Source organism: Archocentrus centrarchus, chromosome 6 (assembly GCF_007364275.1).
Source record: "Archocentrus centrarchus isolate MPI-CPG fArcCen1 chromosome 6, fArcCen1, whole genome shotgun sequence".
In the NCBI taxonomy this organism is placed as follows: Eukaryota; Metazoa; Chordata; class Actinopteri; order Cichliformes; family Cichlidae; genus Archocentrus; species Archocentrus centrarchus.
In genome coordinates, this window is record NC_044351.1 from 21,733,137 (window position 1) to 21,839,612 (window position 106,476).

The 106,476-nt window shown below is 41.7% G+C and overlaps 5 protein-coding genes across 8 annotated transcripts in view; 3 read left to right on the forward strand and 2 right to left on the reverse strand.

Annotated features, from left to right (window-relative positions):
* LOC115781432 (kielin/chordin-like protein) overlaps positions 1-1,044 on the reverse strand; it is a 5,952-nt gene extending 4,908 nt beyond the window's left edge. The window contains exon 1 of the mRNA XM_030731072.1: positions 979-1,044. Coding sequence (XP_030586932.1) covers positions 979-1,044 — 66 coding nt within the window. The remainder of the gene's footprint in view (positions 1-978) is intronic.
* Positions 1,045-30,114: 29,070 nt separating this feature from the next.
* On the forward strand, positions 30,115-57,235 carry LOC115781433 (kielin/chordin-like protein). Its single transcript, XM_030731073.1, has 47 exons — positions 30,115-30,282; positions 31,074-31,594; positions 31,956-32,028; positions 32,874-33,151; positions 33,246-33,306; positions 36,280-36,356; positions 36,525-36,662; positions 36,802-36,924; positions 37,069-37,138; positions 37,833-37,915; positions 37,995-38,088; positions 38,170-38,249; positions 38,970-39,055; positions 39,165-39,255; positions 39,409-39,508; positions 39,596-39,681; positions 39,903-39,996; positions 40,082-40,231; positions 40,694-40,800; positions 40,886-40,979; positions 41,071-41,244; positions 41,336-41,418; positions 41,503-41,596; positions 43,674-43,856; positions 43,963-44,133; positions 44,227-44,400; positions 44,499-44,581; positions 44,654-44,744; positions 44,820-44,902; positions 44,976-45,149; positions 47,015-47,273; positions 51,302-51,384; positions 51,481-51,574; positions 51,644-51,817; positions 51,958-52,040; positions 52,795-52,915; positions 53,011-53,093; positions 53,288-53,387; positions 53,515-53,603; positions 54,068-54,170; positions 54,312-54,454; positions 54,720-54,892; positions 54,979-55,090; positions 55,175-55,276; positions 55,382-55,546; positions 55,655-55,955; positions 56,616-57,235. The coding sequence occupies exons 1-47, from the start codon at positions 30,177-30,179 to the stop codon at positions 56,870-56,872; spliced, it is 6,264 nt and encodes a 2,087-aa protein (XP_030586933.1). The 5' UTR covers positions 30,115-30,176; the 3' UTR covers positions 56,873-57,235.
* Positions 57,236-65,519: 8,284 nt separating this feature from the next.
* Positions 65,520-71,299, reverse strand: LOC115781192 (dnaJ homolog subfamily A member 2-like). The gene is made up of 9 exons (XM_030730701.1): positions 71,151-71,299; positions 70,203-70,262; positions 69,620-69,846; positions 69,456-69,536; positions 69,192-69,325; positions 68,886-69,082; positions 68,596-68,740; positions 67,873-68,000; positions 65,520-67,779 (listed from the first exon to the last, which is right to left on the reverse strand). Exons 1-9 carry the CDS (start codon positions 71,226-71,228, stop codon positions 67,591-67,593), a joined length of 1,239 nt encoding a protein of 412 aa, XP_030586561.1. The 5' UTR covers positions 71,229-71,299; the 3' UTR covers positions 65,520-67,590.
* Positions 71,300-73,009: 1,710 nt separating this feature from the next.
* LOC115781191 (serine/threonine-protein phosphatase 6 regulatory subunit 2-like) lies at positions 73,010-90,942 on the forward strand. 4 transcript variants are annotated; one of them, XM_030730699.1, is made up of 26 exons: positions 73,010-73,287; positions 74,578-74,638; positions 74,738-74,893; positions 75,027-75,125; positions 76,821-77,007; positions 78,012-78,149; positions 78,277-78,342; positions 78,492-78,604; positions 78,690-78,803; positions 79,018-79,138; positions 79,923-80,084; positions 80,194-80,427; positions 80,638-80,702; positions 80,787-80,902; positions 81,070-81,155; positions 81,257-81,334; positions 81,422-81,519; positions 81,602-81,659; positions 81,821-81,942; positions 82,053-82,222; positions 82,360-82,516; positions 83,762-83,844; positions 84,154-84,364; positions 85,321-85,446; positions 87,510-87,583; positions 88,121-90,942. In XM_030730699.1, exons 3-25 carry the CDS (start codon positions 74,766-74,768, stop codon positions 87,541-87,543), a joined length of 2,766 nt encoding a protein of 921 aa, XP_030586559.1. In that variant the 5' UTR covers positions 73,010-73,287; positions 74,578-74,638; positions 74,738-74,765; the 3' UTR covers positions 87,544-87,583; positions 88,121-90,942. The 4 variants fall into 4 exon arrangements, with proteins under 4 accessions (XP_030586559.1, XP_030586556.1, XP_030586560.1 ...); XM_030730696.1 differs by having other exon boundaries at positions 73,011-73,287; positions 87,510-90,942; XM_030730700.1 differs by having other exon boundaries at positions 73,011-73,287; positions 83,765-83,844; positions 87,510-90,942.
* A 657-nt stretch (positions 90,943-91,599) lies between these two features.
* LOC115781193 (MOB kinase activator 2-like) lies at positions 91,600-96,520 on the forward strand. Its single transcript, XM_030730702.1, has 5 exons — positions 91,600-91,983; positions 93,571-93,710; positions 93,863-93,959; positions 94,686-94,810; positions 94,903-96,520. Exons 1-5 carry the CDS (start codon positions 91,901-91,903, stop codon positions 95,145-95,147), a joined length of 690 nt encoding a protein of 229 aa, XP_030586562.1. The 5' UTR covers positions 91,600-91,900; the 3' UTR covers positions 95,148-96,520.
* Positions 96,521-106,476: the final 9,956 nt, after the last annotated feature.

The window sequence follows — 106,476 nt, forward strand, 5'->3', positions numbered from 1 at the left end:
TCATCTCTGCTCTTTGCAGATGATGTGGTCCTGTTGGCTTCATCAGGGGGTGGCCTCCAGCTCGCAGTGGAACGGTTCGCAGCCGAGTGTGAAGCGGCCGGCATGAGAATCAGCGCCTCTAAGTCTGAGGCCATGGTCCTCAGCCGGAAAAGGGTGGAGTGCCCTCTCCGGCTCAGGAACGAGTTCTTTCCCCAAGTGGAGGAGTTCAAGTATCTCGGGGTCTTGTTCACGAGTGATGGGAGAGGGGAGTGGGAGATTGACAGACGGATCGGGGCTGCTTCTGCAGTGATGCGGACGCTGCACCGGTCTATCGTGGTGAAGAGGGAGCTTAGTGTAAAAGCGAAGCTCTCAATTTACCGGTCGATCTACGTTCCTACCCTCACCTATGTTCACGAGCTTTGGGTAGTGACCGAAAGAATAAGATCGCGAATACAAGCGGCAGAAATGAGTTTCCTTCGAAGGGTGGCTGGCCTCTCCCTTAGAGATAAGGTGAGGAGTGCGGCCACCCGGGAGGGGCTCAGAGTAGAGCCGCTGCTCCTCCGCATCGAAAGGAGCCAGTTGAGGTGCCTCGGGCATCTGATTAGGATGCCTCCTGGCCGCCTCTTGGGTGAGGTGTTCCGGGCATGTCCAACCGGGATTAGGCCCCGTGGTAGACCCAGGACACGCTGGAGAGATTATTCTCTCGGCTGGCCTGGGAACGCCTTGGGGTCTCTCCAGATGAGCTGGAGGAGGTGGCTGGGGAGAGGGAAGCCTGGGCTTCTCTGCTTAGGCTCCTGCCCCCGCGACCCGGGCCCGGATAAGCGGAAGAGAATGGATGGATGGAAGCCTCACAGTCATTACAATCTGTATGGATGTGTATGTCACAGTATGTCTCTTATCTCTTTCCTAGTGATTGACCTTGTAGAAGCCCTAAACATCCCTCACCAAAAAAGCGTGACCAGCAGCATGATCTATAAACTACATCCCAGAGCACCCCACCTGACGCTCCCTGCTGAATATTCTCACTTCCTGTATTCCAACCTTCAGGGCAGCATGGGTGTCCATGTGTTGGCGCACCAGGCACCTCGATCCATTGGCACTGTTTTTTCTCTTTCCTCTGCATCTTCAACCATTCTCCAGATCATCTCCTCCACCCTCGATAACACCCTGCATTTGGACTACCAGGCTGAAGGAAGACCGCACATCTTTGCCAGCTTTCATTTTCCGGGGACAAACCCTTTCTCCAGTGAAACATGGGTACAGCTGGCTGTGAGCCTGGAGCCTGACAGACTGGCATTTTTTGTGGACTGTCAAGAAGCTGCAGTTTTACTGATAGAAAGTGAGAACAAGATCAACCTGGAACTTCCTCAAGATGTTCTCATCACTCTTGGCAGCACATTAGGAAAGAGAGACAGTAAATTTATTGTGAGTTTCCTGTGCAAACTGCATATATGTGCATGCTCACACACACAGAAAACCACATGACATCACCTAAACATCTTGATGGGCAGTACTATGTTTTAGTTTGGTGGGCAACATTAGATATCATACTAATGATATCTACAGTGTATCACAAAAGTGAATACACCCCTCACATTTCTGCAGATATTTAAGTGTATCTTTTCATGGGACAACACTGACAAAATGACACTTGATACAATGAAAATTCATCTGTGTGCAGCTTATATAACAGTGTAAATTTATTCTTCCCTCAAAATAATTCAATATACAGCCATTAATGTCTAAACCAGTGGCAACAAAAGCGAGTACACCCCTAAGAGACTACACCCGTAAATGTCCAAATTGAGCACTGCTTGTCATTTCCCCTCCAAAATGTCATGTGACTCATTAGTGTTACTAGGTCTCAGGTGTGCACAGGGAGCAGGTGTGTTCAATTTTGTAGATCTCACAAAGATCTCACACTCTCTCATACTGGTCACCGAAAGTTACAACATGGCACCTCATGGCAAAGAACTCTCTGAGGATCTTAAAAGACAAATTGTTGCACTACATGAAGACTGTTATATAAGCTGCACACAGACTACTTTTCATTGTGTCAAATTGTCATTTTGTCAGTATTGTCCCATGAAAAGATATACTTAAATATATGCAGACATGTGAGGGGTGTACTCACTTTTGTGATACACTGTAAACCATGTACTCACTGGTCTCTGCCTCTTACTGAAAACATTATCAGGAAATAAAGTCACTTCTATTTGTCATGTACATAATCACAAATTGAATAACACATCAGAAAGATCACACAAAAAATACAGAAACTTAGTTGTTGGAAGTTACATAGGGTATACCCATAATGCATGTCATTATTCTGCTACATTTCTACATTTTTTTAATGCAGGGATATTTGAAGACAGCTGAACTTTCGCTGAAATCATATCCAAAGCGTCCGTGGATCTGCAACAACCTTACAGGTAAGAGAAGATTCCATCTGTTCATGATTTTATTACCTGCTTACTTACTCAGTTCAGGCTCATCAGGGGGACCTCATTTGTTGTGATGCCACAGTGCTAACCACTGTGCTACCACGCTGCCTCAATAATAGTCAAGAATGCTTTTTTAAAAAAATATATATATATTAATTGAAAAGCTATTCCAGAATCATGAGTTCCATGAAATGTCCGATTCTTCTTTTAGATGATTTCGCTCCTCCAAACACACACCCAGATTCCTGGACTGAACCTAATCGCCCTCACAATGCTTTACCCAGTAAACATCAAGCAAACCACAGATCACTGGACCAAACTTACCATCATCTTCAGGACATCCAGAATGATCAGAGAGCTGTGGTACAGAAGCCTAAAAGATCTCCTCGAGCTGTAAAATCTGCTTCTCGGGTAGAGGAAAATGATGGACTGAAGAAGCTAGAGAAGAGGGTGGGAGAGGTGGCTCGTGCGCTGGATATGGTCAAAAATGAGGTAGAAATTGCACTCAATTAATAAGTTCTCATTAAAAATGCCATGATGAAACATTACAGGACATACTGGATTTATTTATTCATAGATTGACAAACTACAGAAAGATGATAGACTCCAGAAGCTAGAGAAGAGGATAGGGGAGGTGGCTCGTGTGCTGGACATAGTGAAAGATGAGGTACAGATTTCCCTTTGTGTATGAGTTTTCATGAAAAATGGCATGATGATACATTACAGGACATACTGGGATATTTTGATTCATTTGTTTTTTTTGTTTGTATAATAACCAAATGACAAACTACAGACAGATGATAGACTGCAACATCAGCAGGATACAACAAGGGAGCTGACTCATGTGCTGGACATGGTCAGAGATGAGGTACAGATTGCAGTTAATGTATGAGTTTTCCTGAGAAAAGGCATGATGAAATATTACGGACGTACTTGGATTTTTTTATTCACAGAATGAGAAACTACAGAAAGGTGATAAACTGCAGAACCTAGAACAGAGGATGAGGGAGCTGGCTCATGTGTTGGACATAATCAAAGATGAGGTACAGACCCCACTTACTGTATGAATTTTCATGAAAGTGACATGATGTAACATTACAGGACATACTGAGATTTTTTTTTTTTAAATTACTCATCTATTTATTGTTTGTGTAATCACCGAATGACAAACTACAGACAGATGATAAACTGCAAAAACAGAAGAATACAGCAGTGGAGCTGACTCAAGTGCTGAAAATGGTCAAAGATGAGGTACAGATTGGTACTTGGTGTATGAGTTTTCATGAAAAATGACATGATGAAACATTACAGGACATCCTGGTATTTTGTTTGTTCTCTAACAGAATGAAAAACTAAGGAAAGATGTAAACTCCCTGAAGTCATATCTGAAGGAGCAATGCAAAAAAGGTGACTCATATTCTGCTGTTTATCACATCTATCCTTATCAGTGTTTGTTTTTATTTCTTTCAATCTTTAAACTAGTTACACTCATAAAAAGCAAACATTAAAATATGTCTCTATCTGCATATCTGCTACTAACAATATTAACGCACATGCTCAGCTGCTCTTTACTGATGGCTGTCCTTATGCCTGAACCATGTCTGTCTAACCTCAAATTAAGCGGAAAAACGTGTTTTATCTTGACCTCTGACCCTGCTGGCTTTCACAGTTTCTATTTCCCTTGCTTTTGATGTTTTCCTTATGTTTAGTTAGACCAGACGTTTAAGGTTAAGAGGCCACGTGTCCCCTCCCCACACTTCTATGCATGTTAGATCTCCAGAAAAAAACTGTTAAGGTCCGCTAGGCCTTTAATCCCACTTTTGGGAAGACGTCATCTTTTGCACTGGAAACGACAATCATTTCCTCTCATTTACTGCCTGTATGGACTGATGTATTTTAGGAGCATGCTGCATTGACAAGCCAAGGCAGGGTCGCCACTGTACCCCTTCTTATACCCCACTTATTTCCTTTTGACATTTCATTTATTTTTACTTTAATCACTTCTGAACGTAGACCAAAAGGATGCAATAGCACTAACATGAAACATTCCCTCACACTTTCATCAATGGATGCTTGGCTTGCTAAAGGAAATGCCTTTGCAGAGTTTGCAGCCTCACTGGCATGTTTACTCTGTAATTAGTGCCCTCTCTAAAATGACTTCAAAAGTTATGGTTTGAGTCTGTTGGAGTCATTACAGTAATTAAAGGCTGAAATGCCCAAGGTCAGAAAAATGATATTCAATGAAGATTTAAAATTCTTTTCATTAAAAAAAAGTGACTTTGCTATTCAATGATAGGTATACTGTAAATATGATTTTTTTTTTTTTAAAACAAAAAAAAACATAATAGCTAGGAAAGAGGAAAGACATTATGGAGGGAGTTATTATGAGCATGATTCGATCTGTTTGGTAGGAAATTTACCAAAAACCTAACAACCTGTCCAGATTTCTTTGCTCTCACGCAGTAATTATCCTACAGTGTTAATAGACTTGTACAACAAATATCCAGAATAGTGCTGCAGCTATCATTTATTTTAGTGAGTGAATTTTTATTTCTATAGCACCTTTCAAGATAACATCACAGTGTTTCACAACAAAATACCAGAGCATTGAAAAAAAAAAAAAAAAAAAGCCTTAACCAAATACAAGTCTAAAGAGCTCTCAAGTTCAGAGGGAGACAGTTCCAGAGTCTGGACAGCATTTTTACAAAAACTTTGTCTCGTTTAGTTTTCAGTCTCGTATGATACACAGCTAGTAGGCCCTGATCACATGACATGACGGGCCTGACGGAGATGTATGGATGTAAAAGTTCACTGATGTAAGCTGGTGCTTGTCAATGAAGACCTCTAAAATTCAAAATCAAAATCTAAAATGGACTCTGAATTCAATGGGGAGCCAGTGCAATGGTGTCATCAGTGGTGTGACATAAGAGTACTTGGAAGACTTAGTCAGAAGACTCGCATCAACCTTCTGAACAACCTGCAGATGTTCCAAGGAATTTTAGCTTAGACAAGTGACAATTAATTACGGTAATCTAAACATGATGAAATAAACGCATGAACAACAATCTCGAGTTCAGAACATGACACAATGGGCCTTTAAGTGATAAAAGCATGAGTGAGCCAGAGATTTGGCATGAACATTCAGAGTGAAAATTCAAAGAGAATTCAGAGTTCCTGATAGAAGATTTAGCAAATGTGGAAATGGAACCAAAAGTTTCCATTACCTTAGGCACCAACAAGGACTTGCATTTTTTTCTTCATGAAGTTGGAGAAAGTTTTTTTTTAATAGAGTCTAAGTACCTATTCAGGATCTGAAGCTCAGAAACACATTGAGGCTTAAAAGAGGGATATAACTGAATATCATCAGCATAGCATTGATAACAAATACATTTCAAGGTGTTCAAAATGTGCTGAAGAGGGAGCAGATATAAAAGAAACAACAAGGGCCCCAAAACAGAACCATGCGGCACGTCATAGGTAAGAGAAATGGGAGAGGACCTGTACTTAGAATCAGCCACAGAGCATTGTTCAGATAGATATGATGCAAACCACTCCAAAGCAGACCCAGATAGGCTAAGTTACTGGGTGGGCATATCAAGGCAACGATCAACAGTATTACTCTTTCCTTCCTGCCTGTCAGACCTGCCAGTCAAATTGTGTGATCAATCAAAATGAACAAATAAAAGGAAAAGGCAAACTTTAACAAGAGTACGGTAGCCTATAGAGAACTTGTAAAATCAAATATGTTTGGTACAACAATGCATTTGGATCATGATTCTTTTTGCGAAAACTGCCAGACATGACAGGCTTTTTAAAAAAAAGTATCAAAAGCAGAAGTAAGGTCCAGCATGAGCAAAACAGAACATTCTTCTGCATCACTTTGCATTAAAATTTCATCAGACACTCTAAGAAGAGCTGTTTCAGTAGAAGGAGCCCCACAAAAGCCAGATTAAAATTTATCAAGAATATTGTATTTGTCCAAAGTGGCTGTAAGCTGCTTAGTTACAGCCTTTTCTGAAAATAGTCTGTATTATGAACAATTCTTCTGCATATTTTAACTGCCATAGCTTTACTGCAGTTTTTTCTGTGTGAAACAAACAGCGGTGGATGGAGCAGCTGCAAAAGTTCTCTTCTTTTCTCTTCTCTTCTCTTCTCTTCTCTTCTCTTCTTCTCTTCTCTTCTCTTCTCTTCTCTTCTCTTCTCTTCTCTTCTCTCTTCTCTTCTCTTCTCTTCTCTTCTCTTCTCTTCTCAGTTTTTTCCCAGGAAAGGTTTTAATGGTGGTTACAGGAAAATCACTGCGGCTTTGGGCGCTAGAAAAAACGTTTTCTTTTGCTCCACCTGAGCTCATGGTCTCAATATTGGCTCCCCCTCTTTGTGACTGCTGCGTGTGTGCAGAAAGACTGCACATAAAACACCTGCTGCTGTTGTGTTATTGTGGAAAAACTGGGGATGCATGCGCTTAATGTTGTAATACTTTGTATTCACACGTGTCCTCCTAAATGCGCACATACTACAATAAGGAACAGATCAACACAAAAAGAGTATAAATTCAGTCTGCTACACCGTCCCCTACTGAAAAATAAAATGTTGGCAAAACATTTTTATATAACCGGTTATGAATTAATCTAACATCAAAATAACAATTTTGAACATCACGAATCCTGTTTATTATACAATATAGTATAATCAGCATAGTATGACCACACACATATAAATTCTTACACATCTGACTACCACAGCATGAATACAGGACAAATATTTGATACAGTTTTCCTGTCTGGTTGTGCTGATTTACGAACAGTGCATTGGTAGGCCTCCCTTGTCCATGACATCACATAGCAGAGTACCACTCCAACACTTAATGGTGTGGGTAAATGCTGTACACGCCTTAATGTGTTGTACAAATTATTACAGAACTTAATGTGTGACCCCTTTTCTCTGTTACACTCTAAAATCTGTATTTGCCTCCTCCTCTTAGGCAATTGCAGATGTGTAGTCCCTCATTTTTGTCACCTCAAGAAACACATTTCTGACGCATGACCTCTACATTACTGTAACTATTATACTAACCAGTATTCATCAAACATTGGTTTGAATTAACATTAGCTGTGTTACTGGCTATAAATTCAAACAGCTATTTAATCATAGTCTCTACTTTCTACATTGTGATAATAGGTTCTCCTTGTTCATCATATAGAATAGAATAGAATAGAATGCCTTTATTGTCATTATACAGGATGTACAATGAGATTGGAGGGCCACTCCTGTTCAGTGCCATGTAACAGAAAATCAAACTCTCTAAAATAAAATATTATAAAAATATTATAATCTAGTATGATCAATATAATCAAGAGATATACAGAAATAAACAATGTGTAAATATACAAAAATAGAATGTATAAAAATATATACATACATTGGTGCATCTGTACATTGTAAGAAAAGTAATATGTGTATACATATAATAATGAAGATGATGAATATTGCACTTGGTGAATGAATATTGCACTAGTGAATGAATACTGGATATTACACAATATAGGAATGTCAGATATTGTTCAGTATGAATAATATAATATTGCACAGTTACAGTGGGTGAGTGTGTGAGTTCAGGGTGGTGATTGCTCTGGCGAAGAAACTGTTCTTGAGTCTGTTTGTTCTGGCTTTGATGCACCTGTAGCGCCTGCCAGAGGGCAGCAGGTCAAACAGGTCAAAGCCAGGGTGTGAGCTGTCCTTGATGATGTTCCTGGCTCTGCTGATGCAGCGGGAGGTGTAGATGTCCATCAGGGAGGGGAGAGGGCAGCCAACGATTCTTTGTGCTGTCTTGACTACCCTCTGAAGCCTGACCCTGTCTGCCTCAGTGCAGCTGCCGTACCATACTGTGATACAGTACGTCAGCAGGCTCTCAATGGATGAGCGGTAGAAGGTCAGCAGCAGGTTTGAGTCCAAGTTGTTCTTCCTGAGGACCCTCAGGAAGTGAAGTCGCTGCTGAGCCTTCTTGATAACAGCTGTGTTGTTATCTGACCAAGAGAGATCAGCAGAGATGAGGACACCAAGAAACCTGAAGGTGTGGACCCTCTCCACATGCTCGCCGTTGATGTACAGTAGAGGGGAGCTGGGTCAGTCCTGTGCTTCCTGAAGTCGATGATGATCTCTTTGGTTTTCATGGTGTTCAGTACCAGGTTGTTCTCTGAACACCAGGCTGTCAACTTCAAGACCTCCTCTCTGTAAGCTGCCTCATCTCCCTTCGAGATGAGTCCGACCACTGTGGTGTCGTCAGCAAATTTGACGATGAGGTTGTTATTGTGGGCCGGACTGCAGTCATGGGTGTAGAGGCAGTACAGGAGGGGGCTCAGCACACAGCCCTGTGGGGAGCCAGTGCTCAGTGTGCGGGTGGAGGAGAGATGGGGGCCAAGTCTCACAGTCTGGGGCCGGTTGGTTAAGAAGTCCTTGATCCAGGAACATGTGAGAGGGGGGAGGCCCAGGGTGTGCAGTTTGGTGGTGAGAATGTCCGGGATGATTGTGTTGAACGCTGAGCTGTAATCCACAAAGAGCATGCGAGCGTAGCTCTGCTGCTGCTCCAAGTGGCTCAACACAGAGTGGAGAGCTACAGCGATGGCGTCCTCTGTGGATCTGTTTGCTCGATATGCAAACTGATGGGTGTCGAAAGTGGGGGGCAGGTGGTCTTTGATGTACTGGAGAACCAGCCTCTCAAAGCACTTCATGATTACCGGTGTGAGGGCCACAGGGCGGTAATCATTTAGGCTGATGACAGATGACCTTTTGGGGACAGGGATGATTGTGGCTGTTTTTAGGCAGGGGGGGATGACTGCTTGGGCCAGGGAGCGGTTGAAAATCCTGGTGAGAATCAGGGTGAGCTGGTGGGCACACGCTCTGATCACCTTGCCAGGTACTCCGTCTGGTCCGGTAGCCTTCCTGGGGTTCACTGCCAGGAGCACGCGCCGTACCTCATGCTCCTGGACAGTGAGTGGGGTGCAGCCTGGTGGGGGGGGCAGGACTGGAGCAGATGGGTGGTCCTGAGGCATCTCAAAGCGAGCAAAGAAACAGTTAAGTTCCTCTGCTAGTGACACACTCAGGTCTCCTGCAGTCACATCACAGCCTCTGAAGTTTGTGATGTTCTGAATGCCCTGCCACACCTCCCGTGTGTTATTGATGGACAGATGGGACTCTATTCTCCTCCTGTAGTCCGTCTTGGCTTTTTTAATTCCTCTTTTCAGGTCAGCTCGAGCAGCACTGTACAGAGCTCTGTCGCCTGACCTGAAGGCAGCATCACGGGTTTTGAGGAGTGAACGGACCTGGCTGTTCATCCAGGGTTTCTGGTTAGGGAAAACCCGGATGTTTTTGCTGACAGTCACATTTCCGATACAGAACTTAATGTAGTCCAGTACCGTCCCTGTGAATGTTTCTAGGTCCTCGTGTTCGAATAAGTCCCAGTCTGTGTATGCAAAGCAGTCCTGTAGGTCGGAGAGTGCGTTTTCAGGCCAGGTTGTAATGGTTTTTACAGTAGGCCTGGCTCTCCGTCTGAGGGGGGTGTATGCTGGGGTGAGCAGCAGGGAAAGATGGTCGGACTGGCCGAGGTGGGGGAGGGGTTTGGCTCTGTAAGCGTGCTTAATGTTGGAGTAAACATGGTCAAGAGTGTTCTCCCCTCTTGTAGAACATTTGACATGTTGGTGGAATTTCGGGAGTACAGTCTTTAAGTTGGCCTTGTTAAAGTCTCCCGCGATAATAAGAACACCGTCGGGGTGGACCCACTGCTGTTCGTTAATGGCGTTCAGCAGGAGAGAGAGCGCCATGCTAACGTTAGCATCGGGAGCTATATACACAGCTGTGACGATCACTACTGTTAGCTCTCTGGGTAGAAAAAAAGGCCGACATCTTACAGACATGTACTCGAGGTCTGGGGAACAATGTTTGTCTATGATTGTTCCGTTGTTACACCAGTCCTCATGCACGTAAATACAGAGACCCCCTCCCCTGCTCTTACCGGAGTCCTTGGTCCGATCTCCGCGTAGCAGAGTGCGGCCTGCTAGCTGCACGCTAGCATCGGGAATGTGGGGGTTTAGCCAGGTCTCGGTGATAATCATTACACAGCAGTCACGAACATAGCGATTTACAGCCAGCTCTAACTCTAGGTTGTCCATTTTATTTACCATGGACCTGGCGTTGGAGAGATACAGGCTCGGCAGAGGAGGCCTGTGTGGTTGGCATTTCAGCTTCAGCATAAAGCCGGACCTGCAGCCCCGCTTCTGCTTCCTCTCCCTCCGCCGTCGGCGGCGCCTTCCAGACCCGATAACAATCCACGGAGCCCCCGGCGGTCTCGCTATGTTGTCTGGGATGTTATGAGTGTAGTGAAAATCACTCGATACTGATATCTTGTGCCGGTAGCCAATGTCCACAAGATCCTGGCGTGTGTAGCAGTTGTTTGCAGAGACAAATGCACCAAAACTAACAAATATGAAATACAAAAAGTACAAAAAAGAGCACCGAAAGGAAGAGCCGTGAGCCGCTGCGTCTGTGCGCGCCGCCATCTTGACCATGACCATGTAAGGATTCATCTTGTTGGCGTATTCTGAGAGAATGTTTGACTCTCCCAGCTTCATTCCCATCCTCAGAAGACACTGCATCTTCTTCAGTCATTCTCAGTTCTTGTTTCTTGGACTTCAGAATTGAAATCCTGACTCATCTGCTGCTCCTGCCGTGCTGTCTCCTTCATTTGAACAGTGTACTCGAAAATCGAAAAACTTGTGGATTTGTGTATGGTGGAGTTGTATGTGTTCAGTACCTTGTTTAAATAGACTTTCCAGTCAGAGTTCTATCTCTCCCAGTGTCTGTAGCATGCTTAACAGTGTCCTGTTAAAATGCTCTGCTGGGTTTGACTGGGGACAATATGGTGATGTGATTGAATGCAGTATCCCACTGTAACTTTGTAACTTCCAACAAGGTTATTTTCAAATTCAGCTCTCTTGCCAGGCTTCGCATAAGCCTGCAAAAACTTTGTGAAGTGGTCTACAATGACAATATACAGTGATCCACACTGTCCTTGCTTCTCTCAGGAGATAATCAATGGCACTCATTTCAAAAGGTGCTGATGTTATTATATTTTGCAGTGGTGCTCTTGCTTTTCTGTTTGGCTTCTTCTGTTTCAAGCATCAGTACACTTTTGATGCATTATTAATTTGAATTTAAGCTGATGATGTTTGGACTCATTCATTTAATTCCACATGTATACCAACGGTATACTGTCAGCACAGAGACAGCATATAAACAGTATACTGTCAGTATAGGGGATGGAATCAGCTAAAATAGCACATGAAATACTGGGTTACATCTTGTTGAATTCAGTTCATCCACCAAACACAGTAAACCTCAGAGCAGCAGCAGTACAGGCCATCTACTGGAGCTCACAACTCCATAACTCTGTACAATAGCCCCCCAAAAGATATAAACACTTTCATGGTGTTCACATGCCATATTAACATCAGATTTTCTGAAGAGAACACATTTTTAAATGCAAAAATAAATAAGGAATACATACAACCTAAAAGAAAGTATACTGTAAAATAAAATAGCCTTTACCTTTGTGGCAGGCTTTCATACATTAGTAGAAGCCAAAAAAGAGTTGGTACTTTTACTGGCCCATGTACACTGACCACTGACTGGTGAATTGGATAACACTGATTATCTCCATCATGGCACCTATTAGAAGCTTTGATCTATCAGCGAGCAAGTGAACATTTATACAATATGATACAATATATTTACAATATAAGTTTGACAAGGGCCAAATTGTGATAGCTAGATAACTGGGTCATAGCATCTCCAAAACTGCAGCGCTTGTGGAGTTCCCTGGTCTACAGTGTCCATTATCTATCAAAAGTAGTCCAAAGCAGGAGCTGGCCTGACAAAGAAAAGAAATGTTTAATTTTTATATTTTAAAATATTAATACAGTTTAATTGTTTATATTTCTATTAATCAAAGTTCCTATTGCACGTCTACTATTAGATTCAAATGTGGCTGAAATGCTCACGCTTACATGATGACCTTTACACAGTGGTGCAAAAAATGCATCAAAGCAAAAAAAAAAATTGTAACCGTATTATTCAAGTTACTCAAGAAATCATTGCAACCCTATCTGGAAGACACATTTGTTTAAAATTGCAGTACATAAAGTGTGCGTGTGTGTGTCAGTATACACTCCAGGAACTGAGATATGCAAAAAAAACTTGCAGAAACTGAATATTGTTATGCACTAAATATTTTCTTTCATCTCCACGGGATTATCCCGGTCACAATGTTTCCTGCGGCACTGAAGATTGCTGTCAAACACCTGCGTGTAATGTGAGCATTAGAACAACAATCAAAAATATTTAATGAGCTTAAAAAAATCTTTTTCTCCTGTTTTCTGTTAATTCGTTCTCTCATTTTTGTTTCTCTTCATTTGAATAGGGGAGCCCTCCCCAGGCAGGAGCTCTCCAGCTGTGCAACCCCCAGCTGTGTCCTCCTCAAAATTGCACAGAAGAAAATGTACCTGAAGGCTGCGACCAGCAAAATACAACTAAAAACAGAGGGGGAAAAACTATACTGAACATGGTTATGACAGAAACTAAAACAAAATATTAAACATGCATTTTTTTTGGTCACTTAAATGTGAATTCATTTTATGCACACTGGTAACACTGTCTGTTTATCAGTCGCCACAGTGGATTATCTCCTTCCATCTCACCCTATTCCTTGCATCCTCTTCTTTCACACCAACCGTCTGCATGTCCTGCTTCACCACATCTTTTTTATTTATGATATAACCATGGAGCACAATATGTAAGCCTAAGCTACTCTTTATTTTAAGAAACAGTTCATGATGTTCTCATCACATGTAATCAAACTTTCAGTTGTGAATGACACAAAAACTGACAGAACTTGACAAATCCAGACAAAAATGTAAATAATGTGTCCTCTTGTAGGTTTTAGGTTGTTATAAATTAATTAAATCCTAAACACCTTTCTTGCAGAAAAGGTTAGGGTGGCTAAAAACTGTTAGAGTGGAGTGGAAACATGTTTACTTATAATTTGTAATTTTAATGACTTCATACCTAAAAGCAGGCATAGTAAAATAATCTGAGGTATGTGTTTTGTAGGTTGCACCCATTTTGGTGTCAGTTATTATCAGGGAGACTCGTGGAGGTCGGTGGAGAATCCTTGTGATATCTGCTCTTGTTTGGTGGGTTTGATACCAGCTATCTACTTATGCTCTCATCTAGTCTCTCATCTCTAATAATGCTGTTCTCTATCAGGAGGGTCATGTTCACTGTGAGAGGGAGCAGTGTAACACTGCCTGCAGAAATCCTGCTGCTCCTCCTCCCGATAGCTGCTGTCCAGTCTGTGATGGTGTGTTTCACTGCTTTGTGTAACAGCATGTGCATGTGTGTTAGACTTTATAGACATTGTGTCTATTTGTTTCTTGTAGGCTGTGGTGTGAATGGACATGACTTCCTTAATGAAACTGTGATCCCTGTTGGAGACCCCTGTCAAAAGTGTAGATGTGTGGTATGTCTATAGCTTATATTACTTTTGTTTTATGAATATGTATTAATCAACTGAGGATCATTTTATCTGTGTTCTTTCTCTCAAAGGATGGAAATATGGCATGTTCACCTGTTCGCTGTCCTGCGTTGTCTTGTCACAACCCAGTGCATCATGCTGGAGAGTGTTGTCCACGGTAACAAATCTGCCTAACACCATCAATATCACTTTTAAACCTGTACTATTGCACATTTTGTTTCTTTTGATTTTAAATATGTTTGATTAATGTTTATGTAAACCTGTAGATGTGAGCAGTGTCAATTTCAGTCCAAAGTATATGAGAATGGAGAGACGTTCACATCCAGGAGACACCCCTGCCTCCAATGCCACTGCTCTGTGAGTTTATTCTGGCAAAGTTTTTTGGTTCATGTGACTGAAACTTGTCAAAACCTCTTTACATTTCAGAGTAGCCATGATGTTTGTGACAACTAGGCTGTGTTTTAATTCCTGAAAATAAAATTGCAGATGCACATTCAATTTCTTCCTGTTTCTGTCTTTTAGGCAGGTGAAGTGTCATGTGAACACATGGCTGCATCATGTCCTACACCACACTGTAGTCATCCAGCTAAGCAACGAGGACAATGTTGCCCCACATGCAGTGGTCAGTGTCATAAATATGTATCCAGTTTCCTCATACGTTTCAGCTTTTACAGAAACATTCAATCAATATTTTGTGTTTGTTCCCCAGTGTGTGAGTATGAACAGCAGGTTTATGTAGATGGGACAGTGTTCACCCCTGCTGGGAGTGGACCCTGCCTGCAGTGCAGGTGTAAGGCAAGTTTGTGCAGTATACACACAAAAAAGTATTTTATCTAGTACAAAAAATCAGGCAAGGTGTGTTTAATGGCTTTTCTCATAAAAGGAAGTATAATTCTACATTTGTTTAACATTTTTCTCTCTTCTGGATTATAGCACAGTTTGAGTCCACACTTTTCATGCCCATTAATATCTTTGACAGTTCTTTTGCTGTGTCTCTGTTTAGGCTGGGAATGTACTTTGCCAAGAAAAGCAGTGTCCTCCAGTCCACTGCTCCAACCCTGTTAGAGACCCACATCATTGTTGTCCAGTCTGCAAAAGTAATTTCTGACTCACACACATTTACAGTGCAGGTGCAGCTCATTAGTGAGTGTCCTGTATAAAAACTTTCCTTTCTCATTGTAGCATGAGTATCAGATGGAATCGAATATGAAGAGGGCTCCAACTGGCACCCTGAGGGTCTGTGTTTCAGGGAGCTTTTAGGACAGCCTGATAATAATGAATTACAATTACTATCACTTTGATTTGAATGAGAGGTCAGAGGTCAAATGTGACATATTTAAAATTTTTATATGGTACTTTCTACACGTTTCTACATGTTGACAATACACGCCCACTTGTAAGAATCAGGTTTTGCGGCATTTTGTCAATTTTGACCCATGCATCATTAAGTTGACTTTAGCTATGTGATGACCCGGTGGTCACTTTGCTAAACAAATTCAAAATGACCATAATAATCCCAAAATCCCCTTCTCCACTACTGACCATCCTATCCTATTTGCTTCAGACTGGAGTTCTGAAGAGAAATAACTTAGATCCTTCCTCACTGAGCAATTATAGGACAACCTATACCTGATGTTTCCCATCAGCTTCAGGCCAGGAAAAGGGTCCTGATTGTCATTTGTGCTTATGCGCCAAACAACAGTTCAGAGCACCCAGCCTTCTTGGAGGTGCACCAAAACGTATTGTGAGGATGCTCTGGGAATGCCTGGCAGAGGCCTCAATCAGTGAGATCTTCATCTCCCTCCTCCAACAGAATTTTAACAGCATTCCGACAGAGGCTGAGGACATTGAGTCTGAATGGACCATGTTCCACACCTCCATTGTTGAGGCTGCCGCACAGAGATGTGGCTGGAAGGTTGTTGGTGCCTGTCATGTGGTAATCCCCAAATCAGGTGGTGGATATCAGAGTTGAAGGGAGCCATTGAGAAGAGTCCTATTATGCTTGGTTAGCCTGTGGAACTTCAGAGGCAGTTGAAGGGTACTGGTAGGCCAAACAGAACATGGCTTGGGTGGTCGCTGAAGCAAAAACTCAGACCACTGCAAGGTCATGTGGAAAACTGGGGTGCAGTGCTTTTAGATTGGCAGACTAGGGTGGTGGTTCCCATCTTCAAGAAGATGGACTGGAGGGTGTGCTCCAACTAGCAGGTCTATGCCACGGTGCTGGGAAAGAGAGTTTCTCCATTACTTGAACCTCAGATTCAGGAGGAATACTGTGGTTCTTGTCCTGGTCACAGAATGGTGGACTCGCTCTGCCATGTTACCCTGGAGTACAGTGCCCAATCAGGACATCTCCCTTCAGACTAATCACTTTTTACGTATGTGGCTAGAGAGCGGCCTCATATATAGTATGCCAAAGGCAGTGTAGGTGCTTTGTGTGCTGTGGAGGGATATTTAAATTAGTGCTTGCACTTTCAGACTCAAGATATGAATGATCATACCTATGTCTTATCATCTGAGAGGGGGTTCCCTTCATCAGCAAAAATGCAAAGGAAAGGGGCAATGCACCAAGGCCACCTTAATCAAATAATCAATGATCTATGTTTCTTCTTTTTCTTTTCTCCATATTTCCTCCCTTTTTTCAAATGAAGTTAAGATCTGCAATTTTCTCACAGTCAGGTGAAGTGCAGTGTGCAACTCCCAAGTGTCCTAAGCTCCTTTATATGCATCAGATGACTGATCCAGGAGTCTGCTGTCCTCGTTGTGGAGGTAAATAGAAGAATGAACTCTATAATCCGTGAGACTGGAGTGACCACCTGTTCTGAAGTACACTGCCTGTCACCATGTGTCAGCTTCACCATTGTGCCTGGGGAGTGTTGCCCAGTGTCTGCCAGTAAACAAATCTGTATGACATTTCTTTAGGTGCTGTTTCTCTGCAGTCTCTCCCAGTAGTGAAAGCTTTAAGTTTAATAGAAGATATATGTGTGCATACTCTTTTCTTTTGTTGCGTCATTATTTTTAGTAGAGAATATATGAGAGGACAGAGTATATGGCTCAGGGGATGGTTTCAATCCAGCTAATGACCTCTTACAGTTCTGCATGTGCGAGGTATAAAATGCAGTTTTTATTTATTTATTTTTTTAGGTTATTTCTTATTGGTTTTACTAAATATATATAAAAAAAATTTTTTTTTAAAGGAATGTCACAGTATTAAGGGTTTTATTACACAGATATTGTGGTCAAAAAAATCAGTGACATTCTACATTTACATTAAGTGTACTGACAACATATTATGTGTATTTTAACAAATCAATGTTTGTTTTTGTGATATTTTGTGACATCCTTAGAATAAAATTGACACTATTCCCAGATATGAGCCTTTTTTGAGTTTGAGTTTCTCTTTGGGGTTTCCTGTCTCTGTGTGTCTCTGTGCTTGGTTATCTTCTGGGTCATTTCCTGTTTTGCATTGACAGTTAGCATCTCGTTGGTGTGTTGTCTTGGGTTTACTTCCTGTTTGATTTGATTAACTTGATTATGTTCGGCTCTTTCTCATTCCCTCCTGTTCCCACTTCCCCAATTACCCTTTATGTATAAATCCCATCTTCTCCGCAGTCTCTGTTGTAGAGTCTGTTATCCTTGACAATGTGTTTCCTTTTTTGTTCTCGTGTGTGTCTTTGGCTTTTGTTGTTTTGCATTATGGACTTTGGGGCTCCTCCAAAGGTGATTTCAGATAGAGAGTACAATGCACAGTGAAATGTATTTTGTACCTGCAACCATATATACACACACATATAAATAAGAAGAATAAAAATAAGTAAGTCACACTATACACTATACACACTTTACATGGAATTATAGAATATTATAATATTTACATTGTGTAATAACAGTCCAGTTTAGGGCTCAGAGTTGAGCAAATGGATGGTGTACTGTCCTGCCCCAACGCCTTGCCAGGGTCGACAGCTGGTTAACTCCTCTCCAACAAACCACACAAATGACAGGTTCCAGTTAACTCTTTATGGTAAGTTGAAGTAGGGTAAAACTGTGAAACAAAATACAATACCATTCAGAGGGCGATTTGACACTGCTATAGAAAATAGCTTAGAAGCTAGATTAGCTTAACCAACAAATAACAAATATCGAACTCTACTAAAGGTTAGCAGGGCTCTAAACTAGGTGGATTAACATTGATCTTGTTTTATATGCATATAATTAATACAACATACCGACGATGCCTTCAAGGGCTGACTTGAGACTCAACAGACAGAAATCGCGCATCAAGCTTGTTTTCCCGCACAAACAATGTCCACTGCTCATGACGTCATCAGTCGATGCCGCAAGCATAAAAACACTACCCTTGTTCCCCAGTAGATGGCAGCAAAGGAACATGAAAAACTTATAAACACCAAATTTCTCAGCAAAGAAAACAGGAGGAAAACATCAAACAGAACACTCCCCGCCTGATACCCAGGGGGTTTCACACTTTTCTTTCCTTTACCTACGTTATCCTAAACATCAAAATAGGCTCAGTTATGCATTCATTTAACCTTAAGAAACCTTCTCTTTACTTAACACTTGAAACATTGCACACTTATTAATCTGGGGAAATCAGCAGGACCAGTTCATTCACAGGTCTGAGAAGCAGTTTGGTTCCGTCCTTCCTGACGATTCTCAGCTGAACCTTGCGTACTCGTTCATCTTTGCTGGGGTACACCTCTGTGATGATGCCAAGAGGCCAGTCATTCCTTTTGCAGTGAATGTCCTTGAGAAGCACTACACTTCCTTCTTTGAGATTGGGGTGGTCGGATGACCACTTCCTGCGGGGCTGTAGTGTCGCCAGGTACTGCTTGCGCCACCTGTCCCAGAAAGTGTTAGACAGGCTTTGAACTCTGCGCCACTGCTGCTTGTGTAAGTCCTTGTGGTCAAACTCGCCAGCTGGAGGTGGGCAGGGGCCTATCTTTTGAGTCAGCAGTGATGCGGGTGTGAGGATAAAAGGATCTGTTGGGTCAGTAGACACAGGCACAAGTGGGTGGTTATTCACAATGGCCGTGACCTCAGCCAAAAGGGTTGTGAGCACCTCGTGTGTGAGCTTAGATCTTATTTGCATGAGCATTGAATCCAAGATGCGGCGTGTGACACCGATCATTCTTTCCCACACCCCTCCCATATGAGAGGAGTGTGGGGCATTGAAGGTCCAACTGCAGCCCTGCTCAGAGAGGAATCTCTCCAGTGTCTTCTCATCAGCATTTGAAGGGATTTTGAGGTCTTTGGAGGCGCAGATGAAATTTGTGCCCCTGTCTGAGCGTAGGTGTTTCACTGGCCCCCGTATGGCCTGGAACCTTCTGAGTGCATTAATGAAGCTGGATGAATCTAAAGACTCGATGACCTCGATGTGAATGGCTCTGACAGATAAGCAAGTAAAGAGAACTGCCCACCTCTTACTCTCAGCGTGTCCTCCCCTTGTGCGACGTGCAGCAACAGCCCAGGGCCCGAACACGTCCATGCCAACATTAGTAAAAGGTGGCTCAGTGCTGAGTCTGTCGGGTGGCAGGTCAGCCATCTTTTGAACTTCACATTTTCCTCTGAGTTTGCGGCAGACAAAGCATTCAAAAATTACTTTGTTTACGACTCTTTTGGCACCCAGTATCCAATAGCCAGCAGATCGGATGGCGCCCTCAGTAAAGTGGCGTCCTTGGTGTTGTGACTGTTCATGAAAGTGCGCACAATGAGGGTGGCTACATGGTGACCTCCAGGCAAGATCAGCGGTCTCTTCTCACTGGGTTCTAGATCGGCAGCTGTGAGACGTCCTCCGACTCTCAGCAAGCCTGCTTGGTCAAGAAAGGGATCCAAGGACCAGAGAAGACTGCCCTTTGGAATGTTTGTGTTGGATGAGAGGCACTCTAGTTCTCTCTCAAAGGTCTCCTGCTGGACTGTTCTAATGATGACTGTTGTGCTCTGGTTGAGAACATCCACTGTTGCAGGTGTGCAGCAAAGATGCCATCCCTGACACTGTTCGCTATTCTTGTCTTTCCTGAAACACTGAAGGATGTGAATCAGCACACCAACAGCCCTTGTGAGAGAACTCCAGCGTGAAAAGCGGCTGAAACGCTGTGAACCAAGGGTTTTGAACATTGTCATAGACAGTGTGGTCACTTGCGGCCGGATTTCAGGATCTCGTTCTGGCTGTGAGAGTTCAAAGGACTGTTCAACAGGCAGCATGTCAACAGGCTGAGACAAGAATGCTGGTCCAGTAAACCACATTGCGTCTTTCAGGCGGTTTGCTGGAACCGACCGTGTTGCAATGTCTGCAGGATTGTGTTGAGTGTCTACATACCTCCACTGTTGTGGCAGTGTGCTTCGCCTGATGCGCTGAACTCGGTTGCTCACGTACACATAGAATCTTCTTTTCTCATTGAAAATGTACCCGAGTACAATTCTGCTGTCTGTGTAGAATGTGACTGCATCAAATTTGATGTCGATTTCAGACATGATGGCTTCAGCCAGATTCACTGCCATGACTGCTCCACACAGCTCCAAACGGGGTATGGTGTGTTCTGGGCGTGGCGCGAGTCTCGCTTTGCTTGCGATCAGTCCTGTACGGCATTGACCATCTGCACCTACAGTTCTTAAATAAGCAACTGCAGCAACTGCCCTTTCTGATGCGTCTGAAAAGACACAGAGCTCAATTCGTTCAGCTGCAGACAAGGATATGCGGGTGTAGGCTCTGGGAATTCTTAATTTTTCCAGTTCTTGAAGAGAATCTCTCCAGCTGTCCCACAATTTCTCCTTTTCTGCAGGCAGAGGAGCATCCCAATCAGGAGAGTCGGTGGCGAGTTCGCGAAGCAGAGCCTTTCCTTGAATTGTCACAGGAGAGACGAATCCAAGAGGGTCATATAAGCTGTTCACTGTGGAGAGGACTCCCCGTCGGGTGAATGGCTTCCTCTCATCCTCCACCCGGTAAGTGAAACAGTCTGAATCCAGGTCCCAGTGTAGACCAAGGCTCCTTTGCACTGGTAGACTGTCAGCAGCCAGGTCGAGGTCCTTTAAGTCAGTGGCACGATCTTCACAGGAGAAAGCCTGCATGACCTCTTTGTTGTTCGAGGCTAGCTTGTGCAGTCTGAGATTGGAGCCTGCCAGCATGCTTTGAGTCCTTTTAAGCAGACTGATCACCTGTTCAGCTGTAGGTAGGGATTTCAGTCCATCATCCACATAAAAATCTCTGCCCACAAACCGCTGTGCATCTTCTCCATATTCACTCTGACCTTCCAGAGCTGCACGCCTGAGACAGTAAATAGCCACAGCTGGGGAGGGGCTATTTCCAAACACATGAACATTCATGCGGAATTCTGTGACCTCTTTCTCAGGGTCATTGTCCTTGAACCAAAGGAACCTGAGAAAGTTGCGGTCCTCGGGCCTGACCTTGAAGCAGTGGAACATCTGCTGTATGTCCACAGAGAAGGCGACATTCTCTTTTCTAAAACGAAGGAGAACGCCCACCAGGCTGTTGTTGAGATCTGGTCCGGTTAGGAGCACTTGGTTTAGAGACAGGCCATTGTGCTGTGCGCTGGAGTCAAACACGACTCTTATCTGAGAAGGCTTTTTCGGGTGATAAACTCCAAAGCACGGTAGGTACCAGTGTTCCTCTCCGGGTTTCAGTAGGGGAGCTTCTTCCGCGTGCCCGCTCTGAAAGATCCTTTCCATGAACGTAATGAACTGCTGTTTCATTTCAGGTCTCCTTTTGAATGAGCGCTGCAGCGAATTGAGGCGTTCCAGCGCCTGGGCACGGTTGTTGGGCAGCCGTGGTCGGGGAGCTCTGAAAGGAAGAGGAGCCACCCAGCTGTTTCCCTCGTCCTTGTAGACTCCATGGTCCATGATGCTCAGAAACTGCATGTCCTCTATGGACGGTGTCTCTGTGTCATCATCCTTTGTTGTCTGAAACGCATCACTGTCCAAAGTGTTCTGTATTGCCTTTGCATGACTGCCTCCATGCAGGATGAAGTGTGAGAAGGGTTCAGTGACACAGTATCTCTCCTTCACCGTGTAGCTGTTTGGGCATGGCTGAAAGAGAGAAGGGCGTCCGTTTCTCAGCACATTGGTGTAGTAGGAGTGGACAAGCGGCGGCTTGTGCATGTCCCCAATACACACATCACCCACAATCACCCAACCCAGATCCAGTTTTTGGGCGTAGGGTGCATTGTGTGGGCCGTTCACCTGTCTTCTCACCTTGTGGGCTCTGATTATGTCCCTGCCCAACAACAGCAAAATGGGGGCTTGTGGGTCGTGATTGGGGATGTGCTTTGCGAGATGTCTCAAATGGGTGTGGCTGGAGGCGACCTCGGGTGAGGGAATTTCCCTCCGATTGTTTGGGATTTCGTTGCATTCAATCAATGGTGGCAGTGACAGCACAATGCTGCCATCCACAGGTTCCACCATGAAGCCACATGCCTGTCTACCTTCAGTCTCTATTGTTCCTGCACATGTTTTCAGGGAGTATGGTGAGGGCTGTCCTGAAATATTGAAAATACTGAAAAACTCTGTTCGTACAAGTGATCGGTTACTTTGATCATCTAAGATGGCATACATACGGACTGCAGCATAAGAGTGGTTGGCTGGGTATACCTTTACCAGACATATTTTCGAACAGGAGCGCCCTGAGATGTCCTTTCCACACACCTTGGTGCATGTGGCCGAGACAGGAGTCTCCCCGCCATTCTCAGGTGCAGGGTTCTCTGAGCTGCTGCCTTTCAGTGCTGGGCCAGGGTGTAGCGCTGCAACATGCATGTTGCTTCCACATTCTGTGCAGCTTACCTCATCGTTGCAGTTTCTTGCCAAGTGTATGGCTTTGCAGCACTTGTAGCACACTCCATGTTTCTTTAAGAGTGCCTTTCTTTCCTCTATGGGCTTATCTCTAAATCCACGGCATTTGTGGAGAGGGTGGGGCTTGTTGTGCAAGAGACAACGTTTCGCTGGGTCCTCTCTGCTGGTGGACTTACTTGCAGATGGGGAGTCAGAAGGTGTTAGTGAGGTATCAGGAGACACTCCTGTCTTGAGAACAGCTACTGCCCTCTGGCTCTCTAACTTTGATGCAGGCTTGTGATAACCAGACTGTTCGTTGCTGGATGCTGCCAGCATGAAGCCAGGATCATTTCGCATCCTTGCCTGCAGGCACACAAAGTTCACAAAGAAGCTGAATGGGGGATAGGTGACCCTATGTTGTTCCTTATAATTAAAACCTAATGTGAGCCACTTCTCTTGCAGGTAGAATGGCAGTTTCTGCACAATAGGGTTAATCCCGCGGGGTGTGTCTAGATAACTGAGGCCGAACAGGTCCCCATCAGCCTTTGCTGCCTGTATTTCCATCAGTAAGTCCCCCAGCTCTCTTAGTTTGAGCTCATTCTTGTTCTGCACTTTGGGAAAGCTTTCCAGCCTTTTGAACAAGGAGTTTTCAATTACCTCAGGTGCACCATAGTACTCATTGAGCCGATTCCATACAGCCCTGAGTCCATGTTCTGGGTGATTCACGTGAACAGTTCTTATGCGTCTAGCATGTTCGGATGAGTCCTTGCCTAACCATTTTACAAGAAGGTCAAGCTGCTCACTAGCTGAGAGGCTGAGGTCTCTGATAGAATTCATAAAGGATGCTTTCCAAGCTCTAAAGCATTCAGGACGGTCATTAAACTGCACAAGCCCAGTGGAGATAAGCTCACGCCGGGCCATAAATCTGACAAGGTCTGATATTCCTCTGTTTTCATCAAACTGAGCATGTACAGGGCTTCTTTGTTGGTGAGCAACACTGGGTAGTAAGTGGGAATTGTCTAATGGTTGGTTATATGCAGTGTCACTGTAGTCATTTCCTAAAGGCTTCTGCATTATTTCAGGGCGAGGTGTCGTTTTAGGCACATAGTCAGTGTGCTGTGATTGTGGCATTATGTGGTTCTGCTGATGGGGTAATTCACTCGCGGTGTGGTAAGAGGCAATGGGATGGGCATATTCAGGGGTCTGAATGTCTGGGATGCTGGCGGGAGTGTTTTCTAATAGCTCTGCTGGAGAGTATTTATCTGCTCCCTCAACATAGTCCTTTGTTCGTACCTTTGAGTTCTCGGTTGGCACATCAATGTCGCTGAAAACCTGCTTGAATTCTTCTTGCACTGCTGCCTCTAGGACGTCTGCTTTGGCCGCTGTAGCTGCAGCTTGTTTTTCGAGGCGGACTCTATTCAGTGTCATTTCCAAACGCTTATTTTCTAATTCCAATTCTGCTTGCTTTAATTTCAGTTCATTCTCTTTTGCAGCGAATGCCACTTCAGTCCTAGCAGCCTCTGCTTCTGCCCGCGCCTGAGCAGCAGCTAACTTGCTAGCAGAGGAGCTTGAAGACCTTTTAGATGAGCAGGCTGCGTCTGATCTGGTTTTTATGGATCGTGTGGTCGAAGCTTTTTCCGACATCTTGACGCTGATTTTAATCGTACTTGCTTGAAAAGACAATCCAGTTACTGTGATTCTGTCAGGTCCGTCACTCATACGGTGTCGTTCTGTCCTCCAGTTGCGAAAATCAGCCCGCCAGAAGACGTCGTTTTACTGTACTGTCCTGCCCCAACGCCTTGCCAGGGTCGACAGCTGGTTAACTCCTCTCCAACAAACCACACAAATGACAGGTTCCAGTTAACTCTTTATGGTAAGTTGAAGTAGGGTAAAACTGTGAAACAAAATACAATACCATTCAGAGGGCGATTTGACACTGCTATAGAAAATAGCTTAGAAGCTAGATTAGCTTAACCAACAAATAACAAATATCGAACTCTACTAAAGGTTAGCAGGGCTCTAAACTAGGTGGATTAACATTGATCTTGTTTTATATGCATATAATTAATACAACATACCGACGATGCCTTCAAGGGCTGACTTGAGACTCAACAGACAGAAATCGCGCATCAAGCTTGTTTTCCCGCACAAACAATGTCCACTGCTCATGACGTCATCAGTCGATGCCGCAAGCATAAAAACACTACCCTTGTTCCCCAGTAGATGGCAGCAAAGGAACATGAAAAACTTATAAACACCAAATTTCTCAGCAAAGAAAACAGGAGGAAAACATCAAACAGAACAGATGGCTTGTGGGTAAAAACTCTTCTTCAACCTTTCAGTCTTAGTCCTCAGGCAGCGGTAATGCTGGCCTGATGTGAGCAGGGAGAAGAGAGTGTCCGGGATGGCTGGACTGTTTTAGGATCTTCATGGCCCCCAGCCTGCACTGCTTAGTGTAAATGTCCTGCAGGTTGGGGAGGATGGTTCTGATGGTCCGTTCAGCTGAGCGAACCACCCTTTTTAGGGCCATGAAGTCCTGCTTAGTGCAGTTTCCCATCCAGGTGGTGATGCTCCCACACATGATGCTCTCGATGGTGCAGGTGTAAAAGTTCCTGAGCACCTTGAGTGGGAGCTTGAAGTCTCTCACGCTGTCTGGCCTTCTTCACAGTGATGTTAATGTGATGAGTCCAGGACAGGTCCTGTGAGATGGTCACTCCCAGGTATTTGAAAGTGTCCACTCTTTCCACCTCAGCACCACTGATGAGAAGTGGATGGTAGTCCCTCTGCTGCTTCCTGCTGAAGTCCACAATCAGTTCCTTCGTTTTGCTGACGTTGAGCAGGAGGTGGTTCTCCTGGCACCAGTTCTCCAGGCGGGAGACCTCTCTCCTGTAGGCTGTCTCTTCATTGTGAGAGATTAATCCCACAACAGCAGTGTCCTCAGCAAACTTGATGATGACATTGGACTCTGACGTGGCCACGCAGTCATGGGTGTACAGTGAGTACAGCAGAGGGCTGAGGACACAGCCCTGGGGGGGATCAAGTGTTGAGGGTGAGGGAGGATGAGGTGAGGTGACCCACTCGTACCACCTGTGGTCTGCTGGTCAGGAAGCTGTGAACCCACCTGCACAGGGATGGGCCCAGGCCCAGGTCCAGCAGCTTAGAGACCAGCCTGGAGGGAACTATGGTGTTGAATGCTGAGCTGTAATCTACAAACAGCACTCTCACATAGTTCCCCTTACCGGTGTCTATGTGTGAAAGGGTCTTGTGGAAGAGGAAGTATATGGCGTCATCTGTGGATCTGTCTGGCCGGTATGCGAACTGTAGTGGGTCGAGGGTGGTGGGCAGTGAGGAGGTGATGAATGTCTTGATGAGTCTCTCAAAACACTTCATCACCACAGAGGTGAGCGCTATGGGCCTGAAGTCATTGGGGCTGCTGGGGTGTGGTTTCTTTGGGACAGGGACTATAATGGACTTTTTGAAGCAGGTGGGAATCACACACAGTTTCAGTGAGAGGTTGAATATCACTGTAAACACAGGTGCCAGCTGGTCAGCGCAGGTCTTAAGGACACGTCCGCTAATACCGTCTGATCCAGCCGCTTTCCTGGTGTTTACACTTCTAAACACCCTCCTCAGCTGTTCTTCTTCTAAACATTAACCCACATCCTTTTACACACTTGTCCCAGTAGCACACACATACAAAGGAAACAGATATATGAAAAAACAAACAAAAATATTTTTAGGCTCCTGTGATGAAAGCCAGTAAGCTTTGGTGACAGCCACAGAGAAAGAGAAATTGGAGGCATCCAATTGTGTAGTGTGTATCTTGTGTATACAACTCTAATCATATAAATCTTCTAAGATATCATTGTGTTTTCCTAAATTATAGTTATTATAAATTATAAATTAAGATTTAGATAATATCAGCAACCGACTTATAAAAATTGAATGGTAAGTAATATGATTACTGTATTTTAACTGCTGTGATTAGAAATAGCCACTGGATGTCAGCAGAGATGAGACTTTAAAAACAGGAGGTAAGTGATAGAAAAAGAGTGAACTTTTACAGTCTCATCATTTGCGTCATGATCCCCCATCCACAGGTGCAAACCAGCCCTCCATCTCGCTCTCCTTTTTATTATTCTATCTTTCCCTTCCAATAGTGTGAATGTGTATGAGCTCTGACCTAATTTCAGGAGTGGGCGTGGCCACAGGAGGGTTCATGATTGCACTATTCATTCTCTCCTTTCGTCACGGCTGTTGTACCAATAAGTGATTGCCGGTATTTAAGCCGTTTTAAATGACTTTCTGGCTTATATTATGTCAATTATATCACTTATGAATGGTATCAGGCTGTTTGAGATAGAAAGAACGCAAGATAGAAGCTGCAATATATCCTTTAAAAAGTCTGACTGACATTAAACATCTCATTTTCCAAAGAGATGGGCAATAGTTCAGCACAAAAAAATTCAACAAATACAACACTTTTGAGAAAACATTTTAAGTGGCAAAAGGGGACTGAAATTATTATAATGTACAACTGACTATCATGATGCAGTCATAAGGATACTTGTGTTGTAGTACTGTGGATGTGGCGCTTCCTTTATTTTGCGGGCTTCTTCAGTGCATAATTCACCGTAAGTGACTCACAGTCTGCCAAAAACGTCCTCTGGAGCCCAAAAAACCTCGCTCGTCTTTTCAAAATATTGCATCAACAACAACAGAAGCTTTTTTTCCTTCTACAACTTTTACACGAACAACTGGCCTGACTTACTAAATAGCACCATCTTGTTGCAGAAACTGTCCAGTACACATCCAAATGCACTGCAGCTTAGAGGCCACTTATAAATTACTTATGAACACTGGTGACTGGAAAAAAATGGGCAACTGATACATCTTAAATTATTAACTGATCGCTGACATTTACATGTGATCAAATTAATTAAATGAATGGTGAGGTCTCTTATATCCATCAATATTTAACAGAACAATATCAAAAATATTCAACATGTATAGACCTGCATATCACAACATTAGTTGTCCACTTACACTTGCAAAACAGATCTTTTCTTTATTTTTATGTATAACCCCTTCACAAATCCTGTTGACTACAAGCCTATTTACCAGAATTAAAAATAAAAAATAAAAACATCTCACTTTTTGGCACTGGATTGTTGCTCTTTATTGTGTTACTGTGTGGTCAATAATTCAGGCTCCACATTAAACCTTATCGAGTTTTTGTGTTTTCCTGTCTTACACAACCTCGTCATGTACTTATCTATTTTGAAATAGTATTCTACTTAACCTGGAGTTCATGTTCTGGTCCCAGGAGAGATTTCTACATAAATTCCTTGTTGCTGTGATTTTGTTGAAAATTCCTTCATTACTCTGTTAACTTGCTCCAGCTGCATCTCACGATTGCATCATTGTAGTGTAACCTTGACAGTGTGAACATCTGCTTTTTTTTCAGAAAGGATGACAGTTTTACTCAAATTAGCAGTCATTAAAAACTGAGGATGAATCTTTTTGCTGTGGATTCGGTTAAGAATAGTCCTTTGTTCTCTTGTTATGAGTTGCTAGATTTGCTGCTTGACTGTGACACTAGTCAACTAGTTTTCTTTCTACAAGAAAAGACCCACTGGGAACAGGACAAAATTCAAGTTTGATATCTCACTGTAAAACCAAGTGAAATACTTCGTGCATTTAAGTTTTCAATCAACCCTCTAGAAGTAAAGTGAGGAAATCCTTTGGGGTGGGGTGGATGGAGAACTTTAAACTGTGATTAAAACATCTAATCGCATTATTTTGTTGTTGTTGTTGGGTTTTTTTTGTCTGGAATGTGGTCAGAGGGTGGGTCTTCATTCAGATCTGCTGTAATTGTGTAGTTAATTGATGTGAAACAATCTGGCGTGATAAGGGACTCTATCTATTAAGAATCATTTGGGTGTTTTAATCAAAACAGTATGTTTGTTTTGTTTTCTAAGTTACAAGAAAGGGTTATGAGATTGTATGAGAAAGGGTCTAGAATAATAGTCATTGCAGTGATAAACAGGAGGAAAATACAAGATGAGCACAGTGGGGTGAAAACTGGGGTTGTTTCCACAGCAGTAAGACATTAAGCTCTCTCTCTCGCCCCCCCCCCCCCCCCCCCCCCTCTCTCTCTCTCTCTCTCTGAACGCACTTATGACTCACAACCATTTTTGGCGGCTGTAGCATCGCTCCCTTCCAGTCTCCAGACCAGGTTTTAGCTGATTACCAGAACATTGTTCTTTGGGAGTAATTACCGCAGGGTGGGGATATTTTTTTCAAGAAAAAAAAGAAAAACACCCCCCCCCCCCCCCCCCCCCCCCCCCCAAAAAAAAAAAAAAAAAAAAAAAAAAAACAAGGAAAACAAGGCAAGAAAAGGCAATCACGCATATCCTTTTGGGATAAGAAACTATACGACCTATCGGCGTTGCACACCTTAAGATTTCATCTTGCGTGAATATCTGAGGTCTCCCCCTTTTCATCTGAAAAGTGTTCAAGCTTGACAAAAGTTGTAAATGTTTTCGAATTAATAAAAAACCTTTCACTACTATCTGCCTTTTGATCACTGCCCCGGGGGGGATGACTGTGTCTGCAGAGCAGCGACCCAGCAGTGTTGCCAGATCGGGTGGGTTTCCGCCCATTTGGCCATTTTTAAAGGTTAATCGTGCGGATTAAATTATGTTGGGTAGATGAACAAAATTTCAGCCATTGGGATCAGATTTACAGTTTTATTTTGTCTTGTTTTTAATTTGCATTTTTAGGTTCATTTGAAACAAAGCCCATGAGTACACACACACACACACACACACACACACACACACACACACACACACATGGTGGTGCGTGCTTGCAGTTAAGACTTTCACAGTGAATAAAGCTTATTCCAAGTACAGTCATTCATTCGGTATGTAAATAATATAAACATGTAAAAGTTAAAATTTATATTCTAGAGGTTTACGTTTGCTCGCGCCTGATTGGAGCACAGATGCATGGATTATTCTTTGGGTTGCTTTTAGGTGATAATGCCACGCCCCCTTGCCCCCTTTACATTTTGTTGTGTGTAGTCGGGTGGTTCTGTCCATTGAGCCTGAATATCATGCAGTATAGTATGCATGTAGTATAATAGCTATTTAAATATTTTTTACTAACCTTTGGACTTGAAACCATCTGCAGTATCTGGCAACACTGGCATCCAGATGTTTCATGTTTCCTGAGCGCTTTTTGGAGACGTCTGCTTACGAAGCAGTGACATATTGAACGTTAAATTCTATGGTCCATGGCTGAAATGACGATAAACGCTGTTCTTTTTGTGTAAAGTGTTTGGATTTTGATTGCAGCTTTTTTTCTTTTGCTTGATGAGAATGGAGAGAAAACTGAGAGCGGTTGTGCTGCTGCAGATACATTTGCTCTGCGTCTCTGCGTTCTTCGCGGACGGACAATCTAGTGCAAATCATGAGAATGGTAAGATAACGAAGGGTCACAGGGGCCACGGATTGGTTAGTTTGCTGTTTTGGTTGAACTTTTTTAAATGATCATTTTAAGTCATATGTGTAAATTAATCTGCGGAATTAATCTCCAGGAATCGTACATAAAGGGTATTTTACTTTGGCCAATAGTCTGCTACACTGTTTAAGTCCCTAAGAGCAATTTAAAGTAAAGCTGTCCAAAAGAATTCAAAGTCAAAATAGTAAAGTCACCATTTAATTAATGCTATATATTACAGTTTTTAATTACATTATGAATTACTGATTTTTAATGAAGAAGCAACATTTTATTGCTTTTTTTTATCCTTTCTCGCTTATGTTTATATTAAGAGTATTAATTTTCAAAGAAACTGTGGTTGTAATTGTAGGAAAAAGTTCAATATTTCCTACCAAAATTTGGAAATGCCACCAGCAGTGCAGTTCACCTTGCATACATGTACATCTACTTCACAATAATTAGACACTATATAAATAGATCTATGAACCAAAACAAGCTGTTATTGTAATTTGCAGTTTCTGATTTTAGCTCTGAAGAGCTATCTCCAGATTTAAATAGTGTCGTAACTTGAGACAGATCAGACTGACTGTATCATCTTGGGTTAATGTCAGTGAGGCAGCAGTGTGTGATCAGCAGGTGAATGATTTCATTGTAATTATCTCTCTCACAAAGCCTCACAGTCATCGCAATCCAGAAACCACAGTGTCATCCTCCAGATCTCATGCTGTATGGATGTGTATGTCACAGTATTTCTCTTATCTCTTTCCTAGTGATTGACCTTGTGGAAGCCCTAAACATCCCTCACCGAAAAAATGTGACCAGCAGCATGATATATAAACTACGTCCCAGAGCACCCCACCTGACGCTCCCTGCTGAATATTCTCACTTCCTGTACTCCAACCTTCAGGGTAGCATGGGTGTTCATGTAGTGGCACGCCAGGCACCTCGATCCACTGGCACTGTTTTTTCTCTTTCCTCTGCGTCTGCATCTTTGCCTATTCTCCAGATCATCTCCTCCACCCTCGATAACACCCTTCGTTTGGACTACCAGGCTGAAGGAAGACCACACAGTTTTGCCAGCTTTCATTTTCCAGGGACAAACCCTTTCTCCAGTGAAACATGGGTATGGCTGGCTGTGAGCCTGGAGCCTGACAGACTGGCATTTTTTGTGGACTGCCAAGAAGCTGCAGTTTTACCGATAGAAAGTGAGAACAAGATCAACCTGGAGCTTCCTCAAGATGTTCTCATCACTCTTGGCAGCACATTAGGAAAGAGAGACAGTAAATTTAGCGTGAGTTTCAAGTGCATACTGCATATATGTGCATGCTCACACACAGAGAGAGAACAAAAAGATGTAATTTAAACATCTTGATTTATAGTACTATGTTATTATTTTGGGCAACATTAGATATCATCCTATATACTTTGTAATTACAGGTTTCTTGCTGAACACACTATCAGGAAATAAAGTCACTTAGATGTACTATGTACATAAATACATATTGAATAACACATCAGAGAGAACACAAAAAATACAACCACTTAACTGCTGTTGAAAGTTATATATAGTATACCCAAAATGTCTTCCATTATTCTGCATAACAAAACTACATTGTATATTTTCTGCACTGATTGATTTTTTTTTTATTCAGGGATATCTGAAAACAGCTGAACTTTCACTGAAAGCATATCCAAGGCGTCCGTGGATCTGCAACAATCTTACAGGTAAGAGAAGATTCAATCAGCTCATCAGACTCATGAAGGAGGCTGGAGCTTCTCACCGCTTTCATTAAAAGAAAGGTTGGGCACACCCTGAACAGGTTGCCAGTCTATCACAGAGATAACACATAGAAACAAACAGCCATTCACACTCACATTCACACCTGCTGTATGCATATTGCATATATGACTGATATGTTGCCTCTACATGTCGCTGGTACATATATGCTATAGGAACAAAAAGGATTGGGTCACACCTGTCAGTCTTTGAATTCAGGTGTTTTCTGTCCCATTACCACAGGTGTATAAAATCAAACACACAGCAATACTGTCTGCCTTTGCAAACATTTGTGGAAGAATAGGTCGTTTTTAAGAGTTCACTGAGTTTGAGCATGGTCTGTAACAGGATGCCAACATTGCAACAAGTCAGTTTGCCAAACTTCTTCCTTCCTAGAGCTTTCACGATCAACTTAAAGTGGTATTATTTTAAAGTGAAAGCATTTGGGAACCACAGCAACTCATCCATGAAGTTGCAGACCACATAAAGTTACTGAGACAGGGTTGCAAAATGCTGAGGCTAGTGTAAAAGTCACCAGTGCCTTGCTGACTCAATAACTGCATAGTAGCAAACCTCCTCTGGCATTAACAATAGCACAAACACTATGGGCCAGCTGCTTCATTGCATGTGTTTGCAGGACTGAGCAGCTCTTGCATGCTTAATGTGTAAGTGGTCCTGTACTTTTGATGACATGCTGTGGGGGTTGCCATGTGGTGAGAACTTATAATGTGTCATAAAATTTTGTGTAATTCAGTACTCATGAGTTCCACCAAATGCCTGATTCTTCTTTTAGATGAGGCGGCTCCTTCAGACACACACAACCCAGATTCCTGGACTGAATCTAGTCACCCTCACAGTAAACATCAAGCAAAACACAGATCACAGGAGCAAACCAGCCATCATCCTCCGGACATCCAGAGTGATCAGATGCAGAGAGCTGCGGTAGTGGAGCCTAGAGGATCTCCTCAAGGTGTAACATCTGCTTCTCAGGTAGAGAGAGATGACAGACTGAGGAAGCTAGAGAGGAGGATGACGGAGCTGACGCATATGCTGGACAGAGTCAACAATAAGGTAGCGATTGTGCTTAGTGTGTGAGTTCTCATGAAAAATAACATGATGAAACATTACAGGACATGCTGGGATTCTTTTCTTTATTTTATAACAGAATGAAGAACTACAGAATCGTGTGAGCTTCCTGGAGTTATGTCTGAAGGAACAATGCCAAGGTTTTTATTTCTTTCAAACTTTAAACTGGTTGCACTTATGAAAGAATCATACAAATCTATCTTTATCTGCATATCTACTGTCAGCAACATTAACACACATGCCTCTGCCTAACCTCGGTCAAAATGGAAGCACATGTTTTGTCTTGACCTCTGACCCTGCTGGCTTTCACAGTTTCTGTTGCCCCAGGGGATCAGGGTGTCACAAACATAGATAGGTATATTTGAACCACACTGAAGTCAACTAGAGTAGCTTCATATAATGCTTATGAAGCGCACTGCTGTCCAGCCTCTGTGTTGTGAAAATGTATTCGGGGCCTTTTGGCAGTATTAGTGACACTGTTATAAGAGATGTTGGTGAATAGATTAGCATGAAATTCATGATTCCTAGAGGATGACTTCAGGAATTCCTGAACTTTTCCTTTTTGCTTACGTTTATCTGATACTTCACTGTTGCTCTAAATGCTTGTTAAAGCAGAGCTGCAAAGAGCTGCTGGGGTGTCTGTATGCTGTGATGTTTGTCCTCGTGTGCTTTCCCAGCTGCATCTACTCTGGTTGTTATATTGTTTCACTTTTGGCTATTTCTTTGTGTTTAGTTACATGGCAGAGCTCAGGAACTTCTTGAGGTTGGTCACAAATACAAATGATTAGTGATATGCTTAGAAATCACCTTCTGTTGAGTTTTGTGTTACTATAATTTGCCGTTAGTTTCTTATAATATATGAAGTATTTTCTTGTCATTGTCATCTGCTTTTGCTTTGTTAGTTACAGAAGACTCAGTGCTGCTAAAAAGGTGATTGTAAAAGTACAGTTAGATATTTTGGGAGATTTTTATGAAATAAATTACCAAAAATTAATTTCAGTCTTATAAATGCTTGTCAGTGGATTTTCTCACCCTTTCTCAGGTAAGGCTACTTACATTTTATGCCTGTAGCTAAAAACCCTCCTCTGAGCTGAATAGCTGCAAATAATAACCCACCTATAATAATTGCCCACCTATAAGCTGTAGTTTTTTTTCTTAGTTCATTGGTTGATTGATTAGATTATCTGTAGAATATTTCTTTGTCTGCTGCACTGAGTGAGCCCAAATGCAGTGCTTTGTTTTGCATTTATGATTTCTGGCTATGGGCGTGTCAGTGGGGTTTAAAACTAGTATTTGTGATTAAGATGTCTCCCATCTCCACACTTGTAGGAATTTCATGTCTCCAGAGAACAACTGTTAAGGAGTATGTTGTATTTCATTGCCACTAAGCTTTAAATCCTACTTCTGATCTCTAGGAAGACTTCCTTTTCTGCACGGGAAACACCAGTAATTTCCCCTCTTTTACTGCCTGTAGGGACTGGTGCTTGTTAGGACCATGCTGCATCAGCATACCAAGGCAGGGTCTTCCCACCATCACACTGCATTACATTTACAATCAAGACAACATCTCCTTTGTGAGCAAAGGGAAATAACACGCTCAGCTCATTATACAAAATAGAATATACACCCGTGTGCAAAGGTTCAGATGTTTCAGCCTCTAATCATAAACATATAAGCAACTGGATAATTTGCCAATGATGTGTTGTTGCACTGAAATTAAGGTGTAAATGTTCTAGTTACGCAAAACCACTTGTCATTTGAAACAAATGTGTGGGGTTGTTGCTGATGTTGGACTCTGCTTTATTTTCCCATGAATCATGCAACATTCAGCCCACTGTCCCCCATCTTACTCCCTACTGACTTTCCTTTGCCACTTGTTTCTGCCACTTCATTCATTTTTACTTAGGCCACTTCTGCAGAAGCCAGAGGACTGCAATGGCACTTGAGCTGGCACACACTAGTGGACTCATGTTGCCTCACACTTTGATCAAATGCATGCTTCCCTTGCTAAAGGAAATACCTTTTGGCACAGTAGGTAGCCTCACTAGTCTCTTGCTTACTCTGTGATTAGTGCCCTATCTTGCACAAAAACATATTGTTTTAATCTTTTGGAGTCATTAAAATGATTAAAAGCTTAAATGCCCAAGTATTGTAAATACTAACGTAATCTTTTAAACAGAGCAGACATAATGGAGGAAGTTATTAGGGCCATGATTTGATCTGTTTGGTGAGGAATCCCAGAAAACTAACATCCTGTCCAGATTTCTTTGCTCTGTTTCTCCCACAGTAAATCTCCTACAGTGTTAATAGACTTGTACGACTTAATGTCTGGAAGTCTGAAGACACTCCTGGTTATGGTTACAGTCCATAAAATGTGTGTATGTGTCTGTGTGCGCATGTGTGTGCATGCCATGCTGTTCTATCATTACTGGAAAGATTGCAGATGTTCCTCAGTGACTCAGTGAGAAAAGGTAAAGAAAACCTGTGGCAATAGAGAGAGCAAAGAGTGATACCAGAAAAATGTCCTAATTTATATTTTCTTATCTACATTATACACTCCAGTATGTAGGATGCACAAATACACTGTCATGGTTTTCCAGAGACTGGACCCAAAGAGCAGACTCAGACAACTGCTGAAAAATTTTAAAGGTTTATTTAAAAACAAGAAGTGGATGAGTAACTAATAGGTGACTGTTGGGGCGACAGCTAACTTCAATAGAAGTGTTCAGGTAGGATCTGCAAAGATGAAGTGAGGTAGTTAGCATAGGCCGGCAATGAGGTGAAGGATGCAAGTGTTCAGCAAATTCAAGCTTTAAGTCTTGAGCTGTGTGTGTGTTTGGGTCTAAGGTGGGGCAGGCTGGGGCTCAGAAATAAAGAAGCTTGCTCAGTGGAGAGTGGGCAGGCAGGTGAGTTTCCAGATGCGAGAGCGCAAGCCTGGGAGAGGGCAGCTCTCTCACTGGGAGAGGGCACAGGTAATCCCCCCATCTCTCCACCTTCGAGTAAAGAGCAAGAGACAAACTGAAAGAAAACACACACCTGCCCCAAAGTCTAACATACACTTGCAGAAGCAGAAAAAAAAAATGTACGTGCTAAAGATTTTGTTTCAATTCCAGGGACTCAGTCAGATTATCCTGTTCACAATGCATCCAATTTAGTGGAAGATTGCTTCTCTCCGGCAAGTTCATGCAATGTGAGTATTGGATGTTCTGTTCAACCACAATAAATGACAATCAATAATATTTAATTGGCTTAAAGCCATCTCCTGTTTTTCTGTTCACTTGCTTTCTCATTTTTGTTTCTCTTCATTTGAATATGGGGTTAACACGGGGTGCTCCTCCCCCAGCCGTGCCCTTTCCAGGCGTGCCTGTCCCAGCCGTGCCCGTCCCAGCCTTGTCCTCCCCAGCCGTGCCCTCCCCAGCCGTGCCCTCCCCAGACATATCCTATTCAGCACTGCAAAGAAGAGAATGTGCCTGACTGTCAACCACCAGCGTGCAATGTCAGTATTTGATGTTCAGCCACAATAGGCTACATTCAAAATGTTGTAACAGGCTTGAAGAAGCCTGTTGGTCCCATTTTTCTGTTTGTTGTTTTTCTCATTTTTGTTTCTCTTCAATTGAAACGGGGGCCCTCCCCAGCCGTGTCCTCCCCAGCCGTGTCCTCAACAGCCAGGTCCTCCCCAGGAATGCCCTCCCCAGGCGTGCCCTGTTCAGAACTGCAAAGAGGAGAATGTACCTGACTGTCAAAGACGTACATGTGAGGTGAGTATTTGATTTTCAACCACAGTCATTTATTTTCAGCCACAATAAATGACAATCAGTAATACCTAATTAGCTTAAAGAAGTCCTCTGTTCCTGTTTTCTGTTCACCGTTTCTCTCATTTTTGTTTCTTTTCATTTGAATAGGGGGGTAACAGGGAGTGTCCTACCTGTTCAGAAGAGAATGTACCTGAAGGCTGTGAACAGCAAACCACAAGTAAGGAAAGAGAAAAAAAGTCTACTGAAAAATGCATTTGACAGAAACTAAAAAAAACATTCAGCAGTCCTTATTCGGTCACTTAAATACAAATTCATTTTATGCACACCGGTAACGCTGTCTGGACTATTCGTTATATCACTTGTTCTTCCCCACAGCGGATCATCTTCCTCCATCTCACCCTATTCCTTGCATCCTCTTTTTTCACACCAATCCTCTGCATGTCTTGCTTCATCACATCCATGCTATTTATTAGATCGCCATGGTAAAAAATATGTAACTCTAATTATTATTATTATTATTATTATTATTATTATTATTATTATTATTATTATTATTATTATTATTATTATTATCTCTTTAAGAAACAGTTCATGGTGGTTTCATCACATGTAATCAAACTTTCAGTTGTGAATGTCACAAAAATTGACACAACTTGACAAATCTGGAAAGAATATATAATTAATGTGCCCTCTTGTTGGTTTTAGGTTGTCATAAACTAGTTATACACAAAACACCTTTCTTGCAATAAGGGTTATGGTGGCTAAAAACTGTTAAACTGGAGTGGAAACATGTTTATTGTACAGATAGAGTTGATTTTCTTTCTTCACTGTAGGATTTTGCACTGAAATTTTAATGACATCATACCTACAAAAACAGGAATACTGAAATAATCTGAGGTATGTGTTTGTAGGTTGCACCCATTCTGGTGTCAGTTATAATCACGGAGACTCATGGAGGTCGGTGGAGAATCCTTGTGATATCTGCTCCTGTTCAGTGAGTTTGACACCAACTATCTGCTTATGCTCTCATTTAGTCTCTCATTCCTAATAATGCTGTTCTCTCTTCCTAACAGGAGGGTCAAGTTCACTGTGAGAGGGAGCAGTGTAACACTGGCTGCAGAAATCCTGCTGCTCCTCCTCCCAATAGCTGCTGTCCAGTCTGTGATGGTGTGTTTCACTGCTTTGTGTAACAGCATGTGCATGTGTGTTAGACAGTAGAGACGGTGTGTCTATTTGTGTGTCTTTTAGGCTGTGGTGTGAATGGACACGACTTCCCTAATGGAGCTGTGATGCCTGTTGGAGACCCCTGTCAAGAGTGTACATGTGTGGTATGTCTATAGCTTATGAAAGATGAAATGAAGATTGCCAGTGACTCCTAGATCACCTGATTAAATTTTGCCATAATTGGGTCAAGGTCAGAGGTCAAGTTTTCTGAAACATAATAACTCAAGAACCATGTGACCTGGCATGTTCAAATTCAGACCATGGATGCATCTGCTAAACATTTCAGATGACTGAGTTCTTACTATAATAATTCCAATCACATAATGTAACGACCAATTAGGATCTACTGAGACCTGCTAATTATGTGTTCAAGGGGATTTGGACCACCTAAAATTTCTACTGCCAGGAGGCTGAGGGCAGCGCTGGTAGCTGACAGTATTTTTGTTCAGTCATTACAAGCATCTGTTTATGCTTAAATTTGATTTAAATTGAAACTGATCCAATCAAAATTCTGGATTTGCAGGATACTTAATTTTAACATGAGAAACTTTACTTTCATAAACACAAAAAATAACAAAGTTATTTTAGTTCAACTTTTTAAACCTATGGAAAATTGTGGGTATGGACAATAGGACCTATGTGTTATCTCAGTAATTGAATGTGTGGAGAGTGACATGTTTGTGAGATGAACAACATTCAAATTAGCTAAAATGTCTGCCAGGGGCACAGTTTGTTGTGCCCACCTGTTTTGTTTTGGGGGTTTTGTTGTTTGAATATGTATTAATCAATAAAGGATAACTTTATCTGTGTTCTTTCTCTCAAAGGATGGAAATATGGTATGTTCACCTGTTCGCTGTCCTGCGTTGTCTTGTCACAACCCAGTGCATCATGCTGGAGAGTGTTGTCCAAGGTAACAAACCTGCCTAACACCATCAATATCACTTTTAAGCCTGTACTATCCCACATTTTGTTTCTATTGATTCTAAATATGTTTAATCAATGTTCATGTAAACCTGTAGATGCGAGCAATGTCAATATGAGTCAGAAGTATATATGAATGGAGACATATTCACATCCAGGAGAGACCCCTGCCTGCAATGCCACTGCTCTGTGAGTTTTTTGGTTCATGTGACTGAAACTTGTCAACACCTGTTTACCTTTCAGAGTAGCAGTGATGTTTGCGTCAGCTTGGTTGTGCTTTAATTTCTGAAAATAGAGAAATTGGAGATACGTATTCAATTTCTTCCTGTCTCTGTCTGTTAGGCAGGTGAAGTGTCATGTGAAAACATGGCTGCATCATGTCCTGCACCACACTGTAGTCATCCAGCTAAGCACACAGACGAGTGTTGTCCCACATGCACTGGTGAATGTCATAAATATGTATCCAGTTTCCTCATACATTTCAGCTTTTACAGAAACATTCAATCAGTCTTTTGTGTTTGTTCCCCAGTGTGTGAGTATGAACAGCAGATTTATGTAGATGGGACAGTGTTCACCCCTGCTGGGAGTGGACCCTGCCTGCAGTGCAGGTGTAAGGCAAGTTTGCGCGGTATACACACAAAAAAGATTGTATATAGTCCAGAAATAGAGCAAGATACATGTTTTATGCATTTTGCTTTATTTTTGGACAGGAGACATAATTCTACAATTGTTTCATGCTTTTTTCTCTCTCTCTTTTCTGGATTATAGCACAGTTTGAGTCCACACTTTTCACGCTCAATATCTTTTGACAGTTCTTTTGCTGCATCTCTGTTTAGGGAGGAAATGTACTTTGCAATGAAGAAAAGTGCCCTCCTGTCCACTGCTCCAACCCTGTTAGAGACCCACACCAATGTTGTCCAGTCTGCAAAAGTAATTTCTGACTCACACACATTCACAGTGCAGGTGCAACTCATTAGTGAGTGTTCTGTACAAAAACATTCTCTCCTCATTGTAGCATGCGTATTGGAGGGAATCGAATATGAAGCGGGCTCCAACTGGCAGCCTGAGGGTCCGTGTTCCAGCTGCACCTGTGTGAATGGAGAGGCCTTATGTACACGCACACAGTGTCCCCCCACTAACTGTCAGCATCCCACCAGGATTACTGGTAAAACTGTGTGTATGTATATGTGTATGGGTATGGGTGTGCGTGCATGTGTGTCTGAGCGTGAGAGAGAATTAGCTTTGTTTCAGATGAGTGTTCTAGTGTGTCTCAAAAAATAAGACAAAGTTCTTTGTGAAAAATTTCTGGGTTTTTTTTTTTTGGTAATTTCATTCAAAAAGGTAAACTTTCATATATTCAGCATTCCAAGCTTTTTTGTTTTCATTTTGAAGATTATGCCTTAATAATTTGAGATACTGGATTTGTGGTTTTCATGAGCTGTAAGCCATAATCATCAGATTTAAAACTAGAACTAGAAAATTATTTAAATATTTCACTTCATATGTAATGAATATATAATATGTTGAAGTTTATCTTTTTGGATTAAATTATTAAAAAAATAACTTTTTCCCAATTTTTTTGAGAAGCACTAGTAAACTGAGTATTTTCTCTTTTCCATTTCATCAGGATCCTGTTGTCCAGTGTGTGATAGCTGCAATTATAACAATCGTATCTATGACAACGGCCAGAGGTTTACAACCCCAGACCAACCCTGCTACACCTGCACTTGTCTGGTAAGAGTGCTTGCATTCATAAACACACTGCACAGCACTTTTCATCTTTTGCACCCATTAACATCTTCTTTCATCTTCTGCACAGCGTGGCACTGTTGTGTGTGAGACACAACCTTGCCCCCCACTTAACTGCAGAGACTCATACACCCCACCTGGAGAGTGCTGCCCAAAATGTCGAGGTATCTAAACCCAGACTGTGATTCATGTCATAGGTAATCTTATTCTGTTCTGAGTGAGGAGAGTATAATGTGTGGTTATCATTCCTGCCAGACTGCTCCTATGACAACCGTGTGTTTGTCAATGGAGAAGTTTTTCGCAACCCTGTGAGTGCGTGTGAGGAGTGCACATGTGTGAGTGGAAGGATTGACTGCCATCAAGCACAATGTCCTGAGCCTCGCTGTAATGCACCTCTGCCTGGGACATGCTGCCGGAACAACTGCAATGGTGAGAATGATTACATTTGCAATTAGGAAAGCAAATAATTCAGAGAAATTAGAATCTCACAATTACAATATTGCTCATTATACTGCTGCAGGCTGCAGCTATGCAGGGAATGAATATCCCAATGGACAGGAATTTCCCCATCCTACTGACCTATGCCGGACATGCAGCTGCACTGTAAGAATAATGAGTAAGAAATCGAATTCGATTACCTGCTGCCCTCTTGAAGCTGGATTTGATTTCTATCTGTGTTTGTCATAGAATGGAAATGTCCAATGTCTGAAGAAGAGGTGTCCAACACTGACCTGCTCCAACGCTCTTGTCACACAGAGAGACTGCTGTCCCCAGTGTCCTGGTAAGAACATTCCAGAACAAAGTCTTTCTAGGCCAGTTTCTGGGAAGTGTTTTGGGCAGCTTATTTAAAACATTACCAAAATTCATTTTCATTTCAGTGGTCACTGGATGATAAAAAGTGAATGAGAGAATCACCAGTCAAATTTGCTGGTTTTGCCACAAAATAGGGTTTTAAAAAGCATTTTAAGTTATCCAGTGATGGTCGTTTGTGCAAGAAGGGGAAGGTGTGTTCAGAGGCAGCAGAGAGAAGGAAAGGCAGCAGTTTGGGGGTGAGTTTAAATGTAGGGACTATGACTGGTAAAAGAGAGCTGGCTGGCTGATACGATGGAGAGAAAGAACGTAGGTATATTGTGTGTACAAAAGACCAGCTGGAAGGGAAGCAAGGCCAGGAGGAGGTGGATTCAAACTGTTTTACCATGGTACAGATTGGAAGAATAATGGAGGAACGTTAATCATGAAGAAAGTGTATGTGAACAGTGGACGTAAAGTGAGTCCGAGACAAGATCATGAATTTGAAGCTGGAAATCAATCAATGGAAAATCAAAGGAAATTCTGGAGTAAGCTGGATGAAGAGGTAAGAAGTGTTCTCAGGGGGAAGAGATCGTTGATTGGAGCAGACTTCATGTAGGTACCATGTAGGTAAAGGGAACAGAAATGGTGAGGAGATGCAGAGTAGGTATGGTGTTAAGAGAGAAATGTGGAAGGACAGATGGTAGTGGATTTTGCTAAAAGGATTAAATTAACTGTGGTGAACATATACTTCAAGAAGAGGGAGGGACATAGGTTGATGTATAAGAGTGGCGGAAGGTGTAAACAGGTGGACTACATCAGAAGGTGCAATGTAAAAGAGATAAGAGACTGCAATGGAAGAATGTATCCAAGCAACATCAGATGGTGGTTTACTTTAGAAATTAAGCAGAGGAACAAGTAGTGGCAGAGTCGAGGATTAAATGGTGGACACTGAAGAAGAAAGAATGTTGCACAGAGTTCTGGGAGGAGTGGAGACAGCCTTTTTGTTGGAAGTGACCAGATTAGACAAGATTAGAAATGAGTATTTCAGAGGGACAGTTCGGGTTGAGTAGTTTGGAAATGAAGATAGGGAGGGCAAACTTGAAATGGTTTGGCCATGGGCAGAGGAGAGATAGTGGATATATTGGACAAAGGGTATTGAAGATGGAGATGCCAGGCAGGAGGAAAAGAGAAAGACCACAGATATTCATGGACGTGGTGAAGGAGGACATGTAGAAGATTGGTGTGAGAGAAGAGGATGCTACAGATAGGGAGCAGTGGAGACAGTGCCATGGTCCTTCGTTTTGTGTTTTGTTCTCTTAGGATCTGTTTTCATTGATATTCTACTGTGTTTTTATGCTTTTGATTGTTAATTTATTAGTTTTCTGAGTCCTGTTATTAGTTATAGTTACCTTTATTGCATTCCTGGTTCCCTTTGTTCCCCTCATCTGTGTTCCAGTACCAGGTTTGTTCCTCTGTGTCATATCCCTTGCCTTGTGTGTTTTGTATTTAGTTTTATTCCTGGTGTTGTGTCACATCTGCGTCTCTGTCTCAGTACTCCATTGTTTTCTGTTTTACTTTGTCCATATCTAATGTTCTATTTAGTTTTACTTCCTGGTCTCACCTGTTACGATTTCCCACAGCTGTGCTCCCCACCTGTTGCCTGTTCCCTCGTTATCTCCTGTGTATATATTGTCTGTGGATTTCCCTTAGTCCTTTGTCGTGTCATCGTCAGTGTGTACCTTGCTGTGTGTCACCCCCACTCCACAGTTTTATGTTTGGTTCTAGCACCCGTCCAGGCCCAGTTTAGTTATGTTTATTATTTCTTGTCCCTCTTCTAATAAACCATGTTTAAGTTACGTTGTGCTCGATGAGTCCTTCTGGGTCCAACCTCGCCTGCCACACAGCTCCCGGTGACAGGCACATGATTTGCTGTGGCAATGGAGGAGGAATACTAGTTGTTTGTGCATAGCAAATTATCAGTTACACCATGGTCTATGAAGTTGAGTATTGGAAGATTTTATGAGTTATTGTTCATTTTATAAGTAATTTCTCTGGTGGTTCCTCAGCTCCTCTGTCAGGCTGTGCGTATGAACAAAGATCCTATAGACACATGGAGCGTTTCGACGACCCGACTCACAGCTGTCGATCATGTATCTGCACCAACGGGAAAGTTCACTGTAAGCGAAAGCGCTGCCCCTTCGCTCACTGCTCTCACCCCATCATACAAGATTGCTGCCGGACCTGTGAAGGTACAAGCTGATATGTTCTTAAATAAAGACAAACGGCTACTATTTGATACAGTCATTCACTGTGTATTTATTCTCAATGATCTCTATATCTCTCTTTCTCTCTCAGGCTGCTCACATGAGAATCTGGAGCGAGCTAATGGGGAGACCTGGGATGATAGATCAGACCCATGTGTTGAGTGTGTCTGCCGTGACGGCTCTGTGCAATGTCGCAGGAAACGCTGTCCAGCCTCCAACTGTAACCACCCAGTCCAGAGACAGTGCTGCATGTCCTGCGATGGTGAGTAACTGAGACACTGTCCCACTCATTGGCCTCAGTTGAAATCATTTATATCTGTTTTTAAATGCACCAAACTGTACATGTTTTTTGCAGGCTGCATGTTCAATGGTAGAGAATATCTTGAAGGGTCTGAGTTCAGTGATGGCAGAGACCCCTGTGCTGTGTGTCAGTGTTACCGAGGGGATGTCACTTGCACCAAGATACCCTGTAATGAAGAGTGCAGGCACCCTTACAAACCACCCGGACAATGCTGCGGAGAATGTGAACGTATGTTTGGTTAAATGCTAACTCTTCCCACACTCAGATTTTTGTTCTGAACTCCTATCATTACAGTATGACAAAATAAACCTGTGTTTATTTGTCAGGCTGTTCCTATAGTGGTGTGGTCATCCCCAATGGACAGTCCATCCCTGACCCAGGAAACCCTTGCTCTGAATGCGTTTGTGAGGTAGCATCAAAACACCCACACAGACATTCTTTCTTGCGTTAGACACCATTGTCATTGTTATTTCTCTTACAGAGAGGTTCTGTGCAATGCAGGAGGAAGCAGTGTCCTGAAACCCTCTGTGCTCATCCAGTCGCAAATGCTTGTGGCTGCCCCGTCTGTAATGGTATCCAGCGAACAACATGTCATAGCTCATCTTAAGTGGAATAAGTAGGTAAGTGAGGCTTCACTTTGTGTGCAGGTTGTCAATTGGAAGGTGTGACTTATGCTGACGGACAGATTCTCCCTGAACAACAACAAAGGTGCCAGGACTGCAGATGTTCAGTGAGTGAGAGAAGCACATCATTTAAACCACTTATTCCGTTCACGCTCACAGCTGCTGTTTCTTGTGCCTTAGAGAGGTGAGGTAGTGTGTGAGCAGAGAAGGTGCCCCATTGTGTCATGCCCACACCCAACTCTCAACAGCTGTGCATGTGAAGTGTGTGACGGATGCAACTTCTATGGGCGTGACTGTTTGAGTGGAGAACAGTTTCCACACCCTACAGAGAGCTGTCAGCGCTGCTCCTGTCAGGTACTGCCGTGCATAATTATCAACTGTATCAACTGTAGATTGGACATCAATAATGTTAAAGTTGTGGGAAAGAGCATGTGGAAAATACAGCAAGATAGCAAATAAATCAGAAACTTTAGAGATTACAGGTTTATATTAACGAACCAGTCCAGGATCTGGTATTTCGGATCCTGTATGCTCTGAAAGTTTGTAGCTTGTGGATGGCAACTGTAATTTGATATGCACCAGTTACAAATGATTCCAGTGAACTCCTGTAATCAAACCAAAAAATAAAATCTTTCAAAAAGTATAAATGCATCAACGTCATCCCTGCACCACATTCCACTTTTTGAACTTTGAATACTATCTGTACCAATATACACTCGCAGGCCACTTTGTTAGGCACACTTGCTCAACTGCTTGTTAACACAAATATCCAATCAGCCAATCACACGGCAGCAATTCAGCACATCTAGGTATGTAGAAATAGTCAAAACAACCTGTTCAAGTTCAAACCGAGCATCAAAATGGGGGAAGAAAGGTGATTCACGTGGCTTTGAAAGTGTCATGGTTGTTGGTAACAGACAGGGGCTGGTCTGAGTGTTTCAGAAACTGCTGATCTAATGGGATTTTCCCACACAACCATCTCTAGGAGTTAGAAAAAGAGAAAACTGTGAGCATCAGTTCTTTTGGCAAAAATGCCTTGTTGATATCAGAGATCAGAGGAGAATGGCCAGACTGGTTTTGATAAGAAGGCAACGGTAACTCAAATATCCACTCGTATGTATGCAAAAGACCATCTCTGAACGCACAGCATGTTGAACCTTGAAGTAGATGGGCTACAGCAGCAGAAGACCACTTCTGTCAGCCAAGACCAGGAAACTGAGGCAATAATTTACACAAGCTCATCAAAATTGGATAATAGATGATTGGAAAAATATTGCCTGATCTAATGAGTCTTGATTTCGGCTGCAACATTCAGATGGTAGGGTCAAAATTGAGCATAAACAATATCCTGCCTTGTAATAACAGTTCAGGCTGCTGCTGGTGTAGTGGAGTGGGGGATACTTTCTTTATAGACTTTCAACCCTTTAGTGCCAACTAAGCATTGTTTAAACAGTGCAGCCTACCTGAGCATCATTGCTGACCAATATCCATCCCTTTATGGCCACAGTGTACCCATCTTCTGATGGCTGCTTCCAGCAGGATAACGCACCATGTAACAAAGCTCAGATCATCTTAAACTGGTTTCTTGAGCGTGGCAATGAGTTCACTGTATTCAAATAACCCCCACTGTCAACAGATCCCAATCTAATAGAGCACCTTTGGGATGTGGTGGAACAGGAGATTGACATCATAAATGGGCGGCTGACAAATTTGCAGCAACTATGTGATGCTACTGTATCGTGACAATATGGAGCAAAATCTCTGATGAATCTTTCCTCAGAGAATCTATGCCACAAATAATGAAGGGAAACAGGGACCCACCCTGGCAATAGCAAGGTGTAACTAATGAAGTGGCCGGTAAGCATACATGTGCCTTCAAATTGCTAAAAAAAAAAAAAAATAGTTCCAGTGGAGAAACCTCTTGTAGACAAACTATGGGCGCTTGAAAGAAGCAAGCTACAAACTTTTTATAGTCAGGTGTAAAGAACCTGAATAGTATGTCTTACTCAAGAATAATTATTTCTATCATTACTACTATTATTATCATTATTGTTACTATTATCACCACCCTAGCCCCATCAGTCATTAAAATTTGGATGATTTATTTTATTTCCTACCACTCCTTTTTTTTTTTCCATCTCCAGTTGTACCAGATTATAACTGACTTTTTAATGGGCAATAATTTGCACTTGTGTTTTTGTGTGTGATTGTGTGTGTAGAATGGTGATGTGGTATGTGAGCGTGAGTCTTGTCCAAGCATCACCTGTAGTCATCCAGTGACACGTCCTGGGGATTGCTGCCCCGCCTGTGACTCCTGTCTCTATGGGGATACTGTTTACTCCAATGGTGACATCTTCAGGCCCTCATCCAGCCACTGCCAGCGCTGCACCTGTGTCAGGGGCACTGTTGAATGTGAGCCCAATGACTGCCAACAAACACCATGTGCTCAACATGTTTCCCACTCAGGACCGTGCTCAGGTACATCCTGAAATTATAAACACATCAGCTGACAATTTATTATTAGGAAAGATAGAGCTCCATATGTATTCACCTTTTATATCTAACAAGGGCTTTACTGAACAGTTAACCTGCATTAGTATGTAATCTGTAGTATTTTCAAGCATTTATTTGTACGCTGTTAAACAGAAATTCCCAGAAGTACAAAGAGTATAAATACAGTTTGAATCCAAGCACCTGATCACAAAAATTACAGACGCAAAAGACATTTTCATCTTTTATCGACTAATTTGGAAATCTGCTTACTTTGGATGAAGAATATTAAGACAGACTCACTTATCAAAACTCTGAATCTCTGATTTGTTGTTCCTGGTTACACTCCCCTTAACAAGAAGGCAGTTGCCTACCCCTGGAGTGTTTGACCTTTCAGTCCTGTCACGACTTTATTTTACCTTCATAAGTCTTTGTTTAGTCCTTGAACATGCTTGAAACTCACACAGTTATTGTCTTCCAGACACCTGACCTTATACCTTTTGTCACTGTTTAACACCTGTCAACCATACACCACCCGCTGATTGCTGTCCCTTCCCATCCTCTTGTGTAAATGTTATGTTTTGTCAGTGGGTCAGGGCTGGCTCAGCTTTCTCTGGATTGGTACTAAAATACTCAATAAAAACAAACAAACAAAAAAGAAAACACCACAGCAGCAAACTCTGGGAATACAGGACTTTGGGTGATTTCTCAACACTTTGGTCCCATGATCCCTTTTCCCATATCAAGGACACACAAGCTACTGACAAATTCAAATTATACTAAGAGATCAGGGATCCATTTGAAAACCCAATTACTGTTGCTGTGTGCTGTCAAAGGTCTGTGGAACTGTGCAGTCTTAGGATTTAACTTAATATTTTAAGGGTTTGACATTTTAGTTAGCTGGCAATTTGAAAAAGGAAGAATAAAGAAAATGATCTCTGAGAAATAGACCAGTTTTAAAAGTTTTAAAGGGAAATAAAAATGTAAAAAAAAAAACAACAGAGAAAGCCCAAATGCAGTTAAGTTTAGAGCTGCGTAAATACAGCCGATGAGAAATTGGGCTGAGAGAATGTCCAGTGACCAGTGACCAGTCCTTTAGATTTCAGATAGATCTAATGAAGAAATCTGCAAACTGAAGGATAAGCTTACTAGTCTTGTTGAATATTATACGCTAGCATTATACAGGTCCAGTCAAACGTTTGGGCATGTTCCCCCATTTATATCTATGGGAAAGTGTGTCCAAACTTCTGACTGGTACTGTGTATTTATATTTAATTTTTATTTTTTAGAGATTATTTCAATGATAATGAATGAAGAAAGGTGAGGAGCCATATGATGAAGCTATGAGAAAGAGCTGTTGAAGCTAGTTTAAGAAGAGAGGTGATGATCAGTGAGCAGCAGTATGGTTTCGTGCTGAGAAAGAGCTCTGCAGATGTGATGCTTGCTTTGAGTGTGCTGATGGGGAAGTACAGAGAAGTTCAGAAGGAGTTGCATTGTGTTATTGTGGATCCAGAGAAAGCATATTATAGGGTGCCAAGAGAGGAACTGTGATACTGCATTAGGATGTCTGCAGAGAAATATGTGAGGGTGGTCCAGGACATGTATGACAGGGGTGAGGAGTGAGGCAGGAGTGACAGATAAGTTCAAGGTGGGGGTGGGATTACATCAGGGATCGACTCTGAGCCCCTCCTTGTTTGCATTGGTGACGGACAGGTTAACAGATGAGGTCAGACAGGAGTCTCTGTGGTCTATGATGTTTGCAGACAACACTGGGATGTGAAGTGAGAGTAGGGAGCAGGTGGAAGAGAGCCTGGAGAGGTGGAGGTATGCTCTGGAGAGAAAAGGATCGAAAGTAGAAGCAATACAGAATACATGTGTGTGAATGAGAGGGAGGCAGGTGTAACAGTAAAAATACAAGGAGCAGAGGTAGTGATGTTGGACAAGTTCAACCATCCAAAGCAATGGACTGTGCACAAGAGAGGTGAAGGAGAGAGTCCTCAGGTTGAGCAGTTTGGAGATAAAGTTAGAGAGGCAAGGCTGAGATGGTTTGGACATGTGCAAATGCGGGATAGTGAATATATGGGACAAAGGATGCTGAAGATGGAGCTGCCAGGCAAAAGGAAAAGAGAGAGACCAGAGAAAAGGTTCATGGATGTAGCACGGAGGGTGTGCAGAGGGTTAGTGTGACAGAGGAAGATGCTAGGGATAGAATGAAATGAAGGCAGTTGATCTGCTGTAGCAGCCGCTAAAGGGAGCAGCCAAAAAGAAAAGATGTTAGAGATCATTTCGATATATGTTTTACTTTGTTGTGACATCATTTCATACTTTCTTTTGTTTGTCAGAACATGTCTGTCTTTTGTAAAATGTCCTTTAATGTTTTCTTTTTTCGTCTTTCAAAGTTGTACAAGAACAACCAAAGAACATATTACTGTGATTCTGCCGGGATCTGCAAAACAGCCTAAGCTTGATTGCACATTTCATGTACTTACAACATGAAATGTGTGAGTGAATTTAATGGTTGTCTATTGGTTGTCTAATGGATAATACAACAATTGTGTAAAATAAATAAATAGGTAAAATAAATAGGTAACAAACTGCTGATATAATCTAAGCTAACCCTGCCTGTGGCACCTTCATGAAGCAACTGGATGGAAAATCCATCAGTTCGCCCAGCATAACCTGTAGGACAGTAATCAAAATGAAAAATAAAAAATGTGATCCACCAGTTAAATTAACAAAAATAACTAAATTTAACCATTAATAGAAATGGGAAGCAAGCATACTTGCATATAAGCATACTTTCAACCTTATGTGCAAATTCTATTGGTTTGAACATTAAAAAAAAAAGCCCCACCTGCATTTTCTGTGGGGCCCATAGCACTTTTGCCCTTTTGGATTCCCAAGAGGGAATTCTGTGTATAACCACCATGCAACAGAGATCAACAGGAGGTCTCTTCAACACATGACTCCCCTTTCTTATCACCTTTGGTACCACATAATATTGAACATACTCTCATCTACATGAGAGCAATGCAGACAGTGGAGTCCACCATCTGCAGAGAAGTGACACTGGCATCAGAATCCCACAAGTCCCAGACAATGTTGTACAAGAATGCAGAAAAAGCTTTAGAAACCCTACGTCTGGCTGAAGAGCAAGCTGAAAAGAGGAAGTTGCACGTATATGACCTTCCACTGGGCAGCAAAGAAAGAGACCATGATCAGCATCCAGGACATGCCACCACTTTGCACCATTCCCTGGCAGGCTGCAATGTGTGTGGCTTCATCCCAACGATGACTTTGCCTGCAGTGTTATTAAAAACCTGGAAGATCTCAATTACAGCCAACATCAGGTGACGGCTCAGCTGATACCCTTCTGCACATTCTTCTGGTCAAATCTCATATGGGATGTGCTACTTAAGCTGCTTCACCCTGCATACAGCTACTGTTACCCCACAAGCTCCTTTGCACATCCACATTTTCCATTTTGTGCTATTAATGCTATTCCTCTCTTAATTAGTTTGATTACGGTCACTGATGCCTCCTCTGTTCTGTCAGGACTCCTGGTGTTAACGTCCCTGTCTTTAGGCTTTCAATGTGGAATAATGGGGAGGTCCCATAATATCCAACATTATGTCTAAATTTAAATTGCTGCAGCTGTGGAAAAAAATTGGAATAATGTTATCTAAGGTAATTCTGACAGAACCGATATTATATCCTCCACTACAACTTGATTGTTTTTTCTTTTACACCCTTAATCTTCTATGTTTTGTCACGGTTTAACATTTACCTTTAAACCATACCTCACTCACTGATTGTTTTTCCCTTCAGTTCTCTTGCTCATCAGTATTAATGTCACATTTGTCAGTGTTTCAGGGTCTGCTTATCTTCTCAGGCCTAATCTTTGGGTTGGTAATCCCTCTGTGTACTAGAATAGTCAATATACACACCATCGCAACCAACTCTGACTGACTTCTTCAATGTTTTCTTCCTCTTCTACTCTTGGTCTTGTGTCTCAGAGTGTATTCTGAATGGACAGGAGTTCAGCGATGGGCAGACATGGACCCTGAGTTCAAACCACTGCTCCACCTGCACCTGCAAGGTCTGGCTTTGTAAATTTTTGTAGATCTATGTTTTATTCTTCTCCATATTTGCCACCTTTATTGTATAGAAGTGCTGATCTGTGATATTCTTGCAGGCAGGTGAGGTGTATTGTGCAATTCCTGAGTGCCCTAAGCTCCCCTGTATGCATCAGGTGACTGATCCAGGAGCCTGCTGTCCTCGTTGCAGAGGTAAATAGAACAATGAAATCTATAAGCATAAGAGAATTGGCTTGCCAGTGACTCAATTTTCCATCTCAGGTTGTGTTTATGAGGGAGAGAAGCATGCAGAGGGCAGCAGCTGGTTTGCAGACTCCACTCCATGTCTGACATGTATGTGCGTGGACGGTGTGACCACCTGTTCTGAAGTACACTGTCTGTCTCCATGTGTCAACTTCATCAGGGTGCCTGGGGAGTGCTGCCCAGTGTGTGCTGGTAAGCAATTCACATGAGATTTGCTTTAGGTGCTGTTTATCAACAGTCTCTCCCAGTAGTGAAAGCTATAAGCTATAAGTTTGATAAATAAAATTATTACAATATATGTGTTGTAATAATGTGTCATTATTTTTGAGTAGACTGTGTATTTGAGGACAGAGTATACGGCCCAGGGGACAGTTTCCATCCAGCCCATGATCCCTGTCAGATCTGCACATGTGAGGTATGAACCAAGTAAAAAAGATACCTGAATGTGCTTATGAAATTTTGGTTTAGGTTATTTGTTTAATATAACTTACTGATTATACTGAATATGTGTAAAACAGGGCTGTCACAATATTAGAGTTTCATTGCATTCATTTCATTATTTCATCAGATATTTTTGGCTTAAATATTACAGGATATATATATATATATATATATATATATATATATATATATATATATATATATATATATATATATATATATATATATATATATATATATATATATATATGTATATGTAGATAGATAGATATGAGCCTTCTTTTGTGGAATACTTTGTTAATAGTAATTCTGAGTTTGAGTTTCTCTTCTGGGGTTTTCTGTCTCTGTTTGGTTATCTTCTGGGTCATTTCCTGTTAGCATCTCGTTGGTGCCTTGTCTTGGTTTTATTTCCTGTTTGTTGATTAACTTGATTATGTTCAGCTGTTTCTCATTCTCTCCAGTTCCCACTTCCTCAGTTACCCTTTATGTATAAATTCTATCTTCTCCTCAGTCTCTGTTGCAGCATCTGTTATTGTTCCCAGTGTGTTTCCCTTTCTGTTCTCCTGTGTGTCTGCACTGCAGCCTAAATGAATGGCTCACCTTTTATTGAGTCTGCCTCCCACGTCCTCTATTTGGGTCCACACAGTGTGATTAAAAACATGTGAATAGAATAGAAATAGTAATAGCAGAATTGGTAGTAGTTAAAATCCACTTTGTCTGTATCACAGGTGATGCCAGATGGAGAACAGCACTTGAAGTGTTACCGAAAGCAGTGTCCCAGTCTAGTTGACTGTCCAAAGAGCAACATCTTGTTCTCTGGACCAGACTCTTGCTGTCCTGTCTGTGCACGTCAGTAATAAAAAATTAGCAATTAATAGATAAATTAGACTACATATTATCTCTATAGTATTGCTGAGGTCTGTAACATTTGTGTGTATGTTTAGAGCCTCTCAGTAACTGTACCACTGCACTGATTGGCAACGAGGTGTTGGCAACAGATGACCCCTGTTTTACGTGCCAATGTAAGGTAAGACAATGACATTTTTTTTCTGACACTCGACAGAGATGTCAGTGATATTTTTAAGACCAATGAGTGATGTTTGAATTCTATTGTAGATAAGAAATAAAAAAAAAAAAAAAAAAAAACTTAGAATAACGATATTTCAGTTGAGTTGTTGGTATTTTTTGACCACAGTGCGACTGTCTTCATCTCCTGTGTAGGACCTGACATGGACTTGCTTACACAAAGTCTGCCCACCACTCACCTGCCCACTAAATGAACAGTTCACCTCCCCAGACTCATGCTGCCCTGTGTGTAAAGGTAAGAGCTCATGTCATAAGCAGTCAAATTTGACCCTATAATGTGATAGAATAGCAGCAATCTTAAAATTTTGATTCTTGGTATTAAAACATCTCTATCTATGCTGGCTTTTCTATGTTCCTTGCAGATTGTATAATCGAGGATCAGAACAGGCACGTACTGAACGGGACCAGCTGGAAAGACAGCAACGATGACTGTGTGACATGTACCTGTATTGTAAGTCATCAGAAATCCAGACAACTGTCATGAAGTACTTCATGTAAAACACTAAAAGAAAGGTCCAGTGCTCTCAAGCAGTATTATACTGAGGACTTGATTCTGATCACTAAGCTAATGAAAACACAGTACACCTAATTGAAGGTCTAATATTAATAAGATGTTACATCCATACATACATATATACATTTTCTTCTGGTTATCCAATTCAAGGTCATGGGTGTAACTCCATGTATGTGTTTGGACTGTGGGAGTTAGGCAGAGTACCCAGAGAGAACCCATGTAGAGAACATTAAACCACTGCACAGAAAGGCCAAACCCTGGATTTGCACCAACATGATGCCCTTAGATGTTATATTACAAAATAGATTCTCTAAACTAGACCGTGTTGGGGTTTTTTGTTTTTGTTTTTTAAACTTTTGGGATTATTTTCTTATGAAATCTGTTTCTGGTTGCATCCTCAGTGGGGCCACATTGAGTGCAGCATTGAAGAGTGTTTACCTGATATTTGCCTGGAAGGCCAAAAGCAAGTGAAACTTCCTGGGAAATGCTGCTATGAATGTCAAGGTATAACAAAACAAAAAACTGCTACCTTTTCTCTTTGGGGTTTTCAACATTGGAAGGGTGTGACTTTGTTTTAGCACCACAGATATTAGGATGGATGTATTCTTTTCAAAGATTAAATTTTCGTGTGTGTATGCGTTGTAGACTCAGAGGTGTCGTGTTTGTACCAGGGGACAGTGTATCACTCCAATGAACACTGGGAGGTGGACGAGTGCACCAGCTGTACGTGTGTGTCTGGAGATGTACACTGTCACAGTGAACGATGCCCTCTCCTCACCTGTGCAAATGTGAGCATTTAAACACACACACACACACACACACACACACACACACACACACACACACACACACACTTTCTTGGTATTTCATCTGCAAACCCCATCGGTTTGCAGAGAATCAGTAATAATCTGATATTTTTCATTTGTGTTTGTGCACTGGCTGGTTTCAGAGCTAATTTTGTCAATGCAGACATTTTTTAAATTTTTTAGGTTCATTATATTCTCACACAGCCAGTATTTTTTTTTTGGTTGTTGTTGTTATTTTATTTGTCAGGATGAGATGCCCGCAGTTGTTCCAGGTTTGTGTTGTCCTCATTGCCTTCCTCGTCCAGCTACCTGCATTGCCTTTGGCGATCCTCATTACCGTACCTTCGATGGCCGAATGCTGCATTTTCAGGGAACATGCACATATGTCCTGGCACAAGATTGTGAGAGTGGAGACTTCAGGTGAGGTTTCCCAAGCAATTCCTAAAAGAATTGATTGTATAAAAAGAAGAATTATTTTTGTTCAAACAAATCATTTTTTTTTACAGTATTTATGCTACAAATGATGATCGTGGACGTAAAGGAGTGTCTTGGACTAAAGAGGTCACTGTGTTCTTAGGTGATGTCACAGTGCAGTTACTGCAGGACTGGGTTGTGAAGGTTTGTATGTAAATAGGCTTTAAAGGGTTTTATACAGGGAGTTTTATGCTTTGTGCATTCTCTCATCCATCTTCTGCTATCCAGGTGAATGATGAGGTTGTGACTTTGCCATTCCTCAGGGAACCATACATTTATATTGAACAACAAACCAACACAATCTTACTTAACACTAACATTGGTCTAAAGGTATAGTATTCTCGCTTTTTTTTTTTTTTTTGTCTCTTTACCTTGTTGCAGTTTTGGTCACTCCCAGTTTTGTAACACATCAGTTCATCCACTCGTCCATCTTAGGTGCTGTGGAGTCCTCGTTCACATGTGGAAGTAAGTGTGCCAGGTTCCTACAAGGGCCATACCTGTGGTCTTTGTGGAAATTTCAACAACTACTACCAGGATGACCTCCGGATGCCAAATGGACAAATCAGCCTGTCAGAGTCTGACTTTGGCAACAGCTGGAGGGTAAAATCAATGCACAGCATGAACAGAGAGGCTCAATAAAAAAAAAAAAAACATAAATTGTTGCTAATTTTGACTGTGTGCAAATTAAATAACTTTTTGTCATTTAAGGTCAGAAATGGTAGCAATTTCCAATCATCTTGTCATCCTGGTGAGAATGTTGACCCTTGTAAGGATGCAGGCTTCCAGGCCAAGAAGGGGGCCAATACTCGCTGTAAAATCCTGAAGTCTGCTGTCTTTAAGCCCTGTCATCACGTGGTGCCTCCTGAACAGTGGTACGGAGCTTGTGTGTATGACCTCTGCGCTTGTGGTGCCAATACTGATGACTGTCTTTGTGACACACTGGAAGCCTATGCCAGTCAGTGCAGAGCAGCAGGAGTCATCCTGCAGTGGAGGAGTGCATCTCTGTGCGGTGAGTGAAGCACAGAGAGTGGCAAATATACTCTAGGATAGAATGCCTTTATTGTCATTGCGCAAATAATAAAGCAAAATTATACTGCACTAAACAGAAATAGGAGTGACTTTGAACAGCACCTATCAGCAAGTGAAATTCATCAAATTATGTATTATTTGTCATAATTAACCTCAGTTGTTTCTGACTGAATAAGTTGCTCAGTTCAGTCTCCACATTTTTTATCCGAAGACTCCACTGAAGCAGCTTTGACTGACAGTTTAAAAAAATATCCTGATTTGTTGGTCTGAAACAACTTGTTATAGCCCTATGATCTGATTGGCTACCTGACTTCCACAAACAGAGGTCTGTGCTTGTTACCTGGGCATCCTAAGACTGGCATGTCTGCTGGAGACCAACTGTCAGCTTCAAAGTCATGTGCAACAAGCAAATTGCTTCCTGTATGGAGGCAGCTTAACTACCCTAACTTTAAATAGTTTAGTGTTATAAGGAAGTAATGCAACACAATTCAATCTGAAGCAAAAATAAACAGCCAGAGGCCTCACTGTTGTCAGCAACCTGAAAATTTCTGCTGAAAGGTCAAAATATGTTATCTCCTTGAGGCTATAGTGGTCACAGTGTATCACTATTTTTTTTTTTCTTTGCTCCTGTCTTCCACAGCTGTGGGCTGCCCAGTGGAGAGGGGTTTCGTGTTTGACGAGTGCGGGCCCCCTTGTCCTGTAACCTGCTTTAATGTTGATGTACCTCTGGGAGTGATAGAAAGCCACTGCTTCAAGCCCTGTGTTCCAGGCTGTCAGTGTCCCGCTGGTCTGGTCCTACACAACAACTACTGCATACCACCAGAAAAGTGCCCTAAGATCATTCATGGCAGTCCCTCAAACTCCCCACTCACTAAACAAGTGGACACTCACTTGTAAGCTCACACAATGCAGCGTCATCTCTGCATCGGCCTTGTGTTACTGTATACCTGTGTCTGAAATGAGAATATTTCCAGATGAATCGCCATGATCTATGGACTCTGCAAACTGACTGAAGTGTTTTAATAAATGTTGTTTAATGTAACACTGAATATTTATAGTACATAAAGAGTTGTCATTTAATTCTACGTTTATTTTTTCCATACTTAAATACATTTATTGAAATGTTGTGGCCTTTATATTTTTTTAATAGTATCAATTATCAAAATGTGTTTACTGTGCAGGTTAAATTTTTAGCACTGTGTGCAGTGTCTGGCTGTGCAGAAAGCATACAGAAAGCCACATAATCTCAGGTACTCTTTTCTTTCTCCATTTTACAAATAAAAGTTTCACTAATATTTCTGCTTTATTTGTTCTGTTCAGTGACAAATGTATTGGTAATATTTCATTACCCCTTGTCAATGCTATCATTTCTGCATTCATATTATTTAACTGCTGGGGTGTATTTTAGTGAGTACTCATCAGGTTAGCTGAACATGTGAAATAGCCTTACAATTCAATGTATACAGAAAGCAGCATTCAAGAATAAATTTATTCCATCAGTTCCATTCATCACTTGCTTATCAATCTAACCACAAGAATGCCCTGATTAATATCTTTATTAAACCAGGAAGTCCCACTGAGGTCTCTTTTACAAGGCTTACCTGCCCAAGATAGCAGCCATTCTCTCTCTCTCTCTCTCTCGCTCTCTCGTTTCTACAGTGGGATGAAGAAATAGATCTACTTTACAGCAGCCATCGTGACGTCACCCTTTGTTTTCTGGACTCCGTAGTTTGAAGTATCAAAATTGGCGTTTTAGTCACAGCCGTGCATTTTTATTACCAATTCTGGGTGAAATGGTTAAGTGCTAACTTATCAGCTAATGAGTATGCTTCTTAAGATGGATCTATAAATTGTATGGATTTGGCACATGGAAACATTCCTTTTAATTAGTGATAATCATACAAATTAGTATAATAGTATCATACAAATAAAACACAAGAACTGGAGCACAGTGTTGTAATACACAGATTCTAGAGCTGACCAACCGTCTCAGCTGTGGGAATTTTGAAATACAATTTATTAGACAAAACACTAAATTCAAGGGAAATAGCCTTGGCTACAATATTTGATGTACCAGTGTTAAGGGATAAAACAATCCAGTGTTCCACAAAACATACAGTCTAAGGCCAGGGTCGGCTCTGCCACAGGTCAGCTACAGTCTGATATCCTAACAACTTCGACAGGGATTCCCAGACCCATCACCCTGTGCAGAGTAGGCCGGCAATCACCCCAGCCTCAGCAAGCCAACTCTGCCTTCAGGCTGCAGCATGTAGTAGGCCCTGGCCTGCACAGAGTAAAAGGAACCTGTAACCAAGTATTCAGCTGTATCTCAATTGCACAGCTCACAGAACAATAAAAGTATGTCTGCTAAAATATTGTTTTTGATCTAAATTATCTTAAATCTGGCACTGGAATGAAGCCCCAAAATACAGTACTATCCGAGGTATGATACCTCTGTATCTGTCACAGATATGAACAATATCCAGACGAATGCGCACCAGATCTTTGACGGATACGTTTTGGAGATTTCTCCGTAAACGGACAAGATTGGACCCTGAAAAATCCAAACTCTGAATGAACATCCGTTACATATCCAGATAATATCCATTTAAACATCAGATCTTCCCGTATTCCCTCTGGAAACATTATGGATATGTGGCAGATCCATAAAGTTGGATCTGCCATGGATCATTCCGGATCTTTCCGGACAGACCCTTTTTTTTTCCAGTGTTGGATAGTTAATTTACCTGCACAAATTAACTTAAAAAAAGAAGAAAAAAAAAAAAGGAAAATGTAACAACAGTGTGGATTATAAGTAGAGTAGAACCCCAATCAGATACACCTGCCTTCAATTCACCAAACCCAAGCACAGCCATTGCGCTCACAGCAATAGTGACAAACACACACACACATAAAACCACTGCCAGTTTTCCACAGCAAATATTAACGTGAGTTGATGTGCAAAAATTACTAGTCACAAGGCACCAATACTATGAACATAATCACCAAGTCCAGTTCAGTGGCTCAAATGAGGTGAGACCTAGGCTACAGTACATCTGTCAAAGCACCCATATCCCTATGTTTAAGCCTTAATAAAATCCAAGTGTAAGTTATCAAAAAAAACCAAAAAAAACCTTTATCTACCATACAGTTGTTTCAAAGGGAGCAAATTAGCTATAGAGACCAAAAACCTAAATTGCATAAACTGGGGCTCAGTATCTGAATAGAGTGACACTTAAATATTGTTCCATGCAAAATGCAGGCAACACAACACTTAGAAGCTAGGAGCCACAGGCTTTCACTACATGTTGAATGTTACAGAGCAGGTGTAATACGTCACATGATCATGTATCACCTTTCACTCCTCTGTGTCTCTGACAGATCCACTCTCACTTTTCTTGCTTGGTAAGCTGATCCAGCTGTTTTCCAGAGGACTGCTGTAACCATAGTAATACGCTGTATAATTTATCAACCTGCAGCGGTGAAAACATGGAGCAGGTAGGATGTTTTGATCTCGCTGTATGAGAAATGCATTTGCTTTCCATTTGTATATGCAAACTCGAATTGAATGAACTGAAAATAAATGTTATAACAACCTCGTGCTTTGCTTCAGGATTACATTGCCGGTCTTTACCAGTCCTTTGGGATGTGTGTTGGAGCAAAGTTTTCTGCTGAAGATGTGAGTCTCCTCTACAGCAAAATGTTTCATTTCCCTTCCAACACCACTGAAGCACACACAGCTATGAAGAAGGTAAAAGCTCAGAGATATTTAGTCCCAAACATCATTTTCACTGCAGTCATCAAATCCTAAGTTATAGTAATGGAATACTACTTTGGGGCTGGTTGTGCTTCAGATTGCCGGAGGAGACAGTAGCTGGGCCTGCATTGGTGAAAATGTTTTGGATGTTCTCTTAGAAATGGAAAGGGAAAGGGAAAAGAAGGAAATGGTATGATGTTTTTTTTTTTCTTTTATTATGAAAATATCTTAGAAACTCAGTAATCAAAATATTATTCTTACTAGTAAGACTAAATGCTGTTATCTTCAGCTGTACTGGGACCTCCTGCTGCTAAATACTGGAAATCCCAACACTTTTCATCACACAATGGATTCCCCGCTCAACATAGACCTTAATGCTTCCCAAAAGGCTTACACCTCAGAGTCATTAACCCTACAGCAGGTAGGTACAAGTATGAACTTGCAAAGTTGTAGATTCTCTCCTGCATTAATGCAATTCATTATTTGCCCTCTTTTACTTTATACATGCAGATGGAGAGATGGGTACTGAGAACAGAGCTCAATGGGGAAAAGACAAGTGTGAAGAGGCTCAAGAAAGCAGCCAGGCAGCGCTGGGCCAGGTGAGCATGTTTTATTAAGGGTGAGAAGTTACTCCATTCATAGGCATTTCCTTCCTTACATTTCCATTCCTTACTATTTAACTTTGTTAGTACATGGATTGTGTGTGTATATATGAAACATTTAGTAAACAATATAAACAAGTGTCAGACCTACAGCCACATCACCCACCATCATGATTACTGTGTTGCATGTGTGAAAAGCCAAAGATTAAAGAACCTAAAAGGCATCACGTTAGCTGGCATTTGTGTAACAAATGTGTTATTTATTGAAAAATATGAAAACATGGGTTGCATGTTTTAACCGTAGCAGAAAAGTCGAACAATTACAAAATAAGTGACTGCAGCACAGCAGCGTGTACTATGTGTGCAACAATTAACACAACTTTGAAAGAATGCTTTGTCTTTCAAAGGTTATTCAGTATCACTTAAACTGAGTATTAAGGAGAAACTGAGTATTTCAATTATTTGGAACAATCCAAGTCACCCCTTTATAATTAAGTGTCTTGCAGTGATTTTGTTATTAATGGTTCTGTTTCTCCTTAGGCTGGCATCAGAGGGTGTGAGAAGCATATTGCCCTCTAAATGGCAGGGCCACAGTCAAAGAATTAGAGGCCCGGCCTGGGGCTGTGTCTCCTTGTCAGACGTCCTCCTCTTGCTGGATGTCAAGTATGACGTGGTCACCCAGTTGCTTTATACAGAAATGCTTCAGGAGGCCCACAGTAAGGAAAGGTTCCTCTAAATTGTAACCTAAATATGCCTTATGCAGCATTAAAGAGTTTGGTTCGGATGCTTCATGTTTGTCTCATTACTTGTTTTTTTGGTAATCCACAGCTAAGAGTGTCTGGGTGACAATGCTGCCATGGCAACAACATCAGGAAGTAGAGGACTTGGGGGATCGTGTCGAAGAAGCTTTTGCATGTGTCGATATGCTCAGCTTGGCTGAGCTGCCAGGAGTTTTCAGGATATACAAGTAACACACATAGGCCAAGTTTGTACATTTAAATCTCCATTATAGTAGAGAAGGTTTTTGCTACTTTGCTTGAATGTTTGAACTTTGCTACAGTGCCACTGGTTGAGGATACAATGACTTTGTGCTATCAAAAGACTAACAAAGTAAAGGATGAGTAGAAACCATAAGGCAAGAGGCAGGGTACACTCTGGACAGATCACCAGTTCAGTACAGGGCCAATCATTCACACTCACATCCACACATACTTAGCATTAATGTACTGATACATAAAGTTGCAAAGCACTTTAGTCATAGAGTGGTCAGTTTGTCACAGGGGACCTCTGACCCACAGGGGTCTCCTTCTGTTCTGCAAAAATACCAAAATTGTGTTTCAGGCTTTGTGAGTGTACCAGCTTCAAAAACAACAGCAGCCAGCAACAAAGAAAACAAAATACAGATTAGCAAAAAATCCATTTTAAAATCAATTAAAAACAATTTTTAAAAACATCTGGAAAAAAAAAAAGTCTGCTGGCCATCATGAAGAGTGCGGAGTGGTGTTGGGCTTAGATAAACTGCCCGGCATAGGAAGAGATTTGAGACAAGACATTAAAACTAGTCTGACAGCCAACATTTGAAACGAGCAACATTGAAGTGATATCATAAACAACAAAACCATATGACAGTAATGTTTCTTGCTTTCACTTAATCACAAGGAAATCTGCAGCATGATTCCAAGCTTTCAGGTTGGCAACTAGAAAACCAACTTGTGTAAAAAAAAAAAAAAAAAAAAAAAAGTTTTTCTTAATTAAAAATTAAGCAAACATTAAAAGAAATAACATTTAGCTTGATTCACATTAAGCAAAAGCTGGGCCTATCTGGGTGCATCTTTTAGAAGCCGTCCTGATTCCATGGAGCAGTCCTGGTCCGCCGTTTCTCTTCTGAATATGTTGCACACATTTCATCTACAAGAACAGGATTCACTTACAGTCCTGGGTGAGAGGTAAATGCACACACCTTTGAACTTGTTAGGAATATATTCATACGGCTGACTTAAAAATCTTTGGAAAATACCACCAAGACACCCTCAGAGGAAATGAGCTGATTCATTAATATTTTACCTTTCAGGCTGCATGGGGAGAGCCTGAAACTGTTGTGTCTATGCATCAAGTTGGCAACTATTAGAGCTCAGAGAGAAAAAATGTCCTACAGTGCTCTTCTGGCTGCTCGGCAGTCCTGGGAGACATGGTGAGCCAAAAAAAAAACCAAAAAAAAAACCACTGAGAGTATACAATAGCTTGTATTTTACAATCATCAAATCTAGGTCTGTGACCTACATCATTCTCCCTTTGTATACTGTCTGTTCAGGCCGCATGTTAATAGCCCATGTAGAGTGGAGCAGGCCTCCTTGTGGTTACATGGTGAAGAGGAAGAGAAAGAGGATGACTTTGAGACAGTAGAGCAGGTATTGTAAATCTGACTGAGGACAACAAATCCACGTTTCTAATATTATTCTCAAATTATATACATGGCCTTTTTGTGGGTTTACAGTATTTTTTATCAGTAACAGAACAAAAACTTTGGTCCACTTCAAGCAGTCAGTGCTGCAGCTGCTGGTGCTGACTCAGGAACAGGAGAGGAAGCACCTTGTCACATTAATACATGGAATCTCCATACAGGATTTGCAGGCGCCGGTATGCACAGTGCCTACAAAAGATGGTAAATAACAATTTTTTTCCTAGCAGAATTTGTTAGAAGTTCTTTTTTATTTACAAAACATTTACGCAATTCATTGTCTGCTTTGCTTCCACTACAGACAATCATCATCAAGATCCTTTAAGGAATGGCTGTATAAAAAGACTGCATCAACTCCATGTTTGGTTGCAGACACACAATGGGACTCAGATCCCCTTAGAACAAACAAACCCTAAAAAACCACAACCCGAATCCCAGCCCCAAGTGAAGCCCCATGGAGAATGGTCCCAATTTCTGCTGGAAAGCTGTGCACTACTACTTCTAACCCATCTAATGGAGCTTCAGGAAGTCCAAGCTTCTGCTTTACTGCAAGCAATGATGGATGAGGTGAGTCAAGATATCACAACACACAAGTCAAAGCAAGAGAACACATACACACAAAAAAAAGCTTGTAAAAGTAATAGTAGTACATCTTGTGTGTTTGTTAGAATGCAAAACTTCTCCAGGCTCTGCGGGATAAATATGAATCTGAAATTCAAGCTAAGTGCTTCACCAACTTGCTCCACCTCCTGATGTCAGATGCCCCCCTTGCTCCAGTCTCTGTGTTAAATCCGTATCCAAATTGTATTGAAAACAGCAGCGGGCAAATCTTAGTTCAGTCCTCTTACAATGGACAAGTTGAGGTCCAAAACATTTGTGATAGATCAGCTGAAGCTGAGACGGCCACTTCAAACAAAAGACGCAACAGCATAATCAGTGAAGTCCAAACTGCAGATGGGACTTACAAACAGGATGTCTGTTCAGGTATTTCAAACATTTCAATAAATAAATAACATTACCATCGCTGTAGGTATAATATGCTTTAAAATCACTCAGGTTGCGGAGCAGTGATGGAGGACCTGCCCTACTTGGAGATCTTGTGTGTGTCAGATGCTCATGAGGGTCTTGCTGCAGAGGGAGAAGTCCAAGAGGATGGACAGGGCAGGGAATTAAAGAGCCCTCAGAACTGTGAGAAACAGGGCTCTTTAATCACCCTCGCCTGGAGCAAACCACCAGAGAGTGACACAGACAACGCAGCAGATGCTGCAGATGGGTGTACAGAACAGATTCAGCATGGTGCGAGCAGCCTGAAGACGCAAGCACAGCCCACACAATGTGATGTGTTAGTTCGAGAACGAGGTGGAGAAGATCTTAAACCCACTGTGTTACAGTCTGGTTCTTCAGATCACTGTGACACACAGTCTGTAAACCAGCAGTGCAGCACAGTAGAACAGGTACTACATAAGAGTGTAGCAGACCATAATTCACTGTGACTGTCATTGATGTGCTCACTTTTTGAATTCTTATTAGTTGACATCCAGAAGCAGTCCAGCAGCTGATCAACCAAATGAAGGAGAAGCTGTATTTGAACGCGACTTGCAAATGCGTGCTTTCATCGCAGAGAGCCAGGAGGTCACACAGCCAGATCTTATAGCTGAGTACTCTGAGACTAACCCACATGTGGACGTCCCATGCGCTAGATCATGTAATGGCATTACAAATGCTGGCAGTGATATGACTGAGGCAGAAACAGAGTCCAAGCAGTGGAACCTGACTTGCCCTGAACCTGCTCACTATGAGGACCAGAAATATTCTTCAGAAGCAACAGTAAAAGCAGTGTTATTTTCTGATTAATTTCTCATTATTCTCATTTAAAACATCCAACCAGCTGTTTTTTTCCCCCCTATGTACCAGGTAGACTGTAGACTGTCAGAGTGTAAGGCAAAGAAGGAACCTGCTCCAATGGAGAGAGAACAAGTGAGAGAACTGGTGTCTGCAATAGAGAGAGAGAAGACAATGCGCAACCTAGTGGACATGCAAAGAAAGGTTGAACAAAGGCAGCAGAGGGACAGAGAAAGGCAACTGCTGAGGGTGAGACAAAGGTGGAGAGAGGGACGCTGCATGTTCACAACTCAGAAGTGAAAGCAGAAGTGCTGTGACATTGTTAACATGTCTTTCAGGTTCAGGAGCGCCTGTCAATCATCCAGAACAGAAAGGCAGAGGAAGACCTGCTTGGCCTGAAACACACAGACAGGATAAAGCAGCTCACGGAAGATCTACCACTGGTAATTACATATGAAGGACATTTATGAATTTTTTTAACTTAGTATGTTATCTTATCACCACACGGCCTACTTTTTTTTAGGAAGACAAGAACCAGCAGAAGACTGTTGTAAAAGAGCGACTGGAGCAACTCAGGAGAGAGCGTTCTTATGTCATGCAGTCTAAAAGAGACAGGTAAATGTCACTCTCTTGATTCTGGCAGATATCACTAAACTCATTTTGACAGCATTTATTTTAACACTTTATAATCCTTTAGAAATACCACAGGATTTAAAGAACTTCTGGGTCCAGTTGCCCTCCAGAGCAGAGAGACAGAGGATGGAGAAGACTGAGCCACAACAGCTCCTCAAATTCTTGTCTGGCTGAGGAAAAAAAGAAAAATCACAAAAATACCACCAAATATATGATTTCCTTCTCATTTAAAATATACTGAGGCACCAACTGTCAAATGTGTTTAGTTTTAATGATGGAGATTTTAGATCAGTGGTGGTGTTTCTTTCTGTTTGTGGTTACAACAAAGCATATCATACAGAATGTTCAGAAGTCAGTACAGGTTGTACATATAAAAACAGAACCGAGCAATGAACTTGCAGTCATTTATTTTACAGTTTAATTATGATCTCGACAACCATAAGCAACAATAATGTAATTTACCAATGACCCTCCTTAAATTGTGTACACATTATCCCGTGGCCTAAATTAAATACACAATGAGTCACAGAGGTGCATGATGAAAGTCTACAGTGGCTCCAATAGCTTTTCTTGATCTAAACATAACATTAGCATTACTTGCTTACTTAAGAAAAAGTTGTGGCTAATGAAAAACACTGCTGTAGACTCTGAATGCACCTGTGGAATAGGACTGTATTTATTTACAGGTATATGGGGATGGGCGTCTTATAACATGTTAAGGGACATAGGTTTGGCTAACAACTCTACAATAAGGAGATATGTATAATATAGAGGGTTTGGTTTGGTGCAGGCTCAGTGGTTTTCCTGCAAGCCAGGACTTCTCAGTCCTGGTGAGTAGAAGAAAAATGTCTGTCCATGTGGGGAAGATTCTCAGAAAATAACATTCTTTTTTTTTTCCCCCCTTCCCTAAATTTATTTAATACCCACTCACACTGCAGTCCAATACAAAGCAGGAATACCTACCACCCTAATAAGCCAGAACATTCAACAGCAGCTCCCACTGAGCCGCTGCATTACACACATACAAGAAGTATACAAGTGTGACCTCAACTCAAATAAACACAAAACTTCAAGTTCAGAGGTCTCAAACACACTGAACCCCCCCCCCCCTTTTCAGACATGCAATCATTTCAATTAATCTGTCTGCAACTAAAAATGTCAGCTTCATGTCTGAACAATCTTCACTCTTCAGGAATGACAAAGACTGAACGTGTGTGCATGCATCTGTGGGAGTCATAACTGTAACATGACATTTTTCCTCAACAACTTGATTTTGTCAGTGACGCAGTTTTGCTATTCCTAATCCAGAAGAGAAATTTCTGTCCCTGGGTGCATGTGTTACAGGCACGGTACAGTTCTCTCAGCAGCACCATGCAGTACACACACAATCACAACCTGCCCCATGTTACACTGATGGAGAGAACTAAACATTCAAAAATTTACTCTGTCACAGTCAAGGCTAGGTCTGAATTAAGGAAATTAAAGGTGCTCCATGTCTATAATGATAGAATTTCACCACTTTAGTGAAGCCAGCAATGTCATTTCTGCCATGTCCGAATGTCTGAAAAGGGGCGTATCATACACACTAAAATGGACAGAAACAGCTTATACTTCAGACTTTAAAAACAAAAACAACATGTACCTGGCAGGCAGGTGCTTTAGTGAGGCCTTTAATGTAAGTGTGGCAGCTAGGAAATGAACACAACAAGCAAATCCCATTTTCAAAATATGCCAGGGTCTCCTTTTAAGATATAATCAGGTTAGCACTGATGGGAGCAGGGCACTTTGATAGCAGTGACGCACTGAAATTTAAACGGTTGTGGTGCCAGATTTTTCTGTAGTGTCTGAACCCCAGATCTACCTGGTCAAGCTCTTAAGCAAACAGCAGCATGCGCTTGTGTGTAACTGACTTTAAACTACATCTTTGACAAGACGGTCAAAAAAATTTTTTTTCATTTTATACGTTAGACTAGTCTTTCCCGTAGTGAAGGGTAAACATTTAGGATGAAAACAAAGGGATCCGAGTCAAGTTCACTCAGTAAAGCTCTGAAAGGTGGGACCACCTTCTTGCTGCTGGCTTTGAAGAACACTATTGTTCATAAACATAAAGCGGTCATTACATATCCAGGATCTCTCTGACTTATGGGCACCATGGAGCTCGGGGGGTGGGGGTGATTTGTGTGTAATTTTTTTTTTTTCTTTTTCATGTGACTCATGAAAGGAGAAAAATGTATGTGCAGCAAATCTTGAATGGTCTTAGCAATGGGACTTAAGGGATGTTTGTTTTTTTACACTTCTATGTGTGTGCAAGTCTGTAGTCTTTCTATTGATGTGCGCACTGCACTCCTGGGCCATGATGGCCCCCTTCCTCATCAGAACTGTCATTGTAGGCCTCTCTTCTGGCTCCACTTCCTGAACCTTGACTCCTGTCAAAATCTGTTAGGTCAACTTCCTCTGCATCTGCTGCAATGACGGGAGTCTCGGCACGAGCAGGCAGCAAGCACTCAAGTTCCTGAAAGATGACAAAAATCCACCAGGACATCACAATCATTCAGCTTAACATTTTTCAAATCTGGATTTTTTTTCCCTTCCAACCACAACTCACATTCAGTTTTTCAGGGTTAATCCAGTTGTTTTCAGGGAACTGGACATCAAACTTGATGTAAAGATCTCCCTTCTCAAATGGATTTCTGTACTGTGGCATTCCCTCTCCTTTCACCACTCGAATGCAGCCTACCACAAACACACAAAGGAGAAAAGACACACATAGATGTAACAATCATATGTGACAGTGTGAACTCTATGAGTTCTCCAACAGACTTTTTATAAAAGATGGATGTAGCCACAGTGATATCATCTTGAAGCATCAAGCTGAGCATCATCACAGTTACAGGTGTATGAAAACATACGAAGAGAGAGAGATTAATCTGACAGTGAAACCAGGAACTTTTACAACAGCGAGGTGACTTGTTAAAACAACGCACGGCAAATTTCAAAACAAGCACAACAACAAAACAGTCTGCCAGCTCAAAAATTGTACAATTTGGTTCACAGTAGATGTTTAATCATCACTGTTCTGTGGTATTACACAACCAACATTTCCACAGTTACATCATGTTTAAGTTGATCAGCCTACACCCTCACTAGTTTTAGTGTCGATTTGCTTTCTAAAAACTTTTTTCTTCCCCAAACACGCTATCCTAAAAATAAATGCTGGCACAAACACTTGCAGGAAACCAACCAGAAGTGTTCATCTATCAAATCTCCTTCTGCCCGCCCAGAATGTTATGAAAGAGAAAATAAATTAAAGTGGAAGGAAGACGTTTACCTGGCTCAATGACCTTTCCAGCTGGATATTTAACAAGCAACTGACGTCCATCCAGGTGTGTGACTGTAAACAGGAAGCCGCAGAGAGCCTCAACCAAGCCGATACGATGGACCATGTGAAGATCACTGCCATCACGACGGAAATCCTATTTCAGATTGAAATTCCATGTTTATTGCTTAGGTTTATTACAATATGTCTCTCACATAAATGTAGACTCTTTCTTAAGCAAGTTATTCCATTATTAAAAACAGCTTTACAATCAATAACAGGGGCCATCTGTTTTGGCATACCTCGTGTTCCTTCTCTTGCAGCACCAGAACTATATCTCCTGGTTCCATGCCTGGGGCTTGGTCAGCTTCTCCAGCAAATGTGATCTTCTGTCCATGTCTCATTCCCTTGTCCACATGAACTTCCAGAAGCTTAGTCTCCTTACACACTTTATGGCCCTCGCACTTTCTGCAGCGATCCTTCTCATTTATTACTTCACCTGGACAACCAAACACACATATTAGAGGACCTCAGAGAGCTGTTTTGCTGTTATCTGTACATTACCCATGTGTTTAGTGTCAGTTTGCAGGTGTGTAGGGATGTATTACCCTCCCCATTGCAGTCTGTGCACACTGACTGCATCTGCTGAACCATTCCTGGAGCCAGCTGTCTAATCATGATTCTCATGCCTCGTCCTCTGCATGCCACGCATTTCTGCACTGCTCCTGCCTTACCACCCTGACTAGAAGCCAACAGTAAAATATTAGTATTGCTATCTATTTCGGGCAACTGCAAAACATTCATCAGAAAGCTTTAAAACTACAAATTAATAATTTTATTACCAAAAAGGAAACAGTAAAAAAGAAACTCACCCATTACAGGCACTACACAGCACATTCTTACTGAGTTGCAGTTTTGTGGTTTTTCCATTGTACAAGTCTTCAAGAGAAACCCTGTAACACCACAAGTTGTTAAGAACACATAGTGCATTACATATGCACATCCACTGAAGCACACATCAAAGAACAGCACTTACTTCAGAGGGTGTACCATATCATCTCCTCTCCTCCTGCCTCCATTGCGTCCTCTTCCTTGTCCCCCCATGAACCCAAACAGTCCTCCACCAAAAATGTGAGAGAAGATATCTTCCATGCCAGGCCCTCCTCCTCCTCCCTCCCGTAGCCCTTGCTCTCCATAGCGATCATAAAGCTCTTTTTTCTCTGGGTTTGTCAATACCTCATATGCGAAACTTATCTCTTTAAACTGGAAAATGAATGAAGAACAATCAGACAGGCTGAAATGATGCGTGAGTCCAAGAAATTCAGCACACCACAACAACGACTACCTTTCACAAAGAACCTCAAAGAGACTTGATTGTTTCAAATCAGTAGATTTACGTCATAGAGCAGTAAACATCCAAAAGAAAAGCGTGTTTCTCTAGTGGAAACCCTGTGTCACATTATGTACTCTGATCTGCGCCTAGCATCAATCCTCAAAGAGTTGGACTGTGTGATCATAATAAATGAAGACGACATCATTTCTGGATCCCCAATTGTTGATCAGCTGAGCATCCTTTGGTGCTGTTGTTAACAGTACTGATATGTTTTGGTGCATCATACCTTATCTCCAGCTTCGGGATTCTTGTCAGGATGGTATTCTTTGGCCAATTTGCGGTAGGCCTGTAATAAACCAAAATAATCAGAGTTAAGACAGACCTGGGCTCAGGGTGCGTGTAGCAAATCACTTAAGTGAGCCAACTGTCCTTACTAGCCTGCTGTCAAACACATCAGGACATAGGCAAGAGCACGGCTGCCTGTGACATCTCAGACACTCAACAACACTCATTCCAAATAGCTACAGCTTCTGCATCGCCAGCAAGTAATTGCTGTGTCAATTTGTTTTCAATCCTCCCAAAACGTCAATAAAAGCTCTATATTTTGAGTCAAAAATGAGATGAAAACCCATACCGTACAAGTTGTGTTAGGTGGTGTTTTGCAGGGAACGCAGCAGTTGTCAGAAATGAGAAATTAGCAACTGCCTGATGTTTGAATGGATTTTAAAGGGCATAACGCGTGTTTGTTGGCTAATGTAGCTACACAAATTGTGACATTAATTTTGACCTTTAACTATCACACAGGTTTATAGCGTTACCTCACACCAATACGTATAAGTGTTATACTTTCTCTCTCAGTGCAATAAGCTAAATGACTCGTTTAGCCGGCGTTGTTTCGTTAATGAGTTGATGACGGCTAGTTGCTGGAATTTAGCATCAGTAGCCCGCAAGCTATCATTCTCGTGTTCAGCAATGTATCTCGGTTTTCAGGGAGACTAACTCCATCCTTATTTTATTTTTTTAATTAGAAGTATTTAGCCACAGCCAATTTGTAGCTTGAATAATCTATAAAAGTGCCGAGATGTATCCCACTGCTATCCAGTTCATTTTACTAGCTAAGTTAGCTCAGCATCCATTAGCTTGTTTCTAGGCCACATTTGCACTGGTGACCTCGCTTCCTGTTTTTATTTTGTTCCAACTCCAATACATGAATTTCGCTGTAGCAGGTACATACCTTTTTAAGTTCATTTTCAGATGCAGAGGGTGAAACTCCGAGGATGTCGTATAATTTAGTATCCGCAACGCCCGACATGATGCTAACCGGCGACCACAGAAAGACCTTCTCCGGAGGAGGTTCAGCTGTGCGACGATCCGATGATCCACCGGCTAGGACTGTCCGGGCTTTTGCCAGATACAGCATAAACAAACAACCCCCCCACAAACAGATGCCGAAACACTACAAACTCATTATTCCAAAACCAAGTCCATTTTCTTTTAATTCTTATGATATATGTGTAATTAATGAGCATTTTGTATATATTTTTAACCACATTTCTCTAACTATTCAATGTTGTGTCTATATATATATATATATATATATATATATATATATATATATATATATATATATATATATATATATATATATATATATATATATAGTTACTTGACCACTCGAAATTGTATTTATATATTGCTAGAGAATATGTTAGGGACTGTGTTAGTAAAGTATGAAATTCACAATATTACCAATTAGTAATCTTGTTAAAAATGTGTCCCTGCCCCCTGAAGAGAAGTTTTCTGGACTAGGTAAATCTTAAAAACTCAAGTATAACTTTGAAGCATCTGGTATTTTAATTTGAGTATACCTTAATATCACCATGTCCAACAGCTCTATGTTGCAGTCTTTATTGAAGCTGAGCATACGCCTAGTACTTTAATATAACTTGGGCATGATGAACACAGTTGGTCCAGACCTGCTTTTACTAGTCTTAAATCTTGGGTGTAAGCCCCCATAAAGATTTATTTATTTCTTTAAAAGATGTTTAATATTTGCAACAGAAATCAATGCTTTCACTGTTGCACAGGAGCAACAGAAGCAAAGAAATAAACATACACAAGAAATGGCAAGCAAAAAAGAACTTCTGGTGTACACTGCACAAAGGAACTGAAAACATGAGCTTTGGTACAGGAATGAATGCCTGCATAACAAGAAGGAAACCGCAAGCTGACCGCTTAGTCTTTCAGCTGACACAATGCAGAACCCCCCCTTTCTACTGTATATTTATCTCATTCTATAGCCATGCATAAGCCAGTCCGTGCAGTGGTATGGTAAATATAAAAGCAACTGCCCATTTGAGTTTCTACATTTGCTGCCCTGCACTGCAGCATAGACTGATCAGTGTGCAGTTGCGGTTTTTTCTTACTTAAACAGCAAAATATAGCAGGCTCTTTTTAGAGGGAGGTCTTTATTTGCAATTCAGTCTGTTTAAGTATATGTATGAGGCCTCATTATTATTATAATAAATTAAAGATCAATGTACCTACAGTGACTAAAGCTAAATTAAATATTTTTCACCAATAAAACCTAAACTGAAACGAGCAAACACACAGGAAAAAAATATAAATAGTGGCTCCACCCTGTGATACACAGCTGTACTAACATTGCAGGTGGAGTTAAAATATAATTAATGAATTTGCAGACCTACAACATAATCTCTGTAACCTTGCACAGTAGGAAATCATGTTCGGGTACAGCAGGGGGTTATTGATATGTTCAGATGTGACTTTGCGTAAAAATCTAGCCAGAAACATAAGGACAGTCCCTACACTTGACAGTGCTCTACTGTGCGAGTACAATTCCCTGCAGTAGTAAATAAATGTGCATGTGTGCGTTATTTTGGGCAGTTTAAAACTTTAGCGTGGCGTTTGTTTGTTTTCATAAAGAAAAATAAAATGTTTGAGAGTATGGCTGTGAATGTTAAATGTTACTGCAGTGCTTGATAACTGCAGATAAATATGGACTTACTGTATGTTTACACAGTTGATGGACAGCACGAACTTTTTGATTACGTTTAGGTTTTAGGTAGTCGCCATTTTGATTTCGAAACCTGACTATTTTTTCTTTTTTTTTCATTTGGTCCTTGACTCCTGAATAATAATTTACACCGTGTCAACACAGCTCCCCAGCAGGACTAGCCACTGAGTTACACGGCTGTGTAAATGACATTGCAACCGGGAAAGGGTAGTATCGTTAAGCTAACAGCGCAGCCCCGCATAGACTGCAATGGGCCTCCGGGTGACCTGACAGCCAAAGTCGCCGAGTTGCCGTTCAGCATGCAGATGTAGACAGATAAAGTAATGGCTCAAAGGTAACGCTGGAATGTCTTTTGAGAGGCAAATGTGTAGCCTAACGTAAAGCCTTGCTGACTGTCACGCTGTCAAGCGGTCGGAAGACGGTAACTTCAAGCTAGGTCTGAATCAGGAGCAGCGTCGTCCGACCACCTAGTCCCTCAACGGCGATAAATTACTGACCTATATTAGCTTTAATCTAAATGCCGCACCGGTAAGAAACAGTTTGGGGGATGTTAGCAACGTGAGAGGGGCATTGTTTTGCTAGCTGGCTGGTTTACGATCTGCTGGCGAGGTAAGTGAAAGTGGTTAAGGACTGGAGACAGCGATAAAGGAGATAAAGTTAAATGCATTGGACAAGCTATCTAACACGGGTGCACACTGATATGACTGTTACCCTGTTATAACTAAAATCCGCTAATAGCTAACAGTAACCGTCTACAGCTGCTCTTAGGACGTCTGACAGGCCTGTCGTGGTTGTGCTGTTGTATTAAATTTAAAACTCCACAAATAGCAATGACGAATCTGTAAAACCAGGTTCCCGAGACACCTGTTTAGCCCCAGCGTGTTTGTTCTAGGGATGTGTACACAAAGGTGGCGTACTCAGAGATCGCTAATATTATGCAATTAGTTTTGATGGTGCCTAGATATGAGTGAGTTATTTCCAGCCATATATCGTTCTATAAAACGATATAAAACCCCTCTTGTTTTTTCGTGTTGACGAGACTTTGTGTGCAAACATGTTTCATCTAATAGATAATGGACTCGTGATGGAGCCTTTGTCCAGAGTGTGGTCTGATTTGGTTTGTTTGGGGCGGGGGTACACTAAAGGTGAACATTAAAACCCTTAACACCATTGGCCATTAACAGTAACACAGCAAGTTCGCCAGCTAATAAGACCCCCATACTCAGGCATTTCTGTCACCAGAGTGTCGGTGTGCATCTTTCTTATGTGTAGTCATTATTTGTTGATGCAAGTGCATGTGTGAGTCCGTTCCCAAAGCAAACTGGTTAATGGTAATACGCAGATGAACAGCAGTAATTCAGTTACAAATGCATTGCTTCCTGTTTTTTCCAGAGAGGAGAGCAAGACTCTTCTCAGCACTTAGCCTGCTTTCAGCCATTCATCTGGCTCTAAAGAAGGCAGATGAGATATTCTCATAAATGATTCTCTAAGATTTATTGTTTATTTATTTCTTATCAGGTTGAAGGCAGTCTCTGCTGGGTTTGGGTGTTTGGTGTTAGAATGAGTAAAGTGGGTGTGTTTCCATCTTCACTATAATAATCTGAAGGTCTTCTCTGATGTGCAGGTCACGCAGGCAAATGGCTCTTTAGCAAGATCCAACTAAGTATACATCTCCTTGTCCAAATGTAAGAGCATTCATAAATGCATAACTGTATCTAAAATTAACTTGCATGCTTGCTACATCATCCTGTGATCTCTGTGCCACATCCTCTTTTGCTTCACAGCAGAGTGTATGTTACGGTGACGTCAGCCATGTTTTGGAAGTTTGATTTACACACATCTTCTCATCTGGAGGCTTTACTGGACAAGGAGGATGTCACCCTCACTGAGCTCATGGATGAGGAGGATGTGCTGCAGGAGTGCAAGGCCCAAAACAGGAGGTATGTTTAATGTTTGATTTGGTGTATCTGCACCAGCAGACTAAAATTGTTATCACATTTCATGTATTCAATCACTTTTGGTGTAATGCGTTTACTAAATTTTGCTTCTTATGTCATGGTGGTGGGCTTGTAGGCTTCTCATGTTCTTGTGCCAGGACCAGAGCATGCAGGAGCTGGTTCGATTGATAACCACAGAGCCTCCTACTGGTGTAGAGGAGACAAAGCGCTTCAAGTAGGTGCTGTTGTGTAGAATATTCTGATGTAGTGCATTGTATTCAGGGGAAAAATATATTGCTGGTGCTGCATTACATTATGTCTGTTACCTGCCACTTTGTAGTAGAGCCTGAAGTTTAAGAGGATTTAGATTTGTTAAAAAAAATTCTTGATTCCACAAAAAAAAAAAAACCTTTCAGATCATTTCTTTAAATTACCATATTTTGCGGACCATAAGGCGCACCACATTATAAGGCGCACTATCAATGAACGGGTCTACTTTCATACATAAGGCGCATGATAAAACATATTTAGAGCGAAACAAAAGCGTCAGGTAAGTTGAACTTTATTCAACTCATTCACAATAACTCAGAATACAGAAAAATACACTCACACTCACACTTTAAATCATTCATCTTCCACAAATCTATCAAATTCCTCATCTTCAGTGTCTGACTTGAACAGTTGGGCGATTTCGGCATCAAGCATGCCAGGTTCCCTCTCGTCATTGTCTGAGTCAGTCTCATTGTTGTTACTGTTTTGTTTTGGTTGTGGCACATGGCAACAATTTAATTGTTAATAAAAGGGCAACTTTTGCTGGCAATCTCTTGCCATCTTCTTCAACGTCTTAACAGACGCTGCAATATATTCTTTATTAATGAGGGTAAGAACAAGTCATTTCTTCATTTTATATATAAGCCCTTCACAAATCCTGTGCACCAGTATATTTACCGATATAAGCAAAAAAAAAAAAAAAAAAAAAGGCACAACACCAGAAACCTGAAAACTCCTCTGTCACCATGTTTTGTGTACATACAGCGCTTGTACTGCATCCCTTCATACACTGTGGTGTCGCCTGGACCTCTCTTTGGCACTGAGGGGGACAGCACATATACCCCCAGACCTCGATTCATCCTTTTGCAACTTCTAGCGATTTTTGAGACAGCCAACAGTGAGTTTTGTTGCACGAAAGTTGGCAACAGTGCCGGCCGCCAATCGCCAGATTACGCACAAATATACGAACCAGTATAGATGAAAATAGGCCAAATCCATCATCGTTTTCTGCAGTTCACTTCGTACGGTTTACACACCTGCTGCGCCGCACTCAGCTTGTTCCTGTCTAATATCATCAGTAGAGTCATTTTGTGAATCTATGATGGACTATTTTAGAGAATTCAATGAGGCCTTTGAACTGATCCGCCAGACCTGAGACCATATCGCTGCAGACCACGCAATGGTGCAGTGGTGTGGATGCCTCGGCCATTGGCAATCAGACGGCAGCGCTCAACTATTTGAAAAGCGTACGCTGGGTGTTACCCCCCTGTCGTATGCTTTGTACGCTCTGGAAAATGTCGATATTTCTGAAGCGTCCCTTACCAAAGTTACACTAAAACATTTTGAAAGATTGTTGAGCGCAGTGTACCACATAAAATTGGTTCGAGGTCAGTAAGCACAACAAGAATTCATACATAAGGCGCACCGGATTATAAAGCGCACTGCCGATTTTTAAGAAAATTTAAGGATTTTAAGTGCACCTTATAGTCTGAAAAATATGGTAGCAAAACTACTTAATTGCCTCCTTTACAGCCAACCAGTGAAAGACCTGTCCAGATCATTTTTAGCTTGTTTTACTTTTCCTTAAAGTTAAAAATGTGTTAATAATTTTGTTCCTCCACCATTTTACTGCAATATATTTTCATGTCATTTATGACAGGTATCCAAATATAGCATGTGAGCTGCTGACAAGTGATGTGGGAGTGATCAATGATAAGCTGGGTAATGAGGAGCCACTGCTGGATAGTTTGTATGCCTTCCTGGAGCAGCCATCCCCACTTAACCCCCTCCTGGCATCTTTCTTTAGCAAAACAATTGGGAACCTCATCACACGGAAGACTGAACAGGTAATACACACGCGCGTGCACACACAAATGCACACACTGCTACATCAAAAGGGCATGCTTACTAAAGATGACAGCTACATTTTTGTGATGTTATGATTTAATTTAAGTCTGAGGCAAGTTAATGGAAAATACTCCAAAAATATCCTTTCACCCAAGATTGTTCTAAAATTCTGTTTCTCTTGAAGTGCCAATATGCAAAGCCATCTGCGTGGTTTAGGTTTTACCTGTTTAACGTCAGAGCTGATGATTTCAATGCAAGATTGCCTGTTTATTTAACAAAAATGGTCCTGTTGAGACATTTAGTATTGCTGTTCTTGTTTCAGAGGGGAAATTATTTCAGAGGTCCCCCCTGAAATAACAGACAATTTAACTCATAAATTAATGCCTGGACTGGTTTTTGCAGATGATATTGTCATCCATTTCAGACCAACATTGATACTAAGCCAACTAAAACATAAGGAAATCAAGTTTTTCTTACTCCAACATTTCATATATATTTTTTTGTGTGTGTGTGGACAGAAGCTCACTTCTCACACTTGTTTGCTAAGTGGCTTTTTTGAGACTTTCAGTAAGGCATCTCTAAGGACACCTATCTCATGAGGGACAGCCACTTGATATAGCTGCTTATAATGAATTGACTAGCAGTTATTGTTGTTGTCAGCTTGAAGCTGAACTAGTATTGCGCAGTGATGATGGTGTAGTAGAAACATTTGTGTTGTACAATAATTTGTATTTGCTTGTGGGCAGGTTTTGAAATATCTGCCTTTGTACTACGTTCTATCACCCACAATTTTGGAGTGGAATGCAATTCAAGTTGTATTGCTCAATGCCCTGGCAAATTCAAAAGCTGAATGGCAATGTGTCTTTTGTGAAATAATGTCATGCGTATCCAGCATGAATATATCTAAGAAATAATATAACTTGTTGACATTAAGGTCCTTGTCCCATTCTTCAGTTTTCTGTTTTATTTAATAGTGATTTTCCCTGCTTTCTGTACTGTTTAGGTGATTAGTTTCCTGCAAAAGAAGGATGGATTCCTTTCCTTGGTCCTGAAGCATATTGACACATCTGCCATGATGGATGTGCTTCTACGCCTTATCAGCTGTGTGGAGCCACCACCGCTACGACTTGAAACTCTAACTGTATGAGACAAATACACCCAGATTCAGAATTTTACATAAATGTGTTTTGTTCTTTTGTTTTTTTTTTTTTGCACTTTTTTTCATGGTGATTTTCTGTGTAACTATAATTTAATATTTTTCTCAACAGTGGCTCAATGAACAGAAACTGGCCCAGAGGCTCATAGAGCTCATTCACCCTGAGAGAGATGATGAGGTACTGGAGAATTTTATTGTTTTTAAATTAACCAGTATCATTTTATTAATTTATTTTTTTCAAATTTAAAATCACTGCTGCTCACAAACTCTAAGCTGTTTACAATGCTGAATGTCCAGATGTGATTGTTGTTGGTTTGTTTTACACAGAGGCAGTCCAATGCATCGCAGACTTTGTGCGACATCATTCGTCTGAGCAGAGACCAGGCCAGTCAGCTCCAAGAGATTTCACAGCCTGACCCACTGCTGGCTGTGCTTGAATCGTAAGCCAGAGAGCTGCACATACATGTGTTTACACTCTCGTAACAGGATGCGAAGGGACTAACAAACTCTGTTTTGTTTGTACAGACAGGAGTGTGTGGAGCAGCTATTGCAGAATATGTTCTCAGGAGAGAGAACTGAGAGCTGTATTGTCAACGGGATTCAGGTTCTTCTGACTTTACTGGAAATCAGGAGGCCTGTGTAAGTGAGAAACAGCGAACAATTTTTAACAGTGTGAAACTAATCTGGTTAAGTTTTTCTTTACAAATATCACTAATGACCTTTTTCATTTAGCTAGTGGGCTTTTATTGTTTTCTAAGCCTTAAGTGAAGTTTATTTTATATCCCTAGTTATTAAACCTCCAAACCTCCAATTTCTGTTTGTTTTTGTTTTGTTCTTCCTGTCTTTATGACAGGGTGGATGGTGTAATGGATGCTCAGGGATTTGAGAGAAGCTACACTGTTAACAGCAGTATTTTGTTGGCCATCCAGCCACACCTGATACACTTCCACCAGCTACTTCTGGAGCCGCCCAAGGTACATAAAGTTACATGTGATGTATGATTATATAGTCACTTGCAGGTCTTTATGATTGTTGTATGGGATTTTTCATGGCTTAGAATGGACCTTCAGGAAGTCAGATAACAAACTCAGTTGGTCTACTTACAGTAAAGGCAGTCGGTGTCACCTTTTTTGACATAATTCTGTTTTTCTTGCTGTTTCTCAAAAAACATTTCTACAGGACAAAACCTGTTCTAGCTTAAGATAGTGGGATAGCATACTACACTGATTAATGAATGGATTTTATTTTTTATGGAAAATCCATAAATTCCCTGTATAGTTCAGCCCTTTTTATAGCCCTTCCGTGAACATCCGTGATGATTTTTGGTGCTGACGAGCAGCGGATGCCATGTTCACTCCGCCACATCCACCGTCAGTACTTTCTACCAACACAGTGATCCACTCTCAGCCACAGCACACGTTAAGCATATCAGTGCTCTGCAAACGTCTGCCATCTGCACATGCATGTCCTCCACCTCTTCACAGAATTTTCCGTAATTTGCACATGTTCCACATGTGTCACACAGCATCAGGTCACGCGATGCGCGCGCAGTGCACACAATGTGCACAATATCGATCATTTACATTTCCCATCCGCTGTAAGTTTCTGTGGATTGCTTGCGGTCGCTCATTCACAGTCTTCTTGCAGGACTCTTTGCGTCAGTGTGACAGGGTCTTACATACAGTAGTTGGATCTGTATAACAAAGCAAAGACCATGTTTCCCAAAATTTTTCAGACCTTTATCTGTGTATTTTTTAGCGAGAGCCTATGCTGACCACTTTGGGTGTGCTAGAGGAACCACTGGGGAATACACGTTTGCACGTAGCAAGACTAGTGGCCTCTCTGCTTTACACCAGCTCTGCTAGCCACGCAGTCGTAGCACAAGAACTCTGCAGACTCAATACACTGAACCTCCTTCTGGTGAGACAATGAGCTGTATTTTTGACAGTTCCAGAGTATTTATGCTGCTAAAATCATATGTGTTTCAAACATGTTAAATGCCCCTTTGGGAAATACATGCCCTTTTCAGGACTTGTTCTTCAAGTACACCTGGAATAACTTTCTGCATCTCCAAGTGGAGCTTTGCGTTGCTGCTATTGTCCGGCCCTGTGCCCATGAAATGAGACTTCAGCCTGGCTTGGGTACCCAGGAAAAATTCAAGCCTAATCAAGATACATCACAAGAGCAGGATTTGACTGAGACCCCGACTTCTGAACCATCAGACACATCTGAAAACTCTGCACATAACTTAATGGTGACTCATGTGAGTGTCTCTGCTGTATAAGTAAAGGGTTTATGTTTATGTTTATTGACATCCCCATTAGCATCAGCAGCATGCTGCATCAGCTATTCTTCCTGGGGTCAGTTTACATAAAAAGACAAATTACATTAATTGATCTACTGGAATAGCCAATGTGGCATCTCTTTGGGCATAAAAACAAACACCTGAACGACTATGGTTGTGTCTTCCAAGTTGTTTCAGCACTGCCACCTTGTCCAGAGGATTCTGGAGGCTTGGGAAGAAAATGATAAAATTCAGTAAGGAACTATGAGATCTTTACATGATGTTCTGGTAATCGGCAGAAATCTGAGTTTCTCTAAGTGTGATACCTATTTGTTCAGGTCAGATGGTGGTATGAGACGAGGTTACATGGGGCATCTGACCAGGATTGCCAACACAGTGGTTCACAATCTGGAGAAAGGCCCGGTTCACACCCAGATCAGTAGCCTCATCGCCGGTGTGTGTGTGTGTGTGTGTGTGTGTGTGTGTGTGTGTGTGTGTGTGTGTGTGTGTGTGTGTGGACACATGGATTCATTCCTGTGTGCAAGAAAGCAGTAATTATCACAATTTACATCAAACTAGAGTATTGCTTTCATAATGCTGCTGTTACGTGTTTGCATGTAGAGCTGCCAGAAGACTACAGAGGGCGGTGGGAAACCTTTGTGGACCAAACACTATCTGAGACTAACAGGAAGAACACCATAGACTTGGTAAATCCTAACTCGTGCACTGCAGTATTAAGAGGCTGTTTTTCATTACACACACATTCAGACTTTAAGTATTGCACTAGTCTTGGTGTTTCAATGTTAAGGTTGGCACTGGAAACCCTCGTCCTTCCTCAGAGGATGATATGGAGAGTCCCTTCCCCAAAGAACTGACAGTACAGCAGGTATTAAACATAAGCACACATTTAAAATATTTGTGGCTCCTCTTATGAGCTGTTGTTGCAATTATATTTATTATGATCTGCTTTTAGGCCTTTTCAGACTACCAGATCCAGCAGATGACAGCTAACTTTGTGGATCAGTTTGGCTTCAATGATGAGGAGTTCACTGATCATGATGACAGCATTGGGTAAATTAGCTGACATTTTTCTCCAGTGGTGTATCATTTCAGTTGTGTATGCTGAGGGTGTGAATCCTGCTTCTTTTTGCAGGGCAACCTTTGATCGGATAGCAGAGATTAATATCAATATTGATGCTGGCCATGACAGTGTGAGTTGATTTAAAGGGTTTTTTTTGTTTTTTTTTTGGTACGTATTGTCAGGTTTATTTCTTTCTTAAAGATAGTCTATTTTTCTACATAGCCACAAAAGGGTCAGGAAAAAATGGTTGAGTTGGGGTGCAAGAAGAGCTAAGGGTTTTGTATTTTGCAGGCTAACACAGCTGTGTTTGAGGCTTGTTCCAAAGAGAGGATTCAGCCCTTTGATGATGAGGAGGAGGACATCTGGGAGGAGAAGGAGATTAACTATGCAACACAAGTCAAGTCCCGTAACAGGTAAGCACATAGTTTTGAAAAAAGATTTTTTCAGTATCTTTATTTTTACAATTTTGTTTCAAAATGATGAATAAAGTTTTGTACTCAGTGCAAATTTCATATATTTTGAGGTTTGGTGGGTCACAGTCCTCCCAAAGCCAAGCATCCAGTAAGAGCTGTGACATGACAGCAGCTTCTGAGAGCTCCAGCAGAACAGCAGACTCAGACTCTGATGACGGTGAAGACCCTAAAGATGAGCTGGACCCTTTTGCAAGTCAGGACCAGACTGAGGCAACTACGAGTGAGATATGATATATCGTGTAATCATGCATAATTGTTTTGCCCTAGTTGTATTTTAGGACTAAAGCATGTTTTGACAAAGTGTCACATGTTGCATATGTATTGCGCTTTTCTTTTTCTTTTTTTCTTTTTTTTTAGGTGCAGGCTGGGTAGCAGATTTTGGAGAGGTAAATTCAAAGGCTCCTGCAGCAGGCGCGGGCTTCTCAACTTGGGACGCTCCAGTTTCTCAACCAGCTGCAACAGAGGCTGAGGAGAAGGGATGGGCCAAGTTCACTGACTTCCAGCCTTTCTGTTGGTGAGTTTGGGCTCTTTATATTTATGGAGACCTAATTTAAGAATTTGTTTAAGAGAATCTGAAATCTTTTTGATAAAAACTGTTATTATATTATACAAATGATCATTTTGGAGTGCCCCTTTAACAATTTTTAACTCTGGCAATTATAGTAATTATATATTTGATGATGGTTGAAAAAACTACTTGGGCCCCCTGGGTGGCTTAGTGGTGAAGCCGGCGACCACATACATATGCCGCGTTTCGGTGCGGGTGGCCCAGGTTCGTGTCCCGACCTGTTGCCAATTTGCCCGTGTGTCTTCCCCTGTATCTTTCCCCCATTTCCTGTCTCCCTCCACTGCTCCTAAAAAGCCGCTGTGGCCAAAAAATGCAAAAAACAAATAAATAAATACTTTATTTAAAGGAAACTATAATTTAGCCTAATTGTCTTTTTTCCTACAATTAAAAAGGCATAAGTAATTTTCACTGGAAAAGTACATAAAACCCAGAATAAAAATGTAAAGTCTGTCAAGTTCTTCCACATTAAACTCACTTATCCATGTCTTTATGGACCTTGCTTTATGCACTTTGACCCCCACCCCCAGTCATACGTTCAATACTGAGACACCCACACCCCCAAGTCATATGATCACGCCGGCCTGTAAAATTTGGGTCTGTAGCAATTGACTGCAGAAAATTGGTGACCTTTGCACATTATGCGCCTCAGCATCTGCTGACCCCGCTTTGTGATTTGATGTGGCCTCCCACTTTGTGGCTGAGTTGCTGTCATTCCCAATCCCTTTCACTCTGTAACAATACCACTAACAGCTGACTGCATAATACAGTATTTAGTAGCGAGGAAATTTCACAACTGGACTTGTTGCGCGGATGGCATCCTATCACAGTACCACGCTGGAATTCACTGAGCTCCTGAGAGTGACCCATTCTTTCACAAATGTTTGTAGAAGCAGTTTGCATGCCTAGGGTGCTTGGTTTATACACCTGTGGCCATGGAAGTGATTGGATTCAATGATTGGATGGGTGAGTGAATAATTTTGGCAGTATAGTGTATCTCCTGGAGAATATGTTACTGTTCTATGGATTTTTGAGCTGGATGAGTTGATTCTTTGGGAGGTGAAGGAGACAAGATATTCTTTACCGTCAAAACAAAGGTGATGCTAATATCCCTTAATTAGCTAACATTAATGCATCTGTCATTAGTTTCACAGTCACTCTGTATGTATTCTTATCTGTATGACTTATGTCTAGCAGCTCTGAAACAGGCCCAAGATGCAGCTCTCCTGTGGACTCAGAGCTCAGTGGATCAGACATCCCCAAACCAAACCAAAACCGTAAGTAGCTTCATAATTATTCACTCATAATAGACAATATAAATATTTAGTAACGCTTAACTCAAACTGATAATATAAATTATGGAAATGGCAAAAATGACAACACCTTAGAAAGACCTCTAGTCTCCAATGTCCACAGGCAGGTCATTTACTTTCAGCTGCATAGGCAACATCACAAACATGGCATATAATGTGGCAGAAGGCCCATAATATCACTATTAGTCAATTGCTTACCTTTGTGACAGGTAAACTTTTCAGATAACAATGCGTCAAAGTTACAGACTGTCTCTTTTTTCTCAATCTCGACAGCGTGTGTATGGAGTGTTTGCGTGGCAAGAAAAGCACCACTAGTGGCATCAGACAGCTCCTCCTCCAGCAGTTCTGATAGCGATGAGGAAGAAGGCAAGACACAGTCTACATCCAGTGAGACGGTCACCACAGAGACCATCACCACAGGTGCTGGCAAGGAGACCATCCGGCTCACCGTTGACGCCAAAAATGAGAGGGCAGTCTTCACCAGGTGCAAATTCTTACACGCAAATAAGGAGCTCCTGCTCTGTTTGGTGCAGTGCGTCCCCCCCCTCCTATTGTAGTTTCAAGTACTTTGATAAAGCCCTTCTTTCCCTTTGCCCCACTGTACAATTTTACTTCCCCCTTCTCTGCTTTTTTTTTTTCTGATAATCCTCCTCCTCCTGTCTGTTCCTTCCTTTCTCATCTCCACTTGACTCCAGAGTATTCAGACCTGCAGTCAGACGGTATGTTGTGCTTGAGGTCCTGTGTTCTGAAGTGTGGAATGCTTCCTGGAGTTGTGTTAAGGATTTAGGATATGTTTTGCTTGTTGCTTTTAATAGGTTGAGGAGTAATAACCCCTTATGACACAATTCAGGCCAGGTTTTATTCATAAAACAAGAAAATGCACTAACCCAGTACTGGTGACTTGTAGAGTCTCTGTATTCTCAATATGACTGATATTCCTAAACCTCACAAAAGTTCATTGTACGTTTTAGAAATAAAAAGGTTGTTGAATATTTGTTACCTTACTTGTTTAATTCAGTATAATGATGAGATGAGAGTAGTGTATTACTGCTGATTGTGGTTATGTGATAATTCTTTTTTTTTTTTTCTTCAGTCATAACATTATTTCTCAAGTTAATGACCCCCCCCTTCCCCCCCCAAGAGTTCTCACCATTAACAGTCTGTCAGACAGCATGCTATGAACAAAAGTTGCCACCAGTCCAATTTAGCAGCATCCTAACAAACCAGTACATTAGCAAGTTACTAACAGTGCACCAATGAGCATGCTGAAGTTAAATCAGTCCTGTTCTGAACACGATGGCCGGTGGGGACAGAGGCCACAGCAGATGGAAACGTTAAGCCAGCAGCAGAAAGAACCATCTACAATATTCAGTTCAGTTGACAATCACCTGGCTGTTTTCCTAGGTAAAGCTATAATTCTTATTTGATTTTGTTTTTCAGTGATATGCCAGCAGAAGGGCTCACTTATGAGAAAGAAAGTGACAAAGGTGAAAAAGGAAAGAAACATGGAAACAGTTCCAGCCCAGTTACCACTGATTCAGCTAATCCGTCAGCTGCTGTCACACAGTAAGTTTGCATCTGTGTGTTTTGTATGCAGATGAATAGAGGAGGGCTAGGATCACCAAACATTACATTAGTGATTCATCCCTGTTAAAAGCATTGTTTTAAATAGGAGTTCTTTGACAAGTCACCTGCTCACATTTCTGTCCTCAAGAACACAGGTGTGACCTGTCATTTCTAATTGGCTGTATTTCTTTTTGGTGTGGTTAGAAGCTTTGAAGGGTCATAAAACCTGACTAACAACCTCTGAAAAATGCTGTATCTGTGGATCAACCATTTCATTACTCACAGGATTGTTGTGATTTACAGTTGCAGAAATGGTAGATTTTGTTGCTAATTTAGTTTCTGTCATCTGAACATGCAGTAGCATTGCATAGGCCATAACCTGTCTTATTTAAGTAGATAAATAATTTTGAAATGAAATTGATTTTACTGGAACCAAATTATAGTTACAACAAATTAAAATATGTATATGGCATGTATTTGTTTTCTTAGACACAAATGACAGAAGTGCAAAATATATAGTCTTTGGAATATGTTTTATACATGCAACCTGTTGACCTGTACATTCCTAAAGGCACCAAATGAATCTCCTCTGTAAAGTTAGAACAAACTGCATAACATTGTCACAGGAATTTACATGTAGGTGATGCAGAAAATTTATAAATGTTTTGTACTTGGCTCTAATCTTCTTTCAAGTCTCCTTTACAGTGCAGCAAATCAAATACAGTTTATTTAATTTGAAGGCTGTTGATCACCAAGAATATCTATTCAATTGATAAATTTTGTTTCACTTTGATCTGGCAACAAACTAAAGGGATGGCCATAACCTAATAAAGGACACAAGGAACAGTATTAGAATTATATTTAAGTTTAAACTTTTAGAGCTCTAATGTTCAGCTGCCATTCTATAAATAAACAGTAGCACATACTGTAGAGGCCAAGGAATGGTGCACTTGTGATGGTCAGGAATTCGCAAGATTAACATTTTTCTGCAGCATTGCTCTCAAATCTTATTTGCAGCAACAGTGTTACTTTTTTAATGCCATATTGGACACAGAGAACAAGCCATTCTGTGTCCAAGCACATTAATAGAGAGGCAAAGAGAAGGAAAAGATGTCTTATAAAAAAGTGTACAAGCAATAGGGATAACCACACCCTGGAGAGGATTGTGAAACAAAACCCATTCGAAAATGTGGGGGAGATTCACAAAGAGTGGACTGCAGCTGGAGTCAGTGCTTCAAAAACCACCACGCACAGACGTATGCAAGACATGGGTTTCAGCTGTCGCAGTCCTTGTGTCAAGCCACTCTTGAACAAGAGACTGCGTCAGAAGTGTCTCTCCTGGGCTAAAGACAAAAAGGACTGGACTGCTGCTGAGTGCTCCAAAGTTATGTTCTCTGATGAAAGTAAATATTGCGTTTCCTTTGGAAATCAAGGTCCCAGAGTCTGGAGGAAGAGAGGAGAGGCACAGAATCCAGGTTGCTTAAGGTCCAGTGTAAAGTTTCCAGTCAGTGATGGTTTGTGGTACCATGTCATCTGCTGGTGTTGGTCCACTGTGGTTTCTGAGGTCCAAGGTCAACACAGCCGTCTACCAGGAAGTTTTAGAGCACTTCATGCTTCCTGCTGCTGACCAACTTTATAGAGATGCATATTTCATTTCCCAACAGGACTTGGCGCCTGCACACAGTGCCAAAGCTACCAGTACCTGCTTTAAGGACCATGGTTTCCCTGTTCTTAATAGGCCAGCAAACTCGCCTGACCTGGTTTTGGACTTTGTTTTAAACCCTCAGAATTTTTTTTTTTTTTTTTTTTTTTTTTTTGGGGGGGGGGGTGAATTTACCATATTTGGACTAACAATCAAACTAACAAGCTTGATTAGCAAATATGAATGGGCAGGTGTATTGGCTTAGCTATAGTGTGACATGCACAGCAACAGTAACCATGAGGGGCAGGACTTAACAAAAGGTCAGCTCACATCCATTATATTTGGCACTGTCAGCGCTCAGTGTGTGGTGGAAAATAAAACTAAAATCTAAATTCTGTCTCTTTTTATTTTTACCTAACAGAGAGATGCAGTCCTCCGCTAATGGACCGGCCTAACGGAAGTGGTACAGGAACACACTTCGTACCTGATCATTCAACACACAGCCACGCCACCTTTGCTTCCTGTTAGCAGTCCTTTAATGCCCTTGTTTTTGTCTGAAAGACATGTAAGTGAATGGAAGATCCTTAGTGCAGAGCTCAAACCGTATTTATAATGGATACCAGAAATCTCCACATGGGTACTATTTTTTTTTTTTTTTTTTTCTGGGTACTATTGATGTCTGTAATGCGCCTTCATCATTGCAAATGAACCACTTCAAAAAGAAATGTGTGTTTTATAAAACATTTCATTGTGCCAGGCACCCCAAAGCCAAACTGTGCTACATACGAACTTTTTCAGGATGAATTTTCTTCCCATTAAACTTGGAAATGTAAACCCCTTTATCAGTTTGGATGTGCAGAGATTCCAGCTGCACTTTAATGTTAAGAAAACACCCACGTCTGAAATTTGACATTTTATTAAATTGAACATCAGGATTTCAGAATATTTGAGTCTGTCTGCTGTCTGGGTATGAATACAGCCCAGTGGATTTTTCTAGGAGAGCAAGAAATCTTCATATACTCAGCAAAGATTACAAACGCCAAGATGCTTGCAAAGCTAGCTAGCCGCCATTTTGTCTTTAGCACTTCAGTCTTTGTGCCAGGCAGACGTCATTATTGCAAATATGTGACTTTATCTGATCATTTCTCAGTTAAGTAAGTTTTTATCTACTTGGATCACATGACACTTAAATGCTCTCTATTTGTTAGTTTGGAGCAACTGATTTGGGAGACTCGTGTATCACTTCCTCCTGACAGATTCAAGTAGTTTAGAGGTGTGTGTATGTGTGTGCTGTTGTGTCCATGTGTATAGACGTGTGTGCCGGCGTGTGTGTTTGAGCTCTGTCTGAGGTACAGAGTGCATTCTCAGGTCAAAGGAGAGGTATGTTGATGCAAAGAAAGCACACCTGTGTAACACACATGCAGACACACAGTGCCATACACACATGTGCACACAACCATATCTACATGCAAAAAAAAAAAGACAGCGCACATACAAGGTCATACCACCCTCAGAGCTGTTTAAATGTAATATTGTGAAATTTGAACCTGTATTAGGTTGTGGCTATTCTTGGTAATCTGTAAACGTAAAATAAATGTAAACAGTATATATATAAACATCATATCTATTTTTGGAATAAATCCAGTGTATGGAAAGACGGTTGTTTTGCAGATTGCAACGTGTGTATCGTATGTGTGTTGTACTGTCAAAATGAGGCAATAATGATGTCTGTGTTTTGGTTAATAGGCCAGCATCAGTTCTTGTTTCTTTGCTACATGCTTCCCACGTGGCAGTTTAACAGTGCACATGCTGTGAATACGAGTTGGTTGTCTGCATTATGTCTTCCATATTGTTTACTTTGAGGATAATTCATGTTAATGGCAACTTGGGCCTTATCCTCATTTATCAGTTTTGAACTCTTTTCACATAATTTGAATAGTCAAATTATGGGAAGAAAATAATAGCGAACGATAAAATAATCCCTAAACTGCCGATTTTTGACCTTTTTATCATATCGTTTGTGTACACATATTAGAGCAATAATAAATCAACAGAAGCATATTAGGCTCTGATTTTTTTTATAAATCAACACTGTCTAATTTAAATGACTGGTTAGACAAAAAGCTAAGAGTTTTTGTGTAAAGGGAATATTAGGTTTATATTCATTGTTATTCATCAAAACACACTGTGCTGTAAGAAATGCGCTGAATGCATTTCCTTTTACTGTACGGCGTTTACAATGCAGATTCATTTTTAGATATTTGAAATCCTCATTGCTTGCATTGTTAGCAGTCTTGTTCTTCCTGTTGATCGGTGTAGTGTAGTGTCTGCAGCCTCTGGCAGGAATGTGTAACGTTACTCACATTCCTGCATGTGTATAAGAAATGGACAGACAGAGGAAAAGGTGCAACAGGACTGCTTGAGGCCAAGAACTCCAGAGGAAAACTTGAAAATAATGAAATTCAACATTAGTTGCATTGCCACCATCAGCACTCATTTGGGTTGCATGTCATTAAGTTGGCTGTCTCATCTTTCCCGCTCCATCAAATTTGAACTTGTTATAAACTGTTAACTGCTTTAATCGAGTCTAATCATAATCAGATTGTATTAAACAATACAATACGTAAGAAAATATGACCCAAGTTGTGACATACCTGAATTATCCTTTTAAATCTGTGTGTGCCAGTCATGCTTTACTTTCATCTTTCTCCTCGTCTCTCTCTTTCTCAGGGCAGGAGTCGACTTTAATTGCATTTATGCCTAAGGAAAGATTCTCTGAGATTGTTGTAATTATTTTAAATGCACTTTTTCAACAAGCACTTTTGTTTTGTTTTTTTAATTTGGTGGCACTAAGTGCCCCTATGTAATTCCCTCCCTCAGAGTGGCGGGAATGTTTGGCTTGAACGAGTCATGTAGGATATTTTTTTTCTTCAATGCTTTTTGCCAAAGTGTGTCTTCCCACCAGTGTACAACTGGGTTTCATATCTGTGAAGTAGCCTCCGTTCTTGCAGTGGTCTTACAGGTCTAGATTTGTCTAAAGCACCCTTTGTTTGATCCCTTGCTCTTTTTGCTTTTCTTTTGTGAATCATGTGATGGAGTAATTAGCTGTAGGAGAGGATGCCACAAGTCGAAGAAAGACTTTGAAGATTCGTCTTAGATCACAGGCCCCTCTCCCCTCCCTTTTTTTTTTTTTTTTTACTTTTATCTGTTCAGCGCTTTGAGCTGTTTGAAGTGGAACTGCACAGAGCTAGCACTGCTTCATTGTCAGGGTTAAAAGAGAAAAATAGGGTTGTCTTTGTCAGGGTTGTGCACGTGGTCAGAATATGTCATCCCATCTGTCACCAAACCTAAGCAGTGCTTTTGACTGATGCCGTGTGTGTGTGTCCCTTCATTTTGAGAGTGTTTTGTGTGCAGTATAGCTACGGGTATGTTGTCATGTTATGCATAATGGTACATCACATTCATCTCTTAGTGCCATTAAGTTTGCACATTAGCCTTGTTCACCTCTTTGGGTATCTGCTGTATTGTACAGTGTGTGCCCAAAACTTTATTTGAGAAATAATGGGTGTTAAGTTGTTACTTAGCAGTTGCTTGTTACTTACACTGAGACCATTTCAAAGGAAAACTTTTCTCACATTATCTTATTATTATATTTGGACACATGTGTGCAGATGTGTGGGGGAGTGGTGGGAAAAACAGGCGTGTGGTTAAATGCCTTTTTTGTAAAGCGGACTGATGCTGGGGTTTTTTTTTTTTGTTTTTTTTGTTTTTCATTTAGAGTAATGTGTCTGTTACCTGTTGTCAGTTTAGCTTGTACATTCAGATATGAACCTAATAAATATGTCAAAGATAAATATGCCTCTGTTTGTCTGACACTCACAGCCTACTGTAAAACACACCGAGCACAAAGAGAGCCAACAGGACATGGTCTTTGGAACATGTTTACCTTAGGGGCAGGTGAACAGGTGGCTTATATTGCTTCCCCGTCCATACTGTGTGTCCTCAATGCTACACCCTCACACTGTCTCCCCCCACTTCAAACATAAGCCTGCCTGTCACATAGATCTCACTGTGCTGCTGGCATGAAGTAAAGTTGCTTCCCATAACAGCTGAGAAGGAACTGAAGACCCTTCTTTTGTGCTCATTCACTTCTCATATTCTTTACAGTTTTTCAGCCTGTGGTCCTCTCTGTATGTAACCGCCCTTTTACCCATGGGTGTATGGTTTCATTCTTGGGCTTAGATGTTTGTCATAGCAATCCTGGAGCACAGATACTTCTAGTTAAGTGTCTTTTCTACTCTTCTCCCTGCCTTCTCCCCCTTTTCTTATTTTTGCACTGGAAAAAAAAAAACACCTTTTAGTTTTTGATCTACACCTGCCTGCTCTCTGTGCATGAGTGCATGAAGGATAGTGTGTATGCAGTGGGTGGAAAGGGGAAGAAGGCGGAGTTGTGTTTTTGTACTTTTAATGGGTTGTGGAGAAACCTGCCTGTCTGCTTGGAGCTGGGAGAGGAGGAGCCTGTGGGGTGTGGGACTTCAGACAAAGGAGACATAAACACGCTGACACTGGATCACTGGAGCAAAAAAGAGAGGGAGACGATCCCTAATTCTTGGACTACTTTTGCTGTATTCTGGGAAAAACTTTTAAAAAGGGGATTTCGGTGTGTTTGTATGGATTGGTTTGTGAACTGAGAGATGTTTGTTTTGGAGCAGTGGTGGCCATATGTTGCCCAAAGTGTGTAGAAGTGTGTGTCTGTTTGGGATGGAAAAGTGGGGCTGGCACAATCAACATTTCTGCTCTTAGCTTCACGCCATGGGGGGGTGCCATAGTTACCCCTCGGCTAGAGAAGCAGACAGGAAGGCGCTTCAGCCTTCTGACATCAGCAATCAAAAACTGTAAGTTGTATTTTATTCCTCTGTCTTGTTTTTTTCTTGAAATACTTTTCTGTGTTACCCTGTGTTTTCTGTGTTACCCTTTTACTAATGTGTTTGAAAGAACATAAAGTAATGTTTAAAAAAGTGTGTGTGTGTTTGAGGCTATATCAGTTAATGGTGTGTAAGAAATGTGACTAGAAAGCTGGCTGCACATGGTTTACTGAGGAATGTTCTCCAGATAAGAGTGTGTGCGTATCTGTGTATGTGTGTTACATATTTGCCTGATGCCATCAGTGAGGGTGGATTCCTCTAACAGCGGGAACATATTATAAGCAGCAGTTAAAACCAATATAAGGAAGGATGCTGAGAAAATGTGTTTTATCTGAGTTACTAGGCAAATGTTTGCCCCAGGTTAAATCTTTACAGCCAGCTGGTTGCACTGAAGAGAGCTGTTTAATTCACTCTTACGGACAAAGTAGAGGTGGACAGATGGCCATGTCAAAGAGTCAAAGAGGAGAGTGTTTACACAAAAAACACAACATGACCAGTAGCTTCGGGTTCATTGTGTACTGACAACCTGTAGCCAAGAGAGGAGGTAACTGCATTAATGTCAGTGAGCTGTAACAGAACAGGATGTGAGCAACAGAAGTTCCTGTGGACATTAGGAAAGTTTGTCATGGCTTGGCAAGGATTTGCTCTACTGTACCTTTGCACAGCTAATGTTTACCTTTATTTCTGACAGTCTTCCTCCCTTTCTGACTATTCTGACCTTTACATTAAACAAAAGACCTCCTGTTGAAACCACAAATTCTCCCCCGGCAGGCACTCTCACAAACACTTAACACATTTACACAGGGGGGGCGGGGGGTGAAACCTCATGGAGAGTACAGTGTTTTCCTTATCACATCGGGCAAGGTCACACTGAGTAAACCCTCAGCTGTTGCCCATGTGCGTGTGTGTGTAGATGTCTGAAAGCTGAGCATGACAGCTGCCTAATCCACTTCATTTTAATATTGCAAACGCTTGACTAAAAGTCTGAGTAGCTACTCCTCATCAGAGCAGACAACCTTGCTTCCCTGCTTTGAATAAAGTCAAATTCTGCTGCCAGGTTTGACTCTCCAGTACACTGTAAACATCATCCATTCCCAGCACTTGCTATCTATAGTTCTCACACCTTCCTGATTAATAAGCCCTGTCTGTAGCTTATCAGTAGGTGGTGCATATAAATTGATATAGGAAAGAGATGTTTTCCTCAGCACTCAGCTCTACATTATCTTGCACAATCTTGCTCATTTATTTGCTTTGCAGCACAGACCACTGCAGCAGTCTGCTTCATTAACAGTAATTACCCTGGCTCTGAATTGACTGCCTTTATTACATTAACTTGGATGTTTAGATCTGCAGTTACAGCAGTGCCTGAATGTTTGAATGTGTGTATGTCAGCCAACACAGGGCAAGACAAATGAGAGAGCTTAAAATGTCTTATCTACTGAGTGCAGCGTGAGTCATTAGTCCACTGACCTATTGGTTGTTAAACACAGCAATATTTTCTGTATCCCAGTCTCTCTTTCTGTTGCTGCTTCGTTAACTCTGCACTGTCTTCCCTAGGGGAATTAACAACAATAATCAGGAAGGGCGTCCATATCTGCTGCAGCAGTATGTGTGTCAGCAGATCACACATGCAGACATGTATGCCCTCACAGCGCTGCCGCCTGGTGTCGACAAGGCAGAGTGGCTTGCCAGCAACAGTAAGTAGTAACAGATTTCTGTTTGGACCACTTTTTCTGTAGCTCTTTAACCTCCACCACACACACACTCTGAAAAGAAAAAAAAGAAGGAAAGAGACCAGCAATGTGTGCAAAATGTAATGTTGGTGTTTTTGTTTGTTTGTTTTCATCAGCTGTGGCATTTTTCAAGCATATAAACCTGTTCTCCAGTGCGCTATCAGAGTTCTGCACTCCCAGTACTTGCCCAACTGCCTGTGGACCAGGCAACGCGTAAGTTACTCATGCCAATGTACCTTGTTATGTGGATCCAAAAGCTGTTTTTAATGCATATTATAAGAATAGATTCAGTCACTGAGAGATCTTCAAGATCTAAAGTTCTTTTTGTATTTTTTTGTGATTTTTGGTGAACTACCCCAAAGTGTGTTTAAAATGCAGAGATGGGTCTGTAAGTGTGAAAGACAGGAAAGCTGGAGGAAATACCTTCTTAAAGATCTTCTGATCTAACAGTTGACCAGAAGTGGATAACTGCTGAATATTTCCTGTTCAAACGAAAGCTAAACACGAGTCACAACTTAGCTTATTTTTGACATTGCAAACACAATTCCATGTTAAGCTGACCTGGCATATTTCTCAGTAAATTTGTCTATGGGTCCTGCTAATATTGTTCTCTCTACTTGTGTTGTAGCCACTGGGGTAAACAACACATGCTGAAGTAGAATGTGCAGGCTCCTTTTAGTCTTGTAAAAATTGTTTGTGAATTATTTTAAATGTTTCTTTTTTAACTTTCCAACATACCTGCCAGGAATGGCCATTTTGCTAACTGCATGAGGCTGACCTGATAAACAAACAGTGAAATATATTATAATCAGGCTTAAAGCTGAGCTCTCAGCTCCATCACAAAGTCTTTATCAGCAGATCAGTTTTAGTTGGCCCAAGAGTGCTATCACTGCATTTACCCTTTTGAAAAATATCAAACATAGATCCTATTATTTCCAGGGTTTATGTTTGGACTGACGACCATGGCAGGAAGCTGAAGTGCTCTGCTCCACTTTACTTTGACTACGCCATGTCATACATTCAGGACTTGCTGACTGATGAAGACGTCTTCCCCACAAAAGCAGGTAAAGTGCATTTACATCATACAGTACATTACCTTATTGTACGGCAGGTTGTTCCAGTTTCAGCTTTAAACCGTCACTTCTTCCTCATTCAGGTGCAGCGTTTCCAACAGGCTTCGTGTTTCTAGTCCAGAAGGTGTTTCTGTTGCTGTTCAGGACTCTGGCTCACATTTATTGGTCTCACTACAGTGAGACCCTCCTGCTCGGCCTGCACCCACACCTCAACACACTTTTCATGCACCTCACACTCTTCTGCCGGCAGCATGCGCTGCTGGATCCAGAAGACACTGAGCCACTGCAGGACCTTATCACAGCTTTGGGACAGCAAGGCAGAACTTAAAGGGCAACCACAGATATTGTATAATCACATTATTACACGCTTATTTATTTCTTACAGCTGATTGTCTCTCACCACTCCGGGCCAAACCTAAATTATTCCCCCAGTATAGATTTTTAAAGAAAGCTCTGTAAGGAGAACAAGACAAACAAAATACTGACAAAGAGCATCCTGCTCCTGTTGTGTATAGCTGTAATCATTGAATTGTATGACTATTGCATGTTTGTGTTTTTTAACATAATGGTGCATTTTATTTTGATGAGGTCAAGATCTTCAAGGTCATCCATGTTTTCCTCATAGTAAAAAGACAGATCCCATTAGCCAAACAAATCCAGGTAGTGCCATCATTATATTTTGTACATAGTGCAAAAATTGTTGCCAATGCTGCATCTGTATCTCCATGTATTATACAGTACTTTGTCTTAAATATTTGTGAGATTTTGCCTGCATGGTGGAACTAAAAAATATGAATACATTTTTTTGAGAAATTACTGAATACAAGAATTTGGGAAACAGTTAAAGGCAGGCGGGACTTTGTGTTTGATCCTGAGGTAACTGTTGGTGCGGTTTATTAGCATGTTTTCAGGTCTTTGGTTTATCATCAGCACCACCTGTTGTGAGCAATGGAATCTAGTGTGCATCACATTTTAGCTGCAACATCTGTAAATGTTTGTTTACATATTGGATTTATGATTAAACTGACTTATGAGAGTAAAGTGATAATTTGCATCTTTAATGTAAAGGTGTGTAAAAAAAATCTTCCTCTTGAAAATGCAAATGTCTTGCCCCTGCTACATCCTCAAGTTCTTGTTTTTAGTATGATTAAAGTGCCAACGACATACAGAATACCTTCAAGTCAATCAGATCACCTTCTGGATTGGTATATTCAATCAAGAAAAAAAAAAATCACAAGTTGAATATATGCAGGGAACTGGTTCAGTCAGGCAACTCAAGCTATGCTGCATCATATAAGCCTAAAAGGCTTTACTCTCTTCACCAAAAACACCCTCCCAGTTTGACAGTCTAAGGTGTTGCAAACAGGTACAGGGTGTGCCCTCTAACGTATCTCTTATTTCAACTCCCCCACTCTGTAGACTCATCACTCCCCAACTTCTGTGTTCAAACTCCAACCATATTGTTTTGTTGTAATGACGCCTTTCAAATGTGAATTGTCTAACTGAAAGCAAGAATCTAGGTTTACTATGATTTACACAGCTTACATGTGACTTCATTTACTGTATAATTGTGTCCAATGAATAATGCTCACAACTTTAATTAGAAATTTTTACAGACAATGTCCTCCTCACTACATAGCCTGACTGAAATCATGTTTTCAGTTTTTTCTCTGTTATTCGATGAAAGCTCACCTACATTTGTGATGAAACTTTGTTCTTTTTTTAACATGCCAGTGTCCTAAAAGAAAGAAAAAAACTATTCCACCTCTTCATATTTGTACAATTGTAACAACACTAGTTTAAGGAGTAAGCCTCTTGCTGACTGACTGCATGTGTCAGCGTGAATTCAGGTAGTTTGGGCAGGCTGCATCGGCAGTGCTCCGTTAGTTTCGGTCATTTGTGGATGAAGCTACGAAACAGAAATCATGTGACAGAAAGGATCTGTCCCTCCGAGGCAGAGAGGGGGGAAAGGAGAAGATTAGAGGCCAAAAGAAGACAAAGGTTTTCTTCTGCCCTCAGTTAACTGTTATTTAATTAACCTAGACAGCGAGCTAAACATTAATGGATTCAGCAATGATGAGACTGTGCCGTTGTCTTCTGTTCTTTACTGAGACCCATTTTTACTTGTAAAACTGTAACAAAGGGAGAATCGAGGATGTACATGAGTGGTTTGTCATAAAACAAATTCACATCCCTAAACATACTGTCACAAGTCATTACACAAATAAACTACAAAGTAAACATTCATATGCCCTTTAGCCAAAACTAGGGTAGACAGAACTGAAAGACAGTAGCATTAGCTTGTTCTTACTTAAACTGGGAAACTGATCTATAAGCAGAATGATAAAAGAAACTACAATCAAACAGGCAAAATGCTACCTAACATACGATAAACTATTGTGCAGTTCTACACTTACAGATTATGAATCGCCAAGGCTCACAGATGATATGAAGACCCTTTTGTCCTTGAAAGCATGAGCATGACATGGCTGCTTCCCTGACCTGGCTTGCTGCCGATAGCCATTAGCCATTAGATGGCACTATTATTCAGAATCAAAAGTCAGAAAACACAACAAATGTAGCAAGGCTGACCTCTTGTGACATAAAAGAGAATTCAAATGTTGACCAACTGGGATTAAAACAAATAAACAAATCTTACTGCAAGTGTGAGGGACAGAACACTCCCCACCTGACATCAATAAGATGTCACCATTTATCTAGCTTGAGAACACTGCAAAAGGGAACTGTAAAAATCAAGCATTGTCTTTAGACACCAACAAAACAACTTCAGTTATAGGTCGCACATAATGTCTTTGCTCGCCCTTACGGAAAATCTTGACCTCTATCTTTCTGACTCGACCATCTTCACTGGGAAAAGTCTTTGTGATTAGATCAAGCGGCCAATTGTTTCTGTTCTCAAGTGTCTCTTTCAGCAGGACTACATCCCCTGTTTGTAGATTTGGTCTCACCACTCTCCACTTGCGACGATCCTGAAGTCCAGTGATATATTCTTTCTGCCACCGCCCCCAGAAGATGTTGGCCAAGTACTGCACACGTCTCCACTGTGCTCTAAACAGGTCACGGCTTTCAAACTGACCAGGCGGTGTGGGTGGTGCACCAATCTTTTGGGTAAGCAGCATGGCAGGAGTGAGAATAACTGGGTTATCTGGGTCTGTAGAAACAGTTGTGAGTGGCCGTGCATTTACTATCGCTGTGACTTCGGCCAAGAATGTCACCAACACCTCATGTGTGAGCTTTGTGTTTCTTTGTTCTAGCAGCATTGCATCAAGAATCCGACGAGTGACTCCAATCATGCGTTCCCAGGAGCCTGCCATATGCGATGCATGTGGGGGATTAAACTGCCACTTACAGCCACTGTCTTAAGAAAGCCATCGATTTTGCTGTTGTTGTAGCCGTTCCTGTCAATTTGCAGTTCTCGACAGGCGCTCACAAAGTTAGTCCCACAGTCTGATCTGAGCAACTTGGCAGCACCCCTGATTGCGAAAAAACGGCGCAATGCATTGATGAAAGATGATGTGTCCATTGATTCAATGATTTCGATGTGAATGGCGCGTGTGCTCATGCACGTAAAGATCACTGCCCACCTTTTCGCATCTGCTTGACCTCCCCTTGTTTTCCTGGCTGTGATAGGCCATGGGCCAAATACATCAAGGCCCACAGACGTGAATGGTGGATCTATGGAGAACCTGTCTTCTGGCAAATCAGACATGATTTGTTCTTGCTGTTTGCCTCTTAGTCTGCGGCATGTGACACATTTGAATATTGTGCTGCTCACTGCTTTTTTACCTCCTACAATCCAAAACCCTGCGGCTCTGACTGCTCCTTCAGTGAAGTGTCTGCCCTGATGGCTCACCTTCACATGAAAGTGTTGGATTATGAGCTGGGTAAGGTGATGTTTCCCAGGGATGAGCATGGGATGCGTTTCATTAGATGTTAACTGTGCTCTGTTTAGCCTCCCACCGACTCTGAGAACCCCATTTGTGTCAATAAATGGGCTCAATTTGCTGAGTGGACTTGAATTTTTAATGGGCTCACCTCTTTTAAGATGTTTGATGTCCTCTGCATAGAGCTCTCTCTGGACGGTGCGAATGATGGTGGCTTTGGCTTGGTGAAGCTGGTTTTCATCCAGATGTCTACTGCATTTGTGCCACCCTTGACATGTGTTCTCTGGACTGTGTATAAAGGATGCGGCGATGTGCTGAAGTCTGGCAATGGCCCTCAGTAGTAAACTCCAGCTTGAAAACCTTTCAAACCGTGCACTTCCAAGCGTATCTTTTGACAGAGTGGTGGCACATGTTGTTGCCTCTGGACGCAGCTCAGTGTCATTCTCTGGGTCAATGAGACCAAACGGTTGTTTCTGTGTCAGACGTTGGTTGGAGTCAGTGAGAAATGCGGGTCCACTCAGCCATGTGGAGTGAGACAGCTGCTGAGCAGATAATGCGCGTGTGGCATGGTCAGCTGGGTTTAAGTGAGTTGGCACATAATGCCACTGGTGAGCTTGTGTAGAATGCTTAATGCGCTCGACTCTGTTATGGACATAAACATAAAAGCGTCTCTTTTCATTAAAGATGTATCCCAGCACTACCTTGGAGTCTGTGAAGAAGCTTACCTTTTCTACTTTGATATCTAGCTCTTCCAGGACTAATTCAGCCACTTCTACTGCCAGCACTGCTGCACAGAGCTCCAGTCTTGGTATAGTGATGTCTGGTTTTGGAGCAAGTCTTGTCTTGCCAAGAAGAAAGCCCACTTCACTGTGACCTTCAGCATTTGTGAGCTTGAGATAGGCAACAGCACCCACTGCCTTAGTGGAGGCATCACAGAAAACATTTACCTCTTTCCTCTGTGCGGCAGACAGTGGAATCGAGGTGTACATTCTGGGGATTTCAAGCTGTTGCAAGTGTTTTAGAGAGCCTTTCCACCTTTGCCACTGTTCTTGTTTTTCTTTTGGCAGTTCAGTGTCCCAGTCGCACACATCTGATGCAATGTCTCTTAATATAGCTCTGCCTTCAATAATGACAGGCGCAGCAAAGCCGAGGGGGTCATACAAACTGTTAATGACTGACAGTACACCACGTTTGGTGAAAGGCTTTTCACCGCTTGTTACCTGGAATTTGAACAGGTCTGCAGACAGGTCCCAGCCCAAGCCTAAGGTGCGCTGCATGTGTGGTGAGGTCTGTCCCAATTCAAGGTCCTGCATGCTAGTTGCGAGGTCTTCATTTGGGAAGGCGCCGGTGATGGTTGAACTGTTAGATGTTATTTTGTGCAGACGTATGTTAGACTGTGCCAGCATTTTCTGAGTTCTGCACAGCACATCGATGGCTTCATCTGGGGAACAGAATGACTTCAGTCCGTCATCTACATAAAAGTGACGTTCAATGAATTGCCTCACATCGCTCCCATATTCAGTCTCTCCCTCTACAGCTGTTCTCTTTAGCCCATAGATGGCAACAGATGGTGATGGGCAGTTTCCAAATACATGGACCGTCATTCTGAACTCCTGCACTTCTCCATCCAGATCGTGATCTTTGAACCACAAGAAGCGAAGGTAGTTGCGGTGATCTTCTTTGACTAGAAAATTGTGAAACATTTGCTCCACATCTGCCATCACTGCATATGGGTCAGACCGGAAACGGATCAGCACACCCACAAGACTGTTGTTGAGGTCCGGCCCTTTAAGCAGTACATCATTGAGAGACACGTTGTTACACTGAGCACTTGAATCGAACACTATTCTGATTTTGCCTGGCTTTGAGGGTGGTAAATTCCAAAGCTCGGGAGATACCAGCATTCTTGCTCTGGTGCAAGAGGAGGGGCAGATTCTGCATGACCCTTCCTGAAGATTTTCTCCATGAACTCAACATAATGCTCTTTCATCGCAGTTTTCTTTGTCAGTGTTTTGCGGAGTGACATCAAGCGACTGAGAGCTTGTTCCTTGTTGTTGGGTAGAAGCCGTCTTGGGAAACGAAATGGGAGTGGAGCCACCCAGTTATTTGCCTCATCTTTGGCAAATTCTTTGTCCATATGTTCAAGAATAGTGCATCTTCTGCCGAGAACGCAAACTTTTCATCGTCTGTAGTTTGCTGGAAAAGATGTCTGCCTAGTTCATACTGTGCATCTTTAGAGGGGGAGCGTTTGTCTGTGTAATTCTCTTTAATATGGACCACATTTTCACAGGGCGAGAGAAAGCTGTGTCGGCCATTACTGAGAACATTTGTCTTAAAAGAGTTCACAGTGGGTTTATGGGCCCCTGAGAGGCAAACATCTCCTATGATTACCCACCCTAAATCCAGGCACTGAGCATAAGGTGCATCGTGAGGGCCATTTACCTGACTGCGGACCTTGTGAGCTCGAATGATGTCTCTCCCCAGGAGGAGAAGAATGTCCACTGATGGATCTAGTGATGGTATCTGTGATGCTATTGGTCGCAGATGAGGGTGAGCAGCGGCTGCCTCTGGAGTAGGTATCTCACTTCTGTTGTCTGGAATTTGGTCGCATTCGGTGAGTGTTGGCAATGGCATGGACACCTTTTCATTGATGTGCTCAATGATAAAGTCTTTAGCTCTGCGCCCTTTTGTGTCGGATAAGCCAGTACACGTCTTTATATTGTATGGGAGTGCGCTACCTTGTACACCAAAAATATCAAAAAAGGCAGACCTAGCCAGTGACACATTGCTTTGGTCGTCTAACATTGCATACATCCTTCTTTTCTTTTCAGGGAATGCTCTGGGATACACATTGACTAAGCAAATCTTTGAGCATGACTTTCCTCGGAAGCCTGGGCCACATATCTCTGTACAACTGGATGAGTTAATTGTGGAGCTTGGTGAGCCAGACTCCCCACCATGACTCTGTGGTGTTGTATCAGAGTCTTTGAGTGACCAGGGGGGTGGTGATCCTCCATGCATGGCTGAAATGTGACCACTGCTATTGCATTCGGAGCAATAAATAATGGCTTTACAGTCCTTTGCTTGGTGACTTGTAGATGAGCAGCATTTGTAACAAATAGAGTGTTCTTTAAGTAGCCTCTTCCTCTCATCTAATGTTTTCAACCTAAAGCCCCTGCATTTGGCAAGTGAATGTTGCTTCTGATGTATGGGACATTGTTTGTCTGGATTGAGAGGGAGTGATACAGCATCGTTGTCAGTTTTGTTAATGTCGGTTTTACTTACTGCAACAGGAACTCTGAATCGTGCTTGTCTTATTGCTGTCTTTTCAACCTTTGGGGATAGTGTGCTGTGAGCTTGCAAGATGAAGCTTGGATCCGTTTTCATTTCTGCATGGTCATTGACAAACTGGACAAAATAGGAAAAGGGTGGATAGACAGCGTCATTGTCCCTTTGTATTTTGACCCCTGTCTGACCCATGACTCTTGGAGACTGTAAGGAAGTTTTTTCAACTATTGGGTTTACTCCCTTTGAAGTGTCAAGGAAGCTAAGGCCTGTCAAGTAGCCCTCATTTTTCGCATACTGTAAACTCAAGAAGGAGATCTGCTAGCTCCTGCAACAGGTAAGTGTCCTTATTGGAAATCCTTGGGAAATTCTCTAGGCGCTTAACAGAGATGCCTCGATTACCTCTGGAGAGCCATAATTCTTATCAAGCCGTTGCCAGAGACGCAGAAGACCAGCCTCAGGATTGTTCACATGGACTGCCCTGATCCTCATGGCGTGTTGAAGTGACTCCCCACCAAGCCACTTGGTGAGTAAATCGAGCTCTTCGCTTGCTTTGAGGTTGAGACCTTCAGTAGCATTAAAGAACATAGACTTCCAGGACAGATAGGTTTCTGGCTTGTTGTCAAAAACTTTGAAACCTGCTGTGAGCAGATCACGGCGTGCCAGGTAGGCTGCTAAGTCTGAGATTTCAGTTCGTTGGGCCTGTGGTGGTCTGTGCTGGAGGTGTGGCTCGTCTGACCTGATGTGGTTGGATGTCAAATTTGGCTGCCCTCTGGTGGTATCCGTAGAGCACTCACATGGATGTGCAGAGGCTGGCATGAGCTCAGGTTCCGATTGCGGGTGCTGCTTGAGTCAGCCTGTTGTCCTGTGTCGATGTTTCTTTGTCTTTAACATCATGACTGTTGTGAAAGTGAGTGTTAACATATTCCTGTGTTCGTCCGATGGAAGGAGGTGTAGTAACAGGGATGCCTGGATTCGTGACCTCAGTCGATTGAAGTGCTTCTTCAGCTGCAGCCTCCCAGACTTGAGCTGCAGCAAGGGCTGCCTGAGCCTCACCCTCCTGCTTCAGAGCGTTTAGTGTTGCCTCAATGCGTGCCTTTTCGACCTCCATGTCTATTTGGCGTTTGGCGTACTGTGCTCTGGTTCGGGCAGCTTTCTGCGTTGGCCCGTGCTTGTGCTGCAGCCTGACTCACATTTGAGCCGCTGGACCGGCGTGAAGCAGACGAATGGCACTCTGACCTGACTTCAAACTGGGAGAGAGGTGGCGTGTCACTTGTGTGTGACATCCTGCGTTGCTGGATCAAATGTCTCTGGTGTTGCACCTGACGTGTAGATAATCTTTTTACTCTTCTGCCCTCAGTTAACTGTTATTTAATTAACCTAGACAGCGAGCTAAACATTAATGGATTCAGCAATGATGAGACTCTGTGCCGTTGTCTTCTGTTCTTTACTGAGACCCATTTTTACTTGTAAAACTGTAACAAAGGGAGAATCGAGGATGTACATAAGTGGTTTGTCATAAAACAAATTCACATCCCTAAACATACTGTCACAAGTCATTACACAAATAAACTACAAAGTAAACATTCATATGCCCTTTAGCCAAAACTAGGGTAGACAGAACTGAAAGACAGTAGCATTAGCTTGTTCTTACTTAAACTGGGAAACTGATCTATAAGCAGAATGATAAAAGAAACTACAATCAAACAGGCAAAATGCTACCTAACATACGATAAACTATTGTGCAGTTCTACACTTACAGATTATGAATCGCCAAGGCTCACAGATGATATGAAGACCCTTTTGTCCTTGAAAGCATGAGCATGACATGGCTGCTTCCCTGACCTGGCTTGCTGCCTATAGCCATTAGCCATTAGATGGCACTATTATTCAGAATCAAAAGTCAGAAAACACAACAATGTAGCAAGGCGACCTCTTGTGACATAAAGAGAATTCAAATGTTGACCAACTGGGATTAAAACAAATAAACAAATCTTACTGCAAGTGTGAGGGACAGAACAGGTTTGTTTCCATGAGCAAGAATAACGCGTTTGTTTGTAACCAACTCCAAACATACTTAGCTATCGCAAGCTGGCTAAGTATGATATTTATCATGTCGCTGTGTCTCTGTCAGAAAACAACCTGTCAGCCTGTGTCACCGTCCTCAGTGTGTTACTAGTTAATATACATTTTGTTTGGATTTTATCATCATGGTCGTGGGTTTTTGACCCAGCGTTTATAATTTTAGGTCTTTCATTTTTGAATTTAGATTGTTAATGTCACGGTTTGATTCCTAGTTTATTGTGTTTTTGCAGTTTTGAATTTTTTGTCTTTTTCTGCTAATTCCTGGTTCGTTTTCACTGTTTACATCCCCAGGCTTCTTAGTTTTCTAAGTGCTGTTCTTGGCTGTGTTCAGTTTCTGTTTAATCCTGTTTCAGTTCTTAGGCTTCCCATGTTTGGTGTTTCATTGTTTCTGGTTTGTTCTCCTGTTAGGCGGATTTTAGCCCTGGTCTCTGTTCCTTGTGCTATCTTTGAGTCCTCCTCTTGTGTGTAGTTATTTTGTTCCAAAAGCAGGTCAGACACCCTATATCACATATTTCCTAAAAAGTCTGTGCCCTCTATATTGGATATGGAATGCATTCAACTATGTCATGGACATAGTTTTACCATGTGTATCGTATTGAAATACATTGTTTTTCAATGGGCTGAGACTGAAATAGCGATGCATCCCAGAAAATGTATATCCAACTTCAACCTTTCGGCATTAATAATGGTTAGGCTCAGGGGACAATGAAGTGGTATGAGGGGGGCACCCAAATCACATTTTGCTTAAGGCCCCTTCAAGGCTTGGTCCAGCCCTGTATGGATTCCACAGTTGTGTAAGTTAGGCTAACAACTCCGTAGACAAGTTGAATGTTCAGCATGTAATCAGCCATTTAATACAATCATGCATATTTTGATTATAGAATGGCCAATTTTGATAACTATATGTAAACCTGATGAGCACATGTCCCCACATACCTGAGTGGTTTATATGCCTTTCCCTCACACCTAGTTCAGACTGAGAGAAAATTGGTGGCAAATGATGAATGTTTGAAAGTCTGCAATGTTAAAAAAAAATGCAATTTTACGACAATTTTGTGGGGAGACTTCATGGGATCAGTAAAATACTGGGATAAAAATACTAAACATAAAATGAGTTTATCAAATTCATGTGGCAACGAGGTCAGACAAGCAAAACACAAGTTAATTCTTTCTATACCATCTCATTCTAATGTGCAAACTGACAGAAACCTCTTTTGTTTAGTTTGCATTTTTTTAAAGAACATGAAGAAGAAAAGATAACAATACGTTTCAACTGCACTACTTTATGTATTGTAGTGCTAAAAGACTCAGTTAAAACAAAGTTCAAATAAACTTTGAAAGTGAAAAAGTTAAACCCAACAGTCAAAACTGCCCCCCTATGAGCAACCACATAGCAACAATGGGAAGGAAAAACTCCCTTTTAAACAGGAAGAAACCTCCGGCAGAACCAGGCTCAAGGAGGGGCGGTCATCTGCCGCGACTGGTTAGGGCTGGAAGTGGAAAAAATTCAAAGTTTGAAAGTGAAAAAGTTAAAACCCAACAGTCAAAACGACCCCCTATGAGCAAGCACGTGGCGACAGTGGGAAGGAAAACTCCCTTTTAAACAGGAAGAAACCTCCGGCAGAACCAGGCTCAAGGAGGGGCGGTCATCTGCCATGACCAGTTGGGGCTTGAAGTTTAAAAAGTTCAAATAAACGTTGAAAGTGAAAAAGTCAAAACAAGCCACTATGAGCAAGCACATGCAACAGTGGGAAGGAAAAACTCCCTTTTAACAGGAAGAAAGTTCCAGTAGAACCAGGCTCAAGGAGGGGCGGTCATCTGCCATGACCGATTGGGGCTGGAAGTGGAAAAAATTCAGAGTTTGAAAGTGAAAAAGTTAAAACCCAACAGTCAAAACGACCCCCAATGAGCAAGCACGTGGTGACAGTGGGAAGGAAAACTCCCTTTTAACAGGAAGAAACGTCCAGTACAACCGGGCTCAAGGAGGGGCGTTCATCTGCCATGACCGGTTGAGGCTGGAAGTGGAAAAGTTCAAATAAACGTTGAAAGTGAAAAGTTAAAACCCAACAGTCAAAACTCCCATTTAAATTTAATTTCTTCCTTCACCTTTGCCCTCTGCTCCTTCAAAAGAGCATGAAGGCATTTGTGGCTACCTGATGTATGGCCGCTTCTCATCCCGCTTCTCATGACGCTTCTCCTTGCTACAGGAGTAAACACAAAATAAGAGCGCATGTTACACTGTGTGCAGGTGTGAGGTAAGTATTTTAAAAACATGGTTCAAAGCTTCATTAATGGAGGCTGAGTACAATAATTCATGCAGGCATCTACAGCTAAATGACGGATACCTGCACATCACAATGCAGTCCCACTCAAAAAAAGTCT

Coding starts and splice junctions, on each gene's coding strand:
- LOC115781191 (XM_030730699.1), top strand. CDS start 74,766: ATGTTTTGGAAGTTTGATTTACACACATCTTCTCATCTGGAGGCTTTA. Junction 78,150..78,276: donor TACGACTTGAAACTCTAACT/GTATGAGACAAA, acceptor TTTTCTCAACAG/TGGCTCAATGAACAGAAACT. Junction 84,365..85,320: donor GAGAGGGCAGTCTTCACCAG/GTGCAAATTCTT, acceptor TTTGTTTTTCAG/TGATATGCCAGCAGAAGGGC.
- LOC115781192 (XM_030730701.1), bottom strand. CDS start 71,228: ATGTCGGGCGTTGCGGATACTAAATTATACGACATCCTCGGAGTTTCA. Junction 69,083..69,191: donor CACAGACTGCAATGGGGAGG/GTAATACATCCC, acceptor TTGGTTGTCCAG/GTGAAGTAATAAATGAGAAG. Junction 68,741..68,885: donor TGCAAGAGAAGGAACACGAG/GTATGCCAAAAC, acceptor AATCTGAAATAG/GATTTCCGTCGTGATGGCAG.
- LOC115781433 (XM_030731073.1), top strand. CDS start 30,177: ATGAGAATGGAGAGAAAACTGAGAGCGGTTGTGCTGCTGCAGATACAT. Junction 52,916..53,010: donor TTGCTGTCCTGTCTGTGCAC/GTCAGTAATAAA, acceptor GTGTATGTTTAG/AGCCTCTCAGTAACTGTACC. Junction 53,388..53,514: donor ATGCTGCCCTGTGTGTAAAG/GTAAGAGCTCAT, acceptor TGTTCCTTGCAG/ATTGTATAATCGAGGATCAG.
- LOC115781193 (XM_030730702.1), top strand. CDS start 91,901: ATGGGGGGGTGCCATAGTTACCCCTCGGCTAGAGAAGCAGACAGGAAG. Junction 91,984..93,570: donor GACATCAGCAATCAAAAACT/GTAAGTTGTATT, acceptor TGTCTTCCCTAG/GGGAATTAACAACAATAATC. Junction 94,811..94,902: donor CGTCTTCCCCACAAAAGCAG/GTAAAGTGCATT, acceptor TTCCTCATTCAG/GTGCAGCGTTTCCAACAGGC.